At 45.3% G+C, this 121,954-nt stretch overlaps 5 protein-coding genes and 1 long non-coding RNA gene across 12 annotated transcripts in view; 2 read left to right on the top strand and 4 right to left on the bottom strand.

The window, feature by feature from the left end:
- Positions 1–18,472, bottom strand: part of LOC135921017 (sodium- and chloride-dependent glycine transporter 2-like) — a 24,148-nt gene extending 5,676 nt beyond the window's left edge. For both annotated transcript variants that reach the window (XM_065455308.1, XM_065455309.1), the window contains exons 1-12: positions 18,306–18,472; positions 17,063–17,164; positions 14,999–15,076; positions 14,099–14,234; positions 11,794–11,925; positions 8,436–8,611; positions 7,440–7,591; positions 6,324–6,456; positions 4,307–4,441; positions 2,124–2,227; positions 1,469–1,593; positions 244–344 (exon numbers count right to left, since the gene is read on the bottom strand). In XM_065455308.1, the coding sequence (XP_065311380.1) occupies positions 244–344; positions 1,469–1,593; positions 2,124–2,227; positions 4,307–4,441; positions 6,324–6,456; positions 7,440–7,591; positions 8,436–8,611; positions 11,794–11,925; positions 14,099–14,234; positions 14,999–15,076; positions 17,063–17,164; positions 18,306–18,317 (1,386 nt within the window). In that variant the 5' untranslated portion in view covers positions 18,318–18,472. The remainder of the gene's footprint in view (positions 1–243; positions 345–1,468; positions 1,594–2,123; positions 2,228–4,306; positions 4,442–6,323; positions 6,457–7,439; positions 7,592–8,435; positions 8,612–11,793; positions 11,926–14,098; positions 14,235–14,998; positions 15,077–17,062; positions 17,165–18,305) is intronic.
- A 6,072-nt stretch (positions 18,473–24,544) lies between these two features.
- Positions 24,545–29,865, bottom strand: LOC135921037 (uncharacterized). The gene is made up of 3 exons (XR_010570419.1): positions 28,710–29,865; positions 27,772–27,883; positions 24,545–27,560 (listed from the first exon to the last, which is right to left on the bottom strand). It is a non-coding gene; the product is annotated as an uncharacterized lncRNA (long non-coding RNA).
- A 128-nt stretch (positions 29,866–29,993) lies between these two features.
- Rap1 (RAS oncogene family member Rap1) lies at positions 29,994–41,134 on the top strand. 3 transcript variants are annotated; one of them, XM_065455342.1, is made up of 8 exons: positions 29,994–30,112; positions 33,499–33,578; positions 33,692–33,760; positions 34,476–34,532; positions 35,509–35,649; positions 37,754–37,897; positions 38,311–38,408; positions 39,523–41,134. In XM_065455342.1, exons 2-7 carry the CDS (start codon positions 33,522–33,524, stop codon positions 38,398–38,400), a joined length of 558 nt encoding a protein of 185 aa, XP_065311414.1. In that variant the 5' UTR covers positions 29,994–30,112; positions 33,499–33,521; the 3' UTR covers positions 38,401–38,408; positions 39,523–41,134. The 3 variants fall into 3 exon arrangements, with proteins under 3 accessions (XP_065311414.1, XP_065311416.1, XP_065311413.1); XM_065455344.1 differs by lacking the exon at positions 29,994–30,112 and adding an exon at positions 30,114–30,217; XM_065455341.1 differs by lacking the exon at positions 29,994–30,112 and adding an exon at positions 30,998–31,079.
- Positions 41,135–45,034: 3,900 nt separating this feature from the next.
- On the top strand, positions 45,035–52,910 carry LOC135921042 (AF4/FMR2 family member lilli-like). The gene is made up of 3 exons (XM_065455351.1): positions 45,035–47,645; positions 48,641–48,898; positions 52,631–52,910. Exons 1-3 carry the CDS (start codon positions 45,327–45,329, stop codon positions 52,904–52,906), a joined length of 2,853 nt encoding a protein of 950 aa, XP_065311423.1. The 5' UTR covers positions 45,035–45,326; the 3' UTR covers positions 52,907–52,910.
- A 197-nt stretch (positions 52,911–53,107) lies between these two features.
- On the bottom strand, positions 53,108–85,510 carry LOC135921043 (orphan steroid hormone receptor 2-like). 2 transcript variants are annotated; one of them, XM_065455352.2, is made up of 10 exons: positions 84,586–85,510; positions 80,257–80,394; positions 78,521–78,895; positions 75,164–75,304; positions 66,223–66,383; positions 63,766–63,874; positions 62,494–62,677; positions 59,360–59,643; positions 55,778–56,044; positions 53,108–53,463 (listed from the first exon to the last, which is right to left on the bottom strand). In XM_065455352.2, the coding sequence occupies exons 2-10, from the start codon at positions 80,333–80,335 to the stop codon at positions 53,438–53,440; spliced, it is 1,626 nt and encodes a 541-aa protein (XP_065311424.1). In that variant the 5' UTR covers positions 80,336–80,394; positions 84,586–85,510; the 3' UTR covers positions 53,108–53,437. The 2 variants fall into 2 exon arrangements, with proteins under 2 accessions (XP_065311424.1, XP_065311425.1); XM_065455353.1 differs by lacking the exon at positions 75,164–75,304 and having other exon boundaries at positions 84,586–85,480.
- An 858-nt stretch (positions 85,511–86,368) lies between these two features.
- LOC135921040 (claspin-like) lies at positions 86,369–120,788 on the bottom strand. Of its 3 annotated transcripts, none has more exons than XM_065455348.2 (18): positions 119,058–120,788; positions 118,047–118,191; positions 116,900–117,250; positions 115,039–115,103; positions 108,041–108,262; positions 107,062–107,310; positions 106,068–106,225; positions 103,959–104,074; positions 102,683–102,723; positions 101,472–101,574; positions 99,361–99,501; positions 96,551–96,715; positions 95,465–95,586; positions 93,933–94,060; positions 91,979–92,054; positions 91,787–91,839; positions 88,330–88,470; positions 86,369–86,551 (listed from the first exon to the last, which is right to left on the bottom strand). In XM_065455348.2, exons 1-18 carry the CDS (start codon positions 120,289–120,291, stop codon positions 86,441–86,443), a joined length of 3,621 nt encoding a protein of 1,206 aa, XP_065311420.1. In that variant the 5' UTR covers positions 120,292–120,788; the 3' UTR covers positions 86,369–86,440. The 3 variants fall into 3 exon arrangements, with proteins under 3 accessions (XP_065311420.1, XP_065311422.1, XP_065311421.1); XM_065455350.2 differs by having other exon boundaries at positions 86,369–86,548; XM_065455349.2 differs by having other exon boundaries at positions 116,900–117,247; positions 119,058–120,782.
- Between the last annotated feature and the right edge of the window lie 1,166 nt (positions 120,789–121,954).

The following is a 121,954-nucleotide window of genomic DNA, read 5'->3' as shown; positions in this document are numbered from 1 at the left end:
AGGCAACTATTGCTAATCGCGTGAGAGAAATCAAGACGGAGTCAGAGAACCTGACTTGAAGAATCAGTGGAGTAAATCATTGTGCCGGATTGGTTGGCTATATAATGCAAGTGCTGCGCAATACTTATAGACGAACGCTAGCGAAAATAAGCTACACACACGCAGCAGCCGCAACCGTGGCTTGATCCTGTCAAACATCAATCAGGATGTGGCGCCGTCTGTTGCTGCCGCTGGACGGCTCACCTGCGAGCTGGTGCCGGCGATGAGGACGAGGAGGAAGAACAGGCTGGAGGAGATCCAGTGCACCGAGAACTTGCTCATCGCCACGAATATCACGCTCTGGCCTGCACAGAGTCGACGACATCGGGCGTAAGCAAGTGTGCGTAAGCCTGTTCATTTGTAACTTTTTTTTTTGGTGCTGCGGTCTTTGAAGAGCATGCAGGTGGGGAAAAAAGTATGTTCGCTCTTTAGCACGTATATAAATACAAAAGATTCATCTGGTGAATTAATACTGAATGAAAGGAAACGAAAGAATAAACACCAGTTCTAGTACACCGATAAAACATAACCGATGGCAAACAACAAAGCGGCATGACGATACAGCACCTGCCCTCTTGCGGGTCACCAGAGTCAAAGGTAATACGCCGTTATGACACTTTAAAGCAAGTGCGTCTGCTCAGCCCAAAGAAGAGAGCGGTAGGGGGTGAAGGGTGGGGACGATGAAAAACAACACAACGAATGGCGGCAAACAGATTTACTACACAGTTTAATGTATACAGCCCCTACGTGCTGCCAGGTTCCTCCGTTAGAAAAAAAGAAAACTTTGTGAGGCGCAGTTACTGCCAAAATATGTTAACTCGGGGTGACTGGGCACATTGCTATAAATGCTGAAATACGACAACTGCGCTCGGGTACCGGAACGAAATTAATTTTTACTTGGCGGATTAATTCGTCGAGAAATTAAGTAATTGATGAAGAAACGACACAAGTCTCTAAATGCATCGAAACTATAGGTCTATTCGTTGACTGACTGACGAATATATGCACCTGTTCATTAATTGATTGATTGATTGATTGATTGATTGATTGATTGATTGATTGGTTGAGTGAGTGAGTGAGTGAGTGAGTGAGTGAGTGAGTGAGTGAGTGAGTGAGTGAGTGAGTGAGTGAGTGAGTGAGTGAGTGAGTGAGTGAGTGAGTGAGTGAGTGAGTGAGTGTCAACAAAGTAGGTTTTATGCGCACCAAAGTTGCACCTGGGCTATTGAGAACGCCGTCGTTAAAACCCGCGGATTATATTTGACAACTCAAAGATATTTAAGTGCACTGAAGTCTCGGCGAGGAGGCGTCTCCGGACACCGCGTTCTCGCATCGCAACGCTGCAAGCGAGGCCGGGAGTCGAATCCGCGACCTCAGTCGAACGCGAATAGCGAGTGCCCCCTCGTGGGGCAACCTAGACGCGGTTTCGTACCTCCGTGCACCACGTCCTTGACGGGGATGTTGAGACTGAGCGCCATGCTGCCCAGCGCCGAAAACACGATGATGGAATACATCAGGCTCGCCGCGAGCGTCAGCAACGTCACCATGAACACCACCCTGCGGATCGGGATGCTCTGTATACGTCACACCGGCTGCGGCATATCACTCTCACGCTCGCGATACGGATAGTATTGGAAAGCCAGGCATACACAGCTCTCGCGGTGATGGCCCTTCAGTTGCGCTATCGTCGGTTGAGATTGTGTATACCTTAAAAGCTTTTGTACACCTTGTAAAGAGTATGTGATAGAGAAATGCCGTGCGTGCGTACGTGCGTGCGTGCGTGCGTGCGTGCGCGCAGAGGAGCGTTCACATGCTCCGATGACAACCATTCTGCCTTATTATTCCGTTGGGTCCTATAACAGTTCGGAAAGCGAACTGTTATAAGATCCCCCCTCCTCTCTCCCTGACATCTTTTCTTTTGTCTACTCCATAACATAACTTGGAATTGGCAGGGCATCTTTTCTGTTGTCTACTCCATAACAAGACTTGGAATTGGCAGCAAACAATTTACGAAAACGCGTGCTTAAACGCCGCTCGTCGTTTAAAGCAAACTGTGCAGCTGGACTGATTCGTGCCGACTCGATTACCTGTGCACGTTCTCGAAGCGGCGGCAGAAGCTGCCGAAGGTGACCACCGGACCGTAGCTGACGCCGATGGTGAACAGCACCTGTTCCACGGCACGGGTCCACACCTGTTTCGTTGTGTGCGGAAAAAAAAATTGGCGAAGGACTTCCTTATTTGAGCACCTTAGAATAAACCTTGAGCTTGAAACTTCTTTTAGAGGGAAATCGCAATTGGTTCTGTGTGGGACAGCATTAGGAGCCTGAGTTTGAATGTAAGACATTCCATGCCGTATTGGAGCGTCACTGATTCGCCAACTTTCGAGAGAACGTTCAATTGACACGCTGGCAAATCACGACGATAAGGTTAAATAAACACAAAACACATGCGCACGAGGTGTTTCAGAAAACGCGCTCGAAATAGTTTAAAGGTCAACTGCAAAAGAAATAATAATAATAATAATAATAATAATAATAATAATAATAATAATAATAATAATAATAATAATAATAATAACCGAACTGTGTGCGAAGCGTCGCTTCAGCTTCCGTGAAAAAAAAAGAGTTTGAAGTACGAGTGGATGCATCACGAACGGTCTGCAAAAAAGAAAAAGACGCTCTCTTCATACCGAAACTGAAAAAGAAAACACCGCCATTACCACTTGCCGGAAGTGACGTATGACCCAGTACATTGAGAATGAGCATGGTCCTAGCATGGCTCCTCGGCATAGCCGCGGAGACTACAGCGTACACATGTGCGAAGTTGGGTTAGTTGGCTCAGCATCATTCTGAGAGAAACGGGGCAGCAACAGGACCGAAGACAGCGCTTGTGAGTCGTTTTGTTTTTCCTTGGGTCCTGCTGCAGCGCTGTTTTTTTTTTTTTATCGGAATGATGCTCCGAGACTTGGTGGAGCCCACTGCTGCCCGCTGCGATGCGCTATAGGAATATGCCAGGTTATGTGCTGCAATTTTTGTCGTATTTGCTCACCACAAGGTGCAAGCGCGTACTGAGTGCGCGTGCCATTTAGAGGATAATAATAATAAGAAAATTAGACAATTAGCAGCCCTGCAGCTTTGACAAGGTTTCTTCAATAGTTTATTTAGTACTGATTTATAGCCAATCTTGCCAAGTGCAACATTTCGTCGCCGTCGTCCTTTAATCACAGGAAAGACGAGACACTTAAGCGAGCTTCCCGGAATTGCTCTTAACACCAGCGGCAGAGAAATTTAAATGGCTTCAGATAGCAATTATAGGCTAGTAATGATAAATAATTTGACTAATAAGCTATTTAGCCTAAGAGTCGGACGATCGAGCCTAATGAAGGACTTGATAAATCCCCTTGTTCCTAGAGTTTTTTTTTTTTTTCGGAAAGATAACATCGAAGATTGTTAGGAGAAAGTGAACATGGCCACAACTCTTCAACTTGCCCCAAGTTAGCACTCTTACACGAAATAAAACTTCAAGATTCAATTGGAATCAGAGTGCAGAGATAACAAAAACTTCAGTGACGTTTCAGTGCGCGACGCGCAAATGTATATGGACGCTGCGAACATGCACGGCGATCACCGCGCGGCGTCCGGGCTCCTTCCAGGCGCCTTCCTCCTCCGGTACATACTCGCTTCCTTCGCGGCGAGTAGCATAATTTCGCCGATTTCACAAACGGGGCATCTACGCTTGCACGTAAAAAAAAAAAGCGCACCGACGATTACGATACGCCCCGATGCGAAATTTGAGGGCAACTCTATATGTGTTTTCATGTATTGGCTGACGCGGACAATCTTTCTCGAGCGGCACATTGCAAATGGAGCCAAGTGCGGCGCGACTGCGCCGCGCCAAGCAGGAGATCGCGACAGGCAGCGCGTGGGCGCGATTCACAGCAGCCGCCGCAGACAGACCTCCGCTCATGCAGCGCTTTGTTCCCATACAGACGACGCGTGCTACTCTGGCGCCGTCTCGTAGCCGTCGTCGCCGCAAAGCCCGTCTTGCGCGGCCCTACGCTTTTCTTCTCACGCTTTCGCAAAACCCGGCTCCTCCGCTTTCCTCTTTGGGCTCTCTTGGCTATTCATTTCCGGCTGCGCTCAGAGTTCGCTTTCATCCTTCGCAGCGCTCGTTCGCTAGGTTACGAGGGGCAACACCGACGCTCGCCGAAGGAACGGGCGCCTGAAAAGAGCGGCGCTCTAAGTGAAACCGAGACGAAGAAAGACGTCACCGTGATCTGTAGCAGTTCCCGCCAGTGAGGCACCAGCATGAACCAGATGCCGAAGGTGGCGCCCTCTCTCCACAGCGTCTCGATCATGAGCGCCAATGTCAACCCGATGGGCAGCAGCGTGACCGCGGACAGGCGCTGGAACGTGAGCACAGACACCGCGTCGCCTCACTCAATGCTACGGCATTCATTAGCGCAGCTAGGCCAGTTCTATTCAACTGCTATTCAGTTGCTGGAGCTCTGGGGTCCTGCCTTAATAAAACTTGTACTGAAGATAGAACGACTACAAACGACTGATTGATTGACGAATTGATTGACTGATTGATTCATTCATTCATTCAACTTGGGCAAGAAACATAAGTGAACACCAGGGTTGCTGTAACGTAAAGCTATTCAAGTTGCTGGTTATATATATATTTTTTTCATTATGGGATTTTACGCGCCGAAACCAATATCTGATTAGAGGCACGCCGTAGTGGGGGACTCAGGAAATTTGGACCACCTGGGGTTCTTTAACGTGCACCTAAATCTAATAACTACGCGGGTGTTTTGAGCTAAATGTCGGGGAAGGGGGGGGGGATGTCACGATCCTCCTGTGGGAGGTGGTGTTATGGTGTGTTGGGGAGGGGGGAGTATAAATCCCTGCTCTGATGCACACGGCTGTCTTCCTGTCTCCTGCTGCTGTTATTATCAATACCCGTCTTAAAGCTATATTCCGTGCAGTAAATCTTTATTCAAGCGTAAGTTGGCGTAAACCACCCTACGTAAACGAAAAGAAAGAAAAAAAAAAGCATTTGGAACCTTTTGGGGGCGTTGGTAATCAGTGCGAGCACGTGAAAATGCCACGTGTCCGCACTAAGCCAATCAAGCATTGGCAATGGCGGGAACGCGCAAGGATGAGGACGGCGGCGGCTAATGCAGATAAAAGAACGAACCCATATTGAAACTTGCACATCTAGAGACCTTACGCAGGCGTGTCGAGGAACACTGCTAACGGCGTTGTATACCTAGGAGACGTGCGTCGATGGTGTACGAAATGAATTCTACGGAAAACCCGTCGGCCACTCGTAGCTTCAAATCTACTGTCCGTTGAAGGCCACTGTATACTTACCAGTGTTTGCTATGCAGACAGTTGCAAAGTAGCTAGGAGGCGCTACAGTGTTCGTGCGCAGAACGCTATAATGTCAGTAACCTGAACCTGAACGCCTGAACCTGAATGTAACCTGAACGCCGCCTCCGATTTCACAGTGAGACGCATAGGTGATGTCCAAAACACGACGCCTATATGACGTGTTTCCTGCTCGCGAAATCACTTCCGCCGCATTCAACCAGCAAAAAGCATAGCCTTTGAGATCCTAATCTTATATCCAGAAGGCGTCACACTATATGGGGCGTGGATTTGAACACCACCTATTGCACACCTATCCCGTTTCTGAAGACCTAACCCTCCGCATGAGGGCCGCGCATGTACCATCGACCGCGACAGCGCGACACCCTGGACAGTGGCGGCGCCAACGGCGAAGAAATGCGCCTCCAAGTGTCCGTATACAATGCCTCCTTTACTAGATGCCAGCCGCGTTGTCCGTAAACTCCTGGCCCTTTCCCGTTTCTCTCATCCGCAAAATAGTGTTCCTGTATGTGCGGGAGCATATACAGGAACACTACCGCAAAAAGGCAACGAGCGCCGCTTGTGGCGGACGTCTGCAACCTAGATCATGTGCTACGGCCTCCGAGATTACCATGGCGTCTGTTGCCCTCTCGGAGGCCCGCGATAACGCTCGCTAACAGACGCCCGCAATATAAAGCGCCCGTGGAGCATTCAGCCGCCGCTGCCACATCCGCCGGAAGTTAAAAAGGCAACGAGCGCCGCCTCACGGAATTTATGCTGAACTAACTTCAACTAAAGGAACCGCCGCCGCAATGGGAAAGCGAGCAACGCGGCTGGCATCTAGTAAAGGAGGCATTGCCGTATAATCTGCATGACGCAATAGAAGAGCAGGCCTCACAGCGCAGTACCCACCGGCGTTCGCAGGCCCGACGCGAGGCAGACGTACAGCAGCACCCACATGAGCCCCAGGCACAGCAGGAGTTCCAGATGCAAGCTGCCCACGCGCCACTCCTGCCGGTGCGACCGGAGGCCCACGGACGTGTGGCTGCATGCATTCGCAGCGCGTGTACTCTAAACGCGTAACAGCCGAAACGACAAATCTCGATACGTGTGTCATGTTTTGAGGAAACACAGCCTCCAGACAACAGGGTCAGAGAGTGTGTTGCAGAGGCATGCGCCCTTGTATAGACAGATGTAAGAACACTGAAACGGAGACAAACACGAGCAAAGCCTGTGGGACGCGTACCGCCGGCTGTCCGTGGCGCGTAAACCTAAGCAAGCAGAACTGCGGTGTGCGCGCTCGAAACAGCCAGCGGTCAGAGCTGGCCTTGCTTCAACGGAGGAAGAATAAAAGCCTTGGTGGTTCGTGATCTCAGTGTCCTTGGTGGAGGCCGCGGTCGAGCCTGAGCACCCACGTTTCTAGAAGTGGAAATTAAAGTTTCTAAAGCCTTAAGTTTCTTTTTAACTGCAGCTCAAGTGCTTTTGTTTGTATCAGTGTTCCAACATGCGTTTACAGATGTGCTGCTTTGAAAATAACAACTCTCTTACTGAAAGCAGGAACCTCACGCCTGCCATTTGAAAAGACGTTCTCACAAATCGTAGATGGCTTGGGAATAAAGGAAAACTTAACACGTACAGTCACAAGCATGTTTTAGTAAATACAGCGTTGTCTTTCTTCACATGCTTCTGCGCAAAAAGCAAAAAAAAAGAAGAAGAAAGAAAGGAAAGATCATCCACGGGGATGGTTCCTGAATGATGTGTAATTGTATCGAGGGGTCCGCGAAGACTATAACCGTCTCAACACCGCAGTACATACAAAACAGACAAACAAACACCGTTTGCGTTGTCCATTTATCCTTTCTTATGTCTCTGTTCATGCCTAACTTTTTTCTTAACTAGTATGTATCGTCTCAGCTACTTGCTCCGCAGATGTTTTGTCGACAGTCCAGATTTGAACTGGAGTGGCACGCACAAAACGTTTGCTCGAACCTACGCAAACAAGTGAAGTGGAGCGAGTGCACGACTCACAAGAAGTGCTCGCTCATCGTCTCGGTGACGTTGACGCAGTCCATGACGGCGTCGTCGTACTTGAACGGTCGCATGTGCAAAGGCAGCGACGAGCGGTTCTGGTGGCCTTTCCGAGCAGAGCGCTGCACGGAGGGGTGCAACCCGCACAGCCGCTGCGTATTACAGAGAAGCCCGTTAGCGAGAACCGCTTCTCACGCACCAGTAAGTGGCATGCACATCGACCGCAAAGACAAAAAAAAAAAAAACGATTGTAAAACAGCGCATAGGCATAACGTTTAAGAAAGCGTCGCTTCTAATAGACTGAATCATCTACGTCTGTAAAAACTGCTTCGCCAAAACGGCGAACTTGACTACAGGTTTCTGCGTCGGATGCCTCCAGGTTAACAAAGATAAAATATGACAAACTTACCTTGTTTGCTGACCATGCTTCACAGCAGCGGATTTGCGCGATCCCGAAATATGATTATTAATTAACAACAAGTTCGCTTATGTGCCATCAATTATCTTCTTTTTTTTTACTTTATGGAAGCACGTTGTAATTGCAGAAATGAAGTCAGCCACTATAAAAATCACAACCTATCGCTAGAAAACTGTCCGCCTTGCACCAGATCCTACAAATATGGAGTCAAAAATCTTCCGCAAACTGTATTGATTTATGTGAGTAGTAATGTGCTTCCGAACTGTTGTGGAAACGCAGCACGAAAAAAGCAACTGGCGGTTTCGCCCGAAGGCGAAGCACGGAAAGCGAAAGCAAGGTTTACCCTCTCGCTGAAGGCGTCTCAGAACACGGCCTCCGAGATTGGCACTGCGCGTCGTCCGATCTCGGAGGGCGAAATGCAAGAACGCCCACGTATACTCAAATTTAGCTGCGCGTTAAAGAACGCCAGGCGTTCGAAACTAACCCACAGTCCCCCACTACACACGACGTGCCTCACAACCAGATCGTGGTTGTGGCACCTTTAGAAACCCCCCAGGGTTTAATTTCGGTGCACACACCCTCTCGGCCCTGTAGCAGGTCTCGAGCTGCTGCTCCCAGAAGCCGTAGCATCCGGACAGCGGCACCAGGTTGAAGTCGGTGAAGGACAGGAGCAGCTGCAGCAGGGAATGCGCCAGCAGCGCGTGCAGGTAGCCGCTCATCAGGAAGCTCACCAGGCCCGCACACACCTCCACACCTGCAGCGTACCATACACGTAAGCGTGCACGATACACGCGCCTGAGGTCATGGCTCGATCTGCTCTATTCGATCGGCTGTTTCGAAGCACTGTCGCGCAACGATGCTGATTTGTGTGGCAATGTCGACCTGCCTCTCAGGCACGGAGGAAGGAAATAGCCTATAGGGGTCAGCATTGCGTAACTATAACCGAGCCAAGAAAAAAAATATGTTGGCCGAATACGTGATCGTATCGCGGTAAGTGTTTGTGTCCTCCACCGGCCACGCTATAGCGGCGCTTGGTATTTAGACGTTCCTCTGAAAAGACAACCCGCGAGACGTACGGCAACGCGCGGTGTACAGCCACGTTCGCACATCGCAATGAAGGCGATATAAACGTATGAGCTGCAGTTAACGACCGCAGTTGCCACGAGCACATTGGGAGAGAAATGCGCGCGCAGCGGTTGGCGAGGAACCCCGCGCACAGGAGTGAGTCGGCAAAAAAATAACGGGAACCGGGCACACTGCAGCACTGTTGAATAACTTACACGCACTTATAAGTGAATAAAAGTGTAAATCTGCCTATAGCACTCTTAGAAATATGTACACCCTTTGGGGCGTACCTTGTCCCACAACAATAATTATCGGCTTTCTTGGCGAGCCCGGTACTTCCCAGTCACGAACGGCATGCGCGTTATCAGTGTGACGCAGTTTCTCGAAAGGAAAGTAGCGAGCGCCGAGTTTTCAAGAAAGGAAATTCGGGCAAGACAGATGACGATTATTGTTGTGGGACAAAATAAGTCCCAAAGGGTGTAAATATTTCTAAGAGTGTATGACTCGCACTCTTACACCCTTTTCGGGTCTAAGGGTGTGAGTTATAGACCGGTATATACTCCCTTTTTCGCTTCTAAGGGTGTAAATTTCTTTACACTGCAGTGTGGGCCGAGTCAACCGAGCACAGGGCTAGTTCTTTTTTCTTTTTTTGTGGTGAAAACGACACACGGACGGCATTGCAAGATCAAGTCTTACAGACACAGGTGAGGTCCTGGTCTACAGTTGGCCCATGGTCAGCTATAGTCCAACGAAAACGGCGCACATGGGACAAATAAAGGGAGACAGACAGAGCTCTGTGTAACTGTGATCCGTGCTGTATATAGTCCCAATGTGCGCTGTTTTCGTTATATAAAAGACAAAAGAAAGTGTTTGACATATTAGTGAGTTTGGTTTGAACTCTCTTTCCGCGAGGTAACCGCTGATCCTTGCACAACATAAAGTGACGCTCGCTGAACACGCAACAAAGGAACTGTCATTTCACAATCGCGCCTTCAACTGTTCGCGTTTCATCTGAATGTTGGAAAAAAAGAATCGAGCTGCGATTCCCAATAAATATTGCTGTAAAAGCGCGAGCTTACAAAAAATAGCAGGTCTGGATTTCTGAACCAAACAGGATTATACAGTCGGAGCAGCGGCCGCTGAGTGCCATAACAATGGAACAGTGAAAACAGTCACAAATAGGCTTGCAAGTATACGTATGGCATTGAGATATGTTTTAGCTATGGAACAAAAGTACATTGCTCCTTGAACTACACACGCAGTCGGGCGAAAGAACCAAATAAATCTGTTCGGGTTTAGACGGCAGAAAGAGCCAAATAAATGGATTCGGCTTATTAAATGGATTAAGCGCTTCGAGTAGCGCACTTGTTGCAGAGTGGATATTTAGGCAACGTTTCTTATTTCGTTTCGTAATTCCGTCGAGCACAGCATCCGGCCACAGGCACATCTGAAAGGGTAAGTACAGACGGCTATACCTAAAAAAGACTTGATATAACTTTCTACCGCTTCTGCCATAAAGAAGGTGCACGCCAGGTTACTTTGATCAGAGTACAAGGCGTCGCCCCCTGAACATCGCACTGTATTTAGAGGGTGTTTCAGCGAACACTTAAAGAAAATTATATATTTTTTTTGGTTGTCTGGCAGATAGCACAATGCTAGTCCATCAGCTGGCCTAGTCGAAGAGGCGGACATTAATTGCACAAGAGATTAAAATTCATGGTAGACTAATTAACAAAATTACACTAATTAAGTCATTAACTAATTACGTTATGCCACATATTGCATTTCACAAATTCTAGCGGGTGAGACTGCAAGGCACATCAACTTGAAGACAATTGTGTGGCTGACACCATTTACGAGATATGCGCCGTCAAACTTGCGGTAAAAATGCACTGTCATTGCACTTACTTTCTTAACAAAACGACGCTTTATGCATTGTAGCAGAAAAGTAACCGGAACGCCATTTCATTTCTCCTCAAAGTTCGGGAACAAGTATCTCGAAACTGGTGTCGTCCTGAGAACTCGTTCCAAGTGGATCCTCTTTGCGAACTCCCCGTCTAGAATTTGTAAATTGCAATATGTGCACTAAGGTGATCAGTTAAACACTTAATTAGTGATTTTGTTAATTAGTCGATCATGCATTTAAATATTTTACAGCTAAATTCCGGCTCTTCGGACTGGCCAGCTCACGGACTAGAATTGTGCTATGTGCCACAGGTATTTTTCTTATAAAAACATTTGGAAGTGTTTGCTTCTCAGACTTCTCAGACTTCTGCAAACCCGTTCGTATCCCCCTCCTCGGTCCCTTAACAAGACAGACCCTGACCACTCACAGTCGTGCCCGAGATGTGGTCGTGACTCATGCTCTATTGAATACATGTTCTGGCTGCGCCCAGCCCTTAACGCCTCTCATGCACCCATCACGAAAGAGTAATGGGAGGAATCCCTCAAGAGCAGCAATCCCCACATTTAACTCCAGGCTGTCCAGAGGGCCCACGAAATTGCGGTGGGGCATCGTCTACCGGTCCCATCGTGGGCGGAACCACCGACGTGATCTTGGAGAGCCTTCGGCTCCCCTAAGTCTCAGTTTTTCAGGACTCAAGTAAAGTTCTTGTCATGCCATGTTATGTTCGCTGAAACACGCGGCCGGTATACAGTGATATTGTCACGTATGGAAAGACACAGACGAAAGAGGGCTATTTACAGGCTATTTACACTGGAGCCAGACAGCCAGGTTGACCTTCGCTCGCGTCTAGGGCACAGACGCACTCCATCGTCGTTCTCGCGGCAGCTCGTCTCTCGAGCATCTCTCGATGACATTGTAATGATATATACCGGCCCACTACGCATATATACACAGCGCCGCCTTGCCTCTGGCCATGGGCACGCATCTGGTGACGGCGCCGGGTCCGAGCCGCGTGTACTGGCCCAGGATGAGCTCGAGGTAGAAGAGCGGGTAGCCGACCGCCACGAGCGCCACCATGTACGCCAGGAGGAACGAGCCTGAGCATGGTTGAGGCACAGGGTTAACTTGACTTGCTTCACAAGTGAGGGTTGATTCGCTTTATTCAAAGGTTACGGCAGCTTAACAAAAGGGTTTTCGTTTTGCTTTTCGTTTCGCCCTGTCGGTATATGCTGCAGGCAACCGAACACTGAGCCGCACCACATCCTGTTAGCGCAGGGACTGCATGCGTGCCTTGCAAAGTCGGCCATCCCCCACGCGCATATGATGCAGTCGAGCGAACGCACGACAAACGGGCCTGAATGACCGGCCTAGAGAGCACAGGAATGCTGTAAACGTTCTGGCAGGCGCTGGCCACTTGGCTGACCACTGCCGTATAGATGCACACGAAAATGCCACAAATGCCCCCCCCCCCCCCCCGTGTTTTCACAACAACGCAAGTGCGCCTTTTCACAAACACGCAGTTGCGTGTTTTCAGAACAAGTAAGTGCTCAGACGGTTCGCCAGGCGGTTAGATAAGAAAATACCTGAGGTATACTGCATTGCAAAAGCTGCTGATAAATGTGTAAGCGCTCCATCCCTGACATTCATTGATAAAGAGTTGTTGTATCTTGATAACAACCCGATCAACGCTTTGTGATGGCTTGCTGTGGGCGCCTATCGGCGTCGCGTGGTTTTCTCCTACGTGCTACATTCGTTTATGCATCCGTCTGCGCATTTATTTGAGCGTACGGTTGTTTCTTGCATGTTTACTTTTTTTTCTGAATAAAGCCTGCCAGTTGACGTCTAGCGCTCTTTCCTGCCTCAACTTTTTTTTTTCGTTAGTTATTATAGCGCTAGTAACTATGTCTCAGCTTCCACAAGTGTGCTGTGACGTGGACCACCATCGACAACAGCACGGTGCATCTATTATTTAATATGCTAAGCACTCGATTGGGTAACACATAACAGTGATCAGATGCAATAGAATATTGCTAAGGTAGCATCAAGTAGCAGAAGTAGCAGTAGTAGTAGTAAGTAATAATAATAATAATAAATAAATATTCACAGGGTCTCTTATCAATATGTTATCCTTAAGACGACCTGAATGCGAAAGACCAAGTGCCGATGCATTAAAAACCAACACATGACGTACACATCCCCCTTAATTTGCTTAGTCTACTTCTCCTAGTCATCGCTACCCGCCGTGGTTGCTCAGTGGCTATGGTGTTAGGCTGCTGAGCACGAGGTCGCGGGATCGAATCCCGGCCACGGCGGCCGCATTTCGATGGGGGCGAAAACACCCGTGTACTTAGATTTAGGTGCACGTTAAAGAACCCCAGGTGGTCCAAATTTCCGGAGTCCTCCACTACGGCGTGCCTCATAATCAGAAAGTGGTTTTGGCACGTAAAACCCCATAACTTAATTTTTTTTAGTCATCGCTCTTAATTCCAAAGGTCCAGTGTTCGACTCCCACCCAAGATTGTGGTTTCGAGTGCCTTAATTAAGCTATCTTAAATAAGTTCACCTTCATTAATATCAAAAGTCGTGTGTTCGAATGTCTTAATCAACTATATCTTAATTACACGTGCGATAATTAACTTCGCTTTAATCTAATTACCCCCAATGGTGCTGGGTTCGACACCCACCAAAGGTCGAGTGCCATAACTCTATATCAGTTAACTGTACCTGAATGAACTTCGTCTTCATGAACACCAAAGGTCGTGCGTCCGACTCCCACAAATGATCGAGGGTTCGTAGCCATTTTGTACATTTTGTGTCATCGACGCGTTCTCGGTTGAAGTCGACTGACTAATGAGACATATAAGGCTTGCGCCCGAATAATAATATTTTATGTCCACTGCGGGACGAAGGCTTCGCTTAGCGATATGCAATCACCCTTGTCTTCCGTTACCTGTGCGCAGCACAGTAAACACTGCAAAAAACGGTAAAGCGAGCCGCAGTTCACCTAAATAAGTGACGCATCCCTTCTCTCCCTCAGTTTGCCATTTCCAAAACGAAAACCTAAATAACCAGACGTTTTAAGATATGTCCATCAGGCGAGCTAAACCTCAAGGCCTGAAATGGTGCTGAGTGGCCAATCCTGATACTAATGCAAACTACGTGACATTTGAGCCAATGACAAAGGGTTAAAAATGATGGAAAACAATGCAGATTGGTACGAAATGTGGACCTCGGATAAGAGATTAGCGCGGGAACTGTATACATTCGCACCTCCTCCGTTCTCGTAGAGCATCTTGGGAAAGCGCCAGATGTTGGCCATACCGATGGCGATTGCGGCGCAGGACAGGATGAGCTGCATCTCGCTCGACCACAGGCGGCGGTCGGGTGGCTCCGCAAGCGAATGCACCTGCGCGCGCAGGCACGTCGGGAGAGGTCACGTGCCACCCTCGCTTCCGCGAAAACTTCGTTACAACGAGTTCTGTTCCCCTGAACCGCAGCATGTATGCGCCTAGACCCAGTTCCCTAGCACGCGGATCATCCGAGGGCTCGCTCCATGGTATGGTATAGACGATGCGTTTATCGGAAGCCACGATAGCCACTGTCAGTGTTGTCATGATTGCAGTGAGTAAATCCTGGGCACTTCCTTGTCAATGAGTGGGGCACACTGTGTGGCCGGAAGGAGCTGGCTCCGTGCTTTGTATACAGTAGGGCTACTAAGCTTATGTATTTATTGAATTGATTGATTGATTGATTGATTGATTGATTGATTGATTGATTGATTGATTGATTGATTGATTGATTGATTGATTGATTGATTGATTGATTGATTGATTGATCGATCGATCTAGTGAGTGAGTGCAACGTCCCAAAGAAACAAGCGTACTTCGAGAAATAATTTTTCGCCGCCTGTGTTTCTCTAATGGTTCTGTGTTACACTCGTACACGACTGTCCGTTTTTTTTTTTTTTTCCCCCTTTCGCATGCCGCCCCTGGCGTCGGAATACAGCCCGGCCATACAAACCCGCAACCTCCGTGCTGCAGGAGCACAACATCATATAGTCACTGCACGGCGCGGGCATAAAGTGTGTAGGTTTGGACAAGTTGGAGGTCAATGGTAACACGACGAAGCAAGATGGAAAAAAAATATTAATAAAAATAAAAATGAACGCACCAAGTGTTGAGGCACGTCGGCAGCAGAGGTCGAAGGATGTATGTTGTGCCGCGCGCTCCTGGAGCTGCTCCCCGACGTCTAGAAGAAAGATCCGCTACATGAGTCAACGTTGCGGTGCCAGGACATCCCAAAAATGTAGAGGGAGAGCCAAAGACCGCGTGGTTATTGCCTTCTTCGGTACAAACAAGTAGTTCTCTGACCAAGACAATGCAATAATTAATTAATTAATTAAACGTAAGCCGTAGTTATGAGGCCGAACGGGAGAATTGTGGACCCCATTCGAGTCCATCAAAGAACACAAAATGGAACACCTGTAATATTGCGCGGTGATTGTTAAAGGTCGTCCGAAAAGATTTGTCAAGAGCTTTCATTCCCGTTCGCAAAGGAACAGCAACAATAGGATGTAAAAGGAATCTAGCGCACGAACCTAATTTTATATTACGGTGTCACTTGACACACATAAGTTACGCCAATGAACACTTTCAAGTGACTTACAGTGCATCATATAGCTTACCATGCACTAAGGTCTCTTTTATTTTTATTTTTTCTTTTAAATGGGGAATGTGTAACGCTCCGAAACTGTCAGTGGGTTATGTGGAAAGCCGTAGTGGAGGACTCCGGGTTAAATTCTTTAACGTGCCCTCAAAATACCGTACACTAAAGTTCTTGCATTTTACTCCGATCGAATTGCGGCCATTCCCGACGGGTTATCGGGATGGTTGCGAGCCTTGGTGCTATAGTTCTTACAGGAAACCACTTTTTTTTTTAATGCACGAACATTGCCTATTAGTTGATACACAATACGCTATTGTTCTTCCTTCGCATGAGCTACCATGACCGCACATTCCCTATCACCTCGTTCGCTACGGGTTGACGGCTCCAGTTCGACCAATTTGTCTAATCCATGCCTCACGGACGGGCGTCTCAACGATTCATTTGTTGCTCGACCTTATCACTTTATCTCATCGGTGACAATTGCACGCGCTACGCGTGAATTGACTCGAGCTTTTGGAACGCCAGTTTAAGGAATTCGACGGTATTGTAGGTTCTCTTATACAGGGTGTTTCAGCGAACATTTTCAAAAATTTTTTAAGGGTTGCCTGTGGAAGATAGTTCAATTCTAGTTTATGAGCCAGTCTACTCGAAGCGGCGGACACGTACTACTTGCACAAAAATAATTGAAATGCAAAATCGATTAATTACCAAAAATTCACTAATTAAGTATTAGCTAATTATTTTATGACCATATTGCAATTTACAAATTCTAGCAGTGCACTTCGCAAGGCGGATCCCCTTGGAGCGAATTCTCAGGACGACACCAGTTTCGATATATATTTTCCCGAACTTTGCGGAGAAATGCATTGGCGTTCCGGTTACTTGTGCGCTTCAGTGCGTGAAACGACGTTTTGTTAACAAGTTAACTGGTACGCCAATGCATTTTTCCGCGAAGTTCGGGAATTAATATCTCGAAACTGGCGTCATCTTGAAGATTCGTTCCAAGTGGTTCCGCCTTGCGAACTTCAAGGCTAGAATTTGTAAATTGCAATATGGGCCATATTGTAATTAGTTAAACACTTAATTAGTGATTGTTTATTAGTTAGTCGATTTTGGATCTCAGTCTATTTTTGTGAGTGTATGCAAGTATTGACCGCCGCTTCGAGAAGACCAGCTCACGAACTAGAATTATGATATCTGCCACGGGCAACGTTTTAATATTTTTGAAAATGTTCGCTGAAACACCCTGTATATTGCCAATCACCCGCCGTGGTTGCTCAGTGGCTATGGTGTTGGGCTGCTGAGCACGAGGTCGCGGGATCGAATCCCGGCCACGGCGGCCGCATTTCGATGGGGGCGAAAGCGCCCGTGTACTTAGATTTAGGTGCACGTTAAAGAACCCCAGGTGGTAGAAATTTCCGGAGTCCTCCACTGCGGCGTCCCTTATAATCAGAAAGTGGTTTTGGCACGTATAACCCCATCATTATTTTTTTTATATTGCCGATCACTCGCTTTTCGCCGTTGCCGCGCTGTGGCGCGACGCAACGGCCCGAACCACGGCTTTCATACCTCGTCGAGCTCGAAGGACTTCGTGCTCGAGGCTTGGCTGTGGCTGTTCGACGACGTGAACGGCACTGCCCGCTTCTGGCGAGCGGCCTTCGCCTTGTCTCCCTGCACGTCGACAAGCCCGCGTCAGTGCTGTGTGGCTTTTGGCGTACGCGGGGCGCTGCTCAGTGACGTCAGTAGTACACAATGATGTCAGTAGTATAGTGAGTGATGCGGCAGCGCCCATGCATGCTGACGCCACACGGTGGACGAAACGACACAAAGGAAGCGATGGACAATGAAGCCGACGAAAGCACGTGCGAAGGTAATTGTTGTACGCTTGGTTGAAATGCAGAAATACTTAGGTAATTGGAAGTGGGCGAGAAGATAATTTGCCGCATGTGGGAGCCGGACCCACACCTTCCGCAGTATATGTGTACGAGTGCTTTACCCAGTAATGATACTACCGCGGCGTCATATCTTCCCGGCCACTGTCTCGGGCATTCGTTTATGTGTACACGGTACCAGTGGCGTAGCTAGGCCGTGTGGCACCCGGGGCCCACACGGTACCAGTGGGGTATACAAGGTCCTCTGGCACCCAGGCCCCATAGGTCTTCTGTCATCCCCCCATCCCGAAGTGTAGTCGAGGAAGGCGAGGATATCGAAAATTTCCGGGTGTCTTCAGACGTATATGACACCCTCCCATCCCCACCCACTGGCCCCTTGCACCCGAGACCCACGGCCCGCCGCCCCTCCCCCCCCCCCCCCCTTGTTACGCCACTGCACGGTACCCCCCACACACGTACAGCCGTGAAAGTTTCATCAGTCGTGAAGAGTGTATGCCTCGCAAACTAACTGGCCGAGGTAGAAGCCTCTTCCAGTACGCCATTTCAAGAGTATGATTGTCCTAGTATAGCTCAAGTAGAATGATTCAAAAATCACGTTAACGTCAAGGGGGAAAACAAACACTTGCGCACTTATTTACGAAAACTTCTTACGCTAAAACTGTTGCTAATCGCAGGTGCCAATCAGTCGCGACTTAGGACACATCGTTAGTGAAGCCGGTCGTCCAATGGCAAACAGCCGGCTTACGAACGAAAAATATTTGTGAATTCGGCCCTTGATATGTTTATTTCTGTGGGGATTACTACTCAATCGAACAGCTTTGTCAACAGGACCGAGAAATGGCCGTCAGCTTCTCACAATTAAGCTTTAGATACGACAAGTCAGCCTCGCACAGCCCAGAAAGCTCACAGACGAGTCCTACCTTTGGCGCCATCTTGACGAGATCGGTTAAGTTCGCGTACGTTTCCCGCTTCCAATGCGCGTCAGCTAAGACGATTCAAATCGATCCGTGAATCTGGGCAGTACGAAGCAGCGAATGAAGGCTCCGCCACCAGCAGTCTTCTTCCTCCTCTTTACCTTACGTGGATCAACTCACGGGACTGCAGTTGGGCAATATCTAGCTCCTTTGTGTATGGGGCTCCTGCATTGCCCACGAGGCGCTGCGAAAATGGTGCTAAACGTACGTGCTAATCGCACTGCAGCGCGAGCTCGTGCGCTGCTCGCTTGATGGAGCTTTTAATGACAGCGCTCGAACATCGATGTGCTGCAATCAATACTACCTTGCTGCGCTGCCTCAACGTGCTGGCTTGAGCTCAAGGATGAGCACGTGTAACTCTCTAACTTGTGCTGCTCGTAGTGGCGTAGTGAATTGTCACCGAATCGGCCCGACCATTTGTGGTCATTTGCACACACTTGGTCACTTCACCACTTCGCCCCGGTCGAATTGTTAATTGTCGCTGTGGCTGGGTCTCGAATCGTGAATCACCAGCCATGTCTGCCGCTATGTCGGTCTGCCGTGGGGACTGTAGGTGCAAAAGACCGAATTTTAGAACGCAGATAATCAAGCAAGCTTCAAGACAGGCGAAGCAGTCACCACGGCGTGAAGTTTCGCTTACCCAGCGCGACGAACTGCAGCTATCCAGCGCGCCCGACGCTCCGCTTCGTGAGGCCTTGAAGGAAAACGGTAGAATCTGATGTTGGGATTCAGGCCATCTTGTTCATGGCAGCCCACGACGCAGCCGTAACGACGGTGACGCTTTTTCGAGGCTGAGCTAGGTCTCTCCGGATCGGCGTCGCCGATTTCTTCTGCTTCCAGCATTACGTCCCACGGAGAGTCCGTTTTCGTTAAACTATAGGCTGCGGCTATCTCGCAGCGTGGTCGGCGTGGTCTGTGAGAAGTGACGTGCCTTTTCGCGCTCACAACAGGGCAGAGAAAAGTGCGAATCGACGCAAAACTCGGGCTAGAAACGTGCTTCGTCACAGCCAGGGCTCAATACTACCCAAGCTGGTACTACCCAGATAGCGTTTCGCGCGCCGCCACCAGGCGCCGCTACTATACCTCAAACTCCAGCGCAAGACGCCTATAGAATGATGATGATGATGATGATGATGATGATCTTTATTATGACTTGTACGGGCTAAGGGGATCGGTATACCGAAAATCGGGCGACGGAATCGAGTGCGGTGAACGAGAAACTGTTTCTCCTTGCTTGTGGACGATTTTCTTCAGTAAGGAGGTTGCTCGAGGCCCATGAAAGCAGGCTTGGCCTCAGCATGAACGCCCCTGTGCTGCTTTTCTTTGGAGCTTTCACATCGGAGTACAGCCACTAGAATGTTAGCAAAGCGATGGAAGACTTCACATCCTTGACACCCGGCCATCCGTTGCCTCCCTAAAGAGAAGTAACTTTATGATAACTACTTTTTTTCCGATTCAGTCCTGTCATATATGATGGCCGGTCTACTACTTTGAACACCGACCAATAGTACGTCTCTCAGCAGTAATTTCTTTTAAACCTGTAAACTTCTTTTACTCATTCTGTACAAACCGCCCAATTCTTAACCATTCAATTACCCTATGGTGCTGCGCAAGGGCCAGTTCGTCGGGAACAGCAACGAATTTTACGGGTACCTCAGACGGGGGGCGGCACTTCGCCGTGTATATATGTTACACTCAGCTCCCTCTCAAATTTATTTACACCAACCTGTCGATAAGTGATAATAGGTTAGAACTGTTTTTCTCTAAGCACCAAAGCCGCTCTCCGAGCCTGATAACAAATTAAAGGAGCACTGACAAGTTGTAGAGGCGCTGTCGCACTCACTCTTGTTACGACGACACTTAGTAGTCATCAGTGTTAGGAAACACATAATTGAGATATGTTAATTTGGTACTAAAGTTGGTTTCTAAAAGCCAGACCTTACGTCATCGACATCCACCTGACGTCATGGCACAAAGTGAAATTTGCTGACGTCGCGTGCAGCAATAAGGTTAGGCATGTTGACGTTGCACGCAAAGAAAGAAACAGGAGCGCTACGTCCTTTCTTTATAAAGTTCCACGCGCCCTCGGCGTGTGTCAGCCGCTAGCGATCGCAGGACGGAGCGAGCCAGTGTTACGTGACGTCATGACGCATATCCACCTCCAGGGCCGCTATTTTGTAGCGATGCCTTATGCCTTATTCTATGCTATTCTTATCATCCACCACACACGGCCGCCTGATGCCGTTGATAATGCAGGCAGACCGTCGCTCTGTCCACTGGCCAAGCGCGAACAGCCTGAAAAAGCATAGAATCGGAAAAGGCATCGCTATACAAAATACCGGCCCAGGGGTGCGATCGTATAACGGTTCGGAAAGCCAAGCCTTCGCTTGCCCTCGTGTGACTTGCCAAAATCGCGCTTTCGATAATTGGTCAGAATACCGTTTTTGATTAGCCAAAATCACGCTTTCAAAGACGAAAGCGCAATTTCGACCAATCACGTGAGTGCAAGCGAATAGCTTTCCGAACGATATCAACCCTGGGTACCAAGACAGTTTCTTTAGTCATTTATTGAAGTGTACCTAGAGCGGCCTTAGGACACTGTTGAATAAGGAAAAGCAACAATGTAATACACCTATATAGACACATAAATCAATGCAGATAAAGACAAAACACTTCGCTATTCCTAGCTAACCATCTAAAGCACTCCGGCGCTTCACCGTTTGAACCTTCATATATATAAATAAAAAAAATATGTCATGGCAGTACTCCTTTAACTTTAATTAAGATACGAGCAGTTATATATATGCGGCTCATCTCCAAGCGATGACCGTGGCATGAAGCACTCCGTGACATTCCACAAAACGCCAATGACCTGTCTGTTTATAATTGTAAATTAATTGAGCATGCGAGTATATCGTAGCCCGCCGCAGTCACAATTACTGGCGTTTAATAGGCTGCATTTTGTTCACGGATGCATAGATATATCGTCGTGACGTACGTCCGCGGGTAATCTACACGGATATACGTCACGACTGTAGGCAATGGCCAATGCTGACATGCGCTCGTGCAACTTTTATATGATCAACCAATTATCACTGTATGTATAGATAATGTTTCCGCCACCTCTAGTATGAAAAACGTTTGAGTCGCAAGAATGAGCGCGGTAATGAACAATGCTGTCGAGCGGGTCTCCCGATCGAAATCGTCTATTTTTTGTAATACATATGTCACACCTACGATGAACTTTGTATAGCAATCGATCCCGAACGGGATCGAATTTCTAAACTGCGATTGACTCCTTTCTGAGGCTTGCGCTAAAGAAAATGAATCGCGATCGAGAAATTCGCTCTCAACTTCAATTGCCCCGTTGAAATACCCGTGGCACGCGCTTGCACATACCACACACACAAAAAAAAGGAAGTTTTTATTTGGCAACTGTGGAACCAATCCGAGCGAATCTTGTTCTATTCGAAGAAGCTTAATTCTACTCACAGTTACAAGCAACATTATGCCTTGGGCCTTATTGTTGGAAAGGTTGCCGAAACTCGATAAAAAAAAAAAGCAAATTGAGTTGCCCTTCTTAAACGGGTGTCACAGGGCCGTGAATTTTAAATCCCCATTGAGAAATTCGATCCAGATCGGGCTCGATCCCGATCGAAAAATGCACAGTGTGACACGCTTGTAGGAAAGGCACCTCAATTTGTTTTAGAGCGCCGCTCTTTCGGCGCCCGTTCCTGCGGGGAAGCGTCAGCGTAACCGATCGAACGCGCACAACAGCGAAAAATGAAAGAGCAACGCGTAGCGCTGCGGGGAATGAAAGGCGGCGATAGCGAAGAGAGCGCGAGGATGAAAACGTGAAAAGAAAAGCGCAGTGCCAACACCACCTGACAGTGCCGCGCAAGACGTGTAAGCGGTCTTGATCCCTTTTGATTCGGGGCAGGCGTTTGTCAACGCCACAGATGTTGAACGCACGAAAAGGAAAGTAAGGAGAGAAAGAACATAAAACACAGTTTCGTCACAGTCTGCGAGTCCGTCTGGTTGGTTCGGTTCGTTGTATTCTAGGATCCGGTCGGCTCGGATTTCACCAAAGCCACGACGATCCAATCCGCCAGCCATGCCAGTTCAAGTGAGCGCGTCCCGCGACCGTCGCTACGAGATGGCGCCAGAGTACCGCGAGTCGTCTGCTCGCTTTAGAATGCGGCAGAATGAGTCTAGAACACTCGTTCACCACTTTATCTTTCTTCTATCGCTGATTTTCACCGGCTTACAGATGTTAAACGTTATCCCTCGACGTGCGACGCGCCTGCATATATCAAAGAAGTTTCTCGAATATTAACGATAGTTCTGTCCCAAAGCTATTTGTAGTGCGATTGTACGCGCGACGCGAATTGCGTAGTACATCCTGGAAGCCACGCAGGTACCAGCGCTTACACTGGAGCCTTAGACGAGTCGTGTATAAAAGCCGACGCGCTTGACCCGCAGATCAGATTTTCGACGATCGCCTTCTCTGCTCGCCGCTATCGTTGTGCTTGAGAGTTACTTGTTTTGCTGGGCAGACGATCGCCCACTAAATAGTTAAATTTGTAAACCACAGTTTCGCCACTGTGTCGTTCTTCACTGCCACGTCGTGACAATGTAAATCACAATACAAAGCCAGTTCTTTCTGAACAATTAACGCCACCGGTGGAAGTGCTTCGTCTACAGTAAAGCCCTGCATCTATGCGCCACCGCCGGCCAGGCCAGGCGGTGGCGCGTAGATGCAGGGGCTTCCATTTGGGGGCTTCTACAGCAGAGGCTTCTACAGCAGAGGCTTCACCGCCGAGATATGTGGCCATAGCCGAGAGAGAGCCCTGTTGTTCAGAATCAAATTATTTGTCACAACATATCGCAAATTCAAAACACCTAAACAGCTGCGCTTAAAATTTGCATTAGGGAGCATCTTAATCGTCGGTGAATTTCTTCACTTATTTTCGGGAATTTTAAAAAATAAGAACGACGCCTAAATCAAAATGTTGCGCTGCTTTAAACAGTGGGCTAGAATTTAGCTTCCTCGTATGCAGCAAAATTCACTCGAATTGGTTTCACAGAATCGAAAGAAATATTTTTATGGACTTTTTTGTTTTTAGTGTATGTGCGCGTGGCACGTATTTCAAACGGGGAAACATGAATTTGAACAGTTCCGCTCAGTAACGTCACCTTATGACTGATATCTGCGCCGCGCAGCTTGCTTACAGTTCTACTGACAGCAAAGAAAATATTCGAACATTGTCGGAACGTTCAGAACAGATGCCGACGTTCGCTCTGAGCAACTGTGATCAATCCAAACAACAGGGTCGGTGGCACCACGGCCGCTCGAGGAAAACGCACACCTGTGCGTTTACATGCGGATCTTAAAGGCTATGCTTTTTTTTGGTTTAATGCGGCGGAAGTGATCTGGAGAGCCGTGCTAGGCGTCGGGTTTTGGACCATTTCGGACGCCACAGGCGAGACTGCAAAGCGTGAAACACAAAATTCAGATAACACATAAAAGTGAATAATGACTAATTCAGACATACTGTCGGCTGACTTGCGCCTAATTCAAAATGTTCAAAAAAAAAGCACGTGGCATTACGACGCCACCTAGCGACAGCAATAAAATTTGCGTGAGCACGAGCACAAGGATTCCGAGATGTGGAACTTGTGATAGACCTATCCGACAGTTTTCAACAGCCAAAGTGACCACGTGTACACGAACAAAAGTGTTTTATTTTCTTACTCTGCAGTATTTATCTTTCTTTCCTTTTGGCTCGGCGAGGTACCGCCTGAAGCGTCAGGCTATGGAAGCACGATAATAAAGGACAACAAAGTTGGCTTCACGCCGCGCGCGCCAAATTCACGGTAGTACCATAGAATAAAGAACAACTTTAGAGAAGGGAAACTGTACCTTCCACAGTGGTTCGAAAATAAGAAGCGGCAGCGCATGGAACTTAGTGGGGAACCCGACAGATGGCGCTACCTAAACAGGAAGCGGAAATGCTTTTTTTTTTAGTACACTATTCAATATGGCCGCTTTACACCGGTGCCGTACGCTGGGTACGCGCCGTGTTCGCCTCGCTGGCTTTGCGGCATGCCTCAGCTGCCGCGTTTTAATGGCCAGGAGACTAAAGAGCCTCTACTGACGCCCATACAAACAAGCCACAAGTGAGTGAACAGGACGTGCGACTTTATTGGCAGAATAAAACCAGTGCACCTTCTCATACAAGATCAGAAATAAAATTTGCATGTCGAGATGCGCTGAAACCATTAACGCGAGCTCGTAAACTGCTCACTTTCGTCGCCGCACATGGCGATCTGGTAACGAGCGACAATCAGTAGCGCAAGCAAATTGGGCAGTGCACCACCTGTTTGCATTGACAGTTGCCGTAACTTGCATTGCGAAGCAATCCGGTGACGCAAGGCATCTGCTGCCGCAACCAACACAGCGACATGGACTAAACGGCATTTTAGCGTTCCCGCCTTTCCAACCTGCACGTTTCTTTTTGTTCTTTCGGGGGCCGCTAATGTGTAACTCATAGTTGGTGCGCCACATTCTCCATGTGGGCATCACCATTTTGCAGCCACTTTTGCAGGCCTTTCCACCCATGTGGCTATCAACTTCGGACCATGTAATAACGTGTGCTGTCTCCGTTCACGCCACATCACGGCCGATGAAGGCCCACAAGCATACTTGGCCGGCGGCTGCAGCAAGAAATGTCGAATGGGGAGAGCACCAATTACGGTGCATGTAAATTGGGAGTCTTTGTCGCTGTGTGGACTGCAGGAGCAGATGGTTACCTCGGGAGACTGTTGCCCATGCAGCTAACCAGGTCGCCACATCGAAGAAACATAACACGGCAACCATTATCAAATTAGACTCCGCATTCAATCACCGCATAAGGCTCAGGCAATACACTGTACATTGGCTAAGATCCACATGACAACAGTGGGCATTCACGCACTACAAGTTGCATACAGCACATTCAGCTATCCGACTTCAGGCACAGTGCTTGCCTACGTCGCACATGGTCGTCTAGTAACGAGTGACAACCAGTAGCACAAGCAGATTGGACAGTGCCCCACCTGTTTGCAATGACAGTCACCGTAACTTGCACTGCGAATCAATCGGGTGACGCAGGCACCTGCTGCCATAGCCAACACAGTGACATGAACTACCTGGCATCCTAGTGTTACCTCCTTTCCTACATGCACGTTTCTTTTTGTTCTTTCAGTGGCCACTAATGTGTCGCTCACACTTGGTGCCCCACCTGCTCTCAATATCGATGTGGTCTGTTTTGTGGTAATCGCCAATTCGCAGCCACTTTTGCAGGCCTTTCCACCCATGTGGATATCAACTTCATACACTTCAAACCATGTAATCATGTATGATAGTCTCTGTTCACGCCAAATCATGTACAAAGAAGGCCACAAGCACACTTTACCCATGTCTGCAGCAGGAAAGGACAAACAGGGAGCACCAATCACAGTACATGTAAACAAGGAGTTCGTGTCACTGTGTGGACTGCAGGAGCAGGTGCTTACCTCGAGAGGCTGTTGGCCAATACAACTAAACAGGCTGCCACATCCCAGAAATGTAACACGGCAACCATGACCAAGTGGGACAACATTGAAACAAGATTATGTAATCAAATCACTTCAGCATACTCTAACATAACGCTCAATCTATACATTGGCACTATGCATTGGCTGCGATCTACATGACAACAGTGAGCATACACGCACATGGGCTGCTTGCGGCACATTCAACCGTCCGACTGTAGGCATAGCGCTTGCCTTCGTCGCCCACTGCAGTCTGGTAACAAGCAACAACCAGCAGCACAAGCAGATTGGACAGTGTGTCCCACGTGTTTGCACCGACAGTCGGCGTTGAATGTGAGCAACTTGCATCGCGAAACAATCGGGTGACGCAAGCATCTGCTGCCACAGCCAACAGCGACATGGAGTGCCCGGCATATTAGCGTTACCGCCTTTCCAACCTGCATGTTTCTTTTTGTTCTATTGCATGCCACTAATGTGTAACTCACACTTGGTCCGCCACATTCTCTATATATGGACATGGTCGGTTTTGTGGACATAACTATTTTGCAGGCCTTTCCACAAATGTGGATATCAACTTCATACACTTAGAACCATGTAATTATGTACGAGAGTCTCCGTTGATGCCAAATCATGGCTGAGGAAGGCCACAAGCAAAATTTGCACACGGCAGCAGCAGGAAAGGACGGAACGGGGAGCACCAACCACGGTGCGTGTAAATTCGCAGTCTATGTCAATGTGCAGACTGTAGGAGCAGGTGCTTGCCTCGAGAGACTGTTTCCCAATGCAACTGACCAGGCTCCCACATATGAGAAACGTAACACGGTGACAAGTACCAAGTCGCACAGCGCCGAAACCATATTCTGCAATCAATCTCTTCAATGTAGCTTGCACAAAAACACAGGCTGTCGAGCAAGAATAGCAATCCTGAATGAGACTAGGAATTCAATATGGGAATGAGAAAGCTTGCATTCAAGAAAGAAGCCACTCTACCTTGCAAGCATTGAAAGCCAAAAACATTAACAAAAGTTAAATGCTACATAGCACACAGTGTAAAGGTTAATGCAAGACACACGCCAATGCCACATCAGCTATTTCAGGAGAGGAATTGCACATGGCAACATACACTAGAAAGAACTGCTACACATATGTTATGCTACTAGACAGTGACTGGCATTAAGTATGAGCAAAGAATCGGTTGACCTTTAATGTTTGTATGAGGAATAGGAATGATCTCTAACAAAAGTGTGGAATGAAGAAGCGTGCATTCATTGAAACAAAATTATACTTGGCAAGAATTGGCAAGGCCAGGGAGCTCCCTAAGGAAGGGCAAGCTGACAGAACACTCTTAGCCAGCGTCGTCTGTGCTTGTTCAGAGGTTGCAGGTACATCTGAAGACAAATACTTTTTGTTGTTGAGGTACCTGGATGACTCGGCCAATATCCGTGCTGGTGGAATGATGGCGTAGGCTCTTTTCACTCTTGAAACAGTCGTCCGTAGACTTGATATCTCATCCAAATAATTCTGGAATGGCTTCTTTGTTCGTGGTCTTGTGAATTCAGCTCCAGCCCCTTCCTGTTGGTGTAGATGGGGGCTCCCGTGATGACCAAGATGTACTTGGCACAGACTCTGTTGGGGCAGAACAATGGCACATGAGATACAGCAAAGATTATCCAAACTCATGTAGTGTTTTCTTTTATGTTGGAACTAATTATGCTGAACTGTAAACATGAACAAATGTTCATATCGTCTGCTACAAAGAAATGACAGGTATCTCAAGACTAGCAAGCCAATACAGCATATATCAGGCATATTTATTTCTGAACCAGGTGTTGTTTACCTTGTAGTAGCAGCCAAAGTCCACACAATGACCTTCTTGTAGCAGGCAGCAGCTTCTGTTTAGTGCATGGAGTGTGTTGCTTTATACTGGTGCCATCCTCATTACTGCATGTCTGGAACAGAAATTTTGACTGCATCAGAAATTGAATAAGCACAATTTTGCAATATAAAATGCGAAAAGGTGCGACATATACATTGCAATGGTTTGTGACGACAGAACACATGCAAATGTACACTGTTTGTTCTAGGGCGCTTAAGCAGCATAGTAAATAAATATGGTTACTCCCCGTAAAATCGATGTCTGCGTAACTACAATGCATGTCAACAGCTTAAGTATTATTAAGATCACAAATAAGAACATTTGTGCGCTCGGTTATACACTAGAAGAGATCACACTGCTGATTTCACAAGCAAATAGATGAAAGACGTGAAGCTATTAGAATTGATGCATTCTTTTTGTGCATGAACGTGATGGACAGCTTCACTACTGCAAACATAGATGTCCTGAGGTAAGCCAAACTGAACAGCAAGAACATTTGGAACCAACAGGTACTAAATATGGGTGAATTATCATGTGTGCAACTGTTTAATACATTAAATTCAAGCTTCAGTTTATCAAAAGGTTATTCGGTTCTGTGAACGAAAGAAGTTGCCGGCGGACTCGAAAAAAAATATATATATTGATAAGGCAACTCAGTCACTTATGGCTACGGCTAAAACGAGATGAAAAATGTGACGCGCGTTCCGATATCGTTTCTCTTTCGTGAATGTGTGCATAATGATGGCCTCGCAACTGAAAGTTTATTTCGGAAACAGCAACGTAGGGTCCCGACTGCCCTTATGTAATGCAGCATCTAGTTCGTTAACTTACCTCCGCCTGTAAGTTAACGAGACGAATAAATTACATAGCGATTGAAGCAGTGATGTTAAACGACTCACCGGTATTGCTGTCCCCAGTCGCAGCAGGACCCGGCTCCCATTTCGATGCAGACGTGTTCCACATGGCTCACGACTGAAACCTAGCTTTCAGGCTTACACCCCAAGTTAAATAACGCGAGAAATCGAAGCGCAATAAACTGGTGTTAGCACAAATTAACCAACCAATGTACGAATTAAGGAATCCGTACCTGCCGTGCACGCGAATATACCGGTAAAAATTTTAAATCCAGGCCAGAGGTCACGTGGGAGGTCGATGATGCTGAACGCTATTTTGCGTTTAAAATGACAAAAAACAACAAAGTTGGTAATGAAAGGTACAATGTAAAATTAGGAATTATACTTTTGTAGTCTTTATCATGCAATAAAAACGCTTCGTTTACTGTTGAAGAAAGTTTGAAGGTTAAAATTGCGCTTACTACGGCGCCTCTAGCGGGAGATAATGCGCTCAACGGGGAACCTTTTTAATTGGCGTACTATGCCTGTTTCTTTAGCAGCGCCGCGCGGTCGATTTTTTCGCCCTCTGTGGCCATTTGTTGAACTTGAGAGTGTGCCACCCCTGGTAGTACTCCTTTCTTTTTGTATGAACTGCAGCGGCATAAACACGTCAACCTAAGGTATAAATCACGGTACACTTTCATATGCGTATCCTACAGCCAGCTAAGCAGCATAATTGCTCCATTCAACACATGGAAAGGCATCGGATCAGTTCGTGACAGGCATCTTCACTGACGCATACAGCCGCGCTCACTAGCTCAAGCTCGTACAGAGCGAACCAGCAGAGAAACGGCGTTTGCGCTGCTAAGATATCCGTTCACTGTCATCACCTCCGATACAGTTCGGACCAGAGATCATCACAGCAAAGGCTCAAATCTCCTCGTTTGTCATCATCTCGGGGTCGCTAGGCCTAGCGGCACTCAACGCTTCCCCGATCAAATAAGATCAAAATAGTATCGCAAGTTATTTAAAAAAAAAAAGAAAATGGGAAGGAGATGCGAGAATGGAAATGAAGTGACTGGAAACAAACCAGAATGGATGACAGGGAGAGTAAAGAAACATAGAACAGGGATGGCGAAGTGAGGTGACAGCGACGCAGACGAGAATGAAATAAAATGTAGAGAAAGGGTATTCGAATAGGAGAAACTAAAGGTGCTTCGCTAAAAGAAATGGGCCACAAAAGAGCGTCAAGTTTAACCAGCGTGTAATAGCATAATATGTTAAATCCAACATAAAATTTTTCGTGTTGAAATATTGCATCAATTATACTTTTTAATAAAACTTTGAATACTAATTTTAGTTACTTTGTGCATCGCCTTTTCTGCGTCACCAATGGCCTGACGTCATCGCGCCAGGAAGCACAGAGGCATCGCCCTGCTGTATATCTATATTCTGCCGTACTACGAAAGGTATGTGAAATTTTATTCGTCCTGTCGAATTTTGTGTCCAGCTTGTCCGGAAGACCATTCCTAGATGACCGCACAGCTGATTCCCTGACAGAGTTTCTCTCTCAGGTTTGTTTGCTCGCATCGGCCGCAGTTAAGCCTACAGTCTGCTAAGGCCTGCCTCGATTGTTTATGAAGATACTCAACTCGGATGATAGCGAAGTGCTCTGGAAGCCCCAGCCGAAGGCAAGGGAGGGCTGCCCATTTAACGTTGGGCCTCGGCAGCGCAGCTATCGCGTTTCTCTTTCAAGGGCAGTGTCTTTTTTCTTTTCTTCTGCGGCCCACGTCCTAGGACACATTTGTCGACTCTTCCTAATCAAAGCGATGCCAGATCGTTGACATCCATAAAAGGAATATGTTTGAGTCGCGACACATATTGCTTCCCTGTAGCCAGCATGCGAGGAATGCCGCCGCTGTTAAACCCGTGTTTTGTTGTTTTTTGGAGCTGACTGTCAAGAGTCTCGGTCCGTCCGCGAAACGGGAAGGCGGGTCACGATTTCTTTTTTCTTTGCTTCTAACTGATGCGTTCCTTTCCTCTTCCTTTGGAGGACATCTCTGCGGTTGTGGTGGGCGACCACGGTGCCGCTAAGCCGTTCGCAATTTTGGGGCGTGGATGTCGAAGCGCGGCATCGGGATGTGGGAAGGGGGTGGCGTGGGGGGGGGGGAGGCAGCGCGTGCCGTGTTTTTCGCCTTGTTAGCCGCTCGTTCGGCGGCGCAGCGTGGAAACGGGACGCGCTGTCGCCTTGAGCTCAACGGCCCGCACCTACTCCGCTGCGTCGCCATGTGCTTGGGTTTCGAGTACAACTCTCCCGCCCGATGACCAACGTCCGCGCTGAATGAGAAGCCACCGGTGGGGGTCGGTCAATGGTGCGTGGTCGGTCGGTCTTGGCCGCCGTCCAACGTGCCGCCTTCTCTCGCTTCGCTGAAAAAGGTGATGGGCGTGTAATAAAACAAAAGTGCATGCGTAGAGACGCCCACCCGTACACGCAGGCCTTGCTACATCGCTCTCGCGTACCGCTTACGCTCATGCGAGCGTTTCGAATGTTTCCTGCCCTCGCCGAATCGTGTGTCTATTGACAGGCGACGTCTGCCCGTGACGAAGTTACCGGCGTCGCCATTCGTACGACGGAGCTTTGACCCCCACGTTGCGCGACAAGGTCTTGTCTTCGTACTGCTTTGCCCTGCCACGAAAACTTCCGTTGCTGGTCTAATTTGTTCCAGTATTTTTTTACCTCGTGTCGTTTATGTTTAGGTGAGTTCCTGCACCACCGCCTGCTCCTTTCGCAACGCGCTGTTCAAGTAAGCCATTTGCGCCCCCCCCCCCCCCCCCGAGCTAATTGTAAAATACACTTGTTAGGCAGTTCTCGCTCTCATGTTTAAAGTATTGCGCTTGTTTATTGCTGCGAATTGTCGAGGAACTTGGCAGACTGAATATTAGTGCGGTAGGAAGTGCTTGAGTGAAGTTCCTTCATCGTTTCATTTAATTCCTCTCAATGCCTTTTGGCGTTAAAGAGAAGTGAGTGAAACAAGAAGGTACGTTATGACAGGGAATCACATAGCAATATTCTGAACAATGAAGAGTCAGACGGAAACGATGGAGGGAAGCTGGTGTTTCCATTCCAAGCTGGTTCTTGACACCACTCAAGTGTAGTGCTGCTTCGTTGAGCACCTTGGTACATCGACTTTTAAGTGATGGTTAAGTCGGTGAGACGAAGCGGTTCGACTTGCTTGTTGGATTAGTAATGGAACATAGCTAATGTTTCGCAACAGCTGTTCAGTGTGACCTCCAGGCAGTTTCCGCTCCACGGCGATGATGTACTGTCACCTTATAGCTCCTCCGTCGACGCCATGAGGGGTGGGGCCACCCCAGAAAATTTTTTTTGAGATACGAGGTCATTTGTCTAGTGTCTGGGGCACGGCTGCGACAGCTGGGGCCTCGCACATGTAGTGCCTGGAAGTCTGCCAGCTACCTCTCAAGATGACAAGGAAACGAGAGGGGGCAGGAAATTTCCTCATGCACTGCATAGCTTTATGGTTTCACACAGCTGGGAAGCATTGCAAGTCAGCCGTCCTTTTGTGTGGGAAAGTTAGTGTGTGTGCTCAATCTTGTAAGGGGCTGTTAAACTTCATGTAAGGACAGTGAAGCAAGCAGGCTTTGCACATCCTGCGTTGAAGTGACTGGGGTAGGGGGGGGTTTCAAGCCTAGGGCTTTTATTTTTGAACGAGGTCACGACTTGAAAGGTGCTGCATCGTGTTGGAGGCCTTGATGATCCTATCCACTGAGCCCTCCACCTCCTGCCTTGTTTGTTTATTGGCACACTTGAGCAAGCCTATATTTTTGGGTTTTGCTTTCCTTTGTAGATAAATTTCCGCTGTATATGTAACCTTACACATGAACACAAGGTCAATACCTCAGTAGCAAGTACACTGGCTGAATATGTTGTAGTAAAAGCATTGCTTTAAAATTACTGTAATTTCTGAAAAAGCTTTGATATGTTCGATTATACTGTTTTTAGTAGGCAAGGTTAGTGTCTATCAGTGAGAAAAGGCGTAACGCCCAAGCAGGCATGTGCGACAGCCTTTTGTGTGTTCACTGCGACATGGGCCACAGATGGACCACAGCAGTTATTCCTTCTGCGCAGCTGTGGGGGCCTTCCTGCAGCGCGTAAGTGACAGCTTTGCTAGAAATCAACGGAGAGGAGAAATTCTTGCCTCTTCTGATTTGACGCATCGCGGCATCTTCTGTCTGCAGCTTGAGAGTTTCCTAAAAGCACAACCCCCCTTGTGACTCACCAGTGAGTCACGATGCACCAGAGGACTGTGAAAAGTGGCTTGCCAGTGTGTTGTCTTGCTTATGAATTGAGGCTTTGAAAAGTGCTGCTGCAGTGAACGTGTTAACTGTGTGAACTGTACTTGCTGTAACTGTTGACACACATTGGCCTGCAGCATCAAGCTCGTGCACCAGGCCTTTGCTGCCTGATGGCCTTTACTTGTCTGAATTCACTTGGCAGGCTTTCTCATCCATTTCGCTGTGCACAGTACCACGTCAGTCCTACACTTGCCCCCTCCCCCCCCCCCTTTTCTTTTTGTGCAGCCACACCCATCTGCACGGGTGTATATAAGACTATCCAACATTTAAATGTGTGTAGTTGCACGCAAAAGTATGGAGATCATGGGTGCTATAGAAGAGGCTTTGCGAACCTAGATGTGCAGCCGAACTGGCATGTGTGGGCATTCAACCAACACGCTGCTGCTGAGCTTTTCACTTTTTCCCACTATAGTACATCAGTAATGTTTACAGTAGTCTTTGGAAACGTGCAATATATCTGTTGTAAAACTTTTTGTTGCAGCCGTAGCCCTGTCTGGGTCCGCAATGAGAGAGTACAAGATCGTGGTGTTGGGAAGTGGAGGCGTTGGTAAAAGCGCCCTGGTAAGTGTCTTTCTTGATTACAAAAGAAAGAAAACTGCATGCTGGTCACGAATGCACCCACCTGTGACAACCTGGGGATATTAATTTTCGTATCTCTTTGTTCACCCCCACAGACGGTACAGTTTGTCCAGGGCATCTTCGTGGAAAAATATGACCCCACCATCGAAGACAGTTACAGGAAGGTTGGTACATTTGAAATTTTCTCAATTCCTGATCTAATGTGCAGGACCTTAAAACACTAAAAAAGGAGTGTTAACCCACTATGCCTGAACATGGTCACCACAGTAGGGTTTGCGTGACCATATGTGGTCACCATGTGCTGCTGAGCTCATATTTTAGGTTATATGAATTTGAAAAATTTGCCACAGTTGTAGAATTCACATTGCTATTATATGTGGCAGCATAGGTCCAACTTTCGGTGGTCACTCTCGATGCAGGAAAAGATAGGAAAGGAAAAGGAGAGGAAGTGGTCCTTAATTGTCGAAGCGGAATTAGTGAATTCCACTTCTAGATCACTAGAAATCGCAGGTCTTGCTTTGAGAGCGAGTCACTGTCAGCAAAAAAGATTTGAAGAAAACAAAAATGAAAGACGAGCTTGGAAGTTATACCTCCTCATGACATCATTAGGTTTTGGCATTGTCTTTTCAAGACTAGATGATAGTTTATCAATAAGGATTGCATCACTATCTGAAGGAACCGAAGGATGAACGTAGTGAAATATCTGCCCGAACATAAGAAAATACTTTGAAATACGTGACATTATGCTAACACACCAATGCCGCAGTTCTGGCAGGAAGTTCTAAAAGGGAAACTGCTTTTCGCTTTGTCCACTTCTTGAGCGGTCTTACCAACGCGGTAGACTTTCTGCTGACGGTTGCATTCATTTTGAATTTGCAGCAAGTGGAAGTGGACGGTCAGCAATGCATGCTGGAAATCTTGGATACTGCAGGCACGGTAAGTTGAACTTGGCTTTTTCTTGGGTCACAAGCTACAGCCTTAGTGTTGGTTAGAGCCATTGTGAATGTGCCTTTCTTTTCAACCTCAGACATCATCAGTGTTGAAGATGTATGCGATGTAAGTACACGATAGCATTCATGTATTGCGTGTACTGGTACAGTCCAGCACTCCTGCCTAATGAATGCCAGTTAAGCTGGCAGGCTACATTTAAAAGGTAGCCAGGCATTGGAATGGGTGCTGTGCATGTGTTTTGCTTCTCGGAGTGGACAGCTACTGTTCCGTCTTCTCTGGACTGTTACCATGTTAAGCCCTGTTCCAATTCAGCCATCGGCAGCAAAGATGTCTTGAGAAGACGGTGTCTGCAACAATGCAGGGTTATCTGCTTCTTAAGCAAGCTGATGACAAGGGATAGTGACACTGCTACAGAATTTATAAGTGCCAGGCGAGTGGTGTTTAGCCAGAGTCAATTTTTAATGCTTGTTGATGTAACTGATGCATTCAGCACTAAGTCTGTATGCTGCTTATGTTACATTAAACTAGTCACTGCACTATCTCATTGTGTAATCTGGTACGACATATCTTGTTCAGCCATGTAGTGTAGCATAAAAGATAAAAATAAACCTTCAGCTTTTTCTTAGGTTGCCATGTAGTTTCTGAAAAATTGTCACTGGAACCTTTCATAGTTTTGCATGAAGATGTCTGCGCCAGGCTTACAAACAATGTATCTGCGCATATTTTCCCCAATATTACAGTACGCAGACGGGATTATATTAAGTATCAAGGTAGACCAGTTCATTTTAAAACTAAATTACACAGCAAGAAGTAGTGAAATTAAGCAAAACATTTGGCACACATAAGTCTGCACATTTATTCACATGGCCTATGCGTTCAGTGGATGCAGGTAACGGTGAGAAATTTCAAGCAAACACAACTGGCATCAGTTGCTGCAGTCGCATTTTCTCTCCCTTTGCAGGAGCAATTCACGGCCATGCGCGACCTGTACATGAAGAATGGCCAAGGCTTTGTGCTTGTTTACTCCATCACGGCCCAATCAACCTTCAATGACCTCCAGGACCTCAGGGAGCAGATCCTCAGAGTCAAGGACATGGATGATGTGAGTGGACATGATGCACTTGTGTGTCTCAGCTCTTCAGTGTGGCATTACGTGAAATCATTATAATGCAGTCTAAAGTCTTTGTAATGAAGCCGTATCTGACACAAAAATGCCTTCATTATATGTGATGTTCTTTATAAACATATATTTGTTACATGTTTGTCAGCAAGAAATAGATTTTAAATTTAGTTATATCTGATAACTCATTAGATCTGTGTTATGTTGTCGATTGGACCGGTGTTACACAGGTACATTAAATCGCAATCCAAGCCTTATCCAGATTGAGCTAAACGCAAATCCATTTAATCGTGATTTGTGCATCGTTATCGAGCTTCTCAATCGCAATCATCAGTTGTCACCTGCAGTACAATATTTAATGCATTATTAGGCAAACTTGTCGAGCACATTGTACCCGCTTGGTGACGCCTGGCGCGCTAAAGCTCCCTTGACTTGATCCAGATTGGACAGAATGTGGTTAGAAAGTGTCCATGTGACATTGGTATAAGCGATTACAGGTGGTTACCATTACAAAATAGCTTGAGGATCATTTCGATAGTTATCTGCATCTATCATGGACAACTGAAACGTTGGCAAGGCTGACTGGAAGCGATTCTTTCATTTCCGCTTTCGCAATTTCTGTACTGTCGCTGACTGATAATTCAGACACGGCAAGGACCAGAGTATCGGATTCACTAGCAATTGCCGTCATTCCTATACGGATAAGCATTGGGAATGCATAGAGGCATGGTGGTGGCCTCAACAAAGAATACAACCAGCAGGTGCACCAGTATCACTTTTTGCCAATCCTCTTAAATAAGCATTTTCAGCTGTTTGCTCGGCATGCGTGTGGCGAAATGCATAGTGCCGTTGTTAGCATACAGTACACGTTTAACAGGCGATAACCTACACGCACTGCAATTCTCTGCTGCGTCTTTGAATGGAACCACTTCATGTGCACTCAGCTTGCAGAAATGAAAGCAGCCCACCATTGCGACAGGTGCATTACGCATGCATGGCCAAAAGCGGTGCAGACGCGGAAGAAAGCTGACTGCCAGCAAACGCGCGCGTGTGATACAGCAAGCATAACGCCACACTGACTGTGTGCACTTAGTAGGCGCTGCACTGCGTGCACATTGCATGGAACAGTTGCCACCACGTTGCTGTAGCAGTCATAGCTTGAAGAAGCACTGCCCGTATCACTCGGTAGTAAATTGTTGTACAAATGCGCACACATGCATCGAGGACAGCTGTACTCTCCCGCCGTGTTTCCTGCTAATGGCATCCTGTGAGGCATCCGCAATTTCGGTCATCCTTACACGCTAAATCTATGGGGCCAATGGTCGTGCCACGAAGCAGTCCAAATAATCCGTCGGCAACTGACATTCGCATAATTTCAGCTTGGGCACTCGGTGTGAGGCCTGTGCCATCTTTGGCTACTGGACAAGTGTTCGTGCAAGATCGTTCTCTAGATGTTACTTGCAAGAATTTTTCAACTTAGTAATTTCTTGTTTGAGTTTCATTTCGTTTGTCCACGAAGGTAGAGCCATCAACACACTTGACCTGAACAAAGGCAACACATTTCACAAACATACTGGCATGGAATTTTCAACTTTTTTCTTTTTTCGTTAAATGAAGGTCAAAGCATACTAAAAGAAGTACTTGTTTCTGCAAACCAGTTTGTTTCAGTACACAGGAGGTATGTCACAGTACATAAGGTTGCTGCAACTGCCATACACAAGTGCAGCCTAAACAAACGCCCCCCACAACTCTCTCTCTCGCTCTCGCTCTTTTGTTTTTAGCAACACCGTCATGCCAAGTTTTATTGCTACACGACGTTGGCAAAGTTTGCTCTGTGTCATGACGCAGTAATGGTGATGATGCCAGGTCTGGCGTGTTGAGACGACTTGGACATTAAATTAACTTATCTAATAAGTGTTTCACAACCTTTACACTCAATAAATCACATTGTATGACAAGCATGTGGTAGAGTTTCTACATCTTTGAAGTGTGTCTGTACTCCTTTGAACATCATAGAAATGTTAGCGAAAGTTGGCTAACCTTGGCAAGACTTGTTCACAGTATTGCACATTCCACCATGTTGCAGGTGCCAATGATTCTCGTCGGAAACAAGTGCGACCTGGAGGATGAAAGGGTGGTCGGCAAGGACCAGGGAGCGAATTTGGCGCGTTCTTTCAACAATTGTGCATTCCTCGAAAGTTCAGCCAAAGCGAAGATCAATGTCAATGAGGTACGTACAACAAAACCTCATTAATATGTGCCTGCTTAATTCATACTAACAGTTTAATACCTAGTTGCAGCGACTTGCCAAACAAGTCTCCATAGTGCCTGATGTATTGATCAACTGCTTAATCTGTAGTGGTTCATCGTGTGCCTACCAGTTAGTGCACACCACAATCAGTTTTTGTCAGAGAGGCTAGCTGCGCCATTTCAATTTTCAGTGGGGCCCACACCGTGCTGTGCCATAACAGATCTTTTAGTTTGTCGGAAAGTGCAGAGACTGGTCTGCCAATGAATTCATCTTTGGCATGGGTGATGCCTGTAAGAATATGAATAGAAAATGCAGACATCCCTGACATCAGTGAATTCCTTGCCCATCGATCTGCCTGTTAAAACACTTTTGGCATGCGTCTTTCCTTGCAGATTTTCTACGACCTTGTCCGGCAGATCAACCGTAAGAACCCAGAGAAGAAGCCAAACACCAAAAAGAAGTCCAAGTGTGTCCTATTGTAGAAAAGCATGTAAGTGAAGTATGTAATCTTATTATATTTTATTTATGTGGAACTGATGCCCAGCTGGTACAAACTAAAGGTGGCAGCACGAGGGACCGTGACAGCATTCAGTTTGCACATTTTGCCTACTGGTTGGTGTGCACCTTGAGCGGGGTTACTTAGAAGCTAACTGCACTGTTTCACCCTGCACAGTGCGACTTATGCTGTTCTGTGCTGCAAAATTTTCCCCCCTGTTACGCCTTCTGTTGCTGGCATGAGGTTTGCAAGGAAATGTTCCTGCTCAGGAGCTATGTGGATACCGCAGCTTGGTGCATACATTGTCCTGAGCTGGCTGGATAATAAATGTGCTATTAAACACAGATTATTCATCTTATGCACTGCCATTGAAGTGCAACACCTGTAGCACTACTGCCCGCGCTGCTTATTGTGCCAGTGTTGACGCACCTGGTGCCTACCAAAATGCGTGTGATAGTGTTTCGTAGAGTTTCTACAACTTCAATAGCATACGCCAGTACTCCTTTAAAATTCATTGCTATAAGCGCTGCCAAATGCTGCTGGCCCTTGGAAGCAAGTCACTTGTGCCAATGTGAATGAGTCTCGCGTTGACATCTAGCGATTAGTGTGCGAATGCGTTTTCTGAACTTTCTAAAAGTGTCTTATTTGATTCAGCCTTCAAATTTAATGGTCGCTATTTGAGAACACTAATACTTTCTCCGAATATTTTTTTTGATATTTCAGAACATCATCTGTGCACAATCAAACATAAGATTGAATCACACGTAGGATAAATTTCAGCCTTGCAGGCATAGTATATAGCCCTAAGACACGACAGCTTGCATAGTGAAGCAGGCTCCAGAGAGTCCTATGTGAACTAACTGCTTGCTTGTTCACAACGTGCAACAGAATGACAGAAACTGTTGCTGATGTTATACATACTAGATGTGAACAGCACTTTGTGTTAAGAAATTGGCTGTTCATTCTAAAACTATTATAAAAGTATTGAACATTCTATTTGCTTCTGGCACTATTCGATTCGTTCTCAAATATTGCTGTTCGAACACCTCTACTAGTGATTGTTGGTTGCTGGAAGATGCCAATGTAATGCTGCCTCGTTCCATTGCAGGCTGCAACCTCCTCCAGCACCAAGGCTGACAGATGTCCCAACTCCTGGTTGCAACGTGCCCGCGATATGAGGCCTTCGGACAACGGGCAGCGAGGAATCGAGGCATCCGCAACTCTTGAAGCTCGCCAAGCCCCCGTCTGCACGCACTCACTCGATTGCAGATTTTTGTTATTTCTTTTTTTTTTTTTTTTAAATCCCCCGCGCAGTCGTACTCTCTGTAATGGCCTATCTGCCGTCGCACACTTACTGAACCATAACCAAAGGGGGGTACAAAAACTGTTTTCTCTTTTGTCCCTTTTGGGAACCCCCAACTCTGTGAGCACACCCTCTTTCAACATATTAGTACTACTACTACTACAACCAGTAATCTGTGGGCTTGTGATGCCACGGACGTCTAACTGAAGCTCTCTCCCTGGGAAAAGAAAAAACAATTGCCAAACTCTGCTCACGTTCACATCGTTGCTCTGTGTCTGTACGTCTCTCTCAAGGCCGGCGGCGTGCTCTGAAAGTCTGCGCGGCATCGCTTTCCGTTGGCGGGTCTTCCGGTCAAATGTGCCTCTCACTTGTGTCTCATGTCGTAGCACTGTGGTCTATTTTTCAAGACCCGACCCCACTCCCATCCTTGGCCCCCTCAATCCACAACAAAGCTGGAACAGTCAACGATAGGTGTCAGGACTCTGCCGAGAACTCGACTGTCACACGACAGCAGCCATTGTTCCGTTGCGAGTCGTCTTCCTCGGGAAGCTTTCTTGGTTTCTCCGCTGCCGGCTTCCGCAGATCTCTTGCACCTGCGTTTACACACAGCACCGCTTGCTCAGGCAGAGCAGTTTTGTGTTACATCTGCCAAACGTGGCCTCATAATTTGTGTAATGCTTTTAGTATAGTTTTTTTTTTTTCATGCTCTCTATACGGGCTGTGAGGCAGTGTTTATTTAGCTCATTTTCACTGGGAAAAGACAGCAGTTGTTTCATTTCTTCTCCCCCTCGAATCCTGGTGGCATTTCGAGCATCGTGTTGCGAGATATTTGCCCAACTACTGGCAGTCAGTTGGTGGTGTATATATATATTAGGAGGAGTTATATTAAAGCAATCCACAGCCTAGTTTACGGAGAGCACACGAAGTGCACGTTGCCATTTTTTTAGTGGGGCGAATTTTTTTTCGTCGGCTTCTATTGAGATAGCAATGTCTTTTCCCCCTCTATTTATTAATTGAGTTCTTTGCTACACTTCTTTTTGATGTACATCATAATGGCACGCTTGGTATTGCATGTTTATTGAATGAGCCCCGCCTTTTTACACTTTCTTCCCTGAGCCAGTTGTTTTTATCAAACATTTTAACTACTTTCTTTTTTTGTGCAGTTCTTTGCATGTTTTCTGGTCATATGCAGAGACTCTTAGGTGCAATCCTGATGAACGCTTATTTTATTTAGCCTTGCATTTCAAACGGTGCAAGGTAACTCATGGCAAACATTTTTTTTTTTTTTTTCTGGCCAAATAGAGAAATTACCTGCAAATGTGAATTTGGATTGTACTTGTGGTGCTACAGATTTGATTGTAGGATTGAGAAAGAGCTCCATACGTACGCAAGTATAAATAAACTTTTTAATCAGTGATTGTGTATGTTTGTCAGTACCAAGTGTTGGCATCGGATCGGGCCCTGGAACCATTCTCCAGCTTTGGCTAAGATGCTGCAGCCATAAAGGCATTTTCAAGCATGCTCACATATCTATATTTTATGTGCTGCTATGCAAGCTTGTTCAGGTATATTTGTTTCAATCATGCTATGGTTGTACTATGCACCTTGATTGGTTTTGAAAGGTTTAATGTAAACCTACTTAGACGAGGACAGGCTGTTTGCATGAAAGGTGTAGAACTTGTGATACAGCAGGGCTAGGCTTCATTGACCAAAGAATTGATTCAGGCTAGTTGGTATGTCATAATGGGAACCCCAATAGTGCAAGAAAGAGAAACCGATAAACTACAACACGTGGTGCTGACTTCTGACAGCACATGGTGCCGACTTCCACGTGTGTCGTCATTTCTGTGTCCGTCTTTTTAGTGCTATTAAGGTTCCCAGTAAGACTTCAGTGATTGTTGCTGGCACAACTTTTAGTGCACATGGCTCGGAATGCATAATCGTGAGAGGTTAAAGGCCAGCTGCAATAAAATATCACTTTGGCTAAATTGGCTATGTATGGGTAGCATATACTACTGAAGCGATCTCTGCAAAGCTGCAGTATGGAAATTGTATAATATTATTGTTGGCAGGCTTCAAATAGCACCTTAGCAGTTGATGCATGCACGTGGCGGTCAGTGGATGCTGCCTAACCTGGAAGTCGTGCATCACTTCCAGCGAGCGGTAATGGCAACGTCTTTTATTTATTTTTTTGTCTCGAACTGCTGTGCGTCTACAGTATCTGAAACTACTGTATTACGCAGTGCAAAATTTTGTTGTAGTTGGCCTCCAAAGTACATTACGGCCGGCTGAGCACTGCGTGTGCTACTACTACACTGCAGCAAGATTATGCTGACAAGGAAATAGTTTGATCTTTCATCGACTTCAGCACTTTATGAGGCCCGGCCATCGTAAAGTGCTGGTTCTACAATAAAAGTTTATTCCTCCTCCTCCTTCATCGACTTCATTGTCTCACCGCTCTGAAGCGTGAAAAGTTACTGTTGGGTTAGTCGGTAATGCACTGCTAGCATTGCGCCAAGTGAAAAATGGCAGGAAAAGTATGGTAGTGGCAACTTGTTGTATACTTCTATAACTATATATAAAGGAAGGGAAGGTAATCTGCCATGACCACAGTAACTGTCTAGAGCTTGCCGATACCTAAACAGCAGGAAATAGGGGGGGGGGGGGGTTGAAACAGATAGCCTACAGTAAGGGACAATATTTACATATTTAAAAAAGAGTGACTAAGTCCGAAATATCCATACTTGGCTTGTGAAGCGACTTCCCCAAAGCACCTGGCCTTGCACACCGGCACTGTTAGGTAGAACAGCTGGGTGATGAGGCCCGACTGCTCGAGAAGGTGAGGTGGAGCCTCTGTCCTGTCCATTAACGTTACTATTAATTATTAGAACCAGCTGGTTCTAATGAGCTGGGCTGATTGGTTCTGTTTGAGTTAGACAGAGAAATGTTTAAGTTTAACCCTGTGATGACTTTTATGGTGTGCCTTGCAAGAACTTGTTTGCACCCTTTGGGGTTTATCTTGTCCCACTACAAAAATCGCCACCTGCCTTACCCGCATTTTTTTTCTTTAATGCTGGTACTTCCTGGTCACAACTGGCATGCACGTATCATATCATTCTCGACAAGAAAGTAGTGAGTGCCGAGTTTTCAAGATAGAAAACGCAAGCAAGGCACAGATGATTATTATTGTGGGACAAATACACACCCCAAAGGGGTGCAACTGTTTTAAGAGTGAAGTTACGCCCCAAAGGGTCCGAACTTTTCTTATACTCACAGACAACTTTCTGTGGCAATGAAGGGAAAGCTGTGGTAGCATGGCTGCTGCACATGTGTTACGGCACCAAGTAGTCCGCCAGCGTTTGACAGTGCTTTTGGTTGCCCGGAACAGACGCTGAATCGACACAGCTTCACGTCTGACGGTTTCGCATTTGCCCAGACGCAGAAGGGACAAGATGCAAATTAACTAAACTTTGACAGTAAGTGGTGTGTTTCATTTAACTGTTGCTGATAAGGTGTTTGTTTTCTCTTTCCCAGCTTAAATTGATGTGGTTGAAAACACGGGACTCTTTTCAGGAGTGCTCTCGCTTGTGCGCGCTTTGCCTCCATAGCTTTCCCTTCACTGCCACAGAAAGCTGTCCGCAAGTATAGTGTGTCTACCTCTTGGAGCGCGTCGTGTGTTGCGCTGCGATAGCATGCCCGAACTAGGCTTAAGCTTGACTTGGTGCTCTGCAACTACTACTTGCTAAATGGTGTATGAACCTGCAGCACGAGTGTAAATGATTTTCCGGCCTCAAAACGTAGCTCATGCCCAGGAGGGGGATTGGCCACATAAAAGTCGGCCATAGGATTCAGCTTCTTTCTCATCAGCTCATGGTTTCTGGATATAGTCAAACCTCGATTTAACGAAATTCGCGATGCAACTATTTTCCCGAACTTAGCTGTATTTTTTTTAAACAGTGTATTTTTGCAATTTAACGAAATAACCTTGTGACAGTTTTGATTTAACGAAGTTTTCGGCCATTTCAATCATGTAATTGGAAACTATATGGCTAGTAAATCTAGCAAAAAACTATCGGCAGTGGCAAAAGTTATTTCAAGAGCCTTCTGCATGAACAGCTTGCGTGGCAATACCGCTGTCAAGGCGTGCCTGCCGGGACGCGGTGGGCAGGAAGCACCACTGTGCCATTTGTCGTGTTCATAAACAACTCGGAGAAACACAGAGAGCTGACCTTCTGCACAAAAGGGATGGGGAGGGAGTGAACGCGCGCCTATCTGCCTTCACGCGCGTGTCGATGCGCGGGCCACCCGCCATATTGATCTTGGATGGTGCTGTCACGCACATTTTGTTGTCCCCGTGCGTCTAGTGTTGGCGGGCACATAATCCGAAGTTTCCGAAACACAGTACAGAGCGCTCGCTGGCGTTGACTCTCAGTTTGTGGTCATCAAGTGAGATCTGTTAATGTTTGCCTGAGTGTGCGTGATACCGATAAAACTATGTATCTTACTTCATGTAGTCTTAGCTATCGTCATCAATGCTCCACCTTTCCGGCAAAACTGACTTTTTTTTAAGCGATAGCGTTACGGAGCCCGTGTAGCAGAAAATTCGGTGCCCCGCGTCCGGTGTCGGACGTCCTTGCGGTAAACAAAATTTCGAATCATCCATACCCAGGTCCTCCATGTGAACGAATTCAATTTCTGAAGCTAAAATACGTAAAAAAAGACGTAAACTACGACTTACACACTATTTACAGACGCTATAGCTCTTGGACTGTAATTTGACTATACGAGAAAACATAATTATGTTACGCGAAAACTCAAAGGAACCTCTTTCCCCGCGTTTGTACCATTCACAGACCGGCCGCTGCGTCCGCCATTCGGGCGCGCCGGCGCGCGGGTGTCTTGGAGGCCACGAAGCGGCGCGCCCGGTTCCTTGCAATACCTCCAGCTGGCGCTTGCCTCCGCCGCATCTCGGCCCACGCAAGAAACCGCGTTCCTACCATAAAGCCCGCCTTCGTGCATAGCGTTATCTGCTAGCGTTTCGCAGTAAAACATTACGGTTACGTACGCTCCAGTTGCCGGGAAGCGTGAGGAGCAGTCGGGGATTTTTTTATGCTATCCTGTTCCACTCTTAAAGGCGAAGCTTAAGCGTCCTCCAAATTTTTGTTTGCTCAGGACCAATACAATTTATTTTGCACATTTATTTTTAATTTGTGGTCGCCGGCTGGGGGCGCTAAGCGCGGTCAGCTTTTGGCCTCCGAGATTTACGGCGACGCAACGCATGCAAATCTCTGACGCCGTGAGCCACGTCGATGCATTGCTCTCGACGTGCGATCTGCACCGCACGCGCTGGTGCTCATAAGCGCGCGATTATGGCCCAACCTCCTCGCGACTTGTTCATAAATGGTCACTAGAAGATATCCATCCGGAATGCGCTGGGAATTTGGGTTGTTTTTAATGCTGAAACTTTAAAACCTCGGGTTAACCAAATTCGCGATTTAACGAAGTTTTCCGCTGCAAATATAACGTCGTTATCGAGGTTCGATTTACTGCACACACGAGAGGAAAACGGCGCTCAGCAGTGGGTTGCAACCAACCAATTGCAGCTCGTGATGGCACGAACCCGTACGTGCGCATTTCCGCGCGCCGCGTTCGATCCTTCCTGCAAACGAAAGACTGTCACCGTGCTCGAGCCGACTATGTCGGACCAGCCGCCGACCAAAAACGCCAGTGAACCGTCAGTACCAACCCAATCCGAAGGCGGGGAGCAGGAGGAGCAGCAGGAGCATCAGGAGGAGCAGCAGGAGCAGCAGCAGGAGCAGCAGCAGAGTCCGTGGCAGACGGCACTCAGGTACTTCAACGAGATCTACGTGAACGGATCCAAGCAACCGCCTCAAGGCGAGCCATCAACCGACGACGGCCCACTCTCAGGCCTGCAGAAGGCCCTTGACTGGATGGCCGACCGCACGTTGGTCCGGACGTCGGTGACCCTCGAATCGGGCAGCGCTTCCAATTCCACCGCGGCGCGCGACGAACAGTCTCCGCTCTCCAAGGCCCTGGACTACGTGTCCCTCTCGGTCTTCGCTCCCGAAATGCTTCCGTCTAGCGACAGCCGCTCTTCCATAGGCGTCACGGTCGTGCGACCGCCGTCCCGCTCCTGCCTTCGTGACGTTCGCTCGGCGCCGAGCATCAAATCCGGCGACAGCGCGCCCGCCCGTTCTCGCAGCGAGCGGTACCGGCCTCGGCCGTCTGCCCCGCAACTCCCTGCGCCCGCCATTCGCAACCGGTACCGGCTCAAGCTGGTGCCCTCCGCGGTGCAGCGCAGACGGCCGCCGCAACGCGCCACCGCCAGCAGGGCCACGCAAAGCGAGGTTTCGCAGCCGTCATCCCAAAGCGGTCCCCAGTACCACTACCTGAGCTTTGCGGGCGGGCAGCCGTCTTGCTGCGTGGTGCTCCCGTCGTCGGCGCCGCTTCCGTACAACGAGTGTTCGTGCTGCTCGGAGTGCCGCTGCGGTAATCGCTTCCCAGACCCGCTGGAGATATTCCGAACCTTTTCACAGGCTTACCGGGCCTTCGGACTGCAGCAGAACCCCTTCGGAATGACCTGCCTGTTGCCCTATTGGCCGATGCCGCAGCACCCGTACTACTTCTACCCGCCAGGCCCCATAGTGCCGCCGCTCGAGACGTGGACGAGCTCCCGCAGCTCTGATTCCAGTTGCGTGTGCGAACAGTGCGGGCGGGAGGTGAAGCAGCGCCGACTGGCGCCTGCCAAGGCTGTGCACGACTTCTCGACACTGGTCCAAGCCGCACCCATGGGGAAACGGATACCACAGAAGAAAAGCCTCTCGAAACGGGAAGTGGCAGCAGTGACTGACACCACATCGAGCAAGCCGGCTGATGGCACTGAAATAAGTCCCGTCGAAGTCCCTCAAGGCCCGGAAGTCACCAGAAAAGAGTCGCAGCCGTCAGACTCAATCGGAAGTGATGCTGACCAGACTGCAGCTCCTAAAGGTTCTCGGACAATTCAACAGCCAGCTAACAACCAGCCAGGCGATTCAACAGCCAGAAGTGGAGAAGCACCCAAAGTGATGCAAAGTGCAAGAACTGCCGAAGACACCACTTCTCCTGAGGAACCTAAAGCTACGTCTGCATCTGTTGCCCCGCCATTACAGCCAGCTGAAGCCATGGCACAAGTGCAACCTCTCGTGGATGGAGTTCTGCCTGTAGCACAGCCCCGTGCACATGATGGCTCGCTTGAACCACAAGTGCAACCGCCGGCCGGGCCTGTATCAACCGCAGGGCTAGCCACTGTTCAACATGGTCTGCCATCCATTGAGCAATCAGCAGCAGTTGAGAGCATGCAACCAGGAGTGCACGAGGAAAAGCGGCCATCAATGCAAGAAAAGCAACCAGGCACAGATGAGAAAAAGCAACCAGCAGCGCAAGGAAATCAACCAGATAGGCATAAGAAAAAGCAAGCTGGGGCTGAAGTGGCCCCTCTTGATCCTAACATTCTCCCAGGGCAGCAGTCTGACACCAGCAAAGACCCTGCGACAGCAAGTGCGGCTGCACCACCCAAGCATGGGCTCCCTGCGCCACAGTTGCCCGAGACTCGTTTGTCTGTGCCGCAGCCTCCAAACTTACAGGCAACTATGCCAGAAAATTCCACGGCCGAATTTTCACTGTCACCAGAGACCATAAAGTCTATGTCAGAAATCGACACGTTACAACCACCCAACGTGCCGCGGTCCGACTCACTCTTACCCAACAACATTCCAGGCACCAATGCAGAGCCTCAACCACCCAAGGGTGGTATGCAGAATGCTCCAGCAGATAATCAAGGCATAGTGGGAGGTCTCATTGCCACCGGTACTACTGCGGCTGCAGCTGCACAAAAGAGCGATGACTCTAGCCATGATCCGTCCAAAAAGGTGAGACATGCAGAATGTTGCTTAATAAAAGTGCAAGGAACAGTAAACGCACCTCTACAATGAACGTCTCCACAACCAAGTGATAATTCTGTCCCAGTTCTATTGCGAGCTGTGCAGTGTGCAACCTCTACAATGAAGTGACCTGTATAACGAATGATTTTAACGTCGATGAGGATAGCTACAGGGGCTTGTTGGTACGGCATCTTATTTTGTTATAGTGCAAGCTTGACAAGGACAACAGTAAGGCTCATCTGAAGTTAGCGCTGTGTGTGGTGTGTGTCAGATGTGCCTTTCTGTTGTCCTTGTCAAGCTTGCGCTATAACAAAATATAATTTCAGAGGCCAAAAGCATTTTGTTATAAAGGCGTTTGACTGTGTGTGTGTGTGTGTGTGTGTGTGTGTGTGTGTGTGTGTGTGTGTGTGTGTGTGTGTGTGTGTGTGTGTGTGTGTGTGTGTGTGTGTGTGTGTGTGTGTGTGTGTGTGTGTGTGTGTGTGTGTGTGTGTGTGTGTGTGTGTGTGTGTGTGTGTGTGTGTGTGTGTGTGTGTGTGTGTGTGTGTGTGTGTGTGTGTGTGTGTGTGTGTGTGTGTGTGTGTGTGTGTGTGTGTGTGTGTGTGTGTGTGTGTGTGTGTGTGTGTGTGTGTGTGTGTGTGTGTGTGTGTGTGTGTGTGTGTGTGTGTGTGTGTGTGTGTGTGTGTGTGTGTGTGTGTGTGTGTGTGTGTGTGTGTGTGTGTGTGTGTGTGTGTGTGTGTGTGTGTGTGTGTGTGTGACTCTACCTTCTAGCTAAACTGTTGGCTTGGTCACGTTCAAATTTACCATAGAGGTTGCATTTTGACGGTGCACACAGATTGAGAGACACTAAATGATTTCAGACGCCTTGCAGCACTTGTTTTGGGCCAAGTACTAAATATAAAATTTAGAGAAAATTGTGACTAGAGGGGCTGAATTTCTCTTGTGCAATACAAATCACCCGCCAACTTTAACCTGCTGTTATGCAGGTCAATGCTGCTGGCAATGAAGAACCGGGTGCATCCGATACCATCTCGAAGCGGTCGAGCCAGAGTGACAAAGCTGGGGAACCCCCTGAACACCACGACTACTCGAGCAATGCAGAACACATTATGGACATGTTGCGACCGGATTTGCCCATGTCGGAAGAGCAAGCTATCAATATCGAGCCAGCCGAGCCAGCCGCTGGTGTTCAACCGGCTCAAGGCGATGGTGCAAAGCCAGATAATGACGCAGCCCATGCTGAGGTTAATCTTGCTTCTCTTCCCGCAGAACTTCTCCGAGTTGCGTATAGGGGTGTATTAAATGTAATTCTTTGAACCGAATACGAATCAAGTAGTGACAATACCGATTTGAATACGAATCTGATACTTTTGATATAGAGAGACTTCTTTCAATGCAATGCGTGAGTTCCACAGGATATTGCTTGAAGCATTCATAAATTTCAACCAACAACGAAAATATACCCCAACATTATGCATTGAAACAAGCTTCAATACAGCAGTGACTACGAGCTTTATGAGCAAAGCGGGAGTACCAGAGTGCCACTGAGAGGCATGATCAACAGACAGTGTTGCGATAAAATGCAATAGGCAAGCCTAGCTCCTAACGATATAATACCAGACTGGTGGTGCACGACCGTTGGTGTCACAAAAGCATTAAGCTTGAGCATCACCCCGAGATCAGTACTGTGCCCGCAGTAGTATTGAAGCTTGGGCTATGCTTAAGATTCGGGTATACCAAGGATGGAAACAAGAAAAGAATGAACCCTTTGCAGTCTTCGTTTCACCTCTTTAGGGTGCTTGCGCATCTTTGCTAATTATTTGAAAACAATTCAATATGTATTTGGTGTCTCAAATATTAACTATTCAATTCGAGCACTCAACTGAATAAAAATATATTCGATTAATTATTCAAAATTTTCTAATATGTGCCTACCGCCTCATTGTGTAGATGTCGTGCCCGAGTAGTCAAATAAATGAGTAGTCATACTGTCATACAAGTAGTCTACAAGTAGTCATACGAGTAGTCATACGACTGCAGAATATAACTGAGTAGTAATACTGCACTTGGCGTTCGCTTTCTGCGACTCCCTTCATCACTCAAGTTAAGAGGAACCTAGGAACTTTCATAGTTGGCTACTTGGCATTTGTTCATGCCAAGAGCACCTACCAGTGGGCAAGCCGGAACACTTAAGGCACATTCACACCGAAAGCGGAACGTATAAGCGGACAAGCGGATTTTCAAAGCGGCGAGGCGGCGAGCACCCGCGCCTGTTCAGACCAGCCGCATTGTCTGGCTGTCCGTGCTGCCGGGAAAGCGGGGCATCTCGCAATATCTTTAGCAATTTCAGGGACGTGCTGCCATCTCGCGGCACTTTAGGTTTGTGCGTGCGCTTTCAATATTTTTTTCGTTGTGGGTTGGCGCGCTCCCATCTATCTACTTCTGCAAAATGATGAACTCAGACGAAGAATACGAGATCGTTGGCATTTTACTTGCCACTTGTATAGTCGCTGTCCAAGATTTGTTACAGCGCAACACAAGACAAGGACAAAAGAAGGTATAAAGTGACGAAACGGCGCCGTGTCGTCGTTTTATACTTTCTTTTGTCTTTGTCTTGTGTTGCGCTGCAACAAACCTTACTATATATCCCAACCCACTGGCCCAACTTGCTGTTTTGACGCTTTTCAAGAACAGAAGTGAAAAGCCTAGAGAAAGACATTCGTTTACATTCGTTCACCAGCGCTTCTGCCGTGTCAGGTTCTGATTGGCTGCGGCCAAAGCGGCCAACTTGTCCGCGCAGAAAAAATTGGTACATGCGCGATCCGGCAAAGCGGCCGCGTACTTTCCGTAAAGCGGAAAATACGCGGCCGCTTGTCCGCTCCGCCTTTGGCGTCAACATGCCTTTAAAGTGTGCAACTGCCAGGGTTCACACACACATTGCTGGCATCACCAATGCAAAATATTGTCACAAAACAGGAGCAGTTTCTATTGCTTACATTTATCTACTGGAAAGCATGCCCGTATGCATGCATGTGCACATACACATGCATACACTAAGTAAGGATGCCACCTAACCTCTTTAACATTGTAAACGAACAACATAGGAACCAAGCATTCCTTCTCGAGTCATGCTGACAGTTTTGGTCAATTGTCATTCATATTAGAAACAAGAAGTTCGGGGTATGTGAATATTTTAAGTTATTAAATAATTTAATATTCAAAGTTATTGCATATTCTTTTACAATGTAACAATACTGGCTACGATTGTTATTACGTTAGTATTATTTATGCTTCTGAAAACTAGCGCCACTAAAGCTAGTCGTGCTTACGCTTTGAATAAGAAAGTGCGCGTGCCAGGTCACCGGCAATGGCCATAGAGTTTCATACAATAATTACTAGAGGGAACTCTGGTGCTGCAGTCGTTGTGCCACCATGGGAATGATGGGAAGTACATGGATTTGTCCGATCTTCGTGCTTGCGGATTCAGACGTTCTTGTGGCTTTGTACATATTACGTTATATCAATCTTATTGTCATAAATTTCAGCGCAACCTATACTCTTCGAAGTGCAGAAGACGCGGCGAACACGCACAATTGCTATTGCAATGATAGAGCCTGTCTAAGTGGCCAAATCGAAATGTGCCAAGCGTCTCAAGGCACTGGCATGCCTGCGATAAATTTATAATGGCGTTTCACTCGCTTGTCGATACATGTGTCCATGGCTGAATGGTTTCAATATCAGGCTCTTCTGCTAGATTTCCTGTGTTCGAATCCTGCCGTCGGACAATTTTAATGATGGTTATTTATTTATTTATTTATTACACAGTACATTGTTGAAAATGACGAGTTTACAAAGTCACAAAGCTGTTTGAAGCCAAAAGGACGAAGTTTAGGCAAATCCATGTACTTCCCATAATTCCCACGCTGGTACAACTGCTCCCATTGCAGCTCCCGTAGACACTAGCGCCAGAGTTCTCTCTAGTAAAGTATTGTATGAAACTCTATGGCAGTCGCAGCATGAGCTTCGAAGAAATACGGTGCATGTCTCTTGCCTTCAGGGACAATCGTAACAATTAGTATCCACAAAAGCTATTTCTACAAAAAAGCTTTTTCTATTTCTACAATCTTGCTTTTCAAGGATACTTTTCAAAATACGAGGGACTGCTTTAGCATGTAACATGCAATGCAGTCCTTTATTTTGTGCTTGTGTGTGGAACCACTGCTGTTAAGGGCTTTAGGCTGTTGACATATTAACTGCCTAAAGCATGTGCAACATTGTGTGGTTTCCTTGGCAGACTTCCATGTCTTAACTGATTCATTTTTTTTTCATTTTTCAAATACGGAATGTTTCCGTATTTGATATCTGATGCCAGCTTATCTCCCCCCCCCAATGTTCCCTGTTCGATGCGACAGAAAGATTTTACTATTCAAATACTCGCAGGTCGATGGCAATTTTTCCATTTCGCAAGAGAACCTTGTGATGGTCGACTAATTGGGAGCAAGTTATCTGCAGAGATGCTGAAATGTCATGCATGGTTTTTGTTTTTCACATTGGTCAGTAATGAAACATTATCTTCACATTACATTATGCTCCTAGAAAGTTAGAAACCTCTAACAAAATATCTGCTGAAAATTGAGTTGGACTGGCAGAAACAAGTCAAATGTATCGCTTCATTGGCTGACTGATTGAAATAACTTTTCTCAAGCATATTCCTTACTCCCCCATTTTCCCATGGAGATGAAACAGATTCATTTAATTTGATTTTTTGCCTCTCAATTGTGAAGGGACATTTTACTCGGCAAGTAAGGGTTGAAGCTTGGGCGAGTTGATAACGGCGCATTCCGATAGGGTTCACAGCGCTCTTTCACTTTGCCTGTCCTTTTTACTTGGTATGTGCATGCTGTGAACACTATCAAAATGAACTTCTACTTCTTGAATTGGCTCCAGCTGACCTTTTAAACACCTCTTCTTTCCAGCAAGGTGACGAAAAGCCTGCTGAGACTGATACCAGGGCAGCAGCCACCCAGAACAACTTCAACAGTGCCATCATGGGCTGCGCGGCCATCTTTATGGTTTTCATCATTCTAGTTGTGGTCTACAGCATCATGTCATCTGCTTCTGGACCCCCACCAGAAAATGTAGTCACGGAAACACCGCACGCTACTCTCATGTTTGATATAGAACACTACAACGGCTCACGCATCATGGCAGACGAAGAAGAGACAACCCATATAAATCCATTGGACTTTTAGTGAAGACGGCGGAAAACGATCAGTCAATGATGCAGCAAGGCAGTGCATCATTTCTTAATAGCGCACGGATATCTAATAGCCACTCGACTTCATACAAGCATTTCAAGTATTCAAAATTTTATCTAGACTATACGAAACTTTCTAACCAGTGAACTGTATTCCGTCTTAACATAGCGAAAGAACGGAACTGCACTTATGAAGCAATATATATGTACGATTTTAATGTTTTCATTTTTACATAAGAACATTGCGTGTGTTGAATTCGTCGTACTGGCGCTGCTATGTGTGCAACATATGTGTATAAGAAATGTTCCAAAGCGCAAACTTGGCTTGTGCTTTACAGGAATAAAAATATGTGTATGAACATCACGGTCAGTAGGTTTCTTGGAAATGTTGCCCGTCCAGGCATATCTTTTTTTCTTTAATATCTGCACTTGACTTGAGTATATCACCGGGTTCGTGACAACTTTTGAATAAAGGCACTCCTGGCTGCAGTAGAAAGGCACCCTTAGTCTTCAAAGGAAGCACTGCTCAGCTTACTGCATCAGACTTCATGCCTAGGGAAAAAAGAAAAGCAAAAACATCTGTTGCACATCACATGAAGAGAAAGGGCTGCCCACGCTTTCTGGTATGAACTTTATCACAAATGACAAATCTACATTTCATGCATTTGAATCTTAAAGGGACCCTGAAACGCTTTTGACGATTTTCTACAAAGGTACTGAATCGTTAGAGTAGGTCCTTCTGATCATTAATTGACACATCTAAGTGCTCTGCGTAAAGCGTGTAATTTATTATAAGGTTTTAAAAATGCACATCGCTGCCGATCGCAGCGCACTGCTCGGCGGAATTTTAAGCCGCCCCTACCCATATGACCGAAATAACCCATATGACGTCAGTGGGGGGAGCTATCCGATTGGCTGACCAGGACGCGTGATCGATAATTTTTCCAACTTTATGGTAAACAAATGATCTTCGTAATAGTTGGAATGTTAGTTAATTTGTTTTTTATAAAGAGAAGGTAGCAGAAAGAGAATGCACAAAAACAATTTTTCAGTACACTTAAGCACTTCCCGCACACAGCAAGTGTCGTCTGCTTCTGTTACAACGTACTCCATTTTGACGAGAGCTCCGCGGTCAGAGTTGGTCTCAGTCTTTTCGCGAGCACTATGATTCGACTTTGTTGCCTTGTGGACTGCAAACAGAGCGACTGGCAATATGTCAAGCTGCGACATCGTGTCCCTCTGCAGGGCAGCGTACGAGCGAACTGGCTGCTGCGCATCGGACTGCCGCAATCTGATCGGCGCCAGGATTTGCACGTTTGTGGCCGTCACTTTACACCGGAAGATTACTAACGCACTAGCGTTTCGCGAGTCCCGTATTAGGGCAAACGCAAGCGCAAGGGGACAGGGTCTGGCCGCTTGACTGTGCCGTAACGGGATGAGCCGAGATGAGCAGAAGGGCAAAGGTGAATGGTCTGCACGGTGCAGCCACCTGGTGGCATAGAGCTCAACCACACACAGTAGCAGCAACGAAGCGTTTTTTTTTTTTTTTGCTGCTGGTGCGTATTTTTCGCAGGAGTGTAATCATCAACACGTTGTTTTTATAAATGTTTAAAATGTTTTACACTTGGTTAGAGCAATATTAGCGCTTTGTTTGGCTGGTTAAGCGCTGCGCCAACAAGTGTCTGGACCATGCAGACCGATCAGGCTGCTCACGTACGTCTGCGCCAAAGTTCCTTCATGAGCTCGAGTTTATGCCTCCAGTAATTTGCCGATATGAACAGCTTGCCTGTGGCTAACGGAATACCAGACACGTTCGGCACTATGACAGAATGCTCGCAACGCAAGCTGCTTCGATAGCTCTTGCTTGGGGTCGACAGCCAAGCGGCTAGCGGAGAGGTTTCGCGCGGGCGGGGGCGGGCTTCAAAACAACCGGAAGTGGACGATGTGACGTCGCATCGTGACGCAGGACCAGTGAAGGCGGAGCTTAGCCCTGCTCGCTAGGCGAACGAGTTGAGGAGGAAAAGCATGGCTGGGGGGGAGGGTAACTTCTAATCGCTTGTAGCTCCATTAATACGTAACGCTTCACTTAAATTGTGGTGCGTATGTTCTACTTAAGCTGTACCCTACACGTCTACAAAATTTGTCCGAACCGTTTCAGGGGCCCTTTAACATGAGACTGGCAAAAGTAATGAAGAAAGAACTGGCGAAGAACCATTGGTGGATTGTAATATTCAAGCGACAACTTACCGGTAGACCTGCTGAGATGGGCAGCTGGAGAGACACTTATTGATTAAAAGGCTTGTATTGGCATTACTTTAAATATCATTATTGGGATACAGCACAGCAGAGGCATAACAGACTCACGTGAACATTTCTTGTTCATGTACGTGGCCTAGTTGAGTCTATTATATTGCTGTATCCCAATAAGGACACTTACTAGGGCAACCATGTTGGTCACTGCTATGAGGCCTGTGTGTGCTGCAGTGTTGCACTACCTCCATGATCAGCCCACATTGCAAACTACATTAAAATTTTTGCAAGGACACACGCATTCGTGTCAGGTGATCAGTCCACCAAGTCATCACCTTTGACTATAAACCGCCTTTAGGATAGACCCATCTTATGTTTCTTTTTTTAAATGCGAGGGTAAATGCCTCAGGGCATACCCAGTTTTGATTACACTGTCTCCGACATCTGCCACAGTTAAAAACCACATTAGAGCACATGCGAGGATACATGTTGCGCACTGTATGGCTGTACACACTATGTGATGCTCGAAAATGCAAATGAAGTGTTCTGACAAACATGGGCACAGATCCCTCTCGCCACTTGCATAGTGCACACAATGCTGCACAAGCTCACTCACCCCGCTCGAGCTGCTGAGGGTCCATGCGCAAGATGAAAGGCAGGATGCTGCCGATGCGCACGCTACCAATGAGGCCCGCAAAGAAGAGGTCCTCGGTCAGCGAGGGCTGCAAGGCACGTAGGGGTGCCAGCTGCAACAAAAGCCGGTGCGCACGGCTCCCACTCCAGGTCCCACCGGTGGCACTTGAGTGCAACTCGAGCTCCCGGCAGGTGCGCTCCTGGAGCCGCTCCAGGCGTGCGCACCACTCCGGCCCCAGGCCGGGCCGGTCTGCACATTGCCACGGGACACTCAGTCATTCAAGTCCTCAGACATTCTGAACTGATGACAGTATGCCTAAGCAGATGACTGGGCCTGTATTCTAAAGGAAGTACAGTCAAACCCGAATACAGTGGAACCCCATTGGTCCATTCCTCGTTTTGAGTTTTCCTGGCTGCTACGTCGCGCTTTTGCGGGCCCAACCTGAATCCGATTGACTCCCACATAGTATTACATTCCCTTTTGATAAGTCGCCATTCTCCAGTGTTCCCGCATCTTACGTTGCGTTTGAAAGCACCAGTCATGTAAATATAGCGGTGCAGAGGGAAACTTACTCTCGCATGTAGCTATGAAGACTAAATGTATGCGTTGCAATTACCATTATGTTGCAACAAGCGACCGGTACACTGCAAAAAGTGACAGCTACATTGCAACAAGCGACTGCTACTTTGCAACAAGGGACCGAAGTCAGTACACTGACTGAGGTAGCACAGGCATATCCCGAGAAAACATGCACAGAACAGTTAGCGAATACTTTGTGAAGCACCCAAAGAAGTGTGAACCAGTTAACCCTTTCCCTACAAAGGACAAGCAAGGCTAGTCTTCCATATGTGTACCACTCCTACCAACTACAAGCTGGGCTCGTCCATAAGAAAACCCGCAAGCGCAGGTCCGGTTTCGGCACACATAAGTCAGTTGGGGCGTAAGTCATATGAGCCTTCATCAAAATGATAGTACTGCTCTTGTTCAGTGCAAAGAATACACCTTTCTCAGGTAACCTTAGAGTTTTGAAGCTCTGCAATAAAGTTTTTACTATTATTACTGAGGTTAAACAGTTCATTGTTCTTTTTAAGCTATATTTTTTAAAGCCCTGTTGTGAAACAGATATCCAATCGTATTTCTGGCTGTTTCTTTACGTATATGTTTGTTTGAACAAATTAAAACAATTGGTATATTTGGGTCGTTATTGCAGAGAATACTCGGTAGTGAGAGGGTTAAAACTTGGTGGGAACCGAGCAAAGGGCTCGGTAATGGGGTCAGTTTTGGGGCCGACGAGTGCATAATTGCCGGTTCCTTTTAGTCCACTTCACTGCTATAGCGCCGTGACATGCGGTGAAGCATATGCAAAATCTTGTGAGGAATTTGAAGAGTGGAAAGGGGCCACTGTCACGGAACACCTTACGCGTTTAATTATACACGCAAGCACATTCAATCTCTGGTACGAGCGCCGAGACGTCTAATAACTGTACTGACAGCCATATAGAGCTATTTGCGACATTGCTGTGGCAGTTTGCGGCCTTCCTTGCTGTTACGTTTTCCCGGCTTTTGCGGGTCTTTTTTTCGCAGTTCCTTGAAAAACATAACAAAGGGGTTCTACTGCATAATGAAGCCAGATAAAGCAAAGTATTCTGCATATCCAATATGCAAAATTTACTAGCCCATACTTATGTAGAATGACTCCGTCATAAAGAGCGAGACATCTGATATATGAATAACTCGGGGTGTCCGCTTGAGGTATCAGGGTGTCACCCAACGCTTAACGTGTCTACGGCGCACGAGGTGCACCAGTACTGAGCCGACATTGAGGGAAGTAGGTTGGAGCAAGTCTACACAATCTCGTGCATTGAGAGTGCCATCATCAGTTCTGTTTTAAATTAACGAATTCTCCCCTTACTTCTTTGATTCCATTGCAGATAACAAATCTGTATATAACAAATGCATCGCAATAAAAGTTTGTTCATTTCTGATGTAGGCAAATTCGGATATATTGTATTACCTGATATATAAAACTATTTGTAGAGCCCAAGCTTGTACAATATAACTGGGTTTAACTATACTCTAAAGGACATGCTGCAACTAGTTATTTTTGCTCTGTGCAGACTAGGTCAGTGACAATGTAATCGTTTTAGGTCAGTGCCATTGCTTTTTGCGTTTTGTCAGTGGTCAGAGTGGCGCTCCGCCCACATAAGCAGGATCTGCCTGCCGTTAGCAATGGATGGCAGAGTGGCACAGAATCGAGTGGAAAGAATTGCCACATTATACCAACCTAGCTCCGTCTTAACAAGGCAAAGTTATAACAGCAAAATGGACACAAACCGAGCAACTGTCGGCAAACAAGGGAAATTCAGTATGAAGCTAATGCTTTGACATCTGTCTTCATTCTGCTAAAGATGAGTAAAACACGAAGACAAAGATAAGTCTGAGGGAGACGAGTTCTTTAGTCAGAGCATAAGCTCTGAGCTGAGGCTCCCCACGTAGGCCGACTGCTGATAAATCCAGCTTTTCTTTGCATAACAAATGACCAGAGCAACCAAAAGTGCGCTGCAGTCGAACCTCGACATACAGAGCAGCCAAAATAATGAATTACTGCACATTACATAATCTAAAATTTGCTCTGCCATACTTTATTTCATTTAGATTTGAACTGCTATACTGAAACCAAAAATGCATGATTCACATTAATACAGGTTACACTGAAGTGAATATTTGTTTGCTTGCAGCTCTAAGTATGCATGTTGGTAGCACAAACATTACAATACTCCCCTCAGAGAAACTTGAAATAGCACATTCTAGGCACGCGTAAGCATTTCGGCCAGTTGCTTGGCTTGGCTGGCTGCAGCCAGCAAGCAAATGTGCAAATAATGTTTACTCACACTGATTGCATGGTTTTATATTAACAATGGTGTGAAGCGCATATATAATCTTGCATCATTAGCGTGCCACATATCGGCACAGCAAGCCACCGACAGGCTGTCAAAATTGGCAGGAGACCTGCTGGCCTATCGGAGACATGATGCGGAGACATCATCACAATAGAGAAATAATGGTATGCGCTTTTCGTAGCCTTTTCTTGTGGACACAAAATAGCATAAAATGGCAGATACTTCCAAATGAACTCCATTACCATATTTTTGTGTGCTTAACCTGCATCAAGGATTTTAAACATTTACCAGTAAGGTAGGGGTGAGAGTTTCATGTGAATTTCACCTTGATGTGTGGCTTCATGGCAGCGCAGCACGTGCTGTGTGAAGCCACACATCATTTCGTTGTGTATCCACAAATGGGGACTGTTTTTGCAAAGATTCGAGCATTGTTGTAGCAGTTATTTTCACTAATTATATGCGCGGTATATTTCTTTCTTTCTTGGGCTGTTGTAATTGGAGGGTCAGGTAATACGCAGCAAAATATGGTATTAAGGCTTTTTTTAGCACTCAAGTAAACTGTTCAATGATGGCCAAAATTGGACGCACCCCTCACAACAATGTCGAAATGTACCAGAAATGCTTTTGATTGGCACAGCATTTAGACAAGCCACTATCTACTCACCAGGGCAGAAAAGCACCAGAGACTTTAGCAAGGCATATTCCTGGTCATCGAGCTGCAACCTTTGCGCTGCCATGAGGAGGCGCTGCAGAGAAGCCACATGCTCGGACACCTGGGCACGCTGAGAGCTGCCCATGATATCACTGGCAGGGCCACCCTTGGCGTTCAGGTGTGTCACCACCGTTGACAGCAGTGTAGAGAGTTGCATCTGCTCTGCACACTGGAGCAGCCCCAGGGTGAAAATTTCACTCCACGCTGACTGCACCAGTGCCAGTTGGAGCGATGCCCTGAAACAAAGGGAAAATCGAAGAAACCACACACTTCAGTGTGCAGTAGCTTGTGCGCTTGTAAAGAGGACAAGGATACAAGACTGAATGCTCAAAAACCATCAATATCAGAACATCTGTCCAAGCCCATCAATCAATATTTGTCTGAACAGGTTCCATTCGGACCTTGGTCGGACTCCTGTCGTCGACATGATGTTCTAAATACGTTCATCAAATTCTTTCGTGAGAGTTGTCTGGATTTGAGACTTCAACCCCTGTATTCAGAAATGCACCTTAATCTTTTCAGATGGCAGTTAATTCCGTTCATTGGAAATTTAATTTCAGCACATCTCTTGCATCTTCAGAAGCTTAAACCTTTCTCTACCATGGCGAAAATAGGTATCTTTTGTAGGTTATGCCAGATCTTTTTCTCTGAAGGAACTGCTGCACTGAATATTTTATGTAATACATAAACAAAAAGAATGAATGCACTTTTCTTGCACATTATTAACGAGATATATCTCATAAAGAAAGATATAAATTACCAGAATCAAGATTGTGGAATAACATTGAACAGTGTTTGCAACAACATGCTTGTATCTACTAAGAAAAATATGTAACAAAAATTATGAGATATACAAAATGTATTGCTATCTAGTAGGCACCATCTCCCCAAAAAATGAAAAATTTTTATTGAATAGGTATTACACTCAAAAATTTAACTGCAAGCACTACAGTTGGGCGTGCCAGGCTACAGCTCCCGATGTTCCAGGCTGCAGTGGTTTGTGTCGTCGTTGTCAGGGTCTAAGTTCGACAAAAAGGCAGCATCCTCAGACCAGCTGCTGCTCCATCCATCGATAGAATGAGCTGCAGACGCAGTGGAATCACGAGATCTACAATCTTGCAAAGTGCACGCACCGCTCCCGGAGGCAGCCATTTTTGCTTCCTACTTTGACGATCACGAAACTTTGCAACGCATTAGAAGGTTACCGCCTCTTGGGAAAAAAATCAAGCTGCTTAGAAAATAAAAATATAGTTCTCCTTTACGTCCGATAGCGCAGTGTCAGTGAGCAGCGTGGAAGGTCTCGAAAGCGGTGTTTAAACTATCGTTACCGGGCTGATGATGAACAATGGGCACTGTATGGAAAGAGTTAAAGAGAGTACAGTTGCAGAATGTTTTGAAAATTTTCAGTCCTTCGGTGAGTTTTGTTAAGGTTACAGAATGCGGGCTCCATGCGAGAACTCTCTACAGAGGCATCAGATATGAGAACTAGCTGTTTTGTGTCTGGCATACTTGGAAAGCACCTATATGGCCACTAGATAAGTATGTCCCATGTAGAATATTGTGAAAAGCAATCAATGAAGCGAACCTGTCACAGTGATGACATGCTGACACCAAGAGCAAACACCCAGATGTCTACCTTCAAACTCATTTTACTAAGATACTCTATAAATATTAGTCAAGCTTGCAGCCCAGGTCCTATCATAAGCATTTCAACATGCATGTGACACATTTAATTAAACTTCATCACTGTGTTTGATGAGTTTTATTACCGTACACAAGTGTAAACATAGTGCCTTAAAGGGTTCACTTGAAGCCACAACTTGACTTGGTCAAGTACGGCTCAAAATAACGTTCAGGTTGTTCATTGTGTTTCTGTGGGTGCATTCACGACGGGCATTATTTTGAGCCGGACTTGGCTAAGTCAAGTCATGGCTTCAAGTTAAGGTGCATTTCTGAATACAGAGGTGAGAGTCTTCACTGTTCAAGTTCATTCACCACCATTTTCATCATCATCATGTTTGTCTTTCTCTTTTTACTTCCATCATTCCGCAATGCCGAGTAGCCGGGCAGAATTTTGATTCAGGCCGAGCTCAGCTTTTAAATGTCTCTCCCTCTCTCAAAGCAAATAGACGAGACCTCCATATACATCAGAGGCCCTGTAATGCTCTCTTCATGGGACTGAAAGAATAACGACGTAGTGGGTGAAGCACGGTATTGGATGAGCACGCTGCTAGCATGATAGAGACCTGGCTTGAGCAATGCCATAACATGCTAGTGTGGAGCACACAGTCGAACCTTGCGATAACATTCGCACCTGACACGAAAGTACTCTTTTTTATATCCGATATCTGTTACCTACTTATATTGGAGTTAAAAATTTTATACTACTTTGTTATATCTGATAGTTTGTTACATCTGGTAATTCATTAGGTGCAATAATTAATTATATTGTTGTTCGTTATATCAAGGTTCGACTGCATCATAAAACTGGTGTCAGACTCTGGACTTTAGCTGAATAGACATGATAACCTTTGTTAAAGCTACAAGTGCTGGCTGTGTCATCCTTTTAATCCAATACAGAAGACACCTACAAAGCCTAAGCCTGTGTTTTACCCCTGGTGTTCCATAGGCACCACCTTGTGTCATTATTCCAGCAAATTGGTGTTCTTTCAGAACACCCTAAAGGTGCACTCGTAACAACACGGCGCTCGCCTGCACGCTCAACATTGTAACACTGTTGACAGAGACAACAATAACAACACGAACTACATAACACGGCAACTTGTGCTTAACACTTATATGCCTCTCCAGCTAAAATCTTGCAGAAAGGGTTGTCAGTGTGTACCCCCACGGCCAATAGTATGTGGACCAGAAGTTCTGTGAGAAAAAGGTAGTTTCCTCGATGGCATGGCACGTAACCTGAAACTGAACACTGTAGTTCAGACTTGGCATTACAAACATTGCAGTGCATTCGTCAGTTTGAGGTTGTCAGTCTATGTGGCCAGGAAATTCACATTATATTTTGCCAAAGTTGTCGACCCCCGCACACTTTTGATCAAAGTTATATATATTAGCAAATAACTTACGGCAGCTCCTCAAATGCCGGCAAGGTACGTGTCCATAAGAGCGAGCGAAACAAGATGCGGGAGGCGCTCTCGCAGACGTAATGCACATTGAGTGCACCACCCAACGGAGTCGTTGGAAGGGTCACACGAAAGAGAGCCTGCTCCTCTGAGATCAGGGGTCCAGACGATGGGCTCAGTCTCGACCCTGCAATGGCCAACAAAAATGTTAAGCTTGATACCTCGCAGGGCAGCTCCTGAGTGCACTTTCAGAAGCTCCAGAACTTCTCAAGGGGCCCTTTTCACACTTCAGCCATTCATAAAATCATGCAAATGAAGAGGGGCCTATAAGTGGACAAAATGATGTGCTACTGTTGCATGTCTTCTGCCATCACTGAGCAAAATGTGCCTAAAAAAAACCCCATAATTTCAGAAAGCTTTGTTAGTCTGACCTCAGCATCAACAACGACAATGACGATGGCGAAAGCATGGTGGCCATATGTAACTGACACTTCAAGCATTCAGCCCTGTTCTAACAGTAACTGTATTCTCAACACATCACATGTAGAGGCGTGTTGACCAGCTGAAATGCAGCACAAGGGGGTGGAAAAAAAAAAGAAAGGATGACATGCCTTCCATATGAGTGTTTATTTCACGTCATATATTTTTGCAGTCTGCTGACACTGCACTAATTCACTGACAGTACGCTTCAAGCTGTCAATTAATTTCACCTAGCACTGCGATCTGCTACCCACCTGGCTTGCTCAGATGATAAAGTGACCGCTCCAGAAAGACCTTGATCACGAGTTCAATCCCTGGACCAGGACAAAATCTTTTCAAATGCAAAGCTTCCATTCCAAGTTTAACATGTATTGGGTTTCCTTTGTAGTTTCGGGCTTATATTGGGTGGATGACAATTCTGTCGTCATTCTATCAGAGTCATGTGTGGGATCCACATGTTGGAGTGCCTTAAGTTTACATTTGGTGAGGCATTTTCTGGTCGACATGCGTCCCGCGCGATTATGCCATTTGCACTTGAAAATGGTAGATAAAGAAGAGCACCACCCCTCGTAAACGCCAGTGAAAAGCTTCGGATTCCCACGGCATATCGGATCCGCATGCTCTTCCCACTCATAAAATTCTTTTGGATTTCCCCAGAACTGATTTGCCATAGCATGCTAGTCAGCGAGGAGAGACACCACATCTGATGTGACGTTACGCAAATGTAGAAGTACCAGTGAGAGCAGTTGATTGTGGGCACGGCCCTTGTTCGCTTGAATAGCACTCACTACTTACTTGAGTATGACTCTTCATCAGCAGCCTGGTCTTCGCCATCTTCGTCCCAAGGTGCCCAACTGGTGCCCACCGGGATAGGACCATCCTTGTTGCTGCTTGCTTTTGAGTTCTGAAACATGTAGAAAAGCAAAAGGTAAAAAATTGCCTTGCTTTGCCTTATGTTGTGAAACTGGGAGAAATTAATGTAACACAAAGAAACAACAATTAATTGTAAGGACGCTTAAAAAAAAACACTAAATCAGTTTAGATCGATGAAGTATCCTATCCAAACACCATTTTTTTTTAAATTTTGCTGTGATAAGTTGGATATTGCAGGAGAACACACAGGCCAAACTTCAATTTCTTTCGCACCAAAATGATTTAAAAAAAAAATATTTGGGTCGTTGTAACTGAGCAGTTCTTGAAACTTGCCAAGTTCAATGTTCAGCTCCTTTAGAATACAGCGTAGTCCATCTTTACAGATAAAAAGTTAACTAGGCCTGAGAAAATGTCAATATCCACGTCAAGGGAAGCTGATGTGCCAACTTCAATGTAGCATGGCCACCAGTCTTCGATTCTTGCATCTTTTCTGACTTGGGTATTCTCAGTTACAGTGGCCTTTTGCTTAATGTAGGAGGGTAACTTCCAAATGCTATCTCAAATTACTGTTATCTTTTTAGCACATTCAAAGTATTATATATTAACTTAATAATTCATTAGAACATTTCAGGTAGGTAACTAATGACATTATCACAAAATCTTTTTTCACTGATAGCCACATAGCCAACCCCCAAGAATGGCAGGAGCCTAGATATTTCTGATGTTGGTACTGCTGCTGGTACAAGGGCAGCTATTAAATTGACATGTCTCAAGGACTGAATGGCATCAATTTTACAACTGTAGCAAGTGGAGCAAGTATACACATTAGTCAAATGCTTAACTACTGAAACCCATTTGTGAAATAAGTGCACAATGTCATTTGTCATGCAGTGTCATTAGCCACCATGGGAATTATTTACATCCCTTAAAGGGACATCAAAGAGGCTTTCTCTAAGTGCCGTAGCCCCCACTGTTAACAAACATTTTTTGTGAATAGTTTGCCAATAATACGTATAATAAGGAGGATCTTATTGCTATTATCATAACTCACTGTACTTGTTTTATTCTGTTGCTTTGTAAAAACTCCCTTCTTTAATGGCCATATTGACCTGAGGATAATAAAAATTGGCAGTTTCATCCGAAAGGTGAAGCATCGATTGCGATAGCAAGTTAGTGGATATCTGTGCGAAGTAAGGATAGTAGTTTTAGCGGCCGAATAAACTTTTAAACATTCACTTACTAACTAAATTAACAATGATAGAATGTGTAAGCATGACTGAACGAAGATGAAGGAAGAAACACACACACAGAGGCAGCGCTGTCTTTGTGTGTCTGCTTCTTTCTGCATCCTTGTTGAGTCGTGCTTACACATTCTATCATAAATTCAAACCAACTAGCCCGCCAACGTGTTTTACCTATGCTGACAAGCACAGTGTCACATGCGCACAGGTAAACATGAACACATCTTCCTTGATGAGCGCGGAAAGTCACTGTCAGAATGCTAGAGTGATGAATTGTGGCAGCAGCAAGTGAATTGACCTTTGTGCATCTTTCGCTTCAATGTGAACGAAATGTTGAAAGCACAGCGCATACGAAGCTACTGGCACTACGCGCACTCTTCAAACATTGCAGATCACTTTGAAGATGAAGCCCATGCAGATGCGCACTTTGGCCATGTCGCAGATCGCTTTCAAGACACACAAGTGCCGGCAACGCGTGTCTATGGCGTCTACTACGGCGCCCGCCAATCGCGTGCCCAACGCCGTAGTAGACGCCGTGGTTGTCTCCACTCTGTGTGGAATGGTTCGTGAGGAGGACATCGAGGCACCCTAGCAGCCGCCGAAGAATGTCCCTTGCCTGAACCCCCTGACTCGGACGCGACAGGAGAAGGCACGCTTCTGGCCCGCATTCCTCGCTGGCGCACATCAAATTGAACCGCATTCGCCAGCTCGCCCTCGCACACTTTCACTCACACACACAGCATGTGGCACGCAAAAATGATTTTATTGCCCTTGGACTTTATACGGAACCTCGCAGCAATGCCGACGACAGAAATGCGCCTGGAGTGTCCATATAATTGCTATCGCAATAATATGTCTCACCTTGATATCATGTATTTAGATATAATGAATTATTCGATATAACAAAGTATACCTAAAATGTTTACCGCAGACATCAGTGTGCAACCATAAACTTGAAACGAATATTGAATATAATTAAGGCATTTCCGCGTCAAACACTACTTTTTTGTAACAAGGTTTGACTGCATAAAAACAAAGTAAACAACTTACTTAAAGTAACTAAAACAACTTGATGTTCATCAGTGTTCATTTAAGCACTCTGAAATGTAAAGAATGGTGGCATTACACACGAGGTTACCTGCTGTTCGTGCTGTGCGGGGCCTGTTGCGTGCGGCACCTGCCTATGAGCCATGTTCACTGCGTGGCTTGAGAGGCCACCCACAGATGTGAGGAGTGTGCTTGCACCTTTTTCACATCGGCTGGCCGAATCTGCGCTGGGCTTGCGCTCCGACTGCACAGCTGTCGGGCCAGGTGAGGCAATGCCGTGAAATGTAGCAGCACAGACACTGAAATTCTCTTCTACCTGAATGAATGACTACACTCGGTGTTCGGTGTGGCCTAGATGGAGCTTAACTGAATCAAATTCAGGAGTTTTGCATGCCAAAGCCAAATGATTATGAGGCACGCTGTAGGCGGGGACTCTGGGATAATTTTGCCTGCCTGGGGTTCTTTAATGTGCACCGAATGCATGGCACACAGGTGTTTGGGCCTAGCAGCACAATGCTGAAGCAACAACACCACTAAGGTGGGTAACTAGTTGAAGCTAACACTAGTGGTTTGTGGCGCTAAATAGCCAGCAACTAAAGAAACCCACAGACAAAAAGAACAACAGATGTGATTATTAGATGCATTTAACCTCTGTAGTTATGCCCGATTCTTTATTAAGCTTTTAACTGTTTCAGCATTGTAAATCACCAAGAAATGGGACACAGTATGTTGTTCTTTTTCTTTCAGTACAGAGAAAAAAAATATTCTGACCGCAACATGCTGGTAAGGTGTATTTACCTCAACGCTTCAAATCCTAACCATTGAGCACCACACACTCAACTTTAGCGTGCACTGGAATAGAGGTTTTTCTCATTCAGGATGGTTGTTTGACACATCTATAAAAGGGTGACAGAATACAAGGGATCCATGGAAAAAAGGAATAACCAATAGGTTGCAGTTCTGTCTTTGAAGAGGCTCTGGAACATCATTTAGAGAATTAAAGGAGGTGTGGAATGGTGCCTGTCATTAAAGAATATCACTTCAAAAACCTTTCACATCAAGGCATTTTTTTAGTTATCGGATATTGAGTGTTTTGCTGCTGTTCCAATAGCAAGAGACACTCGCACTGCTCTAACCTTCGGTATAGGCGTGGTCTCCAATAAAAGTTTGTTGTGCCACCCAATCTCAGAGGCCACAGTATTAGAACAGAGGTAATATTCAGTTTCGGTTTATTCACTTTTTAGGCAACAAAGCGTAGCTGCCCACACCACAAGACAAAAGAAAAATTACCGTACCGACTAGGTCTTGGCTTTCTGGTGATGCCACCAAAAGGCACTACCTCTCAAATCAGTCAAGACATTTTTATATTTCTGAATATGCCAAGGTACTGCTTAGTTGTGACATCTAAACAAACCCTGCCACTAAGCATTGTCTATACTGGTGCATCACAAGCATGAAAAGTGGGTGAAAATTTCAAGAAGGAAAGGACAGTAGGTCTCCGGAGCGATACTTAAATGGCCTGCTGCATGGTACAGCATTAAGCTTTGGCTCAAGTGCCAATTAGAGCATTTGTTTGGCGCACATGTATGTAGTGTTCACGTCAGCACATTCACGTCAGCACGCGTAAAGTGTGTGACACATGTAAAAGGCACAAAATACACATAAATGTGGGTAAAATAAACAACAGTAGACAGATGCACAGCAAGAAAGTGATGAGCAAGGAGCCACTCCAGCTTTACCAAAACCAAAGTACTCGGTCGGCAACAGGTTAAATGCGCCCTATACGGAGTGTACAGACAATCACTATCGCTCATGTGCTGCCTTGAAAAGCTTGCCTGAAGTTCTTTTGGTAAATTTATACCCTTCTCCATTGCAAAAATCGACATAAATTAGAAATTTTCTAAGAAATTGAATCATTGATCTTACAATTACATAACTCTACAAATACAACACTCACTGTGATACTACTGCAGCGCTGTGAAAATTACAGCATCCAAAGTACACAAACATAACATATTGCCATGTGCACAACAGCTGACTGTTTCGTGACTATATTATTTCACAGTTGGTGTGAAATGGTTGACAGAGGTATTGCGGAAGTCCTGCTGGCAAATTAATTATATGCTTTAGGGCAATGAGCATAACACATATCTTTATATGCTCTGAAAGCTGAACCAGGTGATGGAATTTCGCAAGATCTATATTTGCTCTAGAGTTATACAATTGGAAACCTGATGCTTCAACCTTATTTAGATTCCAAATTTATGGCAATTTTGTGGAAAAAAACAATAGAACTAAAGCCAAAGCAAAAAAATTCAAGGGGCACTTTGTTATCACTACGTGGATGAATGTGAAAGCATTGCAACCACCATGCTATGCTGTGCGCTTTCAGCCATCTTAATTTAACTTTGCCTTAATTAACTCCAAAGGTTGTGGCTTCAACTTCCATGAAAGGTCGTAGATTATAATGCCTTAGTTATCTCTTAGTTAACTGTGCCATAATTATACCCACCTTAATTAACACCAAAGGTTGTGGGTTTGAGTGCCTTAATTAACTATGTTAATTAAATGTGCCTTAATTGACTTCACCTTAACACGAAAGGTCGTAGGTTCGACTCTAACCAATGGTCGTGGGTTTGCGTGCCATAATGAACTTTATCTTAACTAACCTGTTTTAATTAATTGAATTGACTTCACCTTAATTCACTCTGCCTTAACTGACATCATCATCTGCCTCGATTGGCTTACTTGACTTTTTGGACCATCATGGTCACGGCAACATCACCAAACGGATTTTCAGCCTCATGAGCCATATAATGCTTTCACATTACAAACTGCTCTGAACAGTCACTGAAATTTAACTCGGCTTTATGTGCAACAAACTTAATACAAATTGGGTCAGTGATAGTCAAAAGGGTGCTTTTGCATTTTGCCTGTGCTTGATTGTGAAGTGTTAAGAGCTAGCCCTTCCTCATATGTACTTAAATAAGGGCATGTGAAAACTGTAAATTTTTAAGAGAAACTGGATACCTTCACTATACAATTTATACTCGGTTCGAATCTTCACAATATCTTGACACAATTTACTTATTTCCTCGTTAAGCTTCCTGCAAGCTTTTATACCTTATGTAAAATAATTTGTCTTTGGTGGACTTCTCCATGTTAAATGGTACATAGCACTGGAGCAATCTTTCTTTTTATGAGGGTAAGTGGAGTCATCCACACTGCTTGTAGCGCTCATCCATCTGAGAACAAACAGTGATTGTCTGCATAAAGTAATGCAGCTACGGGTACTACTGAAAGGCAAAGAAAAATGCAATTTCGGTTCATGACTGTACGAAGTCCACAGAAGCCCAGACTGGCATTTACCTTTTTTAAGGGACTCATGACTGTTTACAAAAGCATTACAGTAAAGCCAATTTCTGCAGACAATTCATTTCTTTTCACTGCATGGTTTCAAAAGCTATCTTTCTTGTGGTTTATAGTACTTCATTGACTATTTTATTACATGAATATGATCAGAAGAACTGAATTGGCCTTTTGGAGTTATATTGTGTTCAGAAAAAAAAAACTGCAGCAGGGAAAGGGAATAAATGAGCTAGACAGAAAAGCACATATCTGTTGAGAACTTTGACAGTGTTATACCTAGCCAACTCCAGCTGTCTTGACACTTTGAAGTGGCACACAAAAGCTCATTGCCTGCTCCTAAGATTGCACACTATGTGACGCCTGCTGTTGACAGGGTGCATCTGTTGCCAAGGTCATGCATGTCGCTGGCTAACACTCCAAAAGCTGGGTTTTGTACATCTGCACTATTACCCAAAAAAAAAGAAGACAAAGGGACACCTACTAAGGTAGAGCATCCCACGCAACTGACAGAGGTTGTGGGTATGACTCCCGATTGACACCAATGCTGTCTTTTCTACCATTTTCATTGCTATTTTCTTTTTCAAGATAAACCTCAATTTAGCGAGGTCAGTGGGACCTAAGAATTATTTAGAACACACTTAGAATGCTCCTGCCCGTGACGGCACATACAATCTATGCTTTCTGTTTAATGGTGAGCACTTTTCTTTGCATGAGGCTTCATTTCTCATCAACGTATGGAAAACAAATTGCGAGCTAATGCTCATTTCACATGCTGCGATTCCACACTGCGTTTTTCGAAGGTGCTATTTCCACAAATGCGATCATCTCACTGCTGTTTCACATGCACTGACCGTGGCGGCTGTGATTTTTGCATTTGCAAGAATTTAGCGGAAGACTGACTTATTCTTGGCATAGGCTTATTCATTTTGCTTCGGCTAAAAATAGAGCAAAGCAAACAAGAAACTGTTGTCTTTCACATTTCCAGTAGTATTGAAGGTTGGTTAAGTTGGTTCATTTTCGGAAAAATGCGAAAGAAAGGGACACGAAAAAGGAAAATACAAGACAGCACTGTTGTGTTGGAATTCGTTACTCTGTCAAAACAAAAGATAAGCAGGCAGGCCACAGTTTCGTGTCTGACGATCCACATTGTTATCGGTTCCCCATCCACGCAGTATGCGTAATTTTGTGAAGAAGTTCGGCATCTTCGAACATTGAAAAACAAAATTGCATCCACAACGAACTGCAAGTAAGATCACACCATGTGAAACAGGTTTAAGGCTGCACTGAGAAAATAACACATGTTTCAACTCGGCAGCAGCACCTGGCAGAGCTGACACTAAGTCTGCAACGCTGAGATACTGCAACAGTCCTTTTTGCAAGAAGAAAATGTCCCACCTCAAACAAGCATAATGTGTGTTTACTGTAGCAATATGTGAATAAATTTTCAGGCACTGTTTTTTTTTTTTTCAATGCATTAGGTTCTATGAATATGTGTGTGTTGTGAGGAGAGGGAGCGGGATTGAAAGCACTTTATTAAATAAAAAATTTAATTATAGGGCATGGCTGAATCTAGGTTTGACTGCATTTAAGATATGCAGCTGATCGGAAGCCTGCATTCGTTATAGTGCATTTCCCCTTTGCTTTCTTTGGCTTCAAGAGCGACACTGCATGCACTTCCTTTCATCACCTTTCTTGGCAGTGAAAACATTTTTACTGCTTAATACACATGATGAGCCGGGAGTGCAAGATGTGCTACTGCCAATAAACTGTGCTGTAGTTTACAAACTCTCAGAAAATTAGAAACTTAGTTCTCTTGTTGATCACATTGATGTTCAAAGACGGGCAACCCAGCAGTTCAGGCAAAACCAGCACACCACGATAGTGCATCACCACAAGCACAAAACAGCCCAGTCCAGCAGCCAAGAGGACAGCTCACAGCAAAGACACACACACATTATGAAGGAAGAAAAAAAAGAAGCAAGTGATTACAAGAGGAATCATTCTAACCTTCAGCTCAAAGAACTTCCTCTTTGGGCACAAACAGCTTAAGCGTGTTTTGAGAGCTAGCTGAGAATGTGTAGCACTAAACGGCCAAGTAACAGATTTGAGAGGAAGGTTTACTGCAGAGGCTCTTACCTAAATACATGGGAAAAAAAAATGTTTTTCTTGCCCACCACTGCATTAAATTTGATAATCGAAAGAAAAAGTTAAAATCTACTGACTGCATGAAGAGGATCTTGAACTTTAGCCATCAATTTCTTTTAAAAAATTAAAAAAAAACTCGTATGAAGATATGAAAAGTTAAAAGAACGGCAGTATCAAGTCTACAACTCTGTAAGTGAGCAAAAAAACAATATGATAATTCTGTAAACTGCAGTTAAGGCATCTAAAGCACACGAAACTGACATATTATACAAATTGGAGTTTTTCTCTTAGGATGACACTTTATTGCATAACTGACTTATTTGCCTATTCAAATCATGTAAATATTCAAATACATGTAAAACACAGAAATGCTCTCATTAGACAACCACTGAATTTATTCGAATGAAATTCCTTGCATTCAAGAGAACAAGATCCTAAATGGAACCAATTTTACAGAGGTGTGACATCGTTTTTTTATTATTATTATTTTGCAGACCATTCTTGCAAGAACTTGATGGTCACAATCAAGTGTGTTCCCTACAGTCGGTATATATTTATCATTTTTCTTTTTAACGCAACAGATAGCAAATTTGGTGCAGTGGAGGTCAAGCAAAATGATTGCTCCATTCCTATATATTCAGATAGATAGGAGTTCTTGATGTAAACCTTCCTCTCAACAGTTTGGAAGTGGCACATAAAGGTTTTTTGCAGCTATGCTAAACAAAGACAGAAAACCAGAAGGAAAGCTTCTACCTTTCCTGCTCCAGTCTTATGTCCCAGTCAGACGGGCAAATTCAGTGTCACTTCGAGCGCATGCAAATTGCTGTTAGTGTCATTCGCAAGATTTCCCACTGACGTTTCTAGCAACACTCGGCGTGGAGTGCACTTGCCAGTCAGTCAAACTCCTTTCACTGAGTTGGAGTGTGTAGCCTTGACAGCAGTGCTTCAAGAATAAATAAAAAATACTCAGTGCAGGTTCGACTTTAATCGTGATTCCATTTTTCTTTAATTTTAAATGTTGTAAGCGCCCTCTTTACATCTGCAATAGAAACTTCCATTCTTCTGCTGACCTTAGACACAACGCTGTCTTCTCTTGGGTCGTGACGGTTGATCATATTATTGGGTTGTAATGAATTACATTATTTACAGTAAAATTAATGTTAAATACCGTTCCCGACTATAATGCAACATTACATTTTGCAAATGTAGTTGAAACTTATTATAACCAAGTCACATCTAGCACAAAATATCTTCATTATGTCCAATAGTATTTGTTGAAAGTACATATTTGTTACTCGCTGATAGTGTCAAGAAAGATGTTGAATGAATAGAATTTATTGATAGGAAAGACAGAGAGGTCGACCTGAGCTAGTGCGCTCTAGTCTGCTACTCTGTACTGGGGAAGAGGGAAGGGGAGTGAAAGTATTGGGATGGATGATGATGATAAGAGAAGTGGTGAGTGCTTATGTACATGAGACAGTTGCCTCGCTAGAGCCGCTCGTCGAGCTTGGTGTCCTGCAGGAACTTCAACAATGCTTTTGTGGCACGCATTGAAATTGCAGTGTCAGGCCATGGACCGAGAATAGCTTCCTCCGATAGTAGTTGTCTGCCAACGCTGGCTAGGAAACTCTCTAACGTCCTTCGCTCCAGCATATATGCTGGGCAGTCGCACAGTATGTGTTGCAGTGTTTCGGGCATCTGGCAGTGTACACAATCAGGGCTGTTCGATTGGCCGATGAGGTGTGAGTAGCGACGGGTGAAAGCAACGCCGAGCCGAATCCTGTGTAGCAATGATGTTTTGCTCCGTGTAAGCTTCGGGGGCAAACAGAATTTACCGTCTGGGTCAATCATACGTAAACGTCTGTGAATGTTATCAGAGTGGGCTCTGTAAGCCTTTGTAAGGTCCTGCATGAGTGCCTTGATCATGGAGTTGGTGTCAGGTCGCGAGTAGGCAATCCGTACTTCATCACATGAAGGGGAGGCCGATCTTGCCTCACTGTCAGCGAGTTCATTACCAAAAACACCACAATGGCTAGGCACCCATTGAAAGGTGATCACGTGGCCACTTAACTCGGCACTGTGAAGATGTTAAATTTACTTCGTTATATATGTGATTGTTTTGTGGAGGTTTGACTGTATTGCCTGAAGTAACAAATATGTAATCTGCCAGCTGATTCACTGATTGACACTTCCATCAATACCGAATAACAACTTTCTTTGCCATCTAGGAGCATGTTGCCAGAGTTACACTCGCTGTGGCAAAGTGCTCTCGCTGGAGGGGTCGCTGAATTTGCCCATCTGAGCGAGGAATTACTCTGTGCTGGCATCCCTCTTGCAGTCGATCAGTAGCAACTAGCATTAGCAATAACTTTGTTAATGCCAAGAAAGCATTGAAATTCACTATTCTAAATGTGTGATTGTACCAATCTAGACTAACTTGACACTGCATAAGAAGACATGCCTCTTCCTTAACTTCACCAAACAGTGAACGTCACAAGTGAAGTGGTCACTGCTCTTCAATGATGCTCCTCAGCAATTCTCGAGTCTTATTTTGTCGGTGGACATCTCTAGCCCCTGCTCAAGGAGGACATCGAATTGAGGGTTGCTTCAGGAGATTGCTTCAAGCAATTCCTCTACAGGAATCCCTGAGAAGCGTTACTGTATTGCAGTGACTGCTTCAGTTGGGTGGCAGCATTGTCAGCAGTATTGGCGGTAAGGTTGAATGATTAATTGACCGATTGATATATGGTTTAACACTTCAAAGGCTTCAGAAAAGCTTAGTTTGTCTTCAGTCAAAACTGCTTTCTTGGTTTTCGAGGAACCTGCTTCGTCATGTTATTGTTTAGCTGTCAGCAGAGTTCGCTTGACAAACTGAGCACATAATGCAGTTTCATAGTTATTATTGAATACTGCAGGTGGCAGTACAGTTTCTGGTAAACACCCATACCTGTCAAACGTGGAACTGCCTGCACAGGAATCAGTGTTATATAAGCCACGAAATGGCTTTACGATCACTTTGGCACCATTTTTGGTAAGAAGTGCTGGCTGCTAAGAGGCTAACATATGATAGTACCAAGGGCACCACGAAGCACCCCATAGTGAGCACTACAGATTCATTTTCACTATCTGGGGTTCTTTAACACACACACAACACTCTGCACATGAGTGTTTTTGCTTTCTGCCCGCCTCGGAGAGTGGTCAAAGTTGTAGCCTTATCCTAGGAAGCAGAATGCCATTGCGATAGAGCTACCACAGTGAATGAAGAGGTTGAAGTCGAGGCATGTTTGCAAATACAGTCTTATACGTCAGTCACATGAGGCATTTTCAATTGAATTTCTCAATTGCGATTGGCTCCCTTCCATAGCTTGCACAGAAGGGAGCCAATTGACTCAATTTAGACTTAGAAATTCAATCCCGATCAGGCTTAATTGTAATCAAAAGTGTCCTGTGTAATACTCCTGTTTGGCATATCATCAGAAAGCAGCCAAAACCTCGCATGCACACACAAACAAACTAACCTTCCACCCTGTGGCGTGAAAGCCTCAGTGTAGAACCACCACCGGGGATTGTGTGTGAGACTGCCGTCAGCAGCAAGGGGGCAGGGTAGGTCACAGCAGTTGTGGGGTCAGGGAGAGAGGTGAGGGGTGTGGGCAGCACAGCTGTCGTGGAGCAAAGTCAAAGGGCATGTGCGTGCATGTCAGCCAAAGCACCCAGCACCACACAAACCCACGGATTGCTCAGCAGCGTGCGCAAAGCATACAGCTGGTGCAGGCGGGGGAGACAAAAAGCCCAGCCCTGAATGGAGGGCAAGTGCAACATCGTTAGGCGCGTGCTACTGGTATCAAACGAAACGAGGATGGGACCTTTCATATGCGAACAAAAAGACGACAACTTTCATAACCGAGTCAAGACTATACTCTGCGCTACAATTACGCTTCACAACACTGTTGTAACATCTGAAATTTTTTACTTTATTGTTTTGATTAATTAGTGGTGTGAGCATAGTTGTCAAAGGATGATGATGATAATGGTTATGAGGAGCAGAATGAGGAGGTTCGGAGGTGCAAAGTCACAGAAAAGTAGCGTGGAAATAGTTTAGGGGTTTGACAACTGGTGACAATGACACAGATAGTGCATTTCAGATGTCATGGATACTAGCCCAAAGTCAAGCACATCTTTCAAATCTAATGCCTCTGCATTGATTTCTTGCACTATTTGCTTTGTGTTGTTGTTTTCTAAGCTTATTGTAATACAAGACCTATCATGATAGCTTGTGTTAATGTTACCATCTGCTGAAACACATTGTGACTTTAGGGGCTTGTGAGTGCATTAATCCTGCCGCATAACCTTGTAAAATGTACGCTACAGCTGAATTAAATTGTAACTGAGAGTGAGGTTAAATAACAGTGCAGCTAATCATCATTGTGGACCATGTGGTGCTGACTTTACTCTTGCAAATTATGTTCAAGTGCATCACTATTCACCTATGTTGTCCTCTTATTGCACTGTAATGCCATTTGAATTGTCCCATTCCCGTTTCACTTTTATATAACAGCCTACATACTACATACTGGCTATTCATAAACTGATCCATTTCTACATCTACAAAAGCTTCTCTTAAATACATGTGTGGATGCGAATAAAATGATGGAAGAAAGAAAGTCCGCAATATACCTAGAACTATATCACTTTGAAAACACTCTTTCCCATTGTCATTTGCAAGTTACACATCGCATACGGTACAAGTTGCACAAGATAGCATAAAACAAGCTTGAGTGAACATCAGTAATGACAACCTACAATGCAAGGGCACTATACTCCGTTCCATACATAGCAGTCAACGCTGAGGAAGCTGTGCAAGAACTTCAGTCAAGAATAGTTGTCACTCCACACGTTCCGTCTATGCTTTGCTGGGCGCCAACAGCATTCACTCGTGTGAGTATTCACGTGAGGCTCCTCGCGACAGATTGCAAATAGAAAACCCGAAAAAAAAAAAGACCTATAACAACACATTAGCAGCTGAATACAACAGTGACTTTGTTCCCAAGGATTAAAACTTGTTTCATTCAACACTGAGCCTATATAAACAACAGTTGCGCACAATTGTGGTCAGAAAACATCGAACTACATCCAAGTGCGAATAAAGCCACTGCAAGAAGTCTCTCAAGCCTCCATAGCATTGACTGCTATGTATGGAACAGAGTATAGCACACAACATATCAAAAAAAGCTTTGCAATATACAAGCCGCCCAGAAATTAAATTTCATAAAGGTCTGACTGCAGTCAAGAACTAGGACATTTAGTAAGGAGGTCATACATAGAAACATGTGCGATAAAGTATTAAGTGTTAAATATGGCTGACAATTTGAACGGATAATTACGTATTGCGATTCATTGCAGAAGTAATACCTGCTTGCTCCAGGGATACAGCTTATGAGGCAAAACTGAGCTACTTGGCACAGGCGACAGCCGAAAACTGTGTGTGCTAAAAATAAGATAATAAAAGGCCATCGTATTGCTGCCTGAAGGAAATGTAGGCTCCCCCACAACACACCTAGCAGCACAGTTTATGAGGTGGACGATGCCCGCCTGTAACTTAGCTTCATTGACAGTCACTTTCTTCAGCTACAAAGTGAATCAATAAGAAGGGTCCAGCAATTTGAACAATCTTCTTTAAAAAATTGGGGGGTTTTACATGCGTAAACGACGATATGATCATGAGGCATATCGTAGTGAGGAACTCCAGATTAATTTTGACCACCTGGAGTTCTTTAATGTGCGCCTGAGTCAAAGCACACAAGCATTTTTGCATATCGCCACCATCAAAATGCAGTTGCCATGGCCGGGATCAAACCTGCGACCTCAAGCTCAACAGTGCAACGCCATAGCCACTCAGCTACCGTGGTGGGTCTTGAATTACATTTAAGTATAGCACAGCTGCAAGGTGTATGGCACAATGATGCAACACAAATACTAGAGTTCTTCAATCGTAGCAGTTCCGAAACTTTACTTCAAGCTCTGGATGCTCTCGGGTACCTTACTGTGAGTGGTTAATTAAGTGACTGATATTCCACCAGAGAGCGACAAGACCTGCCACTTCTTTGTTGTGCTCGAAAAGTGTGGTTTTATAGTTAGTTTTGTTGTCCACAGGTGGCACAGTAATGCTGTTTGTCAACAACTACATCCCAGTTTTGAAAAAGGTGGCCAATGGAATTAACAAGTAGTATGATTGAAGAGTTATTATGACATCAACGGTGCATAAACACATCACAAAGTTTCCTACTAAATTTACCAGAGGGAAATCTGGTGCTGCAGTGCCTACAAGAACTGTAAGTGTGGTGGGATGTTCAGTTGCCATGGGAACAATGGGTAGCGCACAAGTTTACCTAAACTTTGTCCTGGCTTCAAACAACTTTGTGACTTAGCAAATTGACCATATTCAACAAAACACTGCATCATAAATGCAACAATTTTTGCAATGATTATGCATGCACTCAGTCTTATTGCCTCCTGCATTTAGAAAAATATGCTTGCTAGAAAATCTAGGCCAATAAAGGCAGGTAAAGTGCAGCAAAGCCACAAGAACGTCTGAAGCCATAGGTATGAAAATTATACAAATCCATGTACAACCCATCCTTCCCATGGTACTTGAAAGCATAAGAATTTGGCTTTGTTCGTACAGCATGTATAGCATAGAACTGCACAACTTAAAATGAAGACAGGCACGACCTCGCTTAACTTGTGCTGTTGTTGCATGCTGAACATTCCCATGACAGCGGAACAATCATAGCTCTAGCAGTTTTAGTAAAAAACCCTATGAAACTGATGTCATGAAGCCCCTGGCTAAATAAATCAACAAGCAGACCAGTACTCACAGTCGGCGCGCATGCCCATGGAGAGGCACTTGTGTAGCCGGCAGTATTGGCACCTGTTCCGGTGGTGCTTTGTCACTTGACAGTCCCGGCTGCCACGACATGTGTAAGCTAGCTGTTTACGGATGCTGCGTTTGAAAAAGCCTTTGCAGCCCTCACAGCTCACAGCACCGTAGTGACGCCCTGACGCCCGGTCCCCACACACCACGCACTGTTCGATGACGTTCGACGCGGGAAGCACAGATGCTGTGGCCGCCGTAGCACCACGCCGCGGTTCTTGCAGTTCATGCAACCGCAGCGCAAGCCACTCTGCACCAAGCGCTGCGCCGTTTTCCTGGGTTTCACCAGACTCGGGGCTTCCAGGGCTGCTCCCATTGTCTGCGGCAGCACATTTTACAACAAAACCCAGATCAGGCACAAATTAGACAAGTTGCAGTGATGCACATTAAATGATGAAGCGCAATAGAAACTGGAGAGGCAATTAACGCAACCTTTGAGTCAGTTATAGACATCAGTTTGATGAGACGGACTGAGCAAGCAGCTGCTCGGTTGTTTCAGCCTTTACAAGGCTGTGCGATGAGCAGAACTGGACTGTGTGGCTTTGTGCCTGAAGGAGCAATAGTCACCATGCATTACCTGAAGTTTCCCCATAGCTAAACATATCTTAAAAAGTGAAGCAGGATGTTGACCCTAAATGGGCTAACACAGCTTTTAAGAGATATTTCGACTTTTACAATAATGTATTTTTACAACAAGGTCCTTTACAAGAAGATGTCTTTCTAATTTTGTGTAATCCCAACGTATTGGTTGATATCCTGTTTATTCCTTTATCGTGATTTTGCTCTCCGATCACACAAAATGTCATCACAAGATTGACAAGATTGACAGTGACATATGTGCTCAAATTTGTCCCATATATTTGCCAATCATGCTGCACCTACAGAACACTAACAATTTCATACATCTTACTATCATTCACACAAGCCTTGGCACATGACTTTCATACTGCCAGCCTTTGTGTTCCCACCCTTTTGCTACATTATACCATAATGTCGCAAGAGTCATCTATTCCCTCTTAGCTTTCCTTTAATTCCTTTACATTATCTTTTACTTTTTTGGTTCTCCTGACCAAGCAAACTAAGACATCACTTGCCAGCATGAAGGGACAAGAGACATGATCTCACAGTTCAGGATAACCTAGCTTGAACAAACTCAACACCAAAGGACCATACAAAATCAGTTCATATTGGTAAAGCCTCGTATTTCATTTAGGTGGCAGGAAAAGGTTGATGACCAGAGGAGAAAATGAAGAACATACTTGACAATTTTGCATTTTGTGTATAAACCACAGTGATTTTGTCGATATGCCACTGATTTCAAGGTACTTTCTCGTACTTGGGCCATTTCGACACAGGAAAAGTTGTGAAAATTTGTTGACCCATTGGTTCCTTTAAAATGTGATGTAATCCTTCTTTACCAATAAACAAGTAACCAGACCATAGCAGAAGTTGTCAAAATTTATGGCATCACAATTCATTAATGTAGGAACTTCAGAGTTAACAGCCATCCTCTCCTGTCTCTCATTTTCACGTCTTTTCTGGCTTACCAAGCTTCCTGTTTCAGTAAGAACCTCCTTTTTACAGTTGCAGAAGCTTAACTTATTAATAAAATTTCACCTAATATTCCTCTTAGCGCACCTTTAAATCATCCTCAAGAAACTGCTCAAGCAAGATTACTACCTGATCCCCCAGCCAGCGACGTAGGACTGCGTCGCTCCTCCTTGACATCCACACTGTCTTGAGAGTCCACTGACGCCATTGACTGGACTCCTCAAGTGCTGCCTTCAGCACTGCATGCTGCACCGCTTGGTTGAAATGCTGGAGGTAGACAACAAGACCATTTATCTGAGGTTGGTGACCATCTTACTGAAACAACCAAGCACAGGCTGGAGACAACAGCTGGCCACATACTATATATGCCTCAATTGTGCTGTGACAAGTGAGGCATGGGCTTTTGTCCCATTTGTCACTTGGCCATTCACACCGTTTCCAGATCGCTCTGCTCCCTGGCGCCCCAGCCTTTTTTGACCACTCACGCCCTGCCACCAACACAGATGAAATGCTTCTGTGTGCAGTGCCTTTCATGCCAGCATTGACCGTTAGATTGCAGCGTGTGACCAATGGCAAAAGCAGAGGTAATGTATTGAATGAAGATGGTGAACAGTGGCTTTGACATACTGGGCGTCTTATGCAAAACAATAACTAAGAAACGTTCACGTTGGAAAAGATTTTACAGTGGGCATCTCTCATAACTCAGACTTTTCAAGCTTTCCAAAGTTTGTGAGAAAATGTAAACCGCTACGTCGTGAATGAAAAGGTCTTCTTCTTCTGCGTGACATTTTTGGTGGAAGGTATCACACTGGATTAGTAAAGTTTGATCGACAATTCACAAACACAGCAGACACAAAGAAAGAATATGTTTAGGCTGTTTCTTTTTTTTTTTTTATGGACGAACAGCAGTATTGCTTTTCCAGCATAGCACATTTATTCAAGCAGCCCACGCAATGTTGCGAAAAACAGAAACACACATCACATTTTACATAGCTCATTTTTTATTTCTAGGCAAAACCTGCACTTTATACAGGGAGCAACTTGGGTTTTCTTGAAGCCTACGCTCCATATATACACCTAACAGAACAATTCACTGCGACGGTGACGCACAAGACGTGCAGTACGCATGCTGCACGCAAGGACGCGTGCTCAACAAGACGGGGTTGCGCTCGCTCATGTAGCTATGGCGGGGACGCGTTCGGTCCCTCGAGCGATTATCAAATACTCTATCAAAAACCTGCCCTCCATATGCCGGCCAGTTGGGGAGTAATAAAAAGGCCGCGCGCGCCGTAACGCGCCTTGCGCACTGGCGGCGGCGGCGGGCAGGTCAACGTCAGAGAGATTGCAGCCAGTCGCCCCAGCGAGCAGCTGGAGCTGGGACCATTCAACACGCGCGCGCGTGGCGTTGCGTGGCCCGTGCGACCTCGGCGCGGCCAAGCGCTCTCTTAAAAATCGGTCAAGGCCGCCGCAAACGCAGCAGCCAGCGCGCCTTGTCTTCTTCTTCCTCTAAGGCCGTGGAAAACCTCGCCCCTAATAATCTCGCCGCCAGCACGCACGCACGCACACACGAACGTGCAGCGCTGCGGGCGCGGCGCAGCTGATGACAGACGGCGTCGAGGTGCCACGGAAGGGGGATGGGGGGGGGCATGCACGGGCGATTTCTTATTCAATACAAACGCGCATTACGACAACATGCTCATCGAAGAACTCGGCGTGCCGACTGGCGGCCATCAGCCGAGTGGCATGACCACGGGCCCTGCATGCTCTTTGCACGGGCGCGCCTGCGATGCGTCTATTCGAAAAGCGTGCAGTAGAGCTGGCCGGCAGCCAATAGGGGGGGGGGGGGGGGGGGGGATACCGTCGAGAAGCACGCGCGCAAGACATTTGCATTTTTCCGAGCGCGTTATCTCAAGCAATTCGATCACTAGCGTCCGCGGCTCCGCAAGAGGCACAACGAGCACTTGATATATTTCGAACGAAGGCGCATTTAACATGCGGCGCTGTAAGATCTTCGTGTGACCATTCCTTTCTGCGACCATCTCAGCGCGCCCAGTAGTAGGCCACAGCGCTGCACGTTTTTAAAGAACAAGACGTCGCCGTCTCGTCGCTGCTTTCGGAAAGGAAGAATCCGAAACCAAGAAGGCAGCGGGAGAGAAGGAAAACTCCTCCCCCTCATCTTCGGAAAGGAAGGGGCCGGGTCCGTAAGAAATGCAAGGAGAGGAGGTAGGCTTCGCGCTGGCTGGACACGACGTGCTTTGAATGGGAAATAAACGAAAAAAAATAAACAAGAGAAGGCTGGAAAAGTGCGCATAACGCCAACCTCGGCGAGGTCGACTGGTCGGTCGCTTGAGCGCCGACGCGCGTCGGCCGCGGTGCAGCCGGTCGCCCCCCCCCCCCTCCATTCGCCATGGCTGCGTGCCCCCATGCTGTACGTCAGCCGGACGTGCACGACTCGCTGTGCCAGCGCTGTGCACGGACAGCAGCGCTCTGGAAAAGGGCAGAGCAGTTGCAGATTGGGCCACGTCATCGAAATCCAGGGGCCCGACAGACGCACGCGTCGCCCTTCGGCTAGCGTGGTTTCAATGAATGTCACGTGCTCTGAACTTTGGTTAAGGAGGACGGGGGGGGGGGGGGAGGGAGGCTGCTCGTTCGTGCTAGAAAGCAAGATTAAAAAAAAAAAAATCAGCGGGCGTTAAATGTGGAAAAAATATGAAAGAAGAAACGCTCGGAGCTGCATATCGCAGTCTGAAGGTTATTTTGATATTCTCACGTACGTTTTCTTCTTTGCATTGGCAGGGGGCGCGCTCTCCGGATACTCGTTTTAACGGGGAGGGCATGTGATGCCCCTTCGCTAGAACGGGAGGGTGTAAAGTTCACACATGCGTCGACAAGGCATGTGTGTGCTTTTCACTATGCTAAACACCTGCAGACACGTATTGGGTATTCGATCGTTCTTTTTATTTATTTAATTCTGTTACAACCGTTAGACTTCGAATATATATGTGTATATGATCAGGAAATAATACGCAATGCATATTATACTCGGCATTTCAGGGGACGAACTTCTCGAGCGTAAATTCGGGCTAGCTTGATTCTGTGTTATCCAAGAAAAGCGTGTACAACGGCGTATCGCTGTGATTATGCAATGCAGACTATTCTATAGCTATACCTCAGGGAAGCTACATAATATCATAAGCACCAGCCTCACACGATTGTTTGCCCTTGCACCGGAGGGAGGATCTATATAGACGTCATGACCACCGGAGTTGACAAGACACGCGCCCATCGAGGGTAGATTCTTTCTCGGAGCGTTTGCCATCCTTGCGCCTCGAGTTCTTTCCTCTTGTCTGTTACGAAAAGGGTTAAAACTGTCCTCCCCGCGCGTACGGGCAGTACTGCACAAGCTCGTCGCTTTCTTGAGAAGCCGGCGTGCGTTCCCGACTATTTCTGGACTCGGAGTTGGACCCTGCGCGAGAGAGAGCAGCCCGCGACGAAAGGTTGCAAGAGAACGCGAGCTCAGAGGGCAGCGAGCCTTCCACTTCCGTTGAATAAGCAAAGCAAGCTCCGCCTGGCCCGTCTTTTTATTTTATTCGTGTTTTATTTTATTTTTCTTCCCTCTTTTTTTTTTCTCTCCATACGACCTTCTGTATTTCGACTTTCGCCCCGGAAAACGCGCACTCCACATGACCGCAGAGCGCGTCCAAGTGTCAGCTACTCACGTACGCCGCCTAGAGCAGCTTCAGGCCGAAGTTCTGACATACACACATACATACACACACACACACACCTGCGAGAGGATCGGGCAAACGGTCGCAGGTCATATATGCTCGCATCTACGATACACGGCGCTCGAACCTGCTGTTGTTACGCAAGCATATGCGTTTGTGCGACTGGATATGCATGCACACCACGACGACGCACGCACTCGCCGTACGCGTAAAAAAAAAATGGGCCTGACATATAGTGGCACGCGAGATCAGCAACCAAAATGCAACGCGATACTCCCTGTACGAAGATCGACGTTCGACTCCACGGTTTCGCGAGGTGCGAGTTAAAATCGCACGTGCAATCTTGACGCGGTCGGATATATATGCACACTCAAGATGCGGGCACACGCATTAAAACGTTAAATTCGGGCAAATTGCGAAGTTGAGGTGCATAAATTACGGAGGAACATTTACGCTCGAGTCACGGCCCATGCGAGCAGGATCACGCGCCCTCGATAACGGAATAACCTGCGAGTATACTCCACCAGATGCAAGACAAAAATAGCACGCGCAAAGCTCAAACGGAAAGCTAAAGTTCCGGCGGGTGGCAGCGTAGCGCACACTGCACGGTACTGCGAGTGGCGCTGCAGTGACCTCACCGTGAACGCAGCTACATTTAACGAACCCGCCTCGCTGCTCGCAACACGCGACGGAGCAGCCGGGTTACGCACGCGCGACGCCTTTAACTCACCTGCTCTGTGGCGACGGTGCTGGCAGCGCGATGACAGCCGGAGTGCTGCGACGGGTCAGCGCAGCACGACGGGCAGGCGGCACACGCGTGCAGCTGACGCGCACCTCTGTGGCTGCGCCGAGCTCGCTGGCCCTCGAGCTGACCGCCGCAGGCCGGTTGTCACAGGTTGCACGGGCGACTTTCCTCCAGGCGCAAAGGGCACGGCGACCACGCAACTGACCTTGCCTGCTGCGCCGGCGGTGTGACCCCAAGCGAGTCGTCGTCACGCTAGGCGGGCGGCGTAGCGGTACCCGGGCGCGCCGCGGCTTGTTGCTCCGGCGGCAGCGTCGTCGAAGTCTCCGCGACACGGGAAGGTTAGAGTTCATGACCTTTAAAACCGCTGCGCACGCAAATATTTAGCAAATATCCCATTGGCCTGGCCGACCGGAGACGTCACGCCGACGCGGGAGGGCGATCTTTCGCGCTCCGGACCAACCACCCGAACCTCGGGGAGCTTTCGACGGGCTAGGCGGAGGCGGAAGGGTTCGAAGAGTGTCGGAGTCCCAAAGCGTCGGGCCGGAAGTCGTGGCGTGTTTATGGCGGCGTTTCTAGGCTCCCCGAACACATGGCCTGGGACACGAAGACGAAAGGAAGCGAATGCCGCACCCATTCAAACAGACCCTCCACTCCGCATCACGCGAAACTTGGCGAAACCGCCGGCCTCTCTCTCTCTCACTCCGTGCCCGTGGTCAAAGGCCAGCCCCGCCAGGCCTGGACATCGCGAGTTTTTCTTGGCGACCCATATGTGGCGCTGGCTACCACGTTAACACAAGCCCGCTCACTTTGAAGTTGTTCGTAGTGAAGGTTGTCAAAATGCATAAGGGCGCCATTTTACGAAAGTCGGCTTGGTGGACTAGCGCGAATTTCAGTTTTCCTTAAAATAAATGTTCTATGTGTTGCGCTGCCACTTCAGTGGCCCCAGTACAACAGCCCAAAAGAAGGAATAGACACTGGCTTCATCAAAATGCAGTCTTTTAAACCATTCCTGTCTGCATTCTTGTTTTTATTTTAACCATAACTCATTAATTAGTGACCAATAATTGAAGCTTTGTTTGTAAAATCTCGTTACCTCTTGGGTACCTAATAATATGCAAGTTTAAGCCTAAATCGAAAAGGAAAGTACAGATCTGGGGAGGGGGTGGGGGGGTTGCGGCTACTTTATAAGTGTTCACTTACATGCCCATTTCGTCTGGTGCTGGAGTAATGATTGGCTGGGGGCGCCTGTCCCCTTCTGACGCGTATGCCAGCCTAGCCAATCAGAACTTCAGCAGCAGACGAAGTGGACATATCCACTTAGGTGGACACTTACAGAATCCCACACACCCCACTCCCTGGATGGACACAGCACCCACATAAAGAGCCATACAAATATTTAGCACAACCTATTTGCAATATATATTCACACTTTGCTACATGCACACGGTGTTTTGCGCACAACTTTGCCCACTATGGCAGAAGTGTGAACATACACAACATTAAAACAATAACTGCACATGCTGGAGCATTTGATCATTACTTCATTACTTTGCATGTTACTGCAACCAACTATTACAATTACATGCAACCACCAATTGAGTGCAACTAACCCGTGTGAAGAAAAAAAGAAGAAAACTGCACACACATAATACCTCAAAATCTCCGTAGAAGAAAGGAACTATGCATTTAGCTTAAACACACAAAAATTGTTTGTCAAGCAATTCGTGTTCCAGGATTGAAAATGGGAGAAATAAAACAGCACCAAAAATAAAATAAATATGTTTATTTAAAATAAGTCCCAATATACAAAATCCCCACTATATATGATATGTTTAAATTTTCACATGAAGTTGAAGACACTGATTTTTAACTCTCTCTGCTCCGAAAGCTCCACTAGCTTGGGTTTCTTCGATTCCTGGCTGGGCTGACTGGTAGATGGTCGTTTCTTCTGCTAAAAATAAGGAACAAAAAGCATTAAACTTGAACACATATGAACAACACATAAAACTTGTGACTGGTTTTAAGGTAATAAGCCTATTCTTTCTTTTCTTCCAACTGTCCAAATGTTATTTCTGCTTGTTTTCTGTTCTCTGGAAAAACCAAGCGCATCTGTTTATGAACTCTGCTTAGAAACAGTTTTTTTAAATCTTCCTATAGCTACTCTGACACTTCATTTCAGACAACCAGAATGTTCAAGGACAACCTACCACCACCATCACACCATGATGATAACGATCACCAGTGAATGCCCCTTTGAAGTGAGGCACTCCAGCATGACTGACAGTGGTCGAGCAGGGGATGTCTCCAGTCGACATTTCGTCGACAAGGATACTTACTTTTCTCAGGGCCTGACTGAGAAAAGTTGTCTTGTCAAAATGTCGCCTCAAAGCTCCACTTTATACTTATCAGGCAACGCTGCACAAGCTACGCTAGTGCGGTCATTGAAATCTCACTCTACCCATCTCGCAGTGTCACTGTTCTTGATTCGTGGTGCTCTCTACAGAAAAATTGCTTCACATAACAACTACTACTTGCGGGAGTTACATTACGTCAAGTTGCACATTTATATGCACGTTTGAGATTTCAGTGTGCCATGTACTATGTTTTGGTCCCGAGCGCAAGCGATGTGCTTTTTTGTTTGTTACGACCACATGGAGCCACTAGACAACGAAACACTGCATGCGTGATAGTAAAAGTGCAAGTTTGGCTTCCCTTTAACTTGACTTCTATACATAATTCAATTTAAAAAAAAAAAGTTTTTCTTCAATGCTTCCCTGCTGGCTTCATGCGGTTGTTTAATTAACCCCTCAAATATGCTTTATGTTCCCTCCTTGCTGTATATAATAAGCACTTGATTATACCAACCAGCAGCCCATGCACCAATTTTCATTCGACGTCACTCTGACTCTTCTCAGTCCTGTTCCTTATTCCTTGTTATTTTCCAGCATAGATATACATATGTTCCACCAATATTTTAAATGTCTCTTATGCTCACTGTGTCAATATTTACCCTCTCACTATAGTCTTATCCCTAGGCGTTCAGGAGACTGATCACATTGTTATCTACTTCTGGATGTATACTCATACACTATGACAAGATATGCGCATCCATGTAAAACTGAGTCTCGGCAGCATTTCTGCATGCTACCAAAGAAGCACTTGCAGCACCCTCCGGCTGCTTTCAGCTTACACTGTCACCTTTAGCAATTCCCATTCAACATTTTCACCTCCCTTAGCCAGCTTTCATTGGGTCCAGCAGAACAGTTGTCGTCTGCTACAAGTGCTCGCACAGGGAGCAGCTTGGCAAGGCAGAGGATGATGTTGCCATAGAACAAACAATATAAATGCAACAGAATAGTTATTTAACCATTTCAGTGTCACTGACGTACCGGTATGTTTACGCGTTTCAGTCCCGCCATGCCACTGGCATCAGATGGGAATGCGAGGACCATATCAACAGAGTGTTCGCCATTATCTGCGCCATTTTTGCCCTTCTGAACAAACAAACCGTTGTGTTCATTTTACAATATCTGAGGGGAAGAAAGAAGATGCTGGTGGTGCGCCACCTTCGAAAAAACCCGACACCAAGAATGTCAATATTTATAATGGATGCATTAATCAACTCTCTAGGACATAGTTGAATGTGAGCCCTCAGTCTCTACTACAGTAGCAAAACAATGACTGTTTGTGTGAAACCATGCTAGCAATGACAAAAACTGTTATACTCACAGGCTTCTCTTCGGCAGCCCTGAATACGAAATTCTTTGTGGTCACTGAACCTTCTACCTCTGTTGGAGCGGCACCCTTGATGCGTTCGGCAATGCGGCCGAGGACTCCAGAATCTAGCCTCAGGAAAGAACCACACATTGCCTGGGAACAAAGAGAAATTGCGCCGTAATATTAGCAAAATCCTGCTTGCATGCTGCCACTGAAACTTTTGCAGTGACAGTTGTTCGAAACTGGGTTTCTTGTGTCCAGCTGTCCTTTCCACTATGCTGATGACTGCTGTCGTTATCAAGTCATTATCATTACTGTGTTGTCGTTAGGTCATCTCCTCATCTTCAGCTTGACCCTTGCCATAGGTCTAAGAAAAAAAATATATATTCATTTTTTCTTGTCCATCACTTTTTTTTTGTTGCTCTAACTGCAATGTGCAACTGAGACCTGGACTAGCTAACCACAGCACTATGGTATGGTGTGGTGAACTTTATTCTAGTCCTGAAGATCAACCCTTAGGTTGACGCAGTTGGCTCCCATGTTGGGACAGAAAATGGTGGTGGGCAAATAAAATTACATAAAAGAAAGAGGTTTAAGCCCTGCCTGCTGCACCTAAGTATCGCAGGCTGCCGAATCAAAAAGAAATGAATAGGACATGAAGTGTATGTCAAATGATAATTTGGATGAAAAAAAAAACATAACAAAGGAAAAGAAAAAATGCATGTATAATGGGGAAAAATTTCCCTACAGTAATATTTTATCCTTTTGTATTTATTACAGAATAATTATCTCAAGTTTAATAATAGTCGCCAAATGTAAGAGCTTGAGCAGGGTGCAGAAACCGAGAAAGTTAAAAAAAAAGAAGATACATCAAGTCCGAACAACCTGCAAGACGACCCCACGAAGTCCTGGCCCCGGAAAGAAGCTGAAGATAAAGCTCACGACCAAACTTAGAGACGAAGAAAACAACAGGAGCCGGAAGAAGCAATATTGTTAGTCAAGACGAAGACATGTTATGTTCATTTTATATCTATTTACTCCTTTTATTAATAAATCTTGCACTGGTGTCCCGTTCCCTTGGAGGTGGTCCCCTGGCAGTAGAACTCTCCCCCCATGTTGGGACATAAGGGTTGTGCTGGGCAAAAAAAATTAATAAAAATAAAATAATTAAAATAGAAAACTAAGCCCTGCCTGCTGCACCCATGTTGGGACATAAGGGTTGTGTTGGGCAATAAAAATTAGTAAAAGTAAAATAATTAAAATAGGAAACTAAGCCCTGCCTGCTGCACCGAAGTATTGCAGGCTGCCCATGTTGGGACAGTAAGGTTTAACCTTACTGCCGTATCGTGGGCCTCCTGGACGGCCTGTACTTGATCTAAAAGAACTCCACTGTGAAGGACTCGTCGCCACCAGTCTCTTTCCTTGTCCCAGTCTGTGAAAGACACAGGACACTGCCAAGGCATGTGATCCAGAGTAATGATGCCATTACACTTCTCGCAATTGATTGGGACCTCTCTTTCTGGATATAGCTTGTCAATAAAGTTTGGACTCGGATAAGTTCTTGTCTGTAACAATCTCAGAGTCACTGCTTGAGCTCTATTGAGCTTAGCGTCTGGCAATGGTAATTCCCTTCTGCTCATGTAGTAATGCTTCGTGATTTAATTATATGTAAGTAATTGGTCCCTGTTCTCCTCCTGTATATTATTATGGTCCTGGTTGCGTAAAGCACGGATAGTAAGTCTTCGTGCAGCTGCGTTGGCCATCTCGTTAAAATTTTTCCGAGATGGATCGACAGACCCCATGTGTGCAGGAAACCACAGCGCTATTGTGAATTGTTTTTCTTTCCCGGTATTTATTACAATGAGTAAGATTATGTACGTATAGAAACTACTAGTATATACAATATTGTGTGCACCAGATGGTCATAACCAATAGCAGGAAAGCGAGCAGCACATAAAAAGAGAATTTACATCATCCCAGGCAACATTCCATCAAACTAAAAACTTAAGAAAAGAAAGAAAAGAAGAAAGCTTGAACCTAATGAAAGGTGGATACCAACCCAGCTGACAATCATCTTGGATTGAATTCTGGGGTTATATGTGCCAAAACCACGATTTAATTATGAGGTACGCCATATTAATTTTACCACCAGGAGGATCTCTAACATGCCCCCAATGCATGAGACACAGGCGTTTTTGGATTTTGCCCCCATAGAAATGCGGCCGCTGGATTTGATCCCGCAACCTCATGCTTATAGCATGGCGGCACCATAGCCGCTAAGTCACCGCGGTGGGTGCAGGAATAATCTCGATCATAAATGTCCTTTAGGTGTATGATCACCTGAGTGAAATATACTTTTGATGAAACTATTGTTTCTGGGTTGTATGCACTACAGTGCAGTACTTGTGTGAAGTTTTGCAAACCGAAAAGACTCTCAAGTTGGTGGTGTCTGTGCATTTATCTTGGAGGCAAGGAAGAGATTTCGGACAAGGAAGACATTGTGCACATAGCAAAAGAGAAGTTATGCTTGAGAAAAATGGCAGTTTCCTCAATGAGAGGCTGTTAGTGCGGCAGCGAGTTCAGAGCTACAGGAAGTGTCGAAGCCTGCTGCCTTTTTTTTTTTTCTTTCTTTGCTAAGCCTCTTCCAACTGGTTTTAGCATAGCAATATGGCTAAAGACTGCGTCTCGACTTCCGAATCTGGACTAGGCACATTACCAAGAGGGCAACAATGAAATGAAATTGGTGCTGAGGGAAAATTAGATCAGTGCATGTGAACATCAGAGGACACCATTGTGGCCGACCTGTGTGTATCTCTGTGAGTAGCTGTTTATGATGCCCAATGGCTACTGTGACTGAAGAACTTACATTATACTTCTACGCACGAGACCATTTTCAAGCGAAGCATTCTTTACTACTTTCTCTAGTGTTTTGTGTCGTCGTTGGGGTAGCGTTGTGTCATGAACCACAGCACAGAGTTCCTGCCCGGAGACTGAAAATTTGTGAGACCAGCCTATTGTTACACTCATCATTGTCATCATTATCATCAGCCTATTTCATCAGACATCAGACTATTATCACCAAACTTCAGTATGCAAAGCCTGTCCCAGTGATCTCTAATTTGAACCTGTCTTGTGTCAGCTAATTCCATTTTATGCCTGCAAATTTAAAAATGTAATCACACCACTGAGTTCTTGGCCATCCTTGACTGTACTTCCCTTTCCTTTACACCAATTCTGTCACTCTGGCAACTCTCCTATGCATCACATGGCTTAGATCAACTCCACTCTTAATTTCGACTGCTAGGTGGGTGAGGTATCTGAGGATGTAACAATGACTTCACAAATATTCCACTGCTAACAACTTCCACTTACATTATTCCACTGCTAATCCGTTGCTGCGCTGCTACTCCTTACACAAATCTCAGTCAACAAAGTACACAGAGAGGTATGGAAAAACTGTGAAGCTTACCCCTTTCTTGGCTGCTGGTTTATTACTAAACTTCAATTCCTGCTTTGCTATCGCTGCAGAAAGGGAAAAAAGGGGGGAGGGGAAGAGATAAAAATGTGAAAAGCAGCATGAAACTCAAGTCCAATTAACGGAGTAATGCAGAGAAACAGAACAGAATATAAATCAGGACGTTAGTCAAAGTAACTGGATCACCTGTAGGAGCTCTTAGCAACGATTCCTGCTCGGAGAAGGATGCACTGTCAGGAGTGTCTGGGCTCTCTGTGGACTCCTGAAACAAGAAAGCGAATTGCAGTGCCTTTTGCCACATGAGTTACATTTAAGATTTAACACACACTCCCTGGTAACTCAGACATTTTTTTAAGGAGCAAACACAGCCCCATTCTTCATGATAATGGTAATAGACATTGGTTGGTTGACAAGATTGGTTGACAAGATTTAACGTTTCAAATGAACACAAGGGCTACGAGAGATGCTATGGTTGGAGGAAAATCCATGATGCCAGGGATAGCAGGTGCGGGAAGTCCAAGGTATCATTGGCACCCGTCATTAGGCTTTATTGCATCATTTCTGGCTTGCCAAATCTCTTCTTATGGTAAGAGTGGATTTTTTGTTATTTTAAAAGTACACCGTATGTATTCGAATATAAGGCAAGGTTCTGGCGATCCAGATTTTGGACGACAGGGCAAATTGTTGCAACTAATAAATCTTGGCAGGGAGGCAGTACCATATTTATTGCCTGTATAACCTGCACTAAGAATTCAAAATATTCAACACTAAAGGTTGATTGAGGTAGGACTGCGGCAGCGCGAATTTCTCCTTATGGTGTGACTTCACAGCAGCGCGGCATGCGCTACCGTAATGCCATACCATAAGGCAATATTCACGCTGCCATGAAGTCACATCTCAAGGTGAAATTCGCATATAATCCGCACCATATATCCCTATTATTCCAGGGGCTTGCGATTATTCGGTATTTTGGGAAATCCAACAGCTACACTATATCGCCTTATGTTAGTGTGCATACTTCAGTTCTTGTAAATACAGTAATTGACTAATAGAGGTAAAACAAAATTTTCTCTTAAATGTCTGCTTAATATGCAACAAAAGCACGACCCACAATTGGTTCTGCGTTTCCGCCCCCATTGGAACGCAGACGCAGAGGCTGAGAATTGAACCCACAACCTTGTGATTATAGCAGAATGCCACTGCAATTGAGTCACTGTGGTGGGTTATAAGTATAGGCACGTATACAGTGTTCACTCTATAGGCCTTGCGTGACATTTTATGTGCCGTGGTTTATGTGTCACTAACAGTTTATTTGTCACTAACAGTGCTGTGCACATGACAAATTCTGTCACTAATCTTGGCAGCAAGGCTCCTGTAACACTTGTTGGTACTCTGAAGCATGAAAAAACTATGTCCCTCACTATCTGCTGAGCTTTGCAGCAACAAATGTATAACATTTGTTGCTGCATAACGTAAATAGAGAGCAACATTGATTGATTATGTGAAGTGGGTGTGTGAATGAGCAAGCGAGCGAGCGAGCGAGTGAGTGAGTGAGTGAGTGAGTGAGGAGTGAGTGAGCGAGCGAGTGAGTGAGTTATTGACTCACTGACCAATTGATTATCAGATTGAGGGGATCTGAGAAAGTCGATTTTTTGCTAGTAATAACCACATTTAGAAAACAGACAATGAAGCCACAGAAAAAGTAGCAGAAATATAACTGTTATGTTTAATTCAAATATAGAAACAACAATAATAAGGAATACGGAAATGAAAGTGGATGAAGAAACAACCTGCATGTGGCAATCGTGTGATTGTGTTTTATGTTCCATCCCAAAGCGACAACCGAGCTAGAAGAGACAACATGGTGTAGGGCTCAGCATTAATGTTCACCACGTGGAGCTCATAAAAGTGCACGTGAGCTTGAGCACTCCTCCCAATGGAATACAACCACAGTGGCTGGAAAAATGAACCCACAATCCCGAGCTCTGCCTCTGAGTCTTTCGACAGAGACAGCGCCACGAGTTCATTGCATAAAATTGTGTGGAATGCAGGCTTGCACAATGGCAATCACCGAGATGTGGAAAAAAAAAAAAGCCCTTGTGATGCATAGAAAGGTCAGACAAAGACTGTGACCCCGCACCTGTTCCTGCAGCCAGCGTCTTCGCTCCAACCGCTGCAGGCGCCATGTTGCGTCTGCCTCCTGTTCCGTCTCGATGTGCGCCTCTTCTTCACCGTCTGAACCAGGTCGCTGGTCCAGGTCATCAGTGCCTGTGGGTGTAGAGGCACATTCTTTCACGAACCCCCGTATTACATACACGGGTCATTATGCCTTCGTTAGCTTGCAAAAATACAAGTGGCTGGCAGTACAACCGTGCTGACTCGCAACACAATTTTGAAACTATATCAGCTTCACAGATGTCGTGACTCTTGGAATGTATTAGCTGACACAATCAGTTACGCTGAATTTCAAGTGGCTTTACAGATAGTCTCTTGTGCTGGTTACTTTGTAGAAGTCTTATATGCTTTCTTTTCCTTCGTGTGTTGTTTCCTGAACTCACACGACAGACAGATTATTACTAAACGAGACTAGAGGTACAGATTTACGCTAACAGTGACAATGAAAAAAAAATGTTTGTTTATTTTTTCTGCTTTACACTTAGACTAGCTTACGTCTAAATATATATTCAATATAAAAAGGGGAAGAAAAGGAAACACATGCAAGCAAATAGGAAACTAAGCAACGAGATAACATATGCTTTGCTTGTAGAGAAGACAACATCAGATAGTTACTTGTCTTAATAAAGTTTATTTGATACGTGCTGCCGGCCAAGAGCCAAGGCATGATTTAGAAGAAAGAAAAAAATGCAACCAGATGTACAGAATAGAAACAATGAGAAAAATACAAAAGTGGGAAACACAAGTTACATTGTAATCAGATACCATATTGCAACAAGATCAGCAAACCCATGCCACTCAGAAAGTCTGTATTAGTATCTAAGGCCACAAAGTATCCAACATAAAAGCAGTCATCTGGCACCACTTGGCCAGCAGATATTTCCGACTTTGTGTGTATGTGCAATAGCAATTATACGAATACTCCAGCTTCCCTCGCCGTGTCGCATCCCTGCCACCTGTAGCGCGATTCGGGTAGTGAAACAGACGGCAGAACTGGTGCACCGCAATCACCCACGCACAGTGTTCCTCTGTTGCAGACGACAGCGTTATGCTGGGTCACTGGCACATGAATGGAGGATTTAAATAAGTGTTCTGCAACACAGGTAACACTTCACAAGACGCTGGCTGCAGCATGTCTGATGCTATAACCGTAGGTTTAGGCAATGTGAATACATCAACATGTCTCTTGTCTTGTTACACGGTGAAGCTGTAGACTACCTGTCTTAGATGTCGATACTTGAAGGCCTCCACATGGCATTAACCATGGCATTAACCCATAGAGCTATAACCAACACATATCCCAAGCAGAACATCTCAGATCTACTGGGGAGCTATAAATTTGCTTTGACAACCTGCCCCTGATAATTTCTGCCATAGGTTTTTTTTTAAAACAAAAGCTGCAGTTGGTTGAATGAAAGTGGCCAATATGCTTATCTAATCGACATTGAGAATGTGAAATGTGCTCAAGTTTCGGCCGAAGCACTATGGTATGCGTACCTGAGTTTCGCCAACGAAACTGTCGCTGACGCCCTGCACCGTCTGAGTGGAGGTCACCATCTTCCAAGAGCAGCTCCTGGTAGATCTTCAACTCGCGCTTGTCCTCGTCGAGAAGCTGCTTGCTAAAGGACGATGCAGCAACTCAGAATCGCAAGCTACAACACAATGCACAGCAAGCAGACACTGCAGAAGAAAATACAGGCACTCGCACAGAAACAAACTATGGTGATCAAGATGGATGGCCCTGTTATATTGCACATTGTTTGCAACGTCATCGATCAAGCCAAAATCGGCACTCTTCCACGATGCAATGCCTGTATCGTCAATTTGACGAAAAGAAACTTTCCCAGCCAAGGAGTATGCTTTACATGCCTAAAACAAAAATCCAGCTAGAACAGAACAATTCAAACATATAAAATTATATCTCGGAGTGTTCAATGGCACAAGGCAATGCGCGAGCTATGAAAAATTCCGTGCAGTTTAACATGCATGGAAAGCTAGGCACATGAGAATTTTTTCATTCATCTCATTGAAATGCAGCCAGTAACTGAACCCATAACCATTTCTCAGTGGCTATTTTTTGCTCAGCCGCAGAAATAGCCACCCAGTCCCCACTTCTGTGCGAAGCAATTTGAGTTCTTACCAGAGCACACACTGCAAAGAGCATCTAATTTATAAAACAGCACGATTGCTCATAAGCATTTATGTGATGGTCACACAGTGTTTATTATGGTAGAAGAAATTAGAATGCAAAAGACATACTTGCATACACACACACACCCACACACACAATCACTCTGAAAAGTCAGAGTGATTGAGTGTGTGGGTGTGTGCATGTATGCCCGTGTGGTTTTTGAGCTCTAATTTGTTTTACCATAATGAGTTACCAACAGCAAGTTTTTCTAACACAGTGTCTCGATTGCTTATTAAGTAAACATTACTAACGTTTCACCTCAATATAGCAATGGAACAATAAGGAAAGACTAAAAGGTAAGCAGGCACATGTATGCTTTCTTTCCACTACTTTTTCATGCCCTCAATGCACTAAATGATTCACTTTGCAAAGACAGTCAAGCGATGACTCACAAATGGAAGCGGCCAATTTCTTCCCGGATCTTGTCGGTGTCTTCTTTCTCATTCTCTGTGGCTATGAGGTCTGCCAGCACGCCTTCATCGTCATCCTCGTCTTCACCGTCGCTTCCAACGTCACTTCCGGAAAGCTCGGCCTCGTCCTCAAAGAAGTCCTGCAACCTGAATCATGGATAAACATTTCGCGCTTCAGTTCCTGAGCGCAGCACAAATACAAAGCATGCATGAGCACTACGTCGTATCGACAACCTAAGTCACACAGCTATTTCAGCAATGTAATATGGCTGAACCCTGTTATAATAAAGTCGCACCTCACAAGAATGGACATTCGTAATTTCCAATATTTGCTTCAAGCACATATTCATTACAAGCTGATATCAGCAAGAAGCAAGCTAGATTTACTTTGACTGAATTGTATTTTCATGATCAAGAAGACATATGGGACCTAAAGGCCTTAGTCTTTTATTAGTAGCAACTACATGATGCCAGTAGACAATAAAGCCAAGAAAACCAAAGGTGATATAAACTGACCTTTCTTTAATCGAGATGCAGAAATAATGAGAAAACGAAATCAGGAAAACAGATGACTTCCCAGTTGTGGGGATGCGCGACCCTCGCGCCTCCCCTGATGTTTTTCCCACATAGCGCGTCTCCTGTAGTGCGGCTTCGCCGCACACGCGGCGGTCCGAGTGGTACAGGCGCAGTGCGAGAGATGGCGCTAGTGTTGCGCGCCGCGAGGTTACTAGGGCGCCGAAAGGAAGGCGCTTGTTCTCTTGGGTTCGAGACAGCGAGCGGGACTGACGTGCCGTGCCGCACGTGCAGCGGCCCGCTTTCCCGGCGGATCGGCGCACGGCGGGGACGTCTCCCGCGTGCGCGCCGACCGATGCTTCTGCGAGACCGCCTCGCGTGGCCGCCTTCGAACGCGCCACGATTCGCGTGACTATACACGCGAACGACCAGGCGTTGGGATCCAGCATGGGGCGAACATATTCGCTCGCGAGGACGCGGCGAGTCGGACTTCTAGATTTGTCGCGCGCCCATCGGCATGTTTTGTGGATAGCAACTCGGCTAGCAGGCATTGATGTATGAAAGGTGCAATAAATGCCCTTGTGATTGTTTGCACTACTGTGTTGTCGTTCCTTTGTCCCAAGAGTACGGTGTGAGAACCCCACATTAGACCCCACACAGTACACACACTTGTCCGTAGGACATACGAAACATGTACCAATGTCCACACAGTGAAAACACTTCGTCTGTAGGACATCTGAATCATGTCCCAATGTCCATGGCACCATTTCGAGGACAAATAGGACATCCAGTTTCAGATATCCTACCACAGAAGTCCCAAGGATATCGGACATGGGCCTGTTTCAGACATTCAACTACCGATGCCCCAAGGCTACCCCATAGCCTTTTCCAGCATACACGTGAATATTTGTCCTCCAACTGAAGCTTTATCTTTGAGTTTCCTCGTAACAGAATGTTTTTTTGCATGTTCAAATGGCAATGCGAAGCTGTCCTGTCTGCAGCGCATGTGCATGTCATAGTTTACAAATTTTCAGACGCAATTTCATTTGAGAACTTCAGTTTATTTAGCCACTTGCACCTGGCAGAAGGCCTAGAAGAATGAGCATGCTGCATGTCTGGTAGACGTAACATGTGCACACAGCGCACCTGTACTTGATGTGCGGGGGCTCCACCTATTGCATCTGTGACACAGCGTATGCTGTGACCATATTGAAATTATGGCAGACACTTTGCAAAAGGCCCTGGCATATATGTCTGTAAAATGTATGCAGCATGTCCCCATAATGTCCATCGCAGACATGCAAGGGATGTCCGCAGACATGGAAAGCGCATCCAAATGGTTAGGGGAGGGACGTACGCAGGACGTATTCAACACATCCCTAGGATATCAATATCCTGGCAGTACATGTCCGTAGGATAGCCATAGGACGCCATTGTTGTTGTCACTGGGTTTGGCCGCACGTAGGCGCCGAACCCACATCTTGCGCCTTATGCATGTGATGCTCTACGATTGAGCTAAAGCACCAGCTTTTGCGAAATCATGCCTGCTTACCAGAAATGCTCATACTAGCACCACTTTTGAGATATCTGTCCTCAAACTCAGCTTAAAAAATGCACTGAAGTTACTATTAAGGTCGTCCCAAACTGCTAGATGGATCCATGAATACTTTGTTTAGCGCAAAACGACAGACACAAGAAAGATGACAGGACAAGGCGCTACTCTCAACTGACATCATTTTATTGCGTCACTCCTTTATAGACCGCTCAAACCAGAGAAACATGCGCAGTGAGCACCATGCGGTGGAGCCACCAACCTGTACCTGTACCGGAGCCACCAACCTGTACCGGATTCGCACCAACTAGCCCACCAACGCATTGTGCTAGATGGATGCTTTAGGCTTAACTGGAACAACTGTATTTCACCGCACAGTTTAGACGACTATCTCAAAAGCGATGCCAGTCTCAAAATTTGTGTTAAGTAGTTAAGACCTCACCCCTGCTCAGTCTCAATTCTTCAACTGCAACGTGTTCTCTAAAGTGAACATTTAAATAAATGAATTACTGAAACTTTCTGATCAGATTTTTGGGCACTGCATTTTGTACTGCAAGTCTGCCTGTTCATCCAGTGGCCACCTGAACAGGATCTGATCTGAACAGAACTGATCTATAATGCTTCATGTAGTTTTTGAAGAATTTGTTAGAACCAAAGAAATAAATAAACGAGACCACCAGATATGTGCGAGGATGCAGCACTAAATAATTGCACTAAGGAAACTCACTTGAGCGCTGGTTGCTCTCTTGCAGCAGGAGTGTCTTCGACTTCACTGTCACTTCCAACGTCCTCCTCATTTGGTTCACCAGGGCTGGCTTCAAGCATGTCATTGTCATCTTCGTCTTCATCGATCTGATCAGCTTGAGCACTGCATCAAAAAGCCAGATAGGTACACAAAGCATACATACACAAAACAAGTAAGACATGCACAAATGCTGGACAACGGGCAGAAGCTTGTTGCAAGCAAAGTACTGCTGCATTCGCAAGAATAACATCTGTTCTTCTTGAAGTTCCATTCCAAAACAGTGCATTGTGCCGCATCAGAACTGTTAATACACACATCTACACAACAAAATATACAAACAAAGAATAGCACTTTTAAATACTCTTTGTGCCCCTAGTACAAGTGAACACAGGAATAAGTTTCCAAGTGCTCTTATTCAATCACAGGATTTTCTAAATGTTGAAAATGTCATCTAATGAACTATTTGTCTTGTGCCCATTGTATACAATTTGTCACTTGTAGAACCCAAAACTGTATAAAGCGCATGTTTCCTTTTATAAGCGCTGGTTTGCTTTTACTGATTCATGACTGTTTATTGTTTATTCTACGTTTATTCCTGTTGTTGTATTACTAATTTAACAATATGCCACTTCTAGCTTCTAGGTTGTAATTGAACCCCCCCTACAATAATGCCTTTTGGGTGATTTAGGTTTGTACAACAGTAAATATAAACAAATTATTTGAAAAAAAATCTACCAGTAAGGTTATTAATGCCCCTATTCAATGCATGGGCGTTGAGGGGCATCATGGTGGGGGCCTTGGAATTAAATTAAACCAGCTGGGGTCTGGAGTACTTTAGCGTGTACCAAAACATAAGTATGTACATGAGTGTTTTTGCATTACAAGGCGATACTGTATTGCCCAAGGCACTAGTGTCACCAGGCATCACTGGAGGAGAATGAGCCCTGACAGTCTATAGCAATATTCTGTAAGTGAAAGTCTTCATACCCCTTATGTGCTAAGTGGTACAGTGTGGTGTGTGGCAGTGTAATGATGCCAGCAAGGCTGTGACTTCAAAACAAGGTTGCACTGCTTGTGAGCATTTAAGAGGAGCTCAGGTGAAACAATAAGTAGAAGGGACCCTTTTTTACAAGCGTCTGCACATGCTTTTTCTCATTTTCAAAGCATTTTCTTTGGCTACTGCCCTCGGTATCAAGTACACACATTGTAATTGCAAAAATATCTTTTTTTTTTATGAATTACTGAGAAGAGCAATTATGAGTTAGAAGATGGCACGAATATGTTTACTCATTTGGAAAAAAATCTTGAATGATCCTCTTAAAATAAGAAAAGGAATATCATAGGTAGTGTAAAGAGTCAAACTAGTACTTGTGTGGCTTCAAGTTGAGCATTCCTACCACAACTCCATATCAATGTTGTTCTGCAATCAACCGTTATAAGGTACGAAATGGGCTGAATGTGTCCATCACTCAATATGCAGGGGCTATATTCTTGATAAAACGTGTTGGAGTCTACAGGCGGTAGTGTTTTTCACACATTGCTAAGCACACTGCCAAGCACTGTGCTTCAAGTGAGAAATTCGCCCGCTTTCAAGAACAGAAGTTGCAAGAAGCTTTTCACTTACGGACTGGAGGATAGACAGCCTAGACAGCCTACTGTTCACAATATTGAACCCTTTTCATGATTGTGAAACGCTTTCTTGTGAGGCAGTTTACCAATGAAGCTAATCGTGGCGCAGCTGTTTTTTACAATAAGTGGGTATGACCACAGTTTGCTTGTCTTATGACATCAAAAATGTAGATGTGGCGCTGGCAGTTTGTTTTCATTTGAACCGTGACTGGTGCAGCCATTAGTGGGACAAACATGTAGTGTAGAAAAGTGAACTTGCGGACTAAGGTAAGAGTTTGAGTTAAGGGGATGAAAGGGTCACTGGAGTATGCCATTCAATTTTTGTTTTGTTTTTTCAGACCCCAGATATGTTTACTCCATGTTGACAGATGTTTATGTAGGTGCAGTAATGCAGCACAAGCTACCAACTTTTAAACAATACAAACAATTAAAAGATGGTCTCATGCAATAGCAAGGGTGCTTACCGTGCTCCAAAGCTGCCGGAACATAAGCCAACCAACTCATCCATGTCTTGAGATGGATTAACAGGGGCAGGTGTGCTGCCATCCCATGGCTTAGTGTAATCCTCTGATGATGAGACACACAAGGAAAACACTTCAGAAAATTGTGAAGGGTGAGAAAGAGTACCGAAAACAGCAGCAGCTTCACCATGCATACACCACCAAGACACCCTCCCTGCGTAGTTTTTATCAGCTTGATAACTTTTCTTTCTTTGGCGTTATTAAGCTATTAAAGCTCTCGGTCAGACTGTCACCTATCTCTTGAAATTACTGACAAACAAACAAAACTGTGCCACAACATATGAATTAACCTAATAGGTTTTGCCCGACGGTCTGATCCTGCAATTTTTCTTGATTTCATTGCCACCTTGGTTACTATTGTGAAATATGAAGCCTAGCACATAAAACATACTTAACACCTTTGGTAGAGTTGCAAAAGGATGCCCTCAGAATCGTAACATTTTCCTCTGTTCATCACCTTAGTTGCAATCTCTTTAATGACTTTTGTATCTATTATTTTACAGTTTTCAGAAATCATAAGATTGCTTGTTTAGTTCACAAAATACTCAACACAAACTTACCCTTACCCAAAACCTAACACCATATTTATTCTCCTTACCCAACACCATACTTAACTTCCCACAGGCAAACACCAGGCAAGCAAGTAACTTTAACTTTAATCTTCTTTATATCAGTAATATCTATGGGGAATGATTATTAGAGTTGTTTGGAGCTATTACTTGGAACACTGTGCCTGTGGAAATAAAATCAAGGAGAAACTTTGACCTCGCATGTAAATGCTTCTTCATGCCTAAGCAAATGTAATGACCCTTCCTTAGTAAATTAAGTTTTGTTCATGTAGACAATGTTCTTACTCCTCGAGCAAATATGTACATGGTTGACCTATATTTTCTATATTGGACCAGGTACCAGCCACATAAGCTATTGGTCCAACTATAAGTCTGATTTTTGATTGATTGATCACTAATCAGAAATTTAGCAGCGAATCACACAGACACCAAGGGCAAAAAGCGAATGTATTAGGGCCACAAAGCTTTCGTGCCAATGAAAACGGCAAATCCATCTTTACCATTGCACTGTCTCCAGTCTCAATGCCCTGAGGCACTACATAGTGACTTGGAGTGCTCGACCCTCGACCTTTTTGGGAATCTTACCTGAAAGCTGCCTTCGTAGAGACCTGCATGCTGTTAAGGCCCTGGAAGAGGTAACAAGGATACATCAGTCAGCACTGGTTAATAGCGCAGTCACAATCTCGAAAACACTTGTTGAAATAAATTGTACACTTGTCTCGGGCAACTCATGTCATCTGTCTTCATGAAGCATAACTGTGAGTCGGCCTAGTTGGAACAGATTAATCTTTAACAACACCTTGGGCGCAAAACAAACAGGGACGAAGAACGAAGAAAGATGAAGTGCTCATCCTTGTGTTGCTCCTTTTCTTCGTCCCTGTTTGTTTTGTGCTCAAAGTGTTTTGAAAAGTGAACTGTCTTCGTGGACACAATTTGGTTCCTATACAAGTCTTTCAGAGTTGGTGCTTTCAACAAGTTTTCAAACTTCGAAGTAAGAGCACCAGATATAACACTGCACTTTAGCAGCACAGTCACAAATGGAATTGCATACTTCAATGCCTCCACAGTTACAATGTTGTCTATTGCAAGGAATTCTGCGTAACAGCTTCAAAAACAGCAAGCACCATGCCATACAACACATGAATGTTATACCACATTGAAAGTACAAGGACAAGTATTTGCAAGGACAAGTACTTGTCCTGTTGCCCATTTTCTCTTGTCTTTTTTCATGTCCTGTATATACATCATGAAAGGCAGTGAAATGTTTTGGGCAAATCCAAAATAACGGACATCTTACAGATAAAAAAATGTGCCTGCAAGTTTAGGCACATTCACCTAGCACATTAATTAAACACGAGCCTGCTCATAATATTTTTAATGCAAACTGTGTACGACCACGTGTAACCCATGTGCATGGGATGGTAATTGTCAAATTTCCTTATTAGCATACTTTAATTAACACCTGGCAGAAGCACGCATCTGGTTGTCAACAGATGTGATGCAAACTTCAGACCATGACCTCCGAGATTTTCAGCATGCTGCGGCCGCGACATGATCTGGGAGGTCATGCCCAGGCTCTGTGCTGGTTTTCAACATTCCAAGTTCTAGATTACATCTGGCGAAATGCGATGGTAAAATGTCTTTCTTTTTTTTTCTTCAGTTTTGGTATTGAAAACATTTACTATTTTTGCAAGCTTCTTTTGTGATAGATGTATCATATTTCAGGCTCAGAATCTCATACAAAGGCTACTTTATATCTTTGCTATCTGCAACTAGGCTTCTTATGCGGTCTAAAATGTTGCTGCAATAGGCCTTTAACAAACTAATCTTCAAGAGTGGAATTGCTTAAACAGCAACAGACCCAGCAGTTCCAGTCAAGGGAGAAAAAGCCAAGGAACGAGGTCTTGAAATAGTCGAGTACACTGGGCTCTCTTGAAAGCTGCTTGATGCAGAAGCGTTTCCCTGCTGTGGAGTATTCTGCACAATTGTGCAATAGTACTGTTATTATTCACCACATATTTTCAAGAAGAAAAAGACAGCGTATGTAAAGTCGTGCAACTTTCTATCATACAGGCTGAATTGGCTTTCTATGAAACTAAATGTGAAACAAACAAACAAACAAGAACAAACTTTCAAGTAATGTAGTAAACGTTAGGTGTTTAGCAAGCACAATATCATAGACCTCCTCAAAACTTACATCCTCCATAATGCTTAGCATGGCCTCCGGCGTGGATTTTGCACCATCACCAAGTTAGCTGGATCCGTTCACACATTCTGCTCTTGACTTATGTTCACACAACATTAAGACTATTCCAAAGCTTCTGGCTCTGCCACGTGCTGTAAACTTTTTTGATAAACATAGTCTCAGACTGATATCCAACCTACTGACTGTGTCAGTAGTTATAATTTTACAGTTTCCTTTTCAGTGTGCTCACTCATAATCGTTATGTCCAGTTCAACTTCTGCAGCTCATCTGAAGCACACACATTTTCTGGAGTACCTCAAGGCTGTGCGTTTCCGACCCTCTGTTTTCCCAGCAATACTCAATGTATTGATGTTGCTGGTAGGAAAGCCTCCAAAGGCTAGGCTATGCTAGGTTTGTTACTGTGAGCAGCTTCAAAGGAAACTAAACAACTAACTTATATCCTGACTGCCAACATTCAAAAGTACAATCTGCCTAAAAAAAAGATAGTGCTACTTGTTTCTTCTGCCACTGCTCAACAGAGAATTTACTGTTTAGCACTTCTTGGTCTCATCTAACCATCACAATGACGCCATATTGATTTCCTGAAACTTCTGTACTTTCGTCAACTCATGTCGCTGGGCTTTCCTGAACAAGTATTTGACCTGTTCAAATATGTACGCAATCTTTCCCTGGACCTGTACAGCAATAAAATTTAAAAAACTGACAATATGTCATCATTACCATAACAAGGATTTCTGAATGTCAGAGTGTCCTCCCTAACCTGTAATTTGAAATGCATTGCTGGTATGCTTTGACTGTCATAACCTTAGTTGAAGTCTGCAGTATGTAAATATGATTACATAAATATATACAACATAGAGTTGAATCCTGCCACAACAAAATTGGTGGGGCTCATAAGAAAATCTTGTTGTAGAACACTGTAGACAGGAAAGTTAGAAGTAAGCATGAAACACGCAGTTTAATGGCACAGGCGGAAAGCTTTAGTTTCAAAACTTGTAATTTTGGCCTGCTTGCAATTTCAGGAAAGCAGCAACATGATGTAACTTTCACAAAGACTGTTGCATGGCTGCTGCCAACATTACTTTTAGGAGCATTCAAAAACTGTGGATCCTTGTAGTTTAATTCGGTCATTAATATTTTCTTAATGTCAGAACTCGCAAGGGTAGCTGTAAAGCTTTATTTTTGTCCCCTCTTTTTACAATGTATTTTCAAGCTTGCTCTGTGAAAACAATGTTGAAAGAAAAACATAATTTGTGCCTGTGACAGACTTTGTTGTGGTGGTTACTTTGGCACATTTATGGTACTCTAACAATGAGTAAAGGAAGCTTTTTGCACTGGAAATTTTGTTGAACCAGCATTCTTTATGTTGGAATTCGAGTGCAAATAACAACAGGACTTTTCAGTATGAGGCCCACAGTTCTCTGCTGGAATACCTACCTTCCAACCAGATGCCTTGACATTTGCACTTGGTTTTCATCTGCTTATGCATCTATCGTGCAGTGGTCCTCCTTTCATACTTTGCTTTCTTACTTTATTATATATTCCTTAATCAATTTGGTAAATTTCCCTTTTAGGCAGTGTTCACCAACCTGTTCTTTTTACTTTGTGTCGTTAAGTGCTTCATCAACAAAAAACATAATGACACCACAACGACAACACTGCAATGATGAAACAACATCCATGATGATGACACAATAACAAAACACAACTACAAAACTAAAAGCAAGTGAATGACAGTTGTAAGTAGCTCATGAAAATACTCACAGTTTTTGACTGTGTCCGTGGAAGACCCGTAAGAGGGCTGAACAGCTCTGTTTCATCAGGCTGAAAACAGTGCATAGCACTGCTTTTGTGAATCAGGGGTGTTTGCGAATTCTTGTCACTGTTTGCCACTTGTGAGGAATCCAAGAAGCTTTCCATACCTTAAATGCGAATACAAAGATGTGAGCAAATGTTCAACAACTCAGGCATGCAAAGAGGCAAAGGCAATGAGTTCCTACAGGGTTTAAATCTAAATGTATATTCCTGTCTTGCCAATTTTGTCCTCTATGGGTTAAATGAAGGTAAGGAAAAAACTCTTTTTTCTTCTCTGTACAGGCACGCGCAACACCAAATCTAAAGTATCCATATTAGCCTTAAAGTTGATTATGATTCAGCAGAGGAAGTGTAATGAAATCACATGACTGACACTGTAGTTGGCCTACAGTTGTTTTGAAGTTATTACAGTAAAACAGTGATTATATGAAACTTTCGAACCTATTACTATACAACTGCACGAAAGTGCTTTTTCTTGAGCTACACTGACTTTCATAGATTACATACTTATACAGCGCATATGGACAACGGGTGAAATGAGAACACCGGACTGTTCTTCACATACGCTGTGCAAGATACATAATTAGTCAAAGCAACTAGCCTGCCAGCATATCCTTATGATGTTCAAAGAGGTGTACATTGCTCTGCAAATGTATATAAGGTGTAAAATAACTCATAGATAGAAAGCAAGGCTTGCTGATTTGAAGCCGTCTTCAATAAACCCCGTCGGCACAAAACTGTAAACAAGATCAGTCATCAATACATTATTTTGCTGTTACCTTTAAGGTTACAGAAATATAATCTGTTTCCCCAGATTTCGGCTCCCTAGTTGGCTTGTAAGATGGATGGGCAAAAACTCTGAAGGTAATAATGTTCCCACATGCAAACTCGCTGAAAGTGGCAAGCGCAGAACACAATGCAAAGAATTAAACTGGAAGCTCACAATCCTCATCGCCCGTTGCTGGCTGGTCAACATTATCCTCTGCGTCAAGAAAAGCGGGCATCTCGAGGTGGAGCTCGCCAATGGAGTCATCATCTTCATCTTCAGCATTTCCGACAGAAGTCTTTTTGGTATCTTCTGCGTCTTCTTGATCTTCATCGTCGGAAAGCGGGTTTATTCTCTTTGTTCGCTTTTTGTGTTTGAGAACCACATCCTCATCGTCCGAGTTTTTATCATCTTCTTCTTCACCACCTGTTGATTGAAAGTATAATGCTCAACTGGGAACACTGTAGATGACAAACTTAGACAGCAAATTAATAACATAATCCAAAAGCTTCATTTGAGCTTCCCATCTTTCAAAATGCAGCAAAACAACGAGCGCCAACCAAAATTTCAAAGGTTTGTTTATATCGACCAGCATTTCTACTTGTGTTCAAAAATTAGGTGATATTAAGTTATTGTGAGTGTGACAAGTGTCAATGGTGCCCTCCAAGGCTGCTATGTCTTGTCCGCACTACTAGAATCACCTCAACTTACAAGATCAGCACTGGAGCAAGTTTCAAATATCTAACAACCTGTCAAGTCAAATCACATCGTGGAGTTTTTAACATAAGAATGCAACATGCAAGCTACAAAAGACACTATAGAAGGAGGGGCTTCGATTTAGTTTTTAACCACCTGCGGCTCTTTAAACAAGCACCTAAATCTAGGACCATGACAAATTTTTGCATTCCAGTCCCTTCAAAATGTGGCTACTGCAGTCAACAATTAAAACTGGTATCTCATCAAATGCTTTCAGATCAAAAGGGTGCATATTACATTGGATTCACTTTATGATGGGAGCACAGTACCAGCAATACATTACTTAAGGTCATGAGCCCATTCTGCCAATGAAAAGAAGATTCTAAAAGCATAAGAGGTCATTTGTAGCTTAAATAAAAACAAAAAGACTACTATATGAAATAAATGAAATCACACAAACCAGATGACGTGTCATTATCGTCAGAAAAGTCATTTTCTTCTTCTTCAAATTCATCAGCGAGCGCCAATGGAGACTTCGGTGCGTCATCCGGCTGAACGGCATCTGGTGGGAGTTCTTCGTTGTCCAGGCAGTGTTGCATATAACGCTGCTCTCGTGAACGGTTGCGTTGTTGTCGAACTTTACTCAACAGTTTTTCCTTTAAGAGTGAGCGTTGGCTTACCCCTGAAAGAAAATGATTGCGCATTAAGTTTAATTCACAATCTGCTTTCTTTTCTTTTTACTCTTGTTTTTATTTTAAACATGTTTTCACAGTACCCAGATCAGGCTCCTAAATTAAATATGCATGCTCTGCTTTGCACAAGAACGTATGCTCGCATCAACAACATTCTCACTCTAACATCAAGAGAGCAGACAGCTCAACAGTAACATCACAATTTCGCAATGGTATAACTTCAGTCACAGGCTGCAGCATAATGTACTGAAACAGTTGTGAGTTGACAACACTAAAAACAACTATTGGCCATTCACAAATGTGACATGGCACCCCAATTGTTGTCTGAAAATACTTAGCAATAGTTGATGAACCTGATCTCTTTGAACTACAGTACAAAGGAACACAGAGACACACACAACAGTCGACCATTCTGTGCTACAGTGCAAAAAACGTATAGCAAACTACCCATTGGTCTGCACTAAGCCATATCGTATCCCCTATTCCTTGTGCATGAGTAAAAACCACTGGCTTGTGTTCACACAAGTTCTCTTATATAAAAGTGCTTTTTCATTGGCTGGTGCATGAGTGCTTACCAGTCAGGGAAAAAATCGGCGTGATAACAAGACGATTGTCGTGTGTGTCAGTGGCTAGTCATAGACAGCCCTCGCGTAAGAAAATTTTTGTGAACACAGGTCCTTGTCTGTGAACTACTGTCATTTTCTTCTGTGGGCACTGTCCCATTATCGCGAAAATGCTGTGTTCTTAACAAGAACATTACTAGCTGTAGCAGGTTTGTGCAGTGTCTCAGAAGCAAAAAGCATTAAATTCCAGGGTTTTACGTGCCAAAACCACCATCTGGTTATGAAGCACACAGTAGTGGGGGACTGAATTGATTTTACTCTCTGGGGTTCTTTAACGACCCTAATGCACGGTACATGGGTGTTCTTGCATTTTGCCCCCATCGAAATGCGGCTGCTGCGGCATTGATTTAATCTTGCAGCCTTGTGAACGGCAGCACAACGCCATAGGCACTAAACCACCACACCGGGTGTTTCAGAAGTAGTAATGGTGTTCCTTGGAAATTGCTCGACAGCAAAGAAAATCTCGCCCTTATCCGGATACGAAGCTCATCGGAAGCCTATGGGGACCTGTGGACTCTGGTGAGGACTCTTCTTTGCCTTGTCCTACTGATCCTGCTCGTCTGATAGACTCAAAACAAGCACGGTTGGCGCTTAGGCTTAGTGCGGCCGAGCCGCCGCGCTCGCCCGACGAAGAAGTGTTTGTGCCAGATGTGAGCTCCTCATCTGTACCTTCCACCGGACTGCTGCGCGTGACAACATCCATGCCAACCATGCAGCCGAAGTGTGCATTCGATAGCTCGAATACCCAAGATGAAACACCGAAGGACAGTCCTCTTCGTGATGTGAATGTGAACCTATCCGCAGTCGTGCCGACGGACACTGGTGACCCTATGGACGTGCAGCCGTCTGGCGGTTCGACGAATGCAGCCAAGCGAGGTCCCCCTATCAACGTGCTTCAACAAGACGCCATCGCATCGGAGCAACCGGCAAAAAAGGTAAGGGCCACCCCAGACTATTCCTCCACGGCCTCCCCTACGCCCGCTCCCTCTCAGTCTTACCCAACGCCCACCCCTTCTCAATCATATCGAGTTCACATACGGCCCCTTTCATGCTACGACATAACTTCAGTAGCCACAAAATATGTCCAAAGGGTCATCGACCAATCTCTTGAAACCACCGGATACAAAGGGTTCGCTGCATATAAATCTACCAACTCGATCACTGTGCACTTGGCATCTCTCAGTGATGTGCAGAAAATGTGCACTTTAACATCTATCCCGCTGTCAGAAGATCAACACCTGCCTGTGCAGTGCTACTTTGCATCGGGCCCTAATATACAGAGGTGTGTTGTCTATGGCATTGACCCAGAAGACACCCCTGAGATAATATGTCGTGAATTGACCTCCACGACACACAGGGTGCTCGCAGCTAGATTCATGGGCAAAAGCCGTACATGCTTAGTGACGGTACAGGGCCCTCAATGTATCCCAGAATGGTTTTATTACTATGGCTGCATATTGCGACCTAAACCATACCTCCCTCGAGCGATATTCTGCTACCGCTGCTTTCAACGTGGACACATGCAGGCATTTTGCCCACAGCGTACTATCGATCCAGAAAAGCTCACACCAGAAGGCCAACCACGGTATCGATGTGGCTTGTGTAAATCTGATGAGCACGATTTGACAAGCACAAATTGTCCGACTAAACAGAAGGCCACAATCCGGATACGAAAGGCTATACCAAAAACGACTATAGTAACAACACACAATCGTTATGAGGTTATTGCAGAAGAGCCAGAGATGCTCCTGGCAGAAGAAGAAAAAGCCCCAGAAACACAACTGTATTCTTCTGTTCTTAAACGTGGCAAGCAGTCGCAGACAAAGAAACAGAAATTACCGGAACCTCTGCATCAGTCAGATGATGACCATGATGACATTGACGCTCGGATAGACGCACTGGCCAGAGAGATTGAGCGACTACGCAAACATAAAGAATTGGTAATTCTGCGTCGTCAGAAAATAGGACCGACACGTGACGCTTTAACCACTGCTAATGCCACCGTTACGCCTGGATCCCGTCCGGCACCACAGGTCAACCAAGCTGTTTGGACAGCAGTTTTAGATCAACTTGCTCAGCTAACGTTGCTCATTCAGAATTGCCTGCATCATGGCTAATTCTCTGCAGCAGCTGTCACAGGATGGAATTCTTCAGTGGAATTGTCGGGGCCTAAACTCCAAGTTAGGAGAAATTAAAACCAAGCTTCAATACAATAAGCTACATGTGTGGGCACTGCTTATTCAAGAGCATAATAAGCTATGCTCCCTAACCAATTTTAATGGGTACCATAACCCATCTATTAGAGATAGACGTGCTACTACAATGGCTTCAGCTCTGGGAAAAGCTGCAGTTTATATATCATCGCAAATTGCTCACACAGTGATTGACCTGGAGCCATGGTGTAGTGGTAATCAAGAAGTTGTCGGGGTCCTGACACGACCAGTGAAGAGTCCTGTCATTCTAGTGTCATTCTACGCCAGACCGCAGCGCACACGTTTGAACTTGGGGTGGATAGCCCATCTCCGGTCTACGTACCCGGGAATTCCTATTCTCGTGGGTGGAGACTTCAATGCCCCACATACAGAATGGGGGTACAAGTACAACTCCCGAAGAGGATACCAAGTTAAAAACATCATGAGTGATGCCACTTTTACACTGCTGAACCATCATGCTGTGGCTACCTGTACTGTACCCGCAGTATCTAGAACAAACGCCCCAGACCTCACGTGGTGGTTGGGTCCTGGAATGCCGCAGTGGCGGGTGGAACCAGATACATGGGGCAATGATCATATGCCAATAATAATTGGTTTACACAGAACGTGCATAAAGAAAATTCGACGACGAGTAACAGTCACGCATTGGGATAAGTTTCGGGAATCATCGACTGATAAAGTACCCTCAGAGCCCTCAGAAATTCTTCCCGCTTTGAAAGAACTGCTACGGAGGAACACCACTGTAACCACAGTTGACGATGAACAACCTCAACCGGACCTCACCCTTTTGCAACTTTGGGCAAAGCGACGTCAGGCAGAATTGTATGCGTCGAGAAATCCCGATGCACCAGGTAGCCGTGCACGTGCTAACCATATAGCGGCGAAGGCGCGTCAGCACGAAAAGCAACTTTCTCGACGACGATGGTATGAGTGGTGCGAGAATCTTGGATCGGGCATTGGTAACAGAGCACTTTGGCGCACGTTCCGGTCAATGGAAAGCGGTCATAAGCAACCTGACCCTGCAGCGAGCGTTAGGTTAGCGATGCAGAGTTCGCCGCATCAATTTGCAGAACACGCTGCTAGAGCGTTTTTCCCGAAATACGATCAAGCGTCACCTATAAACTGCCCCGAAATTGATGAGTGTGACACAACTTCCATATCCGATATATCCAGCCCTTTCACCATGGCCGAACTAATAGCGGCGATTGAAACTTCGAAGAAACGAACAACACCTGGTCCCGATGGTATTCCTTATGAGGTTTTCAAGAACATGGAAGGAGCAGCTCTCGACGCACTTCTTCAGGCTATTAATAAAGTATGGGAGACTGGAAACGTTCCACCTGATTGGAAGCACTCAATTGTTGTCGCGATTCCGAAACCAGGAAAGTCTCCAAATAGCCTGCAATCTTTACGCCCAATTTCACTAACCTCAACTGTCTGCAAACTCGCTGAAAAGATGCTGGCCACACGAGTTTCCTGGTGGCTTGAACGCCACGATAAATATAATCCTGCTCAAATTGGATTCCGTTCTTACTTGGGAACTGAAGACGGACTTTCTATCTTATCAGACGATGTTTTACAGGTTTCTCCACACAGTCACGCTGTGCGCACGGTAGTAGCAACAGACATAACGAAAGCTTATGACAATATAGACCATGAAATCATTATATTCAACCTCATCGACCTGGGACTTCCACCGCGGGTGATAAGATTCATCTACTCATTCCTTCAGAATCGCACATTTGTGATTAGAGTAGATGGAAGGCAAGAAGGATACTTCACATCGAACAGAGGAGTCCCACAAGGTTCGGTTCTGGCTCCTCTTCTCTTCAACGTTGCTCTAATACCTCTAGCCTGGCAACCACATCGGATTCCAGATGTGAGGTTCTTAATCTATGCAGATGACGTCACTTTGTGGTCCGTGCATAAAGATATATCTAGACAAACTCAACAGCTTCAAGAAGCCCTTGATGTGCTGAACAACTACGCTCGGAAAGCAGGATTGGACATTTCCGCCCAAAAATCAAGCTATGTTGTGGTGGCCAACAAGAAAGGACGCACAAGAATCACGCAGCACCCCTTTACATTTAGACTTGGCGCAGTGACAATCCCTGAGGCTTCTGAGGTCCGCATACTGGGTCTCGATATTCACCAATCCGGCAGTGGTGCACACTGGCTCCGTAAAACCAGACAGAGTTCGACAAAAACACTTCACCTTATTCGTCGCATTGCAGCAAAAGCAGCTGGAGCTCGTACTGATGTAGCTCGACGGTTGGTGCGTGCAGTCTTGCAGCCACGAATTTTATATCAAGCACAATTTCAACGGCTGACGTTGGCACAGCTAGCACAGTTGGAGACGATTAATCGCGATGCTATGCGCACAATCACAGCACTGCCCCGCATCACTCCGATACCAGCCCTACAGGAACATGCCCAGCTCAACACAATTGCAGAGCTAATTTTGCAACGTGAAAAAGCACGTGAAATAAAAAAGCAACTTATTCGGCTGTCGCTGCGCTGCATGCTCATTTTCACCGCGGCTCTCGGATTGACAATCAGCCCTGTCCAATGCCTCCCTGGGAATTCACCAGCATCACAACTAATAAGCCAACGAAGTTACGACGCAGCGATACAACAGGTACATTGACGAACACAACATCGTCGATGCATCATGCGTTAACACCTGCAAAGTCTATACGGATGCTGCCATTCTCCCAGACGGCGGAAGGACATCATTCCTGAGTACAACGCATAATTTCATCAGCGGCCACCAGCGCTATTTATCTACAGAAGCCAGCGCTCTAGTAATGGAACTTCAAGCCATCCACGACGCTATGCAAGATGCGACATCTAAGCTGCCTTCCATCAAGCAACTAGACATCTTCACGGATTCTTTAGCGGCTATTCAGGAACTCAAGAAGGTCGATAAGGCGATGGAAATCTGCGAGAGAATACACACTATGAATAGTAAGACAGCTACTTGCGTCAAGGTACACTGGATTCAAGGCCATTCAGCGAACCCTCAGAACATTGCTGCTGACCAGCAGGCACACTGCCCTCCTAATCCTGATCCTCCACCTATTCCCCTCCCACCCCAACCCCGTAACTCGCTGCGAGCCCGTAAAAATGTTCTCCGGCAGGACACACGCGCTCTTATCCCACCGTGTGTCTGCTCCCTCCCCCTTCACCTTACTAGGGCGGAGGAAGTTGTGCTTAGGAGGCTTCGGGCCGGGGTGGCCCTTACACCGGCTGTTGTCTCAAGGTGGAACTGGTCGCATTTACCACTGGGTGCTACGTGTCCATACTGCTCCGTTCCTGTGGTGGAATCAGATGCATACCACCTAATATGGACATGTACGGGTTTACAATCGGAACGCTCGCGTCACCTACTGCAAGCCGGCCTCCGCTACAGTGTGACAACCAGCCATGACCGCTGGATACATGATAACAGATTTCACAAAACACTGCTTCAATTCATACACAACACAGGCCTCACAGCACACATATAATACACATATACGCTCCAACAATTATGCCTTAAGGGCAAGCCTTCATCGCAATAAAAAAAAAAAAAAAGAAGTAGTAATGAGTTTCAGAATGTTTCTGAATAGCAATAAGAATCTTTCTTGCCAACTTTTCCAACTGTTTTTCCACACTACTTTAAGCTCTCCTTTACCTGAAATTGCGCAATGTGCCCGACATGTGCATGCAGACGTGCAGTTAGATGTCATGCAATGTGCATGATGTCTACATGACCAACTTTCCTACTTGTCAACTTGCTATAACCAATGCACATTGGCGAGCAGACTAATTATAAACCCGCAACACAGCAACTCGGCAAAACTGCACCTTCCTCACTTCTAGTTAAGACATCCCTTAACTATCCCTGTTTTCGACCAATAAATGAAATGGGAAAAGCCAGATACGAACGTTTTTCCAAAATCGAGCACTCTTCTATAACTCCAGGCACTACAATGGCACTTGTTTTGATGGACCTGAAATCAGACAACATCCATTAATTGCTATGCGTGAAATTTTCATTGCAAGTTTACAAGCTAAGCCTACCATTTTACTTTCATTGTGTACTGCGTTACATTCCTTAGTAATTTAGCTCTTGAATTCAGCACTGGACCTTGGCCATGAGGAAACAAATTTAATTCTTTAGTTGTACTGGTTATAATGACAAGGGCAAAGGAAGCTTCACATAAATGAAAAAACCAATACTCTAATACAAGAAAAAATAGAAATCTCACCAAATGTATGCACATATACTATGCGTACATGGTGCTGACTACAAGCAGTGCTCCCTTGTTTTTTGTGAAGTCAGGAAACTTTAATCACTCTTCCTATCAGCCATCCGAAATGTGTACTAAACATTGACAGCTTGGCTTTTAGACCATGATTTTATGGTAGTTTAATGCTGCAATTGATGGGCTGTTAATCATAAGAGAAAAATGAGAAAACAAAGTATGGCTACATATCTACATAAAATTTTTAAGGAACACTTGCATAAGCTTCAACTCCATTCAGACAGATATATGGAGTAACCAATCTTTCAACTACTGTCGTTACAGAACTGTCAAGTGATTCTTTGTTGAAGATGTAGTTCAAGTACGTGCACCTCAGGCTTTTCAGAATTATTTCTCAGGGTTCTCTTTGCATAATTCTGGGAAGTCAATGTTCAATGTCGCACAGGGATTGTTGCAGCTGCATGCTAGATCTTATTTGTCATCAGCAAGGGATTTGTAAGCAACCAAGCATCAAACAAACCACATGTTCTCAGTCACTGGGCAGATAAATTAAAAGAGGAGGAGCAGACAAAGTTGAAGAAATAAAATGAAATGAAACATGCTCTCGTTCCTCCCCCAGAACACCGGGATGACACACAATTAGATTGCACGTATAACTGCTCAGTGAGAATGAAAAGCTGATATAAACGTGTGTAACTGGGGTACAATTAATTTTTATTACATTATGACATTAAAAAACAAACAACCAAGTAATGTTGTCAGTCTGATGTAACACTGGCTAGTTGTGGGTATGAATGTACAAGGGATAGCTGTATTTGAGATTTTTACAACAGGGAAATAAATGAATTAAATTTGCCAAGAAAGCGTTGCAAGGATGATTGAACTGAATGTTACTGACAGTCAGTTATATCAATATTTTCGGACATTGCCAGTCAACAATTTCAATACTACCAATAGTGCTATCAACAGCAAGCCTTAGCATGCTATCGTAATACTATCGATAGTGCTACCGACAGTTGAAAGAAACTATCGATACAATTGATGGTCAATTTACCAAATAGTTTTTCATCACTACTTTTAATGCAACATCAGCTACAGGCTTGGAAAATTTTCACCTGTGTAAAGAAGCAGTCATTTCATACATTCACATCTCCATCGTACGTCATACAATTCCAAAATGCACAGGCACAATTCTGAAATACAGCTGAACCTCATCATAGCGAAGTGACATCTGATACAAAAATAACTTCATTATAAGCCTATATTTGCAAGGTGTTGTTGAATTTGTTGTTGTAAGCTGTTCTGAAACACTGAAACTCATTACTACTTTTGAAACACTCCATAAGCATGCTACAGCTAATAACGGTCTGTTATGAGTACAGCAAATCGCTTCTATCAACGAGAACAATTTAAAGTTTTCCTTCATTATATCCAATACATAATTTGTTATATCCATATTTACTCTATCGAGGTTTGACTGTATTTGAGATTTCAAAAAAAAAACTGCTTCTCTAATTTCGTTTCTGAAACATGGAACTCACTCTTTCTTTTTCTTAGGGTCATCCACCTTGGTATGCTTCACCAACCGCTTCAGCAGATGGTCCACACCTTCGGAGTGGTCACCATTGTCATCTGCCAGAAGGATCACAGGCTCCTTACTGAGACGAGGAACTATACCAGCAGCAATGGCTCCCAAATTTCGTCGACGTCTAGCTGATAAATGTTGCATCTCTATTCTTTCAACGCCATTCGGTGAAAGGCTGGTCTCAGCCGGCTGTTTTTCGGAAGGCGTTGCCTCTGTCATCACAGGTTCCTCAGCACATTCCTGATCATCCGCACCATTGAGTGTAGTGGGAACAGCCGGCAAGTCATCAAGCAGGGGGTCTGTGCTGCTAGCATCAGGAAGAAAAAAAGCAAGTGCCAAAAAAATGTCACAGATACAACGCTACCTCTCCAGCTACGTCACCAGAAAAAAATAAACAAAGCGTGGCAGGAGCGAAAAAATTGCAGTTTATCTTCTGCAACCAGTTGTAGTTCTGCGATTACAACATTACTTGTGCAGAAGCAAATTAGTATGTTATTCACCAACATATCTGCTGGGGTGGGTGTGACTGCAATCCGAAGAGCATGGTGTGCTCCGTCTAAATTGGACGGAAGTTGTGGCATCAGCACATAGTGAAATGTGAACAGAAAGAAATCTGTTCGGAAGGGCCGTTATACAATAGATTGCAACATGCAATTGTTCTGTAGCTTGTTTGTAAGCATAGTGTAGTCCCCCATAGCACAGGTTTTGAAGCCTGAATTAAGCTGCTGTTACAAATGCAGAAGAACATGGAAACGCAACAATGCATTCTAGCGGTTTCTGGCTTGTTCGTGTTTGAATTTATGCTGACAATATGTGTTTAATGGGCACAAGAACCGTGATGCAGCACAAAGACAAAAGGGCCAGCAGGCTATTATGTGCGACAACATACAGGCAAAATTCAGGTATTCACAAAGAAGCAGAAAAATGCCCACAATACTTTGTCTTCAGCACTGCAACGCAAATTTAAGCTTCCAGAAATTCTACATTTCACTAAACACCCTCAGGCACCAACAATGATATTCTTCCATTCACATGAACTTCCCAAGTTTCATGCTCATACGAATTAAGGTAAAAGGATGTAGACTGGTTGAAAGGAGGCGTACCTTGAACTTGGAAGCGTGGCCATGGCGGTTTCTTCTTCCTTCTTGCAGGCCGAGTTCGATTCTGATCCAGCACTCCGTCTCTGCTGCAGAAAATCCTTCAAACTCAGCCTCTCTGGCTCGTGATAAGGCAGTGACATTCGTTTTTCTGCAGTGCAAACCACAAACAGCATAGAAGCTAGTTAGAAAACAGTTAAAAAAAAATAAATGCTTGCCCAGGGTAGAACTCATTTATGTGCAGGATTAATTAATATGTGCATTAACCGCCTCCTAAGTTGAAACAGAACACACCTTTAAACACATGTTGGAGCTCATAAACATGCATAGAAAATAATGGTGCACGAATACCTACATTTTATTTACATACGGACTACCTACTTCATTTTGAAGACATTATATAGGAGGAACAAGTATGATAACAGCAATCACAACATTTTTGTGTCTAGTTCAAGAGCTAATAGTGTATGCAGGTACATGTGTACCAGTACACGTCTGACTACAAACTACGCAGATTGCATCAGTAGATGCCACCACAATGAGCTGCCATGAACACACAAAATCAAAATAGAAACAATGAATAACAAAGAAAAGCACATACAATTACGAAAAAGATGGTAGCATCGTACGAGTGATATTGCGGTACAGAATCGAATAACTCAATATTTCAAGCATGAAGCAAATACACTTTGATATTTGATCTGATATTGAAAATTTGGGAAAGCTAATTAAGAACAAATAACATAGCATGTCTACAGTTATAGGAGACATCTTGCTACAAGACAAGTACAAAAAGAGTTCGCGTAGTGGTCATTTTTAACGTCTGCTCTTCAGAAAAGTTGTTCAGTAAGCACTCAGTTCTCGTAAACACAATTTCGAGCTTTCGCCTGGAGACAATGCGCTCCTGCTTATGGTTCACTAAAGCACCATACATAGTTCACAAGCGAAGGCATCTCATCTCGCTTTCATGCTGAAGGAAAAGGCATACCAAATAGACAAAAGGGCAAGAGATCTCACCGCGTGCCATTCTTTGGCTCGTGCTGTATATTTGCTTAAGTTCCTCCATTGCTTTCTTGGCCGACTTTCGACCTGCACGCTCCTTCTTTGTGACGTTGCCGGCGGACTCGCCGTCTTCTTCAGGTACCAAAGGACCGCACGAATTTTCATCGCCAACAGCACGAGTTGAGTCTCCAGCGACGTCGTCCACCATTTCATCGTCGGAACTGTCACAGATGCGGCGGCGCACAGGTGAACGGGAATGTTCTGCTCCACTGTCACCCCCGCGTACCACGTCCGAATTTGACGCAAGTTCGACGCCCCGTGATATTGGCTCGCTCGTGGAATCGTCGTCCGAGTCGTCGAGCAGTCGAAGCCTCCTCGGTATATTCGCGCTGTCACCCCCCAGTGCACTGGGTGGTACTTCGAGGCTGCCACTGAGGCTGGGCGCGTCATCAGGGACGGCACTATCCCGTCGTTCGGCGTCGGCATCAGACTTCGACTCTGAGAGTTTTAGGTCACTAGTCGAATCGTCGTCTGAGTCGTCGAGTAATCGAATTCTCCTCGGCTTATTCGCGCTGTAACCCCCCAGTGCACCAGGTGGTACTTCAAGGCCGTTTTTGAGATTCGACGCATCGCCGTTTGGGACGGTACTGTCTCGCTGTTCGGCGTCAGTGCCAGACTTCGAATCGGGGAGTTTCAAGTCACTCGTCGAATCGTCATCCGAATCGTCCAGTAATCGAATCCTCCGATGCGTGCCCTCGCCTTGCGCGCCGGCAGGCAGTTGGACGCTGTGATTGGACATACCACCGTCGAGCAGGGTACTGCTTCGCTCTTCGGAATCGATACCCGAGTCTCGAGTCTTCAGACCTGAATTACCATCATTTACATGAGGACTCTGCCAGTCATCCGTTGGCACGTTCTGGGCGCAAGGGCTGTCACCCGGCTCCTTTCTGTCGGTAGCGAAGTCTTTTCGAACACCGGTTGCGCTGCTTGGAGGGCATGATCCCGTTAATCCGTCGTCTTGAGGAGATGACTCTTCTGTTTCAGGGATTACCTGGAGGCGTTCACCTGGAGTTCCGTCACTCAGGCACTGAGAAGCTTGACTGGAATGTGGGAGCTTTTGCACACCATCTCCGACGGATGGTGTATCCGCTGGCGAGCATGTCGAGTACGTTTCAGAGATCGTGTCCGTTTTTTGCGAGAACAGAGACTGATCGGAAGCCTGTTCAGGTTGACTGAAGAACGAATCCATCCTCACGTGAAGCAATGTCCTTAGGAAAAGGTTTCACACACCTGTCTAACCTAAAGCACACGCAGCGCAACGGTTGCTGACTTCACTGTTCATTTTCTCTCACTGGCAATTCGTGCAGATTATAACGCATAGTTACGCAATATCCGCGGCAAATCACTGAAGGTTTCACACTCCTCCAATGGGCCAGTAAAATGTGCGCAAAAGTATGTATATTCGCGAAGTTAACAATGGGTTAAAGACCGCATGACCAATAAAAGCGCTCCCTTCACCAACTTTCCCGCGAAAACATTTCCCGCCAACACCAGCTGATGGAAGCACTTGAGTGCGCTGCTGACGTGCTGCCTTTCTTATTTGTGAGAATCAAAGTACGTTAGCCTTGGTTAACATTGACACCTAGCAAACTCACAATAACCGTCAATATTTTTTCCAGGTAAGTTTCTTAAATGATGACCATACCAGAAATCACATGTGACAAATGCACTGCGCAAATTCTAACTTGCTGTTTTATAGCACAAGCCGCGCCGTCACGGACATCACGGTGTTCACCTCTGCTTTTTATGATCTACATGAGCCAAATGGAAAAGAGACTAGAACAGAGCACAATAGGAACCGACATAAGCTATATGCTGGAAGGGCAGAAGGTAGTTCAAGTACTAGCCGGACTGATGTATGCAGATGATATAGTACTGCTTGCTGACACCCGAGAAGGACTACAGGAACTAATGAGCATATGTGGAGAGGAGGGAGAAAAATTGGGACTCCAATTCAGTAGAGAGAAGTCTGGGGTAATAGTATACAATGCAGAAAGGGGGGAGCCATTGGAAATACAAAGCACTAAGATTGATCATGTTCAAAAATACAAGTATTTGGGCATATGGCTAAACGAGGGCAAAAAGTACTTGGAAGAACAGGAAAAAATCATGATTGAAAAAGTGAAAAGGAACTCGGCTGTAATGAAACACAAGGCACTTTGGAACTATAATAGGTACGAGGTGGTTAGGGGCGTATGGAAAGGGGTTATGGTACCTGGCCTCACATTCGGAAATTCAGTACTGTGCATGAAATCGGAAGTTCAGGCATGCATGGAAACGAGACAGAGAAGTGTAGGCAGGTTGGCCTTAGGAGCACACGGGAACACCCCTAATGAGGGAGTGCAGGGGGACATGGGATGGACGTCATTTGAAGGTAGAGAGGCAATAAGTAAAATAAAATTTGAACAGAGACTCTCAGCACTGGAGGAAAAAAGGTGGGCAGGAAAAGTGTACAAATATCTGTACATGAAAAGTTTGAACACAAAGTGGACACTCCGAACGAGGAAGCTGAGGAATAGATACCTACAGCCGAGGGAGGGGATCCAAAGTGGTTCTAGTGTGGGAAAGGAGGTGAAGGAGACGGAAAGAAAAATGTGGGAAGAAAGAATGCTCGGAAAGCCATCGCTATCAATGTATAGGTCACAAAAACAGGAGATTAAGAGAGAGCTCTTATTTGATAACTCGCGGGGCAGCTCACTATTATTCGAGGCTAGGACGGGGGTTTTGAGGACGAAAACATACAGGGATAAATTTGAAGACGTGGACCTTCGGTGCGCAGCTTGCGGAGCAGAAATGGAGACCACTGAACATATAGTGCTGAGATGCACAGCCCTTCGCCCGACCCAGGCAGA

This window comes from Dermacentor albipictus, chromosome 6 (assembly GCF_038994185.2).
Source record: "Dermacentor albipictus isolate Rhodes 1998 colony chromosome 6, USDA_Dalb.pri_finalv2, whole genome shotgun sequence".
Classification (NCBI taxonomy): Eukaryota; Metazoa; Arthropoda; class Arachnida; order Ixodida; family Ixodidae; genus Dermacentor; species Dermacentor albipictus.
The sequence above is the reverse complement of the archived record's forward strand: the minus strand, read 5'-3'. Positions and strand labels throughout refer to the sequence as shown.

Excerpts from the sequence above, each read along its gene's own strand:
- LOC135921043 (XM_065455352.2), bottom strand. The coding sequence starts at position 80,335 with ATGGCGTCAGTGGACTCTCAAGACAGTGTGGATGTCAAGGAGGAGCGA. Across the intron at positions 78,896-80,256 it reads GTCGCTGGCTGGGGGATCAG|ACAATGGGAGCAGCCCTGGA; the intron begins GTAGTAATCTTG and ends GTGCTGCCGCAG. Across the intron at positions 75,305-78,520 it reads CATGGGCATGCGCGCCGACT|CTGTGCTGCCCACACCCCTC; the intron begins GTGAGTACTGGT and ends GCTCCACGACAG.
- Rap1 (XM_065455341.1), top strand. The coding sequence starts at position 31,013 with ATGGTGCGTGGTCGGTCGGTCTTGGCCGCCGTCCAACGTGCCGCCTTC. Across the intron at positions 34,533-35,508 it reads TCTTGGATACTGCAGGCACG|GAGCAATTCACGGCCATGCG; the intron begins GTAAGTTGAACT and ends CTCCCTTTGCAG. Across the intron at positions 35,650-37,753 it reads GAGTCAAGGACATGGATGAT|GTGCCAATGATTCTCGTCGG; the intron begins GTGAGTGGACAT and ends ACCATGTTGCAG.
- LOC135921042 (XM_065455351.1), top strand. The coding sequence starts at position 45,327 with ATGGCACGAACCCGTACGTGCGCATTTCCGCGCGCCGCGTTCGATCCT. Across the intron at positions 47,646-48,640 it reads GCCATGATCCGTCCAAAAAG|GTCAATGCTGCTGGCAATGA; the intron begins GTGAGACATGCA and ends GCTGTTATGCAG. Across the intron at positions 48,899-52,630 it reads ATGACGCAGCCCATGCTGAG|CAAGGTGACGAAAAGCCTGC; the intron begins GTTAATCTTGCT and ends TCTTCTTTCCAG.
- LOC135921040 (XM_065455348.2), bottom strand. The coding sequence starts at position 120,291 with ATGGATTCGTTCTTCAGTCAACCTGAACAGGCTTCCGATCAGTCTCTG. Across the intron at positions 106,226-107,061 it reads AGCAACGGGCGATGAGGATT|GTATGGAAAGCTTCTTGGAT; the intron begins GTGAGCTTCCAG and ends TTCGCATTTAAG. Across the intron at positions 88,471-91,786 it reads AACCAGCAGCCAAGAAAGGG|GCAATGTGTGGTTCTTTCCT; the intron begins GTAAGCTTCACA and ends CTTTGTTCCCAG.